At 47.5% G+C, this 144,179-nt stretch overlaps 3 protein-coding genes, 1 non-coding gene and 1 pseudogene across 4 annotated transcripts in view; 3 read left to right on the forward strand and 2 right to left on the reverse strand.

The window, feature by feature from the left end:
• CST7 (cystatin F) overlaps window positions 1–6,564 on the forward strand; it is a 10,468-nt gene extending 3,904 nt beyond the window's left edge. Inside the window, exons 2-4 of the mRNA XM_026489296.4 lie at window positions 2,699–2,871; window positions 4,513–4,629; window positions 5,171–6,564. Coding sequence (XP_026345081.1) covers window positions 2,699–2,871; window positions 4,513–4,629; window positions 5,171–5,248 — 368 coding nt within the window. The 3' untranslated portion in view covers window positions 5,249–6,564. The remainder of the gene's footprint in view (window positions 1–2,698; window positions 2,872–4,512; window positions 4,630–5,170) is intronic.
• A 2,239-nt stretch (window positions 6,565–8,803) lies between these two features.
• Window positions 8,804–46,873, reverse strand: APMAP (adipocyte plasma membrane associated protein). The gene is made up of 9 exons (XM_026489301.4): window positions 46,675–46,873; window positions 35,166–35,282; window positions 30,391–30,506; window positions 21,679–21,771; window positions 19,557–19,673; window positions 18,072–18,246; window positions 17,342–17,476; window positions 16,701–16,893; window positions 8,804–11,044 (listed from the first exon to the last, which is right to left on the reverse strand). Exons 1-9 carry the CDS (start codon window positions 46,764–46,766, stop codon window positions 10,835–10,837), a joined length of 1,248 nt encoding a protein of 415 aa, XP_026345086.2. The 5' UTR covers window positions 46,767–46,873; the 3' UTR covers window positions 8,804–10,834.
• Window positions 22,213–22,316, forward strand: LOC113247945 (U6 spliceosomal RNA). The gene has a single exon (XR_003313401.1). It is a non-coding gene; the product is annotated as a U6 spliceosomal RNA (small nuclear RNA).
• An 8,129-nt stretch (window positions 46,874–55,002) lies between the features above and the next one.
• On the reverse strand, window positions 55,003–120,208 carry ACSS1 (acyl-CoA synthetase short chain family member 1). Its single transcript, XM_026489297.4, has 14 exons — window positions 119,860–120,208; window positions 108,218–108,314; window positions 90,269–90,468; window positions 83,423–83,598; window positions 82,886–83,038; window positions 79,524–79,671; window positions 78,126–78,263; window positions 71,708–71,800; window positions 70,449–70,561; window positions 69,937–70,063; window positions 69,083–69,210; window positions 68,924–68,987; window positions 66,262–66,380; window positions 55,003–56,514 (listed from the first exon to the last, which is right to left on the reverse strand). Exons 1-14 carry the CDS (start codon window positions 120,149–120,151, stop codon window positions 56,335–56,337), a joined length of 2,028 nt encoding a protein of 675 aa, XP_026345082.2. The 5' UTR covers window positions 120,152–120,208; the 3' UTR covers window positions 55,003–56,334.
• On the forward strand, window positions 61,365–61,859 carry LOC113247934 (40S ribosomal protein S25-like; annotated as a pseudogene).
• Window positions 120,209–144,179: the final 23,971 nt, after the last annotated feature.

Consider the following 144,179-nt stretch of genomic DNA (forward strand, 5'->3'; position numbering starts at 1 on the left):
TTGCCAGGTGGAGCCCTGCTTGGTCAGGCAGTGCTGGCCCTCCCCAGACTGCAGGATGCCGCCCCACCCAGGGTCACAGAACACACACAGACTCATGCCTTCTCTGCCCACTCTCAGTGCTCCTTACGCTGCACCACACACCAGGGAGGGGAGACCACCTGGCCAGATGCCCCCCCAACCCCGTCCTGGTTCTCGAACTTGGCAGGGGTCTCACATAGACAAGAGGCCATAGCAGGTGCACTCCACACAAAACGCCATCCTGCTAGGCCCTTCCCCAGCCTAGCCAGCCCACTGGCCCTATCTAATCTGACCCCCCACACAAGGTAGTGGGTATTTCTCTCAGCCCCCTTCTGTCCGTCCCCATGCATGGGGGACTCCTTGTCCCCAGAGGGACATCCCAGTGCAGCTTCTGTTAAAGCTCCCATGCTCTGCTGAACTCATGCTGCCAGCTTCCTCCCCTAAAGTTGTGATTTCTTCACCCGGGAACCAAATGGTATCTTGACTCCCCCAAAGCCTGCATGCCTGGTCGCCATTATCTCTACCACCCAAATACACGGGGGTGTCTTGGGTCTGAGCTGGAGTTTGTCTCTCAGGAGGGGATGGGTGGGGTGGGGTGGGCACAGGTCAGCACCGATCTTTCCATCGTACATACGCTCAGCCCGGAAGCTTGGTTAGCACTGCCGCTACCCACACACCCCAAGTCTCCACTTCCTGCCGCCTCGGCACCTCTGTCTCGGGCTAAACTCAGCCTCCCCAGACTGAACACAGACGCCTGCGCTGCTGGTGCTCCCTGAGGCCACGCAGAGGGAAGCAGAGGGAGGGCTCAGGGCAGTGCAGTTCTGTGGGGTCCTCTGCAAAGACACGGTGTCTCTGTCTGCACCCACCGCCACAACCACGTGTGGCTGCTGAGCCCCTGAAACGGGGCCGTGCCATGGAGGAGCTGAACTGCATACTCTGTTTAATACAGTTCATGAACTAAAACAGCTCAGCTCGGAATCATTCTGGCATGCTAACCTTTCAGGAAAATCTGGGAGAACATCTTCCTAAAGAGAAGCTGTTTACAAATCTAAAAACCCTCTTCCCCTTCTCCCTCCTCCCAGTTTATTTAGATTTTTCCCCCAAAACTTTTTTTTTAAGATTTTATTTATTTGAGAGAGAGAGAGACAGAGAGAGCACAAGTGGGGAGGGGCAGAGGGAGAGAGAGAAGCAGGCTCCCCACTAAGTGGGGAGCCCAATGCGGGACTCGATCCCAGGACCCTGAGATCATGAGCTGAGCTGAAGTCAGACGCCTAACTGACTGAGCTGCCCAGACGTCCCAACTTTCTGTTATTTTTAGACATCAGTTGTCCGCTGTAGAATTTGACAGAACCCCAAATTCACCATGAGCCACCAGCCAGAAAAGGCCATCATTCCATATGGCAACATACGGAACCTTTATATCCCTGTTTTCTCTATAATAAAATCCGAAGTTTGTAACCCAAATGAGCCCACACCCGTGCCGGGCCCGGCCTTGCCTCCCAGCCCTTCCCTACATGCCCTCCTTGCTTCAGCCACACTGGGGCCCTGAGCCCTCAGACACGTCCGCCCTCCTGGCGCCCAGCTTGCTCTCGGCCCCTCTGTGCAGATTTGTGCAGACGGCACCGCCTGCCCCTGCAGCCCCCGTGCGCAGACCCGCACACGACTCCTGCCTGCTCCGCCTGCCGCTCTGATGTCTGCCTTGCCTGCTTATTTACGAACGTGCGCGCCGGTGAACAGAAGCTTCTGTACCTCCAGAGCCTGCAGGATGAGGAGGGCTCCAGAAGGGCGAGTGGGCTGGACGAAGGAATGAAGTCAGGTCGTTCTCCAGCGAGGGTCCTCGGGGTGTGGCCGGGCTCTGCTTCTGTGGGGCCTGGGAGCAGAGGATGTGGACGGGACAGAAGGGGTATGGAGGTCCCTGGTTCTGTCAGACACTGGGGGCCTAAGTGCTGGGGAAGAAGCCCCTCGTGTGGCCTACCCCATCTTTTAGCCAAATGTGGGCCTCCTTGAATAGGCCGAGCATGGGAGGATGAAAGAAAGCCAACCAACTCTCCCTCCCCTACATGCCAGCCTGCGATGGCGCTGTGTGGGATAAGGTCGCCCAGGCCGGAGCCCGTCCTCGGACTTGTACCCAGAACCGCATGGCAGGAGGTGGCACGTGAGGGACAACGGGGGCTGCGCTGCTGCCCGGAGCTGGCACCCCCGGATGGGCCCACCCAGAGCCTGGAAGCTGGGTGGATTCTGACAATCACTGAGGGAGAGGACAGCCGCAGCGCCCTCACAAGTGAGAAGTCAGGACGGGCCTATGGGCACTTCTCCTGGTCCACTTTTTGGGGACAAACTGAGATGGTGGTGGCCTCAAAGGCCGACTGGGACACCTTCTTCTAACCCCTGGGGCTGCGTCCTATCCCGAGGCTCCGCCACCTGAAGACACATTCGGGTTTTCTTTAACACGTGTTAGAAACGACCCTGGGTTCCAAAAACGACTGTGTGCGCGAGTACAGCGGGCGGGACTACTTCCGTTCCTCACGGTACCACCCCACCGCGCCTGGTCCTCAGCCATGAGGAGGGAGCAGCCGTGGGGTGCACAGCAGACGCACCGTGGGGTGTGGGGTGGCACACGGGGCCCAAGGACCCTGCTCACAGCAATGTTCTTGTCTGCTTCTGTGCTTCTCTGTTTCAGATATTTGTTCCCAGACCCTTAGCCCAGACGTGAAGCCAGGATTTCCCAAAACGATAAACCCCCACGATCCAGAAGTCCTCCAAGCAGCCAGACACAGCGTTGAAAGGTTCAACAACTGTACGAATGACATCTTCTTGTTCAAGGAGTCCCACATCAGCAGAGCCCTGGTCCAGGTGAGGGTCAGGGACACCCCTAAGAGGCCGGGCTGCAGTGGCTCCTGCCTTCTCAGGGGCAGACCTGCCTTGTGCCCGTCCCTCTAGAACCCAGACCCAGGCCAGGAGGCTGACGCAGCAGCCACAGACAGCCCAGGGGCACCCAGGGCACAGCAAGAAGGCCCTGAGCCACCTCTTGTGAAAGCAGGCTCCTCCTGGGTGGAGCCATCAGGCCGTGGCCCACGGCACATCTGGAGCGGAGCCCAGGAGGGCAGGGGTGCAACAGGCCACTGCAGCTGGGCACGATGAAGGGTGCCAGTGGGGAGAAGCAGAAAGCGAGCTGGCAGGAGCCACTGGCACCGTCCGTCAGAGCCCCCGCCCTGCCTCGCCGCACCTCGCCCCGCCTCGCCGCACCTCGCCCCCTCGCCTACACCGCAGCTCCAAAGGCCCTCTTGCCATTCTCCATCTGGGTCATGTCGCTCAGAGAGCTTTGCCCAAACCACCACCCCTTCCCCACACACAAATCCCAGGGGGAGATGGTGAGGGGGTCCCACTCTAACGCTAACAGCTTTGACGCACACTGCTAATGGTTACCCCTGTGTAACAGGATTATTGGAAATTCTTATAATCCTTATTCAAAAATAGCAACCTTTGTTAAATCAGCATATTTTTATGATTAGAAAGCATGTGGCAGGGGCGCCTGGGTGGCACAGCGGTTGGGCGTCTGCCTTCGGCTCAGGGCGTGATCCCAGCGTTCAGGGTTCGAGCCCCACATCGGGCTCCTCTGCTGTGAGCCTGCTTCTTCCTCTCCCACTCCCCCTGCTTGTGTTCCCTCTCTCGCTGGCTGTCTCTATCTCTGTCGAATAAATAAATAAATAAAAATCTTTAAAAAAAAAAACAAAGCAAGCATGTGGCAGAAAGGCAAGCTGGTGTGGGGTGGGCTTTAAAAGCCTACTTCCCACGGAAATAGCCGAAGTGTCATCTCTCCAGGGACTCAGCCCCAAGGGCTGCGAGATCTTCCAGAGCCAGGCTTTCACCTCCTGCAGAGCAGGACAAATTCCTGGTGTTCCTGCCAGTGCTCAAGGGCCTGTGGGATGGGGCAGCTGGGAAGTTATCTCTCAGGGACGTGGGGGACGACTTGATTTCACCTGGTACTTGGCAGGGCTGAGGCCTTCGTGAGAGACCACAGGTGAGAATGAGCCAGGGTGCTGCCACATGCGAGTGGAAAAGGTCTATTCTGAAACCGGGAAAAACAAGCAACCACGTTGGCACTCAGGGCAGGTCAGCACAGGCTGCGGGTGGGTACCGGGCATGGAGGTGAGGCGCAGGGGCCATCCCCCTGATGGAGAGTTCTGGGCAGGGAGGAAATGTCCTAGCACAGACAGAGAGCCCAAGTCTCACCTGGGGACGGAGAACTGGCACCGTGAGCAGGAACGACATGAGTGGATAAGAAGGGGAGGGAAAAGAGGGGCTTGGGTCCAAGCGGTAGATTCCCTCCCAGAGTTCTCTGGTGAGTCCCAGACAGGCCTCCACACCCTCAGCCGCTTTCAGGGCGCATATCCATGCATCTTTCCCGTCTCCATGCCTCCCCCTGCTGGTGGAGGAGCAGCCAGCCTTCTGTCCTGGACTAAGTAACACCGAACTGGCCCTTTTTCCCCTTAGATCGTGAAGGGCCTGAGGTACATGCTAGACATGAAGATTGGCAGAACTTCTTGCAAGAAGACCCAGCACCCTATTCTAGACAACTGTGACTTCCAGACCAACCGTACTTTAAAAAGGGTAAAACGAAGGGGTCTCACCTCACACCCACTCACTGCCGTCCCAGCCCTCACCCACTCCCTGGGGCTTTGGGAAACATCCCCTTCATCACCTCTCTGCCTGCAAGGTCCCAGATCTCACTCCCAACATCCATGCAGCACCCACAGACCCGGGGAAACACAGAGGGAGGGCTCCCAAGAGACCTCACACCACCCGCCCCGAGGGGTACAGCTCCAGGAAATAAACACCCTGGGCTTGGGGCAGGAGCTTTCAAACAATTCAGAAATCATATATACACAGACACATGCAGGAGAGAGCAAATGTGAGAAAATCTATAATTTGCAAAAGAAAGTGAAAAGTATATATTCTTGAATCTCTCAACTTCTCTGTAGATGTGAAACTTTTCAAAATAAAAACTTGGGGCAGGGGGAGAACACATTAGGAAGATGCGCGCACGCACAGCCCACAGCAGCAGCGCAGGGAACCTAACCGCTGCGGAGCGTGTTGGGAGAGCAGCCTCTGCGGCGGGCCAGGGGTCTCAGTGCGCCCTTCTTCATTTCAGACTCTCAGCTGCTACTCGGAAGTTTGGGTCATCCCCTGGCTCCAGAGGTTCGAGGTGCCCGTTCTCCACTGTCACTGACTTCTGCCTCTCAGCAGCACTGCACTCGCGCTCTTTGCTGTGCTCGGTCACAGCCCCGCCCTGGCTGTCACAGGCCCCCAGACCTCCGTAGTCGCTCACCAGTGAGCAGAAATGCAAGTGCCTGGGGGCTCATCGCAGAGTAGCTGGGCTGGAAGAATGACATTTCGCATTTTCTTCTTCTAAACCTAAGTAATTCTACCGATGCTCTGATGGTAATTATTCAGGCTCTGGACCCCTGAGCGAGCCCCCTCCCGTCTCCTCCCACCTGATGACCTGATGGTCCCACATTCAGCAATGAAAGCCCAGAGATCCACCCCTTTGAATGAGTAATGGTTACAGCACCGGGCAGGGGGACAAGTCAGCCATTGTACATCTTGACCTTTTGTGCATGAATAAAACAATGAATAAATATAAAGAACTGACCATCTCAAAGCAACACCTGTTGCTTTACCTGTTAAAGGAACAGTCAGGAAGGTGAGGTGAGCATCGTGCGGGGTCCCCCTCACTGAGTGGTCTGATGAGTCTAAGTGACTTCATAAAGCCCCTTGGAGGCTTTTCCAGCCTTTCACTGCTAGCTACAATATACTGAAGACCAAAGCAGCCAGAAACAGGCCAGCCTGCGTCCACATCGTGAACTGGTGGGGCAGGCAGCACCCTCCCGCTGACTAGGAGTCATACACCCAAGTTCTCTCCACTGCCTCTGAGGCTCAGCATGTGCACCGCTGTACCTGGGCAGGTGAGGTAAGGCAGAGTGCTGGGACCACCCCCCACCGCCTCTCAGGAGAGGGGAGCCCAGGTTAGGGATAGACACACTGTGCCAGAGAGGATGGGATAGGAGGGGATTGCTGTGGGCTGGGAGGTGCTGGTGTCCTTGTCAAAGACAGGGCTTGAGCTGGCATTGGAAGCAGTGCAGGGCTGGGCCACGGACATGCCCAGGAGCTTGCAGACAGAGATGGGCTTCACTCAGAGAACACAGGCCCCTGGCCACCCTGCTCCAGTAGGCCTGGGTTGGAATGCAGAGCCTCTCACTTTGGACTTCGTCCTCTTCAGGCCTCTTCAAATTATAGATTAGTACAAAATACACTGTTGCCTTTAAAAAAATACATGGACTTGGGGCTCCTAGGTGGCTCAGTCAGTTAAGCCTCGGACTCTTGATTTCCGTTAGGGTCATGAGCTCAGGTCCTGAGATGGAGCCCCAGGTAGAGCTCTGTGCTCAGCAGGGAGTCTCCTTGAGATTGATCTCTCCCTCTCCCTCTGCCTCTGCCCCTCCTCCCCTGCTCTTTCTCTCTCTCTAAAATAAATCAATTTTTAAAAAATATGGACTTGATAATTCATAAGAAACAAAATCTGCATTAAATATGTACACCAATTTAGTATGCAGTTGTAAACTTGATCAGTACGTACAACCAAAATGAATTACCCTCTGGCTTCCTTCAGTGAGGAGAGAGCTTTAAGTTCCAAATCCTCATTCATTTTTGCTGGCTTGCCTCCTTCTGGTCATTTAATTCAGGGACGGTGGTGGCAACTATGCCACAAGACATTTAATTTATTTGATGATTCTGAAGGCCATCCTTTCATTAAGATAAATGAGTTCCCAGCGCTGTTGACCCATACATACATAAACAAGGTGGCAGGAACACCAGTAGTTAGAGCTTCAGAGTCCGATGGGCCTCGGGACACAGCTAAGGGGCAGGATGATGCAGCAAATGGAGATAGGAACCGCTGGGAACTCCCAGTTGGTCCTCAGTAACATTTAAATGCAGCTCAAAGCACAGGAAGGCCAGGCCCCTCCTGAAAGTTATTACTTAGGCGTCCAGGCCTCTGGGCCCGCCTGGCCTCACCTGGCCTCATGATGGGAAAGGAGAAATGAGAATGCAGACACAGGTGTGGGGTAGAGTAGCCTCAGAGTACTTCTGCTCGGAGCTGAGCTGCATTTGAACACGCCCCCCCCCCCCCCCCAACCAGGAGCCAGGGCTGATCTTCCCTCTGGGGACAGAGAAGGAAGCCTCAGATCTGCATCTCGAAACTCTCAGGTTTCAACACTAACCCATGACCACAATTTTCAAAACATCATTTGCGGCCAGGTATTTAAAATCTCTTCCTATAAAGTAAACAGAAGTCTTCGAACTGAGGCAAACCAGCCCCTGCAGAAGCCAGTTGACCGTGGCCCCCAATCTCAGGCTTCCGCAAACCCTCCCTACATGGGGGCCTTAGTGCCTGAACTCCAGGTGAGCTGAACGCTGTAATACGTCAGCTGCGTTATTGTTCCCAATCCGCTTTGTGTACCATACCTCACAGAAGACTACGCTTGACTAACAACTCTTACACCAGGCACTGCAACATGAGAAGGAAAGGGGCTGAGCCTGTGAGCCGGCCCGAGGCTACTCTGATTTGTGGAAGCCATCAGCTCACGTGCCTTTGTCCTCCACAGACACACATCTGCTAACAGCACCACTGCAGACGTTTTGCTACATGCCTGTGGGCGTGCTGCTTGTTCTAACGACATAACTTTGCCCCCCCACCCCCACGCCATGAAAAACTTCTCTCCAGACCAAGCACACCGAAGCCCGACCTAGGAAGGGATTGGCCAGAGAGCCATTTGGTAGGATCCAAAGAGATGAAACAAAACACCCAACATGGAGATGGTGTAACTTACGGTAGGCCTCAGACGTCAACCAGTGATGACCTGAAGTCTCGTATTGCTGACCCAGTGTTACCTGCTTTTTTAAACTTAGAGCTTTGCTCTGACTCGGAGGGTATGACTCTGACACAGATGGAAGCTGTGACATCATCTAATGTTATTCTCACTGAGAAAATATGAAGTTAAATACCCAGGATTCTACGACAACCCAGAATTAGGACCAAAGAGAAAAAATACTAATTGTTGAAGGTCTCAAAAACTGAGCAAAACCAGTCAAAATTCTAACAGTCTTGCCCTGAGTGTTCTAGAGCTTTCCCTGGCCATGCCCCACACCTCCTCACTAGCTATACACAGACTCTCAGGGATTCAGCTCTCCTGGCCCTGCTCCAGGTGTCCGCCCAGCGTAGCCCCTCTTTAGGGTACAGGTGGGCCCCAGCAGTGATGAGTGCCCCACCACTGCCACGGGGACCACCTGTGAAGCTTGAAACCATGATGATGCCAGGCCACTCCAGAAGACTGGGAAGCCCAGGGGACTTTGATGTGCAGCCAAGGTCTAGCCCCTGGGCTGGGCGGTGACCACCACAGAGCCCGGTCCTGGGAACACCACCCTGCTTCATCTCCCAGCTTTCCCAGCAGATTCCGAAGTCAGAGCCAGCAGTGTGCTGGCACCGTGTGCTCAGGGAGTCTGGGCAAGCCCTCTCCAGCCCTCCAAGCCTCAGTTCCCCCCCCTATAAAATGAGTATATCTCCTTTCATCAGTAAAACGTCAGTGTGCATGAAAACTCCTTCTAAACTACAGACCACTCTGCAAATGCATGTTGAGGATAAAAATCTCAAAACAGGGCTTCTGTCCTATGAAAGGCAGTACCTGAGTCCCCGTGGAGTTTTTGTAATAGGTAATAAAGAAGCACACAATGAAGGAACTGCTTGATTTAATTTTAAAAGCATATTAGTAATTCACAGTAGAGCAAATCTGCTTTATGTTTACAACAAAAGCATACCACCTATTTAAACCTAATAAGGCTATATTTTGTATCTCACCACGGCAAATTACCAGATAAAACACAGGAAGTGACACATTGAGACAGAAAATCGACATCTAAGTCAAAATCAAGACTCCTTTGTTGAAAACTGTGAAAAGCAATTTACCAGCTTCTTGGCATCGGTAAACAGCAAGCACTAAAAGCAAAGCCCTCTGTCTCAAGCAAGAAGTCAACTTATATAGGCTCCACACATTTAAATTATTTTTTATGGCAGAATGATCAGGTTTTACCTTATATCCTGTGCAGCTGATATATGGGGTACGCCATTATCTATTAAAAAGCACTTAGTAATCTAGACTCAATTTTCTTTCCCCTAAAGTAACCTAAACAACATGGAGTCACGCACCTAATATGACCTGGGTCACATCGGCTGGACTGAAGCCAGTCTCTGACCCCGTCCTGCTGCACACAAAGCCATCCTGAGCACGCGATACCACAAGCTGAGCCAACCTCCAGATCCTGACTCTTTCCCCTAAAACCAGGCCAGGCCGCGCAGGGCAGGGTGCCACTGTCGGGAAGGGAGCACAGGGGTTGTTGCCAGCCAGGGCAACACGACACGAATGGTTCAGATTTTACCACAGCTATTGTTACCTATTTAAAAGATTTCCTTGTCAAGTTATTGAAAACAATTCCAGAGACACGATGTCTTATGTACTCTCACCAACAGCCAGGACAGAAAGGAACAGATATCAGCCCCTTTCTGTAGGCTGGAAGCCGAAACGCAGTGTAGTATCGACTTTCCCCACAATGAGGCACTGCTGGGAAGTGAGGGCCGGAGGTGGCGGCCCTCTGAGGGACCCTGACCAAGCCAGACGGACTGCTTGTCCCTAAACAAGGCCCTGGCCGAAAGGATCCTATCAGCCCACGGTGGAATCAAGCTTCAGTCACCGTTAACCTAATTATGTTAGAGAAGAAACTCCCAGGCAACACCATCAGAAAAGGTTAATGAGCAGAAAAGTCAATTTAATTATCATTCTTACATGGGTCCCCCTGACAAAATTAGGCCCAGTGTGTACATACTTGTCAGGATATACAGCAACTTCAGACTTGTGACACTTTAGCAAATGACATTAACATGTGCACTATTCACCTGCTGGTCTAGAGGTAAGGAACAAAGGGGTGTCAACAGGACTCCCCTAGATTCAGCCCTGTAGAACCCAGCTGCTGGATCATTCCATTGATGTGGTAGATTGTTCAGAGAGAGAAGCCCAGCAGGTCCTCTCAGAGCTGCTGGTATCGACATGCTTCTATGTACTTACTCGGGTCCTTGCCTTTAAATGGTTGATGGGGACTCAGGAGTCTTGAAAACCCTCTGGTTCAGAGTGGGGCTGAATCGGGGTAGGCTGGGGGTGTAAGCTATGGAAGGGAGCACAGGATCAAGGGCCCACAGCCCGCACAGCTCTGGAGAATACAGCTCTGTCACTTACACAGCTCTACCCACTGGCCTCAACATACTTTTGCACTAAGCTCTCCTTGCCCTTCCTGTGCCCCACCCCCAAAGACAGGTATTACCGCATTTTAACGTAAAGATACTGATGCTGGCAGGACAGCCAGTAGCAAAAACAAGATCCCTGGACATCTCATCTACTGCTCGATCCACAAACCCTGAGGCCTATTATAAGTGCATGAAGTCTCCTAAGTCCTAGAGAATCACTGTACTTAGAAAGGGTTTATAAGAGGAAATGGTTTAACATGGACTTATCTTCCCTGTGGCATGTTATGCTTCCCTCTAAATGCAATGTCAAACCCAGGTGAGGGGCATCCCACAGGGTCCCAGAAATCCACAGGGTCTCACTGTCCACTTCCAACGTCCACGTCCAAGGACCAGCAGTGTGCACGGAATCTCCTGGACCAGCAGTGGTGCCCAGTGTGAGGACTTCTGGCACAGCCATGGTCAAGGCCGCTAAACAGACTGGAGGCTGAGTTTGCAGAGAAAGGGGGCCCTGAAGGAGCCCAGGTATAGGTGCCCGTTGTGCTCGTGCACTTCGCTGACGTAGGAGGCCACCTGCCCGTCGGGATCGTGCAAGCTTCTCCGGAAGGCCCCGCTGTCGCTGAGTTCTAGAACAAGGCTGTACCGTGGTACAAACTTCATCACAGTCTCCTGACTAAACAGCTGGAAGGGAAGCACAGTGTGAGGAGAGGTTAGCTTCTGACCAAGACAGTGGTATGAGCAGATCTGGCCTGCTAAAAACAAGACCACAGGCCCAAAATGGAGTCAGTTATGCTCAGCCCCACATCACCAAACTGAGACCTAACTTACTTACAGCTTGGGTTCTCCCAGAAACGGAATCTTAAACCAGTCAATCAGGAATCACCTGATCTGTACTAGTGAGGTAATCTGCCTGCCATCCCCCTAAAGGAAAGTAGCCTGGTGATAACCAAACTGTTTTTTGTCCAGTGTGACCTCCTTGTTCCTGCTCCCTCCTGCCTATGAAAGTCTTTCATTTTGTGCCACTCCTCTGAGCTCATCTGTATCTGCCGGGTTGGATGGTGTCTGACTCATGAGTCACTGAACAAAGCCAATAAGCTCTTTGACGTTTATTCAGTTGAATTTTGTTTTTCACAGATCCCCTCACCATCTCGTAAGGGCCCAGCTCTTCCAATGACAGGGAAGCTGCGTAGAACGGAAGCAGATTAAACCAGTTCCCTGCCCTGGCACAGGGCCTGTCACCCCCCAGGCCTCCCCCACTTCTGCCCCCGTGCAGAGCAGGCCAAGGAGCCTCCTGTCGCCTGCATCCAGAGGCAAGGCTAGCCTGGCACAGGATGGCAGCTTTCCAACAGCCCTCGCCACGGTACCCACCACGCCCAATGCAGGCGCCACTCTGGATGGCCTGGCTGAAGGGTTCACGACTCCTCACGTCCGAGGAAGACACAATATTGAAGCAAGCCCACACTGACATGGAACCCAGAACACTGGGTTAAAACCAGCACAGCCTAACCAGAATAAATGCCAAGCGCTCAGACGAGGTTAAAATATTTCCACGTGCAAGGTGCAAACGATGGAGATTTGAGGGTGGTTCACGTTAAAGAGAAAAGACCCGGACAGGTTAAATGAACGTGTCCCTGCCCCCCAGGGCCCTGGCAGCTCCGCTTGAGGCCAATGTAGAGATAACCTCCACGATGAGCACGGCACCCTCTAGGAGCCCCGTGGCTCAGCCAGGTCAAGGGCCACACGGGGCTACTGAAGGGGTTTAAGCAGAGAAACCAGAGGGTAATATATGCAATTTCTGGCACAGCAGGACACGAGGGAGGAAACAATGACAGTATGCTACTGTGTAAGACCAGTGAATGAAAATTAATAGGCAGATGTCTACCTTTCAATGTAAGGGGAAACAGCCAAACAACTGTAATGTCCGATGAATAATGTCTCCTAGTCATTGGAAAGGTCCAAGCAGTCACACAAGTTGACTGCTCTAGAAAGTTGTATGGCAATCAAAGTTGATTATAGCTTAAAATACTTCATAAGGCTTCCCACGGCCCACGAAATGCCACCTCACTTCAATGCTAGGTCCTCCCTTCTCTGTTCTCTCCATCTTATCCCTAAGATATCACATCCCCTCTCCTGGGGGGATGACAGGGAAAGCTCTCAAATCTCCACCCCGATTTCCAACCCCTGGTTGCTGACCCTTGTCCACCCAGACTTTCTAACAGCTCTTCAAACTTGACAGACCCCCTGGCTAAAGAGACAGGGAGGGCCCTTGACACCAGCTGCTGATACTGAGATGCTGGCCCTCTCGCCTAATCCCTTCTCTCCAGACCCTGCAAGCCCGGCACCACAGGGTCTTATCATGTGCTACGTATGTACCACCCCCACCCCAGGCTCTGCCCCACCATCTTTCCTGGCTGCTGCAGGCTCCTCCACACCAGACTCTTCACAGCTCATGGAGCCATGCTGCAGGCTGCTCCCCACACGGCAGCTAAAGTTGTCTCTTTAAACTTTCTTTGTACTACATCAGGCCCCTTCTGAATAATTCAGTCAGGAAGTGGCCTGTAGGACCCAGCAGGGTAGGAGTGTGCAGAGGCTGGAACCACAGTGGCCCAGACCACGAGTCAGTCCAAGCAAGGTGAGGGAGAGTCCACACTAGGGGAAGGGAGAGGGCAGTGGCACGGAATAGGGCACCGAGCCCAAGCAGGGTAAGACATGTTCCCGCAGTGGGGTGGCCTGGCACAGGCTGGCAGAGCCCAGGCAGAGTGAGGATGGTGTTTACCTGGGGACAGCTTGGCACAGGCATCAGAGCCCTTGAGAGGAAAGGCAGACGCCTCACATGGTTGGGAGGAGGGAGAAGGCCCAGCATGGGATGCCAGAGCCCTAGCAGGGGCTGTGTGATGGGGAACACGGCCACAGATTGGTGACACCCAGGAAATCTATCAAACAGGTATGAAGGATAATAGGATCCAGGTGTTTCACTATTAGAGAAGGGTAGTACTATTATGGAAGTGGAGAAAACTAGAATAAATCCTGTGGGGGCGCCTGGGTGGCACAGCGGTTAAGCCTCTGCCTTCGGCTCAGGGCGTGATCCTGGTGTTATGGGATCGAGCCCCACATCGGGCTCCTCTGCTATGAGCCTGCTTCTTCCTCTCCCACTCCCCCTGCTTATGTTCCCTCTCTCGCTGGCTGTCTCTATCTCTGTCGAATAAATAAATAAAATCTTTAAAAAAAAAAAAAAAAAAAAAAGAATAAATCCTGTGGTATGAGACTAGAAGCCAAAATACTAGCATTACTTACAGCTTTCAATTTAAATAAACAGATGATGAATAAATGAACATATGTGTAAACATGTATACATACACCGCATATACAGTTGACCCTTGAACACCAGCCTGAACTGCAGCAGGTCTACCTATATGCAGATTTTCTTGATCAATACAGTGCTGTAAATGTATTTTCTCTTCCTTATAATTTTGTTAGTAATCATCTTTCTCTAGCTTACTCTATTATAAGAATACAGATAACATACAAATTATGTGTTAATCAACTGTTTGTTACTGGTGATGCATCTGGTCAACAGTAGGCTGTTAATAGTTAAGTCTTTGGGGAGTCCAATGTTGTATACAGATTTTTGATGGCACAGGGGCCAGTGCCCCAACCCCTGTGCTGTTCAAGGGTCAACTGTATTTATATATGTATGAATATACACGCATATGTTCCCCGGCTTTGTCTGTTGAGGGGGACTAGGGGCAGTGACCTGCCAAAAGCCATGAGCACATGTAGCACCAGATCCCCTCTAGAAGGAACCAGGGCTCCTGGAGAAGCGGTCAGTTACAGAGCTGGGGCATGATAAGCCTGTGTCACAAAGTGAGGAACCACTCCAAAAAACGGTAGGGATGTGTGCAGAGGGCAAGGAGCCACACTGAAGGGGCTCCCACTGGCCATAGACAGACAATCTGAGCCTCAAAATAAATAATGGCAGTAAGAGATTATAAACCACCGAAAAAAATAGGCAACCGTGAGATCACACTGATGTTTGCTTATTTAGAAAGCACCTCCCCACAAATACTTGTTACTTACAAATGGAAAAAGAGTGACTTCACAATGGAGAAGCCCAGCATTCACCGCTGAATCAGGTGGCCAATGCTGCCACCACCAGTATGGGACAAGCTGACCTCACGTGCCCCCGACAGGACATACTGAGAACACAACTTCCGTGGTCTTCCTGCCAGAGTTGTATAACCTAAATCTAATCATGAGAAATGCCAGATAACCCACATGGAGGAACATTCTACAACATAACTGACCTGTATTTCTCAAAAAGATCAAGACTGAGGAGCTCTTCCAGATTGAAGGAGAATAAAGAGACATGACAACTGAAGGCCACACCGCAGCCTGGGTTGAATCCATCAGGGCAACTGCCCAAACCCTGATGATGACAGGGCATCAGGTCAGCAACTTACTTGCAAATAGTTCAGGGAAAGAAATTCTTTGTACCCTCTTGCTACTTTCCTAAGTCTGATACTGTCTCAAAACGAAAAACAAACAAAAATCCTCCATGACTTCAACTGTAGTTAGAATTCGATCTAGACTCTGTCATGTCTGCAAGGCCTATGGTCCTCTCCCACTGCTCCTGACCTGCCTCAGGAAGGCGCGGAGCTCTCCTGTGCCAGGAACACGTGTCACCGCTCCAGCCCCTCCCTGAACACACACTGCTTCCACAGTCATTTCTGAGCACTCCCGTGTGCCGGACATGGTTCTAGGTGCTGGGAACAAAGGAGCGATGGAACAGAGAAACACCTGCTCTGATGGAGCATGCGTTCTGTCGGGGTGGGGGTGGGAGACAAACCTCCACCAGCACCACTTCACGGTGCAAACATGGACAGGTACGGAAAGAGAACACCTACTCTAGTCAGCCAAAGGTATTATATGCATATTCCCGTTACATTTTTTCAGTACCTAATGAAAGAGAAGGATGCTGTTATTCTTCCCACTTGAAAGATGGAGGAATTGAGGCACAGAGGTCATATCATCTGCCCAGGGTCGCCTAACTGGCCTGGCCTTCTTCAAAACCCCTGTCTTAAAAAAACCAAAAAAACCCAACCCTGTCCTTCCTCCTACCTCACCATTCTGCCTCCTCCCAGGTCACAGTGGGAACAGATGCTGGCTCTGGAGCCAATGAGGCAAAGAGGAGGAATGTGTTATTTTTGAACAGATCAGGGTTTTCCACAGTGACCCACAGACCTTGGAACAAAACTGAAGGCCATGGGCCAGCCTGACAGAACAGGGGCCTACAGCCCCTCAGCAGGGCCCAGACACAGGGCCCAGCATTGCACAGACTCAGTAATTGCTGCCTGGTACCTTCCAGGGCCTTAAGTTACGATTATTTTAATATCTATTCACTATTCAACATCGAATCTCCGTTCCAAACATCTGTTCAGCCTGTGAAACGGAGCTTGCTAGAAATGAAGATTTCTGCGTGATGGAAGCGCCCATATCGGCAGCTTCCTCATCCACAGTGTAAAACGTGGAGAGCTACACTGAGGGCATCTCATGGAAGTCACTGGCGGAAAGGCTGACCAATGGCTGGCCATTGGTGAAGGTGGGTGATTTTTTTTGTAATGAAAAAGTTTGGTGTGCTAAGAGGTCAAAGGTCAGGATCCTATGGGGATGGGGGAGTATGATGAACAGGAAGGTCTCAGAAGGCAAGAGGAGCCAGGGTGGGATGGCATCCAAGGACAGTGCATCTCCATGTGTGGCCACAGGAAGACGTGCCTGATAACCATTTGCGGAGGAGCAGCAGTGTGGTCTGCGGGGGCCCCGTCTGAAGGCCAAGTTGCAGGGTCTGTGGAGAGGGGAGAAGGCCTGAAACAGCCATCACAAAGAGGCAGGTGTAATTAACAGGACATGACGGTGAGGGTGATGGTAAAAATACCCAGACAAGGAAGCCAGAAGGGTAACCTCAAAGGGTCCAAGTGTTTCAGTTTACATTTCAGGCTGAGGCATAAAATGTATTTTAAAGAAGTTACTATAAGTGGGGTGCCTGGGTGGCTCAGCCAGTTAGGCATCTGATTCTTGAATCTTGATTTCGGGTCAGGTCACGATCTTAGGGTCATGAGACTGAGCTCTGTGTCGGGCTCCACGCTGGGTGTGGAGCCTGCTTAAGACTCTCTCCGCAACCCCCCCCGCGCCTCCCCTCTGCTCACTCACACTTAAAAAGTCACTAGAAGTACTAAATATTATAAGCAGCACGAGAATTTTTACAGCTACAAAGGTCAAAAAAGATCCTAATTAGATGCATTTTCATTTTGGTTTTTGGAATTATAGTTTTCATAGTTACCTTAAAAATCATTCTTTTAATATAGGGTCTCTCGGATAGGAAATCCAACATAGAAAACCCAGGGTTGGAGCGAATGGTTGCCATGCCGACCCAGTACCCTCCAGAGCTGCTGGGTCGGATGTTGTCTGGAAATCCAGGCAGGTTCTCCACGAACAGATCAGCCCCTCCCTTCATCAGGCCCGACAGGTAGAATCTGAAAAATTCACCCAAGCAAGTGGTGAGCAGTGGCCCCCAAAGTTAAAGAAAACCTTTTGCCAAGCACCAAAATGGTCTTAGTCCCAACTGATTTACAACTATAAACGTGTCCACCATGAAGGAAGACACGAGATGGTGAAAGGGGCCCTCACGAGTCCGGGGCACAGCCAGAAGCAGTAGCAGGGAACCGGCCCACCCAGTAGGGAGAGGGACCCAGGATGTGTGGTCTGCATTAAATCAAGACTCTCCCAGACTGCAACTTTCAAGCAGACTGAGATGGAAGAGAAAGAAAAGGCATCCCTGAATTTTACTGCTTCCATTATCACACAAAGGAGAAGGTGCCCTGCCCCATCTCCGATCACTTAGCTCGACATCTCCCAGCAACCTGGGCTGGGCCACAGCGTGCTCCAGTGCACCCCCAAAAGCTTAGCAGGGGCCACACGCACCTTCTTATCCTCGCCATTGTCGTCTCAGCCACCAGGACAAAGTCCTCCGCAGGAGAAAGCTGCACTCCGTTAGGGAACCTCAACTGGTCCAGTAAAACCTTCACTTCCTTGGTCTCCGTGTCATACTCTAGTAGGCTGTGGGGCGCCAACAGCAAACGCTCACACGGGAGAGTCAGTGACCCCTGCCACGTTGGAGCCTCGCTCCCCTCTGAGCCTCAGGCAGGGGGCCTGCGGAGGGGATCCGCCTCATGCTGCAGTGACAAGGCCCCTGGTGGTCCTCTGCCCAGACCTGACTCCAGACTGGCCCCTGGGGGCCTTCCCATCCAGAGCAGACCCCAGGCATCCTCTTCCAGAGAACCCCGTCAGTTTTCTCGCTGAGCCAGCAGCTGGCTCGGCACCAGGGAGAGCCCCCATGGCTCCAGCCTCAAAGGAGTGCCCCTTCGGAGGGATGACCTGAAACGGAGGCCAGCCTGGGAGGTGTCACCCAGAGTGCCTAGACCACATGCTCAAATCGACCGGCCTGTTTTAATTTCATTTTTTCACAGAGAAAGAGAGAACATCTTGTTCTGTGTTGCATCCATCACCCGTTTCCAGAAGTCATGAAAGTCTTATCTCAAAAGCTGCAATATTATGCTCAGAAAGACTCCAATGACTCCCATAAATAAGCTCTGCCGAAGTCACCCTGCCTGACTGATGATCTCACCGCGCAGAAGATCCGAAATGAACTCACCGCCCATCATCCGTTCCCTCCATAACCAGAAGCAGATAATCTCGTCTCTGCCATTTGCTGCTAGAATCCGTAAAATAAATCTTCCTCCCATCCTGAGTTATTGTAAGATCATTCACAAAGGACATTTTCCTTCCCTCAATGGGTGTCTCAGAGGAAATCAGCAGTTTCACTTCACCTAAGGCAGGAAGAAAGATAAGGAGAGAGGGAGGAAAGGAGGGAGGCGCAAAGAAGGAAAGAAGGAAATAATAATGAAAGAAAGAAGGAAGGAAGGAAAGCAGGGAGGAAGAGAAGACCTGTTTTCATTCTAAGAACTTGTATGTCAATAATTTCAAAGTCTCAATCAGCTTACCTGATTTAAACGGAAAAACTAAAATGAGCTTCTCTCCATGCCATATGCTAGCAGATTTATTCCCTCTTCCAGCAAAGAACAGTGTTTTCCTTTCTTTCAGCTATTAGGTGATTAATGTTTTTACAGTGACTTCTTTAATGGCAAAATCCTCCCTCTTGAGGACCTCTTTCCTTCACCAAGACCAACTGATTTTTAAAAATCTATTAGGAATCTTAGATGAAAGGCAACTGTCTTTCAGTTTGCTTGGGAGAAATACAAAATGTTCCATTCATGTGGTTTTAAATATGGAAATAGTGACAGTGGCAAACTTTAAAAACAGGAGAATAACCATTTATGGAGTGCTAAGCTGCCTCCACGTACAATCTTATTTAAACTCTCACACAATCCCACAAGGCAGGCACTACCATTAGCCCTGTTTCATGGATGAGTAACCTGTGCACAGAGAGGCTAAGGCATCTGCATAGTCACACAGCCAGCAAACAGCAGAGGGGGGCCACCCAGAGCCCCAGGCACCCCCCACGGTAACAAATTCCTGCATCGTACAAACTCCCCTGCAGAAGCACATACAGGGAGAAAAATGGGAGGAGGAAGTGGACAAAGAACAAATGAAAAGACAGACAGAAAACAAACAGGAAGACAAGACAGAGACACAGAAAAATAAAGATAGAAAGAGGAGTTCTAACATTTTGAAGAATAGCCCCTGTGGCTAACACACAAACAGGAGATTAGGGTATTGACCAAATGGGGTCATGAGTTACATGGTAGCTGATATGTGCAGGCAATACTTCAAGGACTACTCAATGACTAAGAAAATATTAGAGTCTCCAGTAGACTGTACTGAACAAATTCTATTAAATCCACTTACGTACATATTGTTTAAAACATCTGAAAACAGGGCACCTGGGTGGCTCAGTCAGTTAAGTGTACGCCTTGGGCTCAGGTCATGATCCCAGAGTCCTGGGATCAAGCGCCACATGGGGCTCCCTGCTCAATGGGGAGTCTGCTTCTCCCTCTCCCTCTGCCTCTCCCCCTGGCTTGTGCTCTATTTCTCTCACTCTCTCTCTCAAATAAATAAATAAAATCTTTAAAAAATTTTTTGAAATCGTCGCAAAAGGAAGTAAGACATTGATACATACGTTTCCAGGGATTTACTTCAAATAGTCCCTTATATGCATCAGCCACAAAAAGGGTTCCATTGGGCCCTGCCCGGATACCCAGGGGCCTCCCACAAGCAGGCTCATCATCTCGGGTTTCTAGGGAAACAAATGGATAGGAATCAGTGGCTGATCCCAGATTCTACCTGTGTCTCCAAGTACCTCATCCACACCTTCCGAAATATACATCGTGCTGTTCAGAACAAAAAGACTATGGCATTAGAAACAGACCCATCCCCCAGTATTCGAGCCCCCTCAGAACTTACGACAACTATCTGGTGTATCCAGAGGGACCACCTGAGAATATGGATCTGAACATGTGAACAGCAATTGGTACCCAAGAATCGCGTTTATATCTGCATCCAGAGACTTGAACAGTTAACTGAGGGACATCATCAGGACCCAGGACCCAACTCTAGACTTCCCCCAGGACCTCAGTTATTGTGAGTTTAATCCCAATTGCCTGACCTGAATACTCTGCTCATCTAGGGCCTTGGCAGTTTTCCCTCCACCTGGCTTAAAGGTAGAGTTACTATTTTATTCCTCAGATTAATACCTCTACCCTTTTTAAACCTGTGGCAATGCATATTTATTGCAGGTGTGCTTACTGCCAGGCTCCGCGTGCAGTAAACAGATGCAGGGATGCTTCTGTAAGCTGCTTACTGCAGGGTGCTTACTGCAGGGTGCTTACTGCAGGGTGCTGAGTGCAAGGTGTTTTCTGCAGGGGCACTTACTGCAGGATGCTTACTGCAGAGGTTCTTAGTGTGGGGTGCTTACTGAAGGGGAACTTATTGCAAAGGTGCTTAGTGCAGAGTGTTTTCTGTGGGGTGCTTACCACAGGGTGCTTTCTGTGGGGTGCTTACTGCAGGGTGCTTACTATGGGGTGTTTTCTGTGAGGTGCTTATTGCAGGGGTGCTTACTGCACAGGTGCTTAGTGCAGGATGCTTACTGCACAGGTACTTAGTGCAGGATGCTTAGTGTGGGGTGCTTTCTGTGGGGTGCTTACTGAAGGGGCACTTATTGCAAGGTGCTTAGTGCAGGGTGCTTTCTATGGGGTGCTTACTGCAGGGTGCTTACTTCAGGATGCTTACTGCAGGGTGCTTTCTGTGGGGTGCTTACTACAGGAGTCCTTACTGTAGGACACTTACTATAGGGCCACTTACTGCCAAAATACAGAGTGCAAAAGGCAGGTTAAAAAAACGAATGTAGAGTATGATTCCATCACAAAACCAGAGTACCCATGAACAGCTATGCACTAAAATGTTAACAGTTATATCTGTGAAGACTCTGAGATGACTTTTACTTTCTCCTTTGTACCTTTGTACAATGAAAATGCATTATTTTTACAAAAGCGTTCTAGCTATTAAAAAACAATAATTACTGGGGCGCCTGGGTGGCACAGCGGTTAGACGTCTGCCTTTGGCTCAGGGCGTGATCCCGGTGTTATGGGATCGAGCCCCACATCAGGCTCTTCCACTAGGAGCCTGCTTCTTCCTCTCCCACTCCCCCTGCTTGTGTTCCCTCTCTCACTGGCTGTCTCTATCTCTGTTGAATAAATAAATAAAATCTTTAAAAAAAAAAACAAAACAAAACAAAAAACAATAACTACTAAGAAACCTGTGGGCTACCAGGTTTTAAACAGTGAGATTCATCTACTCTAATTTCCCCGAACCTGAGTGACACTGCTGAAATTCCTGAGCAGGAACGACGTTTCAGCGCGAAAGTAGTGACAGGGCCAACTGCTTTTCCATACAGCACTCTGACGATGGCTATTAATCTTCTTCAAAGTGACCTCAAGGTGAACACAGGCCACTATGGAATGGCGGGGTGCAGGGCCCGTAAGGTAACTGGAAGGTGCAGGGGCCACCACCTAGCTGGCAAGCTGCACCTGCACGGTGACAATCAGGTACCATGAGGTCCAGGGACCACACGGCAAATGAAGAGCTGGTGGTAACGCCCAGGTCTGGCTGTCTGCCAGGTTGGTCAGGGGCTCTTCTTCTCCAAGGGTCAACCTGACTTCTAGGGAAATTTAGCTCCACACAGCCATTCAGCACCTTTCTCAATGACCACAGACATGTATCAGGGGGTGCCGTCACCGACTTACTGCATGGGCCTGAACCAAACCGGGCGATGGTCTCTATTTCACCATTTTCAAGTTTGACGATCCGGCCATCTGCCGTACCAGTAAACATCACATCTGTTTAAAAAAATAAAAAGGGAAAGAGAGTTACTAGATTAGCCTAAGAACTGTGATCACACCGCTTCTACAGCAGAAACGGCTTGTTTGTATTTTTCATCTCTAGAAAGAAAATGGCAACTTTGAAGATGAAGGAAAAGTGATGTCTGGGTCCTTAAAAAGTCCTTAAAGCAAGCAGTGATAAAACCATGGGGGCCTGGGGCACTGGCACATGGGCTCGAACCTGACATTGGAGCAAAGGCACAACAGACACCAGTCAGTGAAAAAAACGTGAGGATTTTCCACTCTCCAAAGAGCACGGACTCTCAGGCTAACCCTCAGCAGTCAGGGACATGTGTTCATGTCTGCCTCAGGTCAATGTCTGCTGCTCACACTGATTATATTCCACTAAAGGGGAAGAACTGTGAAGAAGTCCCTCAGGATAAAACTAAAGCACATTAAGTGCTCAGTTCATCAGCCCATGTACTACAATTGGAACAACAGAGAGATTACCATGGCCCTTGCACAAATATGACATGCAAATTCGTGAAACATTCCATAGTTTTTGAATGTATATGGGCAAACTCTAGGGCAACTATTGACACAATTTTTTTTAGAAAAAGCATAACTGATTTGCTAAGCAAGAAGACAAAATGGAATCATATAAAATGGTCAGTTAAAATTATAAAAGTAGCTACACTTGTGGTGAACATAGCATGATGTATAAACTTGTAAAATCACTAAGTTGTACACCTGAAGCTAATGTAACACTGTGTGTCAACTATGCTAAAAAACAAAACAAAACAAAATGAAAAAACCGTAGAAGGCGGAGAGTGAAGACAAAAATAGGAACAAAAAACCAAAGGAACAAATAGAAAACAGTAACAACTGTGGTAAATATTAATCTAACTATATCAATTATCACTTTAAACATCAGTGGTCTAAATATACCATTAAAAAAACAGAGACTCTCAGAGTAAATAAAAAAGCAAGACCCAACTATATTTTGTCCATAAGAAACCCCCTTTAAATATAAAGACACACACAGGTTAAAAATAAAGGGACAGAAGAAGCTATACCATGCCAACACTGATCAAAAGAAAGTAGCTATTTTAATCTCAGAGCCAACTTTAGAGAAAAGAACATTATCAGGGATAAAGAAGAACATTACACATAATAAGTGGTCAATCTTCCAAGAATACATAACAAGCTTTAATGTGTATGTGCCTGATAACGAATCATCAAACTCCATGAAGCAACGCTGATAGAAATACAAGGAGAAATAGATAAATATAAGAGTTGAAGACTTCAGCATCTATCAGAAATGGAAGAGTTCTGGGGCGCCTGGGTGGCTCAGTGTTAACCGTCTGCCTTCGGCTCATGACATGACCCAGGGTCCTGGGATCGATCCCCACATCGGGCTCCCTGCTCTGCTGGGAGCCTGCTTCTTCCTCTCCCACTCCCCCTGCTTGTGTTCCCTCTCTCACTGGCTCTCTCTCTGTGTCAAATAAATAAATAAAATCTTTAAAAAAAAAAAAAAAAGAAATGAACAAGTTCTAAAGACAGAAAATCCATAAGGACATAGTTGAACACAATAGCACCATTGATCAACTGGATACAACCGACATCTATCAACTGCTCATCCAAATACAGCAAAATACACATTTGTCTCAAGCTCACATGGAACATTCAGCAAGACAGACCACAATCTGGGCCATGAGACACAACTTAACAGATTTAAAAGAACAGAAATCATACATTGCTCTCAGACCACAATGGAATTAAAATACAAATCAATACAGAAAGATGGCTGGAAAATCCTGAAATTCTTGGAAGAGTAACACACTTCTAAATAATTCACAGGTCAAAGAAGAAATCTCAAGAGAAAATAAAGAACATTTTGAACAAAATAAAATGAAAATACAACTTCTCAAAATCTGTGGGATGCAGTGAAAGCATTGCTTAGAGAGAAATTTATAGCATTGAATGCATATATTAGGAAGGAAGATCTAAAATCAATCATCTTAGCATTCATCTTAGGAAACTAGAAAAAGAAGAGCCAAGTAAACCCAAGGTAAACAGAAGAAAGAAATAATAAAAATTAGAGCAGATATCAATGAAACTGAAAACAAGAAATCAAAAGAGACTGGCATAAGGTGGTATCTCACTGTGGTTTTTAATTTGAATTCCCTGATGGCTAATGATTTTGAACATTTTTTCATGTGCTGTTAGCCATTTGTATGTCTTCATTGGAAAAGTGTCTGTTCATATCTTCTGCCCATTTTTTGATTTGTTTATTTGTTTTTTGTTGTTGAGCTTGAGAAGTTCTTTGTAGATCTTGGATACCAGCCCTTTATCTGAAGTGTCATTTGCAAATATCTTCTCCCATTCCGTGGGCTGCCTCTTTGTTTTGTTGACTGTTTCCTTGGCTGTGCAGAAGCTTTTTATCTTGATGAAGTCCCAAAACTTCATTTTTGCTTTTGTTTCCCTTGCCTTTGGAGATGTGTCATGAAAGAGGTTGCTGTTGCCGATGTCGTAGAGGTTGCTGCCTATGCTCTCCTCTAGGATTTTGATGGATTCCTGTCTCACATCGAGGTCTTTTATCCATTTGGAGCTTATCTTTGTGTATGTTGTGAGAGAGTGATCAAGCTTCATTCTTCTGCATGTGGCTATCCAATTTTCTCAGCACCATTTATTGAAGAGACTGTCTTTTTTCCATTGGATGTTTTTTCCTGCTTTGTCGAAGATTAGTTGACCACAGAATTGAGGATCCATTTCTGGAGTCTCTATTCTGTTCCACTGATCTATGGGTCTGTTTTTGTACCAGTACCATGCTGTCTTGGTGATCACAGCTCTGTAGTATAGTACAGCCACTTTGGAAAACAGTGTGGAGGTTCCTCAAAAAGTTAAAAATTGAGCTACCCTATGACCCAGCAACTGCACTACTGGGTATTTACCCCAAAGATACAGATGTAGTGAAAAGAAGGGCCATATGCACCCCAATGTTCATAGCAGCAATGTCCATAATAACCAAACCATGGAAGGAACTGAAATGCCCTTCAACAGAGGAATGGGTAAAGAAGATGTGATCTATATATACAATGGAATATTAGCCATCAGAAAGGATGATTACCCAACATTTGCATCAACATGAATGGAACTGGGGAAGATTATGCTGAGTGAAATAAGTCAAGCAGAGAAAGACAATTATCATATGGTTTCACTTATTTGTGGAACATGAAGAATAGCGGGGAGATCATTAGGAGAAGGAAGTGAAAAATGAAGGGGGGGAAACAGAGGGGGAGACGAACCATGAACTATGGACTCTGGGAAACAAACTGAGGGCTTTAGAGGGGAGGGGGGTTGGGGAATGGGATAGGCCAGTGATGGGTATAAAGGAGGGCACATATTGCATGGTGCACTGGGTGTTACATGCAATCAATGAATCATGGAACATTACATCAAAAGCTAATGATGTAGGGGCGCCTGGGTGGCACAGTGGTTAAGCGTCTGCCTTCGGCTCAGGGCGTGATCCCGGCGTTGTGGGATCGAGCCCCACATCAGGCTCCTCCGCTATGAGCCTGCTTCTTCCTCTCCCACTCCCCCTGCTTGTGTTCCCTCTCTTGCTGGCTGTCTCTATCTCTGTCGAATAAATAAATAAAAATCTTTGAAAAAAAAAAGCTAATGATGTAGTGTACGGTGACTAACATATCATAACAGTAAAAAAAAGGGGGGGGGAGAAAAAACAAAAGAGGAGACATAAATTACCAATATAAAAAATGAAAAACAGAATATCCCTACAGACCCCATGGACACAAAAGGATAATAAAGGAATATCATAAACAGCTGTATGCTCACAAATTTGGTAACCTAGATGAAATAAACCAATATTTTGAAAAACACAATCAGCCAAAACTCACAGAAGAAGAAATAGACTATTTGAATAGGCCTGTATCTATTGAAGAAATGCCTTCCAAAACAGAAAAACCGTAAGGCTTTCACCAATGGGTTCACTGATGAATTCTACCAAACAATTAATGAAGAAATGACACCAATTCCTACAATCTCTTCCAGAAAATAGAAGAAGAGGGACTACTTCCTAACTTATTCTATGAAGCCAGCATTAGTCTAATGCCAAAATGAGTCAGTTATTGCAAAAAACTACAGATCAAGATCTCTCATGAACACAAATGTGAAAATCTGGGGCACCTGGGTGGCTCAGTTGGTTAAACATCTGCCTTCACCTCAGGTCATCCCAGGGTCCTGGGATCAAGCCCCATGTCGGAGCTCCCTGCTCCTCCCTCCTGCCTGCTTCTCCATCTCCCTCTGCCTCTCCTCGTCCCACCCCCACCCCCTGCTCGTGCTCTCTCTCAAATAAATAAATAAATCTTTAAAAAAAAAGAAAGAAAATCACTTAAGTAATCTATAATATCAACAGGTTAGAGAAAAATCACATGATCCAATCTATAGATGCAGAAAAGCATGTGACAAAATCCAACACTTATTCATGATAAAAACTTTTAGCAAATTAGGAATAGAAAGGCACTTCCTCAACTTGAACATCTACAAAATACCTACAGCTAACATCATAATTATTGGTGACAAACTTGGAAGCTTTCCCACTAAGATGAGGAACAAAAGCAAGAATGTCCCCCCCCACCATTCCTTCACAATACTGTACTAGAAGTCCTGGTAAATGCAATAAGAGAAGGAAATAAAAGGTATACTGATTGAGAAAGAAGAAATAAATCTGTCTTTGTCACAGATGATATGATTGTCTTTGTAGAGAATTGGAAACAAACTGAGGGCTTCAGAGGGGAGGGCGGTGGGGGATTGGGATAGGCTGGTGATGGGTATTAAGGAGGGCACGTATTGCATGGTACACTGGGTGTTATATGCAAGTAATGAATCATGGAACTTTACATCAAAAACTAGGGATATACTGTATGGTGACTAACATAAGATAATAAAAAATTATTATAAAAAAAAAAATCCCAAAGAATCAACAACAACAAAAAAACTCCTAGTACTAATAAGTGATTATGGCAAGGTTTCAGGATTCAGGGATAATATGCAAAAGTCAATTACTTCCCTATATACCAGCAATGAACAGGTGAAATTTAAAATTAAAAACAGAATAGCATTTACATTTGCACCCAAAAGAATAAAATATTTAGGTATAAATATAGCAAAATATGTACAAGATCTATATGAGGAAGACTATAAAATTCCAATGAAAGAAATCAAAAAACTAAATAAATGGAAAGATATCCCACGTTCATGGATAGGAAATTTCAATATTGTGAAAAGGTCAGTTCTTCCCAACTTGATTCACAGATTCAAAGCAATCGCAATCAAAATCCCAGCAAGTTATTTTGTGTATATCCTGAAACTGATTCTAATGTTCATATGGAGAAGGAAAAGATCCAGAATGGCCAACACAATATTAAAGAAGAACAAAGTCAGAGGTATAACACCACTTGACTTCCAGACTTACTGTAATGCTACAGTAACCAAGACATTGTGGTAATGGCAAAAGAATTAGAAAAATAGTCCCATGTAACAGAATATAGTCCAGAAACAGACCCACATAAATTAGTCAACTGATGCGTCACAATGCAATCCTATATAATATATTGTGATACAATGGACCAAAGATTGTATTTTCCCCAAATAGTGCTGAAACAACTAACAGCCACATGTAAAAAATGAATCTAGACACAGACATTACATCCTTCACGACGGTTAACTCAAAATGGATCATAGACCTGAATGTAAAACGCAAAAGTATAAAACTCCTAGAGGAGAACATAAGAGAAAATTTAGGTGACTTTGGGTGTAGTGATGACTTTTTAGATACAACAGTAAAGGCATAATTCATGAAGAAAATAACTGTTAAGTTGGACTTCATTAAAACAAACTTCTGTTCTGTGAAAGACACTGTAAGGAGAATTAGAAAACAAGCCACAGACTGGGAGAAAATATCTGCAAAATATACATCTGATAAAAGGACTCTTATCCAAAATATACAAAGCATTCTTAAAATCAACAATAAGAACATGAACCTAATTTTTTAAATGGCCAAAAGGTTAGATACCTCACCACAGAAGATACGCAAATAGAAAATAAGCATATGAAAAGATGCTCATTATATTGTAAATTGAAACAATGAAATACCACTACGCACCTATTAGAAGGGCCAAAAACCTAAAACACAGACAACACCAAATGCTGACGAAGATGTAGAGCAACAGGAATTCTCATTCCCCGCTGGTCAGAATGTAAAATGGTGCAGCCATTTTGGAAGACAGTCTGACGGTTTTTTATAAAACTAAATATATTCTTACAACCCAGCAATTGTGTTCCTTGGTATCTACCCAAATGAGCTGAAAACATAAGTCCACACAAAAACCTGCACGTGGATGTTTATAGCAGCCTTATTCATAGTTGCCAAAAATTGGAAGTAACCAAGATGTCCTTCAGTAGGTAAATGGATGAACTGGTACATTCACACATGGAGTATTACTCAGCAAGAAAAAGGAATGAGCTGTGAAGCCATGAAAAGACATGGAGGAACCTTAAATGCATATTAATAAGTGAAGGAAGCCAATCTGAAAAGGCTACATGCTACATGATTCCAATTCTATGACATTCTGAAAAAGGCAAAACTATGGAGACAATAGAAAGATCAGTGCTGCCAGAGGTTGCGGGGTGGGTAAGGATAAACAGGTGGAGCCCAGAGGATTTGGGGGGATTTCTAGGGCACTGAAACTACTCTGTATGATATGATAATGGTGGATGCACATCATTCGTACATTTGTCCAAACCCATAGAATACGTAACACCAAGAGTGAGACCTAAGGTAAACCATGGCCTCCAGGTCGTAATGACACGTCACTGTAGGTTCATCTATTGTAACACATGTTCCACTCTGATGACAGAAGAGGCTGTGTATATGTGCTGGTGGGAGGGGGGAAGGTATATGATAAATCTCTGTACCTTCCTCTTCATTTTGCTCTGACTCTAAAATGCTCTAAGAAATAAAATCTATTTTAAAAAATTAAAGCATGTTAATTGGTGATAAGTCTTCCCCGCACCCTCCTGAGGCAAGTGCCTCCCTCCACTGTCAGCTACATGCCAGCCATCCCCCAGGACAACTTCCAAATGAAGCTGGGAAGCAGTGGCTCCCTGGGGACATCCCTGTGGTTCACACCTACAGGGGGGTAGCAAACCCCCACTGTGCCTAACCAGAAATGTCACAGAGAGAATAGCCAACTCCTTTAAGGGAAAAAGGCAAGCCCTGGTGCCACAGAGCAATGAAGTGTCAGCCCAAGAGGAAAGGGAGGGAACAAAAGAAACATTCCCTTTGAAAGATAACAAAAAAGATCACTAACTCCTTGGAGTTCCAGTTTTAAATATCAATTTGGTTTTTCACCCAAAAAATAAAATTTGTGATTAATAAACGTCAAAGTCTTTTGAAGAGAAACACGAGGTTCTATCATGAAAGGCCTAACGCTCTTACAATTTTGAATGTCAGCCAAACAAACCAACAGTTGCAGAAATGCACCAGATTTGGGTCCCACATCCAATAGCAGGGGAAAGAGAAGTGGTCTGTGCCACTGGGGGACTGCCCAAAGTGAAGCAGCACATGGGAGGCAGGAGGCTACCACTGCTTCACAGAAGCACACCATACTGCAGAACGAGGGCCGCGGAAGCACACCATACTGCAGGACGGGGGCCGCGGGAGCACACCGTACTGCAGGACGGGGGCCGCGGGAGCACACCGTACTGCAGAATGAGGGCGGCCTGCCACAGTAAGCTGCTCAGAAATCCTCATGCCATTTTCAGTTCTTCAACTGCTCATTAACTGTGTCTTGATACCTGAGCTTAATCTTCATTCTAAAAGGCAGAAGATGCCTAGTGGCTAGAGACTCAAGACAGAACCAGACCCATGTCTAGTTCTTAGGTTTGGGCAAGTCTGAAGCAGATAGTTAAGTTACCCTTAAACATACCCACCAAAGTCAGCTTCAAACAAAATAAACAAAACAAAACAACAGTGGAAATACTGAGAATCATTTGTATTCTTTTTTTTTCCTTTTAAGATTTTATTTATTTATTTGAAAGAGAGTGACCGAGCATGAGCAGGGGGAGCAGCAGGCAGAGGGAGAGAAAAAGGGAGAAGCAGACTCTCCGCTAAGCAGGGAGCCCAGGCCCCTGGGATCATGACCTGGGCCGAAGGCAAACGCCCAACCCCCAACCGACTGAGCCACCCAGGTACCCCTCATTTGTATTCTTTTCATGGAATCTATGCAAAGAAAAACTGAATGAAGAAACAATGTCCTATCAAGTAATACCTACCTTTGATAAATGAGCTAAACATCAGTGTATTTTTCCTTTTTCCTTTCAATTTAATGGGCCTGACACTTTGAGCAGAATAAAGTGCTCCACAGACATGAACTCAAAACCACCCAGCACTGAAATGGCCTGTAACTCAGAGCCGAGGGGTGTCTGCTTGACAAGCACAGAGCATCTGCGGCTGAGGAGAAGAGCCAGGGGCCCCCACCCAGGAGCAGGGTGCATCGCGCTGCTCTGGCAGAATTCCCTCATCAGAGAACCTTAAAGTTCCAGGGCTTTACTCACCCCCAATATTTGCTATGGACTCTGGCCCAATAAGTTGATTTTCAAACAGCTTTTCCGCCTGTTGTAACTTCGTATTTGGTTGCAGAACACCAAGCAAGAGAGGGGGTTCTTTGAAGCTGTAAAATAATGCAATTACAGGGATTTGTCTATAAGAAATACATGAAGAAAGTGTTTACTGAGGACCTTCATGCATAACTCCCCATTCTTTGATAAAAAGGGCATGTTGCAATAACATCCTTAGTTGCCAGAAACACAAAGGTTAAAGAAAACACCATTCTAGGATATCAGAAAAGGTCATAGTATTAAAAAAATTAAAATATGATCATGGCTAATGCAAGAACTTTGGTAATCACCTGAGCATCTGGGGGTAATCTGGGGTAATCACAGAGAGCATCTGGGGCCTCCACTTACCTGAGCTCCAGTCACAGTCCAACGCCTGGGGACAGGTTAGACCTCCTCCCACCCTCTGATTCACAGGCCCCGGCATTTATTCTCCCAGTGTCTGCCCAGTTATTAAAATCCAACTGAGACAGAGGGGAGTGGAGCTGACGTTTCACAGCTGATAGCCTTGCTTCCTACTTCACAGAGAAGAAAGAAGAAGCGTGAGGAGTTTGTCCTGGGCATGGTGCCACCAGCCCGTCATCCAGCACAGATGCGCTCTGCCTCCCGCCTGTCCCTCTCAGGGCCCAGCCTGGTTTCTCTCTGAAGCTAGCTTCCACTGCACCCTGGACCCTTCCCCTGACAACAGACTCAGCTCCAGGGACCCTCCCTCTCTGCTGGTCCTTCCCAGCCTTCAAATCCTGCTGGTGGCACCCTCAGAAGACAGACATGGTTGAAGCCCTTCTCCCCATGTCCTCTGCCACCACCCTGGTCCAGGCCACCATCTTCTCGCCCCCGCTTCCTCTCTTGTTCCCTACGGTATATATCCTCAACCCACCACCGTGCGCCTTATGAAATACAGTCAGATCACAGCGTTAGGCTCTCACAGCCCTGCAACAGCCCCATTTCTGCCAGAGCCTATGGCCTTGCAAGGGTGCCCTTCCCCTTGCAGTCTGGCCAGTCACCTCTCCAAGGTCCCCTCCCCCTTGTTGACTCTGCCCTCCCCAGGGCCCTCCCTGCTGGTTCCTGATCTAACAGGCACCTCCCACCTTAAATCCTTGGCACTAGCTCCTCTGTACTCTGCCCTTTCCCTGAGAGGAGGCCTGCTCTGACCACCCAATATAATACTCCAGACCTCCCCCAAAAGCCCCACCGCTTACCCCACTTTGTTTTTTCTATAGCACTTAGCGGCTTCTCACTTCTCTGTTACATGTATTACATCTATCCCCACTAGAACGCATGGCCCATGAGATCAGGGATTTGTTTGTGTTTTTCACTGCTGTATCTCGAGCACCTGACATACAGGAGGCTCCCAACAAACACTGTGGGAGGGAGGACGAAGGGAAGGAGGGAACAGAGAGGGACAATATCTCCCAATTCCTTCCCTACTTTGCCCTTAAGCAGGGCAGTTTCCTAGCCAGACCACCAGCGTGGGAAAACCAAGAGGGAAGGGGTGGCTGAGGCTGTGGAATGATGAAGATGCTTCCGTCTTGCCCAACCCCTCCCTTCCCAGCAGAGCACTTCACTTCCTACTGCCTCCTCTGAGTCAGGTGTGTACTTGCGACACAGCAAAATTTCCTCTGAATTAAACTCTCCCACCCCCCCTTCACTCTACCCTGCCTCCCAACTATGGCTTTCACTTGCTCTAAAAACAAAAACAAAAACAAAACAAAACAAAAAACAAACCACTCTTGGTTTAACTAGGAGTTTTATTTCCAAAGGAAGAGAGCAGGGCTGCAACCTACATACTTTGGTGAGAAAAGCCTGGGCTATGGAGATGGACACAGCTGGGTTCGAATTCTGCCCTGGGGAAGGTCAGCCCTCCCAAGGTGCATGTGAAGACCGAACAACACAAACAAGCATATACAGCCCAGGCATAAAGGACAGCATACCTGATACTTAGCCACCCCTTTCTGCCCAGTCCCTGGACCTTGCCTGATTCCCTACACAAAGGAAGTTCTCAAGAAACGTTTGTAGCATCAACCTAATCAGTACATCGTGCACCGTCCCTGCCAGCAAGCAGCCTGAGTATTACCTTAATAGGGAGGCCAGAAGAAAACTTGTATGAGCAAATGCACAGGATGAGCAAGAAAGGGCCCTGACTCCTGCAGCCTGAGCAGCAGAAGCATCAAGGAAGAATGGCCTCAGGAAGGCCAGCCAGGCCACGTGGACCCTTGTTAAAGCCCTTGAACTCCTAAACTCTTATCAACTCCCTGTTAACTCCCAAGTCCTGCTAACTCATATTAAATCCCATTAACTCCATGTGTCAAATGTATCCTGAAAGAACTGACCAACATCCTCCAGAAATCAGGATGTCATGTATGTCCTATCTACCACAGTCCACCCATCTTCCAAACAAAGAAGAAGGTTGCCTTGCATGGCAGGTTTTTGACAAAGCCCTACAACCTTCCTGGTGACTGCTCCCTAGAACTGAAACCAACTGCATAATAATCCATTCTGGAGGGGTCTGCACCCCTCTTTATTTTTCTCTGCGATTTCTTGGCGATTGCTAAGTGTGGCATTAGCTCTCCTGGGAGGTCATGTACACCAGAGGCAGACTCTCTGAGGCACTTCCGTCAGCCGTCCTTCTACCTGGCCAGTTGGCCTGATCCTGTTCCCCACCACACCCGCTGGTGGAGAGAACAAAGGTGCGGCAGAAGCTGGGAGCTTGCTCTCCCATCATCATCAATACTGCACCACCGACTGCTCCAGACGGCGTGTTTCCCCCCTCCTTGCTCTTTTTGCTCTGAACAGAGCTTGAAAGAAGCCCTTTTTGCTGTTGTCATTAGCACTTTCCTCCAAACCCCAGGTCATTTTGGTTCTTCTACCTCCTCCAGTCTTCTGCTTTTGTTCTGCATTCTGGGGTCGCCTCTTCCAATTTTTGAGCAAGTCACTTCCTAAGTCTGAGCACGGGCGAGATCCCTGTCAGCCACCCTGGCTTCTCTGGGCTTCTCCTCCCTTCCCTTCTCATGAGGCTCATTTATTCCACAGACAGAACACACTGTGTACAACTTCAAATCCTTAGTGGGCCACTTTCCCTTTCGGTTTCTGGTCAGGAGCACACACCTGTCTTTCCTTTGAATTTCTTCACTCTTTCCACATATAAATTCACCTTTACTGAGATCAAAGGTCTTCAGTCACTGAAGCTCCATGTTCCCCTGCTCTTTCTACTTTCCTGCTCTTCTCCAAGGCTAGCTCCCCAGTCCAGGTTTTGATCCCCAGCTGTGGACACAGTTCACATTCCCACCTTAGCCAACTAGATTATCCAAAAACCCCCAGGTCAGTTTCTATTTGGGTGGGTTGAGCCACATCCTTCTACATGTTGACAGGGATTAGCAAGAGAGTGACTCCCCATCCCCCACAATGTGTCCTGGGAGCTCCCCCCCAGACAGGACAGCCAGTATGCCCTTGGGCCCAGCTCAGCCAGAAAGACACATGGAGGGGTCCATCAACACACCAGAAATTAGAAGCCAACACTGTCATGGGTCTAGAATGCCTAGGCCTTCACCCAATCTCAATCTTATGCAAGCTAATTATGTTTTAACAGCACCTTGTACCTTTACTAATTCGAAATCCAACAACAAAAAGTGGATTCTTGTATACAAATGTCAATCTAGGGGCGCCTGGGTGGCACAGCGGTTAAGCATCTGCCTTCGGCTCAGGGCGTGAACCCAGCGTTATGGGATCGAGCCCCACATCAGGCTCCTCCGCTATGAGCCTGCTTCTTCCTCTCCCACTCCCCCTGCTTGTGTTCCCTCTCTCGCTGGCTGTCACTATCTCTGTCAAATAAATAAATAAAATCTTTAAAAACAAAACAAAACAAAAAAAAAAACAAATGTCAATCTAAGGTCAGAATTGTGTCCTCTTTATATCTCTGTATTCAGCTGGGTACCTACCTTAAGCGTTCTAGATGCTGAATACATTCTCAGTGAATCAGGCCCAATATAAAGCCTTAATTTGTATTTATAAAACACCAACACATTATTCAATGTTATATTCATTCTATAATGGGACACAGTTCTCGCCTGAAGTTTTTAAACTCACTTAAAATAAACTTCCAAAAGCTTCACCTCTCTGGAAAGTTTCAAGAGGAAAGGGGAATTTTCTTATCAAACCAGATTGCACAACTCTTTTGGCATGAGCTCAACATCGATGTCATAAATCATCACTGCATTAACAGCCTGGCTCTACATCTATAAATGTGAATACATTTCGTAGGGTGCCTAGGTATATACTACTTTTTCCAAGTTATAATGGACTGCAGGTGCCCACCAATGAGAGGTAACTTAGGAAAAACAGAATACTAATTACAAGGCTTTTGAAAAATTGGTACTTATAAAATTTAAACTAGGTAACTTAAACTTAACCTTTGTGTGTGCTTTTGCCACTTCAAATGAATTCAGGTTAATTAACCCATAAGCTTCTCTTATTTGGGATTTTTCTGGGTTTTATATGTGTTTATACAGTTTTGTTTTTGAAACCGTATCATGAACAATACCATTCATATATTGTGTAACATCTGATTCCACACAAAACTCAGGCACTAAAGAAATCACAAATCTCTCTCTCTCCTAGTAACTTACCTTTCAGACCAAATTGGTTTGTTGTTACCCTAGACACTATCCCACCCTACCCTTGCCAAGCAAGCCCTCCCAAGAATGGCCGGGACAGCTCACCTGAGAGGCTGTGGGTCTATGGGAGAATCCAGCAGCAGCATGGCTCCGAGCAGGGGAACGGTGAGGGAGACAGCCAGCATCAAGAAGGTCACTCGGAACACGCGGCCACTAAAGGAGCTGCAAGAGATGGATTATACAAAGGCAATCAGCAGAGGCTCAGCCTGGACAAGCTCAGCTGGTCTCAAAGCCTGTCAAACAGGAGCAGGCCTCTAGCCTGGTCTCACCGTGAGACCACGGACCTCTGTGGCTTGTGATGAAACTTTAGGACTGTTTGCTATGATTGGCAAACATGCCTCTGTTCTTTTTTTTAATCTTCCAGCTGTGTGGGAAATGCTTATCAGTTATTTGCCAGATAGTCTGATAAGCTGTACCTTCAATCCTCTAGCATAGTCTCAAAGAGAGCAAATTAAAGAACTGACAAACACAAAAATGGAGGAAAAGAGGTGAATGAAGTAATGCAAACACACTCATCTACAGAGAAGACGTGTTTCCCAAAAGCCGCTATTTCCTGGTACATGGATTCAAAGCAGCAACACTCAGTACTGTGGGTCCCTAAGCTCCCAGCTTGGGTGGATAAAAGAGAAAGAGACAAATTCATGAAGCAAAGAGAACACAAAACAACTTGCTGAGCGTCCAGTTCTCCAATCATTTTGCCAATCACACCACACCTTCAAGAACTCAAAAGCAAATCCCAGCTCTCTACCTGGTAGAGGTCTGAGAGATACTGACAGTTACTTACAAGGAATCTATACAATCACAGTTCCAAGTCATCACTACTGACGCCTTGTGAAGATCTAAAAGCTGCCTTGGGAATCTCGTGTGATGTTTTTGGACAAATGACCAATGGTAACTAGAATCTCTCTCAAATGATCCTCCCAGACATCAGTACTCACCTGGTAAACAAGTGAGCACATTTAGCCTCTTGCTACTTCACTGGATCATTATTTGCTTTAAGTGCATTCAAATTTATTATATACTTACATCAAGATTAACTTTAAGCAAATAAAATCATGAGCTCCTAAGGTGGAGAATCTTTTCTATCCAAAAAAAAAAAAAAGTGGACTTAAAGAAAAAATATCAAGACTCACACTTAACAAACACTTCACTGAGGGCAGTGTTTTGTTTGACTTTTGACAAGCTAGTCTTCCGCTGTATAAACGTGATTTCAGATACAGCACAGAGATGTGGGGGCCTAAGAGCCGGTCTTAACTTTCCCAACAGCCAGCTACGCCACTTCAGGCAGGTTTCTTTACATGAAGCCCCTGGGCTCCCCACTATGAAACAGGGTTTTGTAGCCTCAAAGTCCTGCCCAATTTGAACGTGCATGATTTTAATAAATGAATATAGCAGAAAATAAAGCATCTGTTTCTACTGGGTAGAAATGAAAGGCAAAGGGAAAGAAAAAGAGGCGAGAGGGAGCAGCTTTCATAGAATGGCACCTTGCAGGCATCTGGGGAGCACAACTGAAGAGTGTCTGACTCCCGCCAGCGGTCTGAACAGACAGGAAACAGCTTCTCCCCTAGTGCCTCCAGAAAGTAACGCGGTCCTGCCAACACCATGATCTCACCACAGTAAGAACTGTCCAGGACTGCTGACAGTCAGAACTGCAAGTTCACCCAATGAGATGTTGTTTAAGCCATGAAAAGTATGTGGTCATTTGTCATGGCAGCCTTAGAAAACTAATTCAGTTTTCTAATTAAACTATTTTTGCTGCCCAGAAGTGGGGTGCTGCTGAAACAAATACCTAAACATGTATAAGCAGCTTTGGAATCGAGTAGCAGGTAGAGGAAGGAAAAATACTGAGAAGCAGGACAGAAAATGTCCAAATTTCCTTAAACAGACTAGTAGAAAAATGGATGTTAAAGACTCTGCTAACAAGGGCTCAGAAGGCAGTGAGGAGCGTGGAAGAGAAAACGTCTGTCATCTCAGAGGGTGCCTAAATCATTGGGAACAGACAGACACTGAAGACGCCAGTGGTAAGGGCTCTGAAGGATGTCAGGAACAAGTTATTGGAAACTGGAGGAGAGCAGATTATTACGATAATGTGTCCTGCAGCGATGTGGAGAGCAGACTTGTAAATGATGAGCCAGGATGCTGAGCTAAGGCCCTTTCCAAGCGGAGTGGAAGCTGCAGCCTGGTCTCTGCTTCTCCTTTCTCTTCCAGAGTAGGACAGCATAGGGAGCAGTACTGAGCACTTCCTTTTGTCTTTGACATTTCCCCCTTTGGTAATGAGAACCCTATTCTGTATCTATCTTCCTTCTAATAATCCTCCAAAAAATGAATTTTATTCCCAACTTCCTTCTCTTCACTCATACAGGGCTCAGAGCCCAACCCGTACCCAGGCATAAATGCCAGGTCACCAGCCTTTACCTCTTTTGCTACCTGGGAAAGGAGGTGGTCCACCCCACAGACCAGGCTGGAAGATGCCAAGGGTGCCCAGGCTCCTGGAAGGGGACCAGCAGCCAGGAAGGGAAACTTCAGGCCAACCTCCACCTCCCAGCCCTGTCTCCAAACTCCAGGGCCACGCAGTCGTCTAAAGCAACTGACAGATGCCAGTCAAGGGTGCAAGAGCACAGTGCGTGAAAATGCAAGTACGGCATAGACCAGCTATGCACCCGACATGACAGCAGGCTGATGCAACCTGCTGAGAGGTCTGCAGCAGGGGAAGGAGTAAGGGCCATGAAAAGAGGAATGATAAAAACAGTGACAATAAGAAATGCCATGTAATGTACTTTATGTGGGTAGCTAGCTAGGTGGAACTATGTATCTCTCTACTTTCCAAAGAGAAAAGTGGTCAGAGAAAGACAAGTGGGCCCACAGCCCACAGCCAGAACTGGAAGAGCACGACTGAGGGCCGGGTCTGACTCTAAGGCTGCAGTCACCATTAAGCACCACCTGCCATGGACAAGTGGACGGGGAGAGGATGCCTAGACCTAGAGCCCTCAGAGCCGGGGTTTGAAAAACGCAGCACAACTTAATCATGACATTATTCTGGACGATTCATATATATGTGACCTCCATGAATGGCTCCTTTCACTCAGCATTTGTTTTGAGGTTCGTCCAGGCTGTAGTACGTATCAGTACTTCATTCCTTTTCGTGGCTCCATAATATGTATATACAGGCATACCGCATTTTACTGTGCTTCACAGACATTGCATATTTTTTTTTACAGGTTGAAGGTTCAAGACCTCAGTGGGAAGTAACTGCAGATGTGGTGGAAACAGCAAGAGAACTAGAATCAGAAGCGGAGCCTGAAGATGTGGCTGAGTTGCTGCATCTCATGATACAACTTCCACAGATGAGGAGTTGGTTCTTATAGACGAGCCAAGAGAGTGGTTTCTTGAGATGGGATCTACTCCTGGTGAAGAGGCTGTGAAGATTCTTGGAATGACAACAAAAGAATTAGAATAGCACATAAACTTAGTTGATAAAGCTGTGGCAGATTTTGAAGTGACTGATTACAATTTTGAAAGAAGTTCTATCACTGCTATCAGCAGCATCACCTGCTACAGAGAAACTGTGAAAGGAAGAGCCAATCGATGTGTTAAATTTGTCTTATTTTAAGAAACGGCCACAGCCACCCCAGCCTTCAGCAACCACCACCCTGATCAGTCAGCAGCCGCCAACACTGAGGCAAGACCAGCGGAAAGATTACGACTTGCTAAAGCTTAGATGATGGTTAGCATTTTTAGACAATAAAGTATTTAACTTAAGGTAAAGGTATGTACATTGTTTTTCTAGACATAATGCTACTGCACACTTAACAGATTACAGTATAGTATAAACACAACTTCTCTATGCACTGGGAAACCAAAAACTTCATCTGATTCATTTTATTGAGATAAAAGTGGTCTGAAACCGAACACACAATTTCTCAGAGGTATGCCTGTATCACAACTGGTGTATCCACTCATCCACTGATAGACATTTGGGTGAGAGGAGGAAATAAGGAGTGATTACTTAATAGGTACAAGATGTTTTTACGGGGTGATGAAAAAGTTTTGAAACTAGAAAGTGTTGCCCAACACTAGATATCACTAAACTGTATAACGTTACTCTAAAGCGGTTAATTTTATATTATGTGAATTTCACCTCAATTTTTTAAAATGTTAACAGTGACAAAAATGTTCTAAACTTAAATTGTGGTTATTCTTTTTTTTTTTTTAAAGATTTTATTTGTTAATTCGACATAGAGAGAGACAGCCAGCGAGAGAGGGAACACAAGCAGGGGGAGTGGGAGAGGAAGAAGCAGGCTCCTAGCGGAGGAGCCTGATGTGGGGCTCGATCCCAGAACGCTGGGACCACGCCCTGAGCCGAAGGCAGACGCTTAACCGCCGTGCCACCCAGGCGCCCCAAATTGTGGTTATTCTTTAAAAACTCTGTGAATATACTAAAAACCACTGAATTGTAATTTTTAAATGGGTGACTTTTATGGTATGTGAATTTTATCTTATTAAAAAAAAAAAGTGACAATGACCCAACTATGCAAAGTGCCACTCTGAGGCTAGGACACTGTAACTCCAGTAAGTGATTTTCTTTAAGTGGCCTGAAAGTCTTTTAATACAACAGAAATAACAAAGTATCTATATGGTAAAGCAGGTCTGTTACAAGTACAAGTGACAGGAATGGCTGATTGTGTGGTTCTTTTACAAGCAGAATCCCACTGGAAGAGATAATGCTAAGTGAAGTAAGTCAAGCAGAGAAAGACAATTATCATATGGTTTCTCTCATCTATGGAACATAAGAACTAGGAAGATCGGTAGGAGAAGAAAGGGATAAAGAAAGGGGGGGTAATCAGAAGGGGGAATGAAGCATGAGAGACTATGGACTCTGGGAAACAAACTGAAGGCTTCAGAGGGGAGGGGGGTGGGGGAATGGGATAGACCGGTGATGGGTAGTAAGGAGGGCACGTATTGCATGGCGCACTGGGTATTATTCGCAACTAATGAGTCATGGAACTTTACATCAAAAACCAGGGATGTACTGTATGATGACTAACATAATATAATAAAAAAATTATTATAATAAAATAAAAATTTAAAAATTTAAAAAAAAAGCAGAATCCCAAAGAGAGACAAATGTAAAGGCGCATGGTGTGGCTGCACTGCACAAATCCTTCGGGCAAGGTCCAACAAGGAAGTCCGAGTCCTTGAAAGGGGCTGACTAATCACTCCTCCCCCACCTCCCCCAGCCCAGGGGAGGTGCAGTCCCTTAGGGCAAACTGCATTGTAAAATCTTTCACCACAGAGCTATCATCAACAAAAGTGGTGACCCTCTGGCCAAAGTGCTACTTCACCTTTTCCTCACCTAACACGATTCTACATAAAACACATCCTCATTTGTCTTAGACTCCTGTACTGTAAAGTCTCCTATACCACACTGTAGCTTACATTTTTTTTAAATCTTAATTTAGTAATCCAACTCACAGATTGTGACACCCCGCTTGAATACCTGGTTCCCCTTCACACAATAGTAAAAGGCTCACTGATCCTCAGAAGAAAACGTCCAGCCATGACTGAAAGCGGGTGCTTCCAGCTAGAAAGGAAGCCAGAAATTGGGAGCCAATCCTTGCCAGAGTTCTAGAGAATGCCTCTGACAATCACTGTCTAAAATGCTGAGGAAAAATTCAGAGGCCGCCCAAAGGTGGCCAGTCCCTGGACTGGCTACACCAGATGACTGGGGCAACTTTAGACAAGGCCCGGGAATTCTGATTGGGCAGGCCAGTGTGGGCCTAGGGTCCCTTTTTCTCGTGCTCCCCAGTTGTCCCTCATGTGCAGCTGGATACCACTGACCTCATCCAACTCACCACCTGGTGACAGATGTCCATCAACATCCCCCGACTGATCATGAGACACAGCCTCTACTGGAAAGTTCGGTGGTCAGGTTTTACAACCACTTAAACTCCTTGAGCTGTAGCTATTCAACAGAACTCTGCACAATGCTCCACAATGATAGAAATGCAGAAACCACTAGCTACGCGCAGGAGCTGAGCACCTGGAATGCGGCTAGCATGTTACCTAAATGAGCCAAAGACAGCCACTACGTATGGCCCTACGTTGTTTTATTTCTTCACTGCAGGCTGTAAGACCCATTAGCTCCAAAGGCCCATCAGCACCACACTCAAACTTTTAAAAATAGCCAAACAAGCAAATTTTTAGTCTTTTAGAGTCTGCCTGCTTTGCATACTCTGTAAACCTCACCAACAGCAGTTACCCACTGATAAGACAGGGCCCGGAAGTTTTAAGGCCCTGAGCTGCAGCTGCTGCCCCTGGAGCTCTCTGAACCAGGGACTCATCTAGACAGAGGAGGCCCCTCTCCTTCCCCCTCACTCCCCTCTTGTTCTAGACTGTGGCCCTGTCTCCTGCCATGAGAGACTGGTCCCACATGCAACCCTGTCCAAGTGTCACCCAATAAAGCTCATGTGAGCCACTGCCACCTCATATTCCTATCTTTTTCCTTGATCAGCCCCCAAACCCCTCAAACTCCCTACACAGTACAAATGAGGAACTGAATTTTTAATATTAGTCCAATTAGTTTCAATAGCTACATATGACAAGTGACTACCATATCAGACAGCACAGCCTCAGCTCATTTAATCCTTCACATACAGCATTTAATAATCAACTACACACATGTGCCAAGTACTATCCAAGGCCCTGAGAGGAGAGCAATAAATAAAGTCTCGTGCCCTCTGCATATTCTAGTAAATAAGCAGATACCAGACAGTGACAAATACAATGAAGAAAAATACAGCAGGATGGGGGGGGGGGGGGGCGCTGGCCACACACAGGGGTCAAAGCAGATGACCTCTGAACGGAGACTTCAGTGAAGGTGGGAAAAAATCAAATACCTGGGGCAGAGCAATGCAAGCAGAGGTAACACAGTAGGACTCAACAAGAACTTGGCATGAGTGAAGAATACATACTTTAAGGGGTTTGTTTAACTTTAAGCCCCCTTTCCCAAACCTTGGCCACAGAGACAGAATGGCCATGGCAGGTAGGCAAGCTGACACACGGTGAGCGAGGGGAATCTGGTGGAATAGGTCCAGCCCACAGCCAGGGGCAGATCTCACAGGCCCTGATGCCCAGAGAAGTGCCAGCCAGTGTGCAGGGCGGATGTCCGTGAAGGCTACAGCATACAGCAGTTCCCTAATTCTTTTACTTGGGGGACAATGGATGCTCGGGTCACGCAACATGTTCTAAGAAAGACACTTTCCCTTTGCTTGCACTGACTGGGCCCAGATGTGTGCCCTCGGGAGGAGCAAACCCTTGACCTCCTGGATGTCCGTGATCACACCACCTTTCATGGGCAAAGCATCCCCAGTCCCGCAGGAGTCCCTCAGCTGGTGTGGCTTGCAGAACTTTCCCAGTTGTCTCAGAGTTTGTCAAAATTCTCCATAAAATGTGGTGCCCAGAGCTCAAAGCAAAGCTCTAGTCTAAACCATAACTGTCACTCCACAAAATGGCTTTAATTGCCATAACTGAAAAACAAGGAGATTTCACATAAAAATCTGGGTTTCCAGCTTCTCTTGAAAAAGCAGAGATCTAGGAAACCTAAGGCTTCAGAGCCGGTGCACAGGGCTCTCCACTCTTCAGAGAGACACACAAAGCTCCTCTTCTCCTGGCCCCACACCTGCTACAGACCTTACCACATCAGGATTTTATAAGAACTAAACCAAGTGACGGATGTATGTGCAGTGCCAAGACCAGAGTCCGAAACAAGAAAAGCGCTCCATAAATGACAGATAGCAGGAGTACTGCTCTCCTGGAGGCATCTGAGTCTGTGACTGTCTGGCAGTGGGACTTCTCTACCCAAGCTCTGGGCACATTTATTTTGGCCCAAGGTTCATTCCTACAAACTCACAGTCACCTATAATTCTGCCTTTCCTCTGTTTGCCCCCTGCCTCTGCACACCTGCCTCACGTTAACTTAAATAAAGGGCACTCCATTTATCCCTACCCATTTTCACTGACAAACTGCTGCACATTCCCATGATATTCTCTTCTCCAATCTGTGCTGACACACCCAGGAAGGCTGGCAACTTCCCTTCCAGATGAACTGTGGGAAATCAATTTGTTTGCTCCAATCTCTTGGAAGAGCCCAAAGTGATGTTCACTTCCTTGAGGACATCTGCACCCTGAAATTTCCTACATTTCTAAGGCCAAGAGAGGAATCATGGTGATGCAACAGGAGTTGGCAATAACTGTCAGCTCAGCCTCGTTTTGCAAAATCCTCTGTAACTTCACCAGGCAAACCTAAAAGGTATTCTCCATCCCCTTCTGCATACAGGACATCAGGGCCTTGAGCCATAGACTGAAGACTCCATGAAATCAAAAACAACCTGTGGTTTTGTGGAAAACCCATTAGCCACAAATCCATGGACCAGAGCCACAGGTGTTGAGGTGACCCCTAGAACCTGAGAAAGTCAAACAGCAGCAAGCCCAGTCTTTTAACTGACTGTGCCTTGAATTTGTTGGTTTCTCACATTCCTTTAAACTGGAGTTCCCTGGCTGTAGATGTCTTCATTCATTTTAGCATTGAAAATAAATTAGAAACAAGTTAAAACAGCCATTTGAAACATACACCCAAGGGGAGGGATGAGAAGAAAACACTGATTCCTGACTCCTCATGACCACAAATTTATGATGGCCCCATCTGTTTCTCCACCCTGCCTTCCTTACTCTTCAGTCTTATAAAGGGAAAAGGGAAATGAATGTAGTAGAGATTCTTAATTAGCTTAAAACCCATCAGAAGTTTATTGAAAAAGCAGCTGTTAAATTTTCAATGTATTCACTCTTCAATCCTTAACAGTTACACAGAGACATTAAACAGCTATTCTCTCTTCCAAGACTGAACTATGTTCCAAAAGAGAAGGAATAGTATCAGTGTTACAATCCTTCTGGTAGAGTTTGTAAAGCATTTGGAGAAACTTATGCCAAATAATAATAATTATAAGTTTGCACTAGAATGTTAAAATGCATAGCTCGGCTATATTCCACACTGAATAAAAGGACTTAATGACCACATTCCCCATTATAGCTTAAATACAGAAATTCAAGAGGTTTGGCATAAAACCTTATTTCCAAAGCATAATTTTAAAAATATGTTTCTCAATCACTGTCCAGCTGCCAATGCTATCCTTATTCATTTATTTCTGCTTCTCTTTTGACTCCATTACTCTATATAAACCACTTCACTCACATAGACCTCAGTGACCTCAGCAGTCAAACAGAGCTACCATCACATTTCATGTCAAGAGTCAGGAGACTAGCTAAGGTAACACTAGGTGTCCCTTCCCCTAAAATCTACTGTCCTACTTCTGTTCTCCTGATTGAATAACATATCAGTCAAGGTTTTCTTTTTCCTGCCTAGCTCATCTACGGTTTATTCTATAGTCATCAGATTTCTACTTCCTTCAGATTCCTTTACTTCACCCACTATACACAATGCTTTCCTATCTTATGTTTTCACATCAGAAAAATAAGAAAAACAACTATAGGGCTATGGTAATAAATGCAGAAAGAGTGAAAACTCATTTTGAAAAAAGAGACCATTACAGATACATAGAAATGGGATCAAATACATAAAAAGAGAAAGAGAGAAACACAGGAAAATAAGAACAATGTTCATGGACAGGGACATTGTCAAGAAAATGCCTGAAATACACAGTTCAGGGCGCCTGGGTGGCTCAATCGTTAAGCATCTGCCTTCAGCTCAGGGTGTGATCCCAGAGTCCTAGGATCGAGCCCCGCATCGGGCTCTTTGCTCCGCTGGGAGCCTGCTTCTTCCTCTCCCACTGCCCCTGCTTGTGTTCCCTCTCTCGCTGGCTGTCTCTCTCTCTGTCAAATAAATAAATAAAAATCTTTAAAAATAAATAAATAAATACACACACACACACACACAGTTTTGTAAAAGGCACAGTGGAAAAGAACAGCAGCAGATGATGATTCTGCAACATCCAATTCATCCTTCCATTAAGTCAGAAATCCCACAGAGAAACTGAAAAACAATTTAATTAAATCTGCCCCCTCTGCCTTGCGGTCAAGAGTGTCAGAGAAGCCCATCTGAGAGTTGGGCCCAACCAACAAGTGCCCTCAGGTGCTGTATGCCCCGGTTTTCAACACACCGCACTTCAAGGCAAACTCGAGAGCCAGCTGCTCTTTCATTTCCCATGTAGAAGTGTATGAGCAAGACTTGTTTTCATGGTTTCTGTAGTAAAGCACTGCCAGTCCTTGCATGCTCATTCTAAAAAGCTCCTCAGTCATCAGCAGACCATGACTTCACAATATCCACAATCAGTAAGGTGACCAACTTGTCCTGATTTGCCCAGGGTTAGCACTGAAAGTCCTGTGTCCTTGGAAACTTCTGAGTTTATTCAGTATTACTGACCTTTCCACCGGCCCCAGGAGTCAAATATTACCAAATTCTCTTCTCTGCAAATTGTCTTTCTAAAGCCAAAACAGTTCTCTCTGCTATAGCCCTCCTTCAAGTGTGGTCCTCTTATTATCATCAGTGAATATTCAGTCTGTCCCCACAAAAACTAGCCCTCATTACGTACAACACCCCCAGGCACACCGATAAATATTTTCAATATATCTATTAACTTATAAGAATAAGTCAATCAGTTCCACAACTTTGAGGTTGGTCTGCATGGGGCCTCTTGGTTCTCCCTAAAAATTCACAGTTAGGAGACTCAGGAGACAAAATTAAAGAGCGAAGTATTATATTTTTAAATGTATGTTTAAGGATCCTGCTTCAGTTTTTAGCTAACAAAACATAGTATACTTAAATTCTGGAAGGTTGAGAGAAGTGAAGGCCAAAAATCTGAGATTTTTTTTATTAGGTAGGCATTAGCAAGTTTCCTAAGTTTCTCCGTCCCTATCAGGAAAAATCTGCAAGCCTAAATTCTCACAAAAGTTGCTTACCAATGTCACTTCTGTTCTCTACTTTTTCCTGAAAACCACAGTGAAAATGGTCACACAGCGAGCGGTGGGAAGGTGCAGAACAGGTGCGGAGGCCAGCTCTTCGCTGGAACACGAGGCGCGACCCGAGCACGCTTTCCGACTTCCTTTCAGGACAGTGAGAGTGAGGGGCTGGGAAGACCTAGAACCGTGGCAAGGTGGCTCTCCCCCGGAGGATCGGGTAAGTCAGCAGGAAGGACGGGGTGAGGGGGCGAAGGAGGGGGAAAGGCGAGGAAGCAACCGCTCTGTAAGCTGGGGAAGGAGTGAGGAGCAGAAAGGGGCAGAAACGGAGCGAGGCGGTCTCGGGACCCCAAGAGCTAGGGAACAATGCTGAAATTGCGCGCAGAGTGCACCCAAACCTCAAGAACCTGGCAGGTGCGTCGGAGCCTTGTTTCCTCCCCTATAAATGAGTTTTGCCCGGGGAATTAAATGGGATGGCGCCTGCACCGCGCTTGGCAACGCATTTACCCAACTGCTGTTATTGCGGTCCTAGTGATTAGGAAGGGTCGACCGGCCATTCGCCGCCCACGTCCAGGGGCCCGGCCTACCTGCCGTCCTTGGCCTCGGGGGCCTGGCCATCGTCCGTAACGACCTGCGGCCGCAGCGGCCGGCGCTGCCGCAGCCCATCCGCCTCGCTCATGGTGTCAGTGCCACAGCCCCTCAGCCCGTCAATAACCGGGAGAGAGCGGTGCAAGCTCTGCACCGGCCCGCCCCTGCCCGCCCAGATCTGGGCCCCGCCCCGCCCTCGGCCCCGCCCCGGCCGCGCGCGGAAGTGACGTCCGTAGCGCTCCCCTCTGGCCCCTGGCATGGCGGCCTCTAGAGCGTCTCTCGGCGGCCCACTCGAACTCTCGGCGAGTTCGAGTGGGCAGAGGCCCGGGCGCCCCTGGCCGGGCGCCAGGCTCGAAAGCGGGCCCCGAGCCAGTGCGGACACGTCCGCGCGTGGTCTAACCGCGGGCTCCTCCAACCCAGCCCCTGCGCTTCCTGCGTTCCTTTTATTGCTGGCGGTGGGACCGCAGTAATCGTTAGGCGCATAACGGAGCACATAGGCGGGTCTGGGCTGAGATGCTGGCCTTTTGTGTAGGTAGAAGATGGCACTGCTTGTTAAATGACAAAGACCCCGGTTCGTATAGGCGGGGTAAAAATAAATAAATAACGAGTTCGTGCTGGAGGCTTACGAGGGCAGTAATGCCCACCTGAAAATCATGACCTTTTACGAACAGATCCCGTTAAGGGGAAAATTTACTGCTCTTTGGATTAAGGCCATTAAGTCTTTTTGCTACAACAGAACGTTTGATAAGGTTTGTGAAAGGGTTACCCTTAGACGTAAAAGCGGGGTATATAGAAATCATTAATGACAACAGATAAGGTTTAAGAAAGCACGAAGTAATCATCAGGTCAATCATTTAACAGTATTTTAAGTAGATATATTTCTAGGTGCTGGGAGGTGGTGGTGAGCAAACCACAAACAAGCTCCCTCACTGAAATTAAACTAGTGAGAGATGACTTTAATCAGGTCATCATAAAGAGAAACGTGAAATGCAAAAATTGCATTAAAGGGGAGTAACATGATCTTGTGAGAACATTTGATGGGTTAAGGACCTGGATTTTGAGAAGAAACAGGATTTCCAGGCAGAGGAAACCAAGTCCCATTTCTGTGCATCATCTCTAGAAAAGGCACGTTCAAAATGAAGTATAAGAATTAATTTCCATATTGCACTTAAAGGCTTTCCTGATCAAACATGCCATTGCCTTTCTTACTGTTAGGTGGCACTAGAATCCCATACGACTTACAAGAGATGAAGAACCAGCATGAGAGAAGTGATGAGTTCTCACATAAATCCAGTTCTGCAGGGATTATCATGCCTGGCAGGGATATAATTAAGGTCTTGGTAATATGTTACTTCATTTCCTAGCCAATCAACCAGTATAGCTGTTAGATCCAGGATACTTTAAACAGCACTGCATGATCTGGCCCCTTCCTTCCTGTCTGGATCATCCCTCCTGCTATGTTGCAGACACTCAGCATTGCTTGCTGTTTCTAATTCTATGCCTCCCTGCCTTTGTCCATATTATTCCTTCTTGTGAAAATGCTTTCCTTCACCACTTCGCCAAAACAACTTCTGTTATTTAGGACTCACTTCAAGTATCATTGCTGAAAATTCTTCCCCTAATTTCTTAAGCAGAACATCTTTGTGTCTAAGCCACTTTGAACATGCCCCAAGTATAGGACTTAGCTCATTGAATTGGAATTATTTGTACTCCATGCCCAGCATTAAAGCCCACCAACCAAAAGCAGCCAGGAACATACCTGTCAAAAGTAAGTAATAGTAACAAGAAGTTAGGTTTATTGAACTTGTTGCAGCAAAGAAATTCACCAGAGGACCTGTGAGGCTCCTCAAAAATGGGGGAGTTATGGAAAGTCCTTGAGGGGTTAGGGCTGGTGTTTGTAACAGATGGTCTTGGCAGGGATGGGCCAGAATTTGTAAACTAGGAGACTCGTTGCGGGAGTCAGTGGTCTTACCTGGAACACATGAGTCCAAGTGGAGCTATTGGGAGATCAGCTTGTCTTAGAGCAAATGGTCTAAATGAGCTAAATTAAAGGGTTTGAGCTTAGATTGTTTGTGTTGGGTGGCACAGTTTAGTACCATTTTTCATGGTGAGATCCACATTGCTGGTTGTGGTTTGTTTCCATTCTCTTCCAGGCTCTAGCCTAGCTGCCACCCAGTTATCAGCAGGGAGATGGGACCAATGTAATCGGTTAGACCAGGTTTCTCAACTTCAGCACCACTGATATTTTGGGCCAGATCATTCTTTGCTGGGGATGGCAGAGGAAGCTCTCCTGTGCATTGCAGGGTGTTTAGCTGCATCCCTGGCCTCCATCCACTAGATGCCAATAGCATCCTACCCAGTCATGATAATCAGTAATGTCTCTGGACATTGCCAAGTGTCCTCTAGGAGACATAATAGCCCCTGATTGCAGACCATTGGGTTAGACCAACCAGAAACCACCCCCATGCACCCTGAGAGTGGGATGAGGCCCACATGCATTGAAACTCTGGCCCACGTGGAAGGCATTTATCTCAACAAATCAGGGTTCTGCCAGCAGGGAAGGAGAGGCAGTGATGCTGAGCACGCAGCCAGTAGTGCACCTCACAGCTTAAACTAGAAATATTCCTTATTTCCAGTCCAGTGCTTTTTCCCAATCCCATACTGTTTCCATTTCTTTTGTAGCTATCTCCTGAAAGCCCTTCAGGCGCTTAAGCAAGTGCCGTGACAAACAAAGGTGAAATAGGTAAGCCAACGTGCAGACATGTTACAATCTCCGAGGGGAGATAAGCATAATAACCACCTAAACCAGTGCCACGGAGGAACCACACAGTGCATTGGGACCACAAGGAACAAGTCCCATCAGGTAGCAGTGCTCTTAGACGATTTCATGGAGGAAGTAACGTGTGAACCAGGCCTTGGGTAAGTAGGATTATAATGGGCAGATTGAGGGGATGGAAGAGGACAAGAAACAGGCTTAAGAGGGAAGCGTGGGGTGTCCATGGATTGGTCAGCAAGGGGGTGACAATCAGGGTAGACTTCAAGTTTATGAGAGACGCTCTAAAGTGGTGAGGAAGAGCGACAAGCCAGCCCTTCTCCCTTCCCTGAAGCCAGGAGGGCAGGGGTGACCCGCTCCAAACAGGACTTCAAGCTGTGTTGTGTTGTGATGGGAAGCTCTGGTGTCAGCTCAGGTGGGACAGTGGGGAGTGTAAAGTGAGAGAATGTAGAATAGCTTGTTCAGAGTAGAAAAAGTGTCAGAGATCATCCAGTTGCCACAGACATTCACAAAAGCCCACTTAAGATGACGGAGGGACTTATTGGAAGGATATGGGGATATCTCACGAAATTCCAAAACAGAAAGTGAAGCCTAGTTTCACAGGGACTGGCATGAGGACCTGGAAAAACATGAGCGGTATTGCCCTCCACCTCCCTGGTACCTCACTGTGTTTTGTCTCTTCATCCCTGCGTGATTCTGCGGCAAGCCTTGTTATGGGACTTTTCGTCTTCGTCCTTGTCTTTGCTGCCCTCTATTAGAGCTGGATACAGTGACACAGGCTAGAATCTGGCCTTGAGTTAAAAGCAGAAATCTAGGGTTTCTTTTGGCCTCCAGGAAAAGTTCCTGCTTTTCCAATAAAAGGGAGAGCTAGGGTCCTGCCCTTTCTTATCCTGCTCTGACCCCAGAGTTTTGCTTAGAATGGCAGTACTATCTTGTGACTGTGGAAAATCACCCTGAGGTCTAAAAAACAACACGCCAAGAACAGAAAACCTAGGCTGCTGACTCCTGCCAGCAACCATGTACCCCTGGGCTTCTGGGTTACATGAGGAAAACCACCCCTTGTGCATCCAAGTCCTGGTCAGCAGAGAAGTTTGTGCTTGCATCTAAATGCGTCCTGATATGCCAGCATTCTCTGCTTGGACATGCCTGTGGCAGGAAATTATTGCCTCAAGCCCAGCTCTCTATGACCTCCCATTTCAGGTATCCCCCAGCTAACTACAGTCTCTTTGTCCTCAGTCTAGATTCCTGGACTGAGACTCTGATGTTCCCAACTTTGGTGAGGTGCCCAAGTCTGATTGCTGTGTTAGAGGACAGGGTCCCATGTTCCACTGAGCATTCAGGGCGGGGCGGGAGGGGGAATGAGAGAGGAGACTAGGTGGCATAGTCATGAGCAGGGCAGGGCTGGCACATTGAACGATGTCTGCCCCAATGAGAGGCAGGCAAGGGGAGAGGTAAGGATTATAAATAAGCTGACTGGAGAAAACTGCCTTAATTACCCTAATAAGGAGGATTCTTAAGGTCAACCCTGACTTGGTAGGAAAAGGTGCTCAGTGGGAAAGACATCCACCAGTCAGCATCTGCATAGACCTGGACATTCATTATTATTACCTCTGTTGAGAAGTGAGCTCATTTCCTCCGTTGTTTCCTTGGGAATCTTAGCACTGACATTTCCTGGTTGGCACACATCACTCGTTAATCACATTTCATTACACCCCGAAACCATTGTTTTGAAAGCAACGTTATTTCCCTTTGGACGATTTCTGCTCTGCCTTTTTAAGCAAACATATGCATACGTGTAAGACTTAAGTGTTTCCCTGATTCAGGAATAAAGAGATGTGTGGTTGGCTGAGGTGACATCCTTCTTTGGGAAAGAATCAGCCCAAAATCAGGCTGTGCATCCAGAAGGCTGCTCAGCAGAAGTTTGGTCTCCAGGAGCAAGGACACTAGACACAGTTACCCAGTTGGTGGCTCTTACAAAGAAAATCCTATCCTGTCTGCAAAAGAAGTTGGCAGGCCAACTATTCCAATGGGCTTTCTAAACTCCTTGGTACTTACCAGTTTGTTGATGATGTCCTAGGCCAGCCAGCCCCAGCTTTCTTCCCCTTTGCTCTTTCTAGGTTTATTTAGACTCAGATTGTTGCCCTCTGGTTTGTGGCCTTCTTGCCATAGTTGCTACCTTTTGGTGCAGGCGCCAAGGGCACTAACCAGCTGCTTCTCTGTTATTTGGAATAAAGACTGCTGCAGGCAGGCACTTCAGCTTCACATTTAGCGAAGGCCACTGATGGAACTCCCTGGGGGTGTGCTTGGAGGGTCACAGCTTGCCTCTGGCATGGCTGACTGGGAACAAATTTGGGGGCATCCCCCAGTCTCCCCATATCCTCAAGATAGGGAGAAGAGGAATCTGGGAAACTGAGCAAAAGAGTGTAGGAACAGAGGCTTCTTTATTTCTTACCCCTCTTTTCCCTCCAGAGAGCAAGGTAAGTGAGAACAAAAATGATACTCCGATACTTATAAACCAGGGCAGAAGCAGGAGGGCTTTTTTGGAGACAGAGGCTCAGGGAGGTGAGCCCAGTGCAGGGAGCCACTTTTTCCTGAATGCATCTGCAGATTCCAGAAGACAAAGTTGAGAGGCCATGCAACATTTCAGAAAGCTAGTTCTGAGCTGGGTCAGAGACACACTGGTTAAGATCCCTACTGAGTCATGGGAGACTGAGCAGGGATTCACAGTGCTGCCTGACAGAATGCTGCACCTGCTTGCGCTGGTTTCCCTCCTTCCCTGTTTCACACTCCCATTCCTCACACCTGTCCCTATAGTCCCATTCCTAAGCAAATCACCTGCACGCAGGCCCTCATCTCAGGCTCTGCTTTCAGGACACTGGAGATGAAAGCAATAAGAGATCTAGAAAATAGAAGGTGAGAAGTTCCAACATATGGGAAGGTCGGGTTCCTCAAAAAAGGCGACCAAATACACAAAAACTATATTAGAGGAGATAATGATTTAGGTATTTCCAAAACTGATTAAATCAAGGTGGATATCAAACTGCAGATCCAAGAAGCCCTGCAGAGCCCATGCAGGATGAATAAAAACAAGTCAACAAAAAATAATACTGCAAGAAACAAAGACAGTTGGTATTCACAGGCCCAGAAATTACGTATATATTTGGTTTAATCCTGTTATGCAGCAAAATTCCCAAACTGATGAAGGGAAAACTTACATAACTCCAATGAGAGGTCACTGAAACTCAAGTTGGCATCACCACCCCCTCCAAAAGCACTGTCTCCAGGAAAGCTTCCTCTTGGCCTGGATTTCGGCTTCTTACCCCTATCTGAGATAATAGTTCATTGACCCCAGAGGTCAACAGTAAAGCACCTTAAAAAATAATAATAAAATAATAAAAATAAAATGCCGTTGATATTCTTCAAAGCTCTCGAAGGAAGGGGCCACACCTTTGGTTTGAGCTTGGCGATCAAGGGTGGAGCCAGACAGGCTCCATCCACACCCTGGCTCTGTCTCTCCCCACCTCTCCTGTGAAGCTGGGATAAGGGTGTCTGCCTCAGAGGGCCACAGAAGGAGGAGATTGGGGGATGGAATCCAGAACCTTCTCAGGGCCTCCCTGCACACAGTGCCCAGCAGTGCGACCACTGCTGCTGTTGTTCCCGATGTTGGGTATCCTGAGGGTGGTCTGTGCAGTGGGTGCAAGTCAGCCAAGAGCTCATGTTAATTCCACAGCCAAATCCCCTCTCTCCAGTCAGGCTGGGGAAACTGAGAATTCACAGTCCCTTTTCCTCAGCATGAACTCACTGCGGTGGGTAAACCAGGGATGAGCATTCGCCTGAATCAGCTCATGACTTCTCTTTAGATAAACGCTGTGCACTCGTGTCATTAATGTTAGCCATGATTTCTTTTTCTCTATATTTAGATTTAATAGGGACATTTTCCCTTTGGGAATTAGTTACGTTGAAAAGCTGAATCTTCCCTTTGAGCACAACTTTTGTTTTCTTTTAGCTACTCTAAATGAGAATTATTCTTCAAAGATATTGCATACTGCTTTTTTTTTTTAAGATTTTATTTATTTATTTGACAGAGAGAGAGACAGCCAGCGAAGAGAGGGAACACAAGCAGGGGGAGTGGGAGAAGAAGCAGGCTCCCAGCAGAGGAGCGTGATGCGGGGCTCGATCCCAGGGATCTGGGATCTGGGATCACGCCCTGAGCCGAAGGCAGACGCTTAACGACTGAGCCACCCAGGCGCCCCCCCCCCCATACTGCTTGTTTTCTGAATCTGAGTAGAATTTGCCTCTGGGATTTGTGGTCATTACCAATTTCATGCTGGCCTGGAGACACCCTTAGCACCGAGATTAGCTGTCTCTGGATCCCAGTCTGACCCTGTCTGTTCCCACACCATCAGACATCTCCTCTTTCACTGTAGCTGCCTGCTCTTCTGTTTCTCTGTGGCCCTGACTCAGTCTTTGTCAGGACATCTCATTTATGACGGAAAATCCAAAGCAAAAAGTGACGTCTGGGGTCAGAGCAGGCCTGATACAGCTTGACTAGCCTCTGTACCTCTCCCTCCAGGCTCCATTTTTTCTGTGCTGTTCTGTTCTCAGACAGGCCCTGTCCCAGGGCAGCCAAAAGCCTACTGTAGCCCCTGTCTGCATCCTGTCTTGTGGCCACAGGCTATTCCCCTAAAGGAGTAATCCTACTGTGAATTCCCACCGCATCCTGAGGTGCAAAAACATGTCTCTCCACAGTGAGTTGTCTTTCCGTGCGTTCAGCGCCTGGCTCAGGCCCCTGCAAATCCCCCAGCCTCCCTGCCCCCTTCCCCCAGAGCACAAGCACACACACCGTCCCTGGGAACAGCCATTCCCACATCCTGCTTTGGCGGCAGCAGTCGGTCCAGCCTTTGTAGGAGCCGACCAGCCTGGGGCCTCTCACATCCCACACCCCCTGGCACCATATACCTGGTTCAGCGTATTCTCTAAAAGCAGCTTCTCCTTTCAGTGAAGGACACAGAAACCTCATCCACCCGCATCCAGGGAAAAGGTAACTCTGGGCCCGGGGATGTCTCTCTCAGGCAAGCCTGCGCTTCTCACAGATGCCGTCTGTGACCCTGAGACCGTTTCAGCTTCCTCGTTGTCATCGGTGTTCAGACCAGCGCCCACCACCAAAACGCTGTGTGATGGTGGGAATGTTGTTGTCCATGCTGTCCAATCTGGTAGCTACTGGCCACGTGGCTACGGCCACTGTGGAACAGAATATTTTACTCCATTCTACTCTCTCTCTCTATGTATATATCTTTTACTTACACCTAAAGAGCTACGTAGAACTAGTGTATTGGATAGCACAGCAATCTAGACACAGGTAGCTTACCAAATAACAGTCTGAGATACGTGAGCTCTTAGTCTCTATTTCCTCCCTGTAATGGATTTCCTCCCCATTGGATTTTAAGTGTTCTCTTTTGAATGGATAGGCCCCTTCCAGTTTTGTCCTTAGGATTATATTCAGCAACAGCAATAGCATTATTTGATCAAAAACATCACCACAGAGAGAAGAGAATGAACAAAATAAAGCTTTATTTGAACTGCCCTGGCCACTGTCCAGGTTTATATCCAAGCCATTTCATAAACAGTGCCATAGCCACAGTCCGCCAGGTCCACCACACATGCCGCAGGTCTCTGTTGCTAAGCGCTGCTTATTGCTTAGTGACAGAGAACAGACCATCACTCAGTATATCTGTGGGCTACAGCTAGTGGCCACCGCATTGGTGTCACAGACATACCTAATCAAAGAGAAGCAAGCACAGTTATGACCCACAGTAGGTGCTCAGTACCCCAGATACCGCTTGAACACCTAGACAGCTGCAAGGCACCATATTACATGGGGTATAGATAAGGAAAACCTTTCCCAAGGACCCAGCTCAGCAGGCTGCCTTCACCTGTACTCCATGCCATCAGCCCCTGTATGCTTAGCTAATAAATAAACACTCTGCAACCTAATGACTTATGTCATCTTGCTAATGTTCAGATGACTTAAGCCATACCTAAAAAAGAGAGAGGGATTTGATTCAGAGTTCCAAGTTTCATCCTTGTACCTCTGTGGTTCTTCCCACACCAACCACAGAATGAAGGACAGGCAGTTTTCAAGGACCCATTTCTAGCCAAATTAGTGCCCTAATGAGGAGTCACCTGAGTTTTCATGGGCTTCCCTCCCTGAACATCCCCACATATTTGGAGCATGTTGACCTCCAAGAGGCATCCAAGGTGGAGAAGGAAATCCTTCCACATCACAGCTTGGAGAAACAGAATACATGAGTGGTTCTAATACAGATTCCGCAATACGCCAAACATTAAAAATGCACCCTCTGACCCTCTCCACATTTCCCCATGAGCAGAGGCACAAACGATTTTCATAACTCTAAATGTTTCAAAGAGTGTGTACATGTAAACCCACATACTACCTGTGTGTATTTGCACATTATTCCAAAATATAAAAGTATAAAAATAAAATTTCTGCCTTTTGTACCTAGAAACATCTGGGGAAAAAATATGATGGCTTCTAGTTCTCAGTCACCTGAGCAGGTATATGTTACCAGGCTTTTCACCCTCCTGTGCTGTCAGGAGGTGACACAGAATGGAGATGACAATGACTTTTCTTTCCAGGAAACCAAATTCAGGAGAAGGGGAAACAAATGCTAGCATGTCTGACAGTACCTCTTCTTGGGTTCTCAGCAGGAGGAAGGCAGGGCTTAGCACAGACTTCACGCTGGGGCAGTATGGGTTATACTCTGGAAGAGGACGGCTTCTGAGACAGCAGGAAATGAGCAAATCTGAGAGCTACATTCTGGAAGGACGGTTAGGGGTGTGGCCACTGGGTCTTGACCAGAGTGCATCACTGAGAGGCAGCTTGCTTGTCTTTGTGCTTCTGGTAGGCACTCAGGATTTCTGTGATGACACTGGGGTCCTCCAGGGTGGTGGTGTCCCCCAGATCCTGAGTTCTGCCCGTGATTATCTTCCTCAGGAGCCTCCGCATGACTTTTCCAGACCGAGTTTTTGGAAGACGCTTCACTACCTGGCAAGGAAGGGGTGCAGCATTCAAGTATGGGTGGTGTCCAGACTCCCAGCAGCATCCAATTGTGTTGGGATAAGAAGAGCTCTGCCCAGGGGATGACACCCTCACTGAGGACCCAGGAATGAACGACTGGGGTGCCAGGCCTACCCTAGAGAACATGGGGGCTGTGGTCTCTAGTTTTATCTACCCACAATCTGGACTTAAACTGAAATCAACCCGATGGTCAGGATCAACCACATGTCAAGGGTTTTGCTGAAGCCCTTCTTCAAGTGGGGTCTGCTCATACCCTGGTCTGCCTCACTGCTGATACATCTGTCTCCCATTTGCTACATTACTGAGGGTTCCCTGGTAGCAACAGAACCAAGCATATGCCATGGCAACTCGTCTCCACCCACTGGCCTGGCCCAAGGTTGCTTTTTGCTCACATAAGAGGTAAGAGCTACTTTAGAGAAAAACATTGTCTTGTTTAGTGTTTGAAAATTTAGCATTTAACATTTTCAAACAACCACGGCCCCCTTAATGTCAACAGCAATATGCTAAGAGCTGTGTTTGGGGTTTATTTAACAGTTACCCATCTTTTGAAAGGGTTGAGTTCACCTAGGGGAGTTCAGGTCTCCCTGAAACTCTAGTCCGGGCCAACAGCTTGACTTTGTATAACACCAGGTGAGCCTGGGGCCGCTCCTACCTCAGAGGACCTCCTCTGAACCAAGGAAGGCTGTGGGGTAAATGTTAACCAAGAAAGGAGTGGAGGCCTAATGGGGCTGGCAAGGTGGCCCCATTTTTCCCCAGACCTGTCTCCAACACAGACTCCCTTGGATAGGGGTCTGGCAGTGTCTTCCACACTGGCACCAGGAGATGTGTTCAGAAACCACATAGGGGCTGCAGAAAGCTGGTACTTTCCACATGTTTCTCTATTTAAACTCTCTAAGTTTTAGAAGAAGGTAGAGACTTAGAAAAAATGAGAGGATGGAGGAATTTATCCCAAATGAAAGAACAAGATAAAGCCACAGCCAGAGATCTAAGTGAAAGAGATATAAGTGCATGATGGAGAATTTAAAGTGACAATCATAAGGAGACTCACTGGACTTGAGAGAAGAATAGAAGACTTCAATGAGAACCTTACTACAGAGATAAAAGGGTTAAAAAAGAATCAATCAGAGATGAAGAATACAAGAGATGAAATTGGAAACAGGCCCGATACAACTAACAGCAAAGGAAGAAGCAAAGGAACAAATTAGTGACCTAGAAGACAAAATAATGGAAAATAATGAAACTGAACAAAAGAGAAACAATTAGGAAACATGAGAATAGACTTCGGGAACTCAGTGACTCCAACAAATGTAAAAACATTTGTATTATAGGAGTCCCAGATGAAGAGACATGAAAGGGGGCAGAAAATTTGTTTGAAGAAATAATAGCTGAAAACTTCCCTAATCTGGGGAAGGAAACAGACATCCGGATCCAGGAGGCACAGAGAACTCCCAACAAAATCAACAAAAGCAGGCCAACACTAACATGTTATAAACTTGCAAAATACAGTGATAGAGGAAAAATGTTAAAAGCCTTAAGAAAAAAGTCCTTAACTTACACGGGAAGACCCATAAGGCTAGCTGGAAATTTCTCCACAAAAACTTGGCAAGCCAAAAGGGAGCAGCATGAGATAGATAGATAGATAGATAGATAGATAGATAGATAGATGACAGACACACATATATTTTTTTTTCAAAGTGCTGAATGGGAACCATCTGCAGCCAAGAATACTCTCTCCAGCAATGCTATCATTCAGAACAGAATAAGAGATAGTTTCCCAGACAAACAAAACTAAAGGAATTTGTGACCACTAAACCAGCCCTGCAAGAAATATTAAAAGGGACTCTTTTTTTAATTCTTTATTTAAATTTAATTTAGTTAATATATACCATATTATTAGTTACACCAGGGTAGAATTTAGTGATTCATCAGTTGCATATAACACTCAGTGCTCATTACATCACATGCCCTCCTAAATGCCTATCACCTTTCCAACAATCCTCAGTTTGTTTCCTAGAGTTGTGTCTCTTACAGTTTGCCTCCCTCTCTATCTTCATCTTATATTTTTTTCCTTCCCTTCCCCTAAGTTCATCTGTTTTGTTTCTTAAATGGTACATAGGAGTGAAATCATATGGTATGTATCTGACTGGCTTATTTTGCTTAGCATAATACCTTCTAGTTCCATCCACATCATTGCAAATGGCAAGATTTCATTCTTTTTGATGGCTGAGTAATATTCTATTGTGTAGCTATACCACTTCTTTATCCATTCATCTATTGATGGGTTCTAACCATAATTTGGCTATTGTGGACACTGCTGCTATAAACATTGGGGTGCACATGCCCCTTCAAATCACTATGTTTGTATCCTTTGGATAAATATGTAGTAGTGCAATTGCTGGGTCCTAGGGTAGTTCTATTTTTAACTTTAAAAGGGACTCTGGGGCACCTGGGTGGCTCAGTCGTTAAGTGTCTGCCTTCGGCTCAGGTCATGATCCCAGGGTCCTGGGATTGAGCCTTGCATTGGGCTCCCTGCTCTGCTGGGAGCCTGCTTCTTCCTCTCCCACTGCCCCTCTTGTGTTCCCTCTCTCACTGGCTGTCTCTCTCTCTGTCAGATAAATAAATAAAACCTTAAAAAAAATTTTTTTTAAATAAATAAAATAAATAAAAGGGACTCTTTGAGTGCAAAGGAGAAACCAAACATGACAAAGACAAAAAAGAATCAGAGAAAATCTCCAGACACAATGACAAAACAAGTAATAAAATGGCAATAAATACATATCTATCAATAATTACCCCCAATAATTGGGGCACCTGGGTGGCTCAGTCAGTTAAGTGTCTGCCTTGGGTTCAGGTAATGATCTCAGGGTCCTGGGATCAAGCCCTGCTTTGGGTTCCCTGCTCAGTGGGGAGTCTGCTTCTCCCCCTCCCTCTGCCTCTGCCCCTCTCCCCACTCGTGCATTCTCTTTCTCTCTCTCTGTCTCTCAAATAAATAAATAAAATATTTTAAAAACCCAATATAATTACTCTGAATTTAAACATACTAAACACTCTAATCAAAAGGCATATAGTGTCACAATGGATAAAAAACAAACCCATCTATATGCTGCCAACAAGAGATTCACTTTAGACCTAAAGACACCTGCAGATTGAAAGTGAGGGGTGGAGAGACATCTGTCATGCACATGGATGTCAAAAGAAAGCTGGAGTAGCAATACTTCTTTTGGACAAAATAGATTTTAAAACAAAGACTGTAATAAGAGACAAAGGAGGATACTGTATAATCATAAAGGGGATAATCCAACAGGAAGATATAAAAATTGTAAGTATTTATGCCCACAACATGGGAGCACCCGACTATACATTAAAAAAACAACAAACATAAAGGACCTAATTAATAATACAATAACAGTAGGTGACTTTAACATCCCACTTACACTAATAGATCATCTAAACAGAAAATCAATAAGGAAACAATGGCTTTGAATGGCACACTGGACCAGAGGGACTTAACAGATATATTCAGAACATTCCATCCTAAAACAGCGGAATACACATTCTCTTCAAATGCACATGAAACATTCTCCAGAATAGATCACATATTAGGTCACAAAACAGGCCTCAAGAAGTACAAAAGACTGAAATCATACCATGCACATTTTTTGACCATAACGTTATGAAAACCAGAGATCAACCACAAGAAAAACTGTGGAAAGATCACTAATACGTGGAGATGAAACAGCATGCTACAAAACAATAACGGGTCAACCAGGAAATCAAAGAAAAAATGTTTTAAAAAACATAGAAACAAATGAAAATGAAAACACAACAGTACAAAACCTTTGGGATACAGCAAAGGTGGTCCTAAGAGGGAAGTATCTAGCAATACAGGCCCACCTTAAGAAAAAAGATCTCAAACAATCTAAACTTAAACCCAAAGAAGCTAGAAAAAGAACAACAAATGAAGCCTAAATCCAGAAAAAGGAAGGAAATCATAAAGATCAGAGCAGAAATAAATGATATAGAAAGTAAAAAAATACTGGGACACAAACGGAGGGTTACAGAAGGAAGGTTGTAGGGGGATGGGATAACAGGGTGATGGATATTAAGGAGGGCACATGTTCTGATGAGCACTGGGTGTTATACGCAACTAATGAATCGCTGAACACTACATCAAAAACTAATGATGCACTATATGCTGGCTAACCGAACATAATAATAAAAAAAATGCGAGGACAGGTCAATGAAACCAGGAGCTGGCTCTTTGAAAAAATAAAATTGATAAACCACAAGCCAACCAAAAAGAGAGAGAGAGAGAGAGAAAGAGAGAGAGAGAGAAAGAGAGAAAGGACCTAAATAAATAAAATCACAAATGAGAGAGGAGAAATAACCAACACCACAGAAAGACAAACAATATTATAAGATAATATCATGAAAAACTATATGCCAAAGAATTGGACAACCTAGAAGAAATGGACAAATTCCTAGAAACATATAAATTACCAAAATTGAAACAGGAAAAAATAGAACACTTAGACTGATAACCAGCAAAGAATTGAGTCCATAAGCAAAAATTTCTCAGCAAACAAAAGTTCAGGCCCAGATGGCTTCACAGGCAAATTCTACCAAACATTTAAAGAAGAGTTCATACCTATTCTTCTCAAATCATTCCATAAAATAGAAAAGGAAAGAAAACTTCCAAATGAAGTCTATGAGGCCAGCATTACCCTGATACCAAAACCAGATATAGACACCACGAAACTTATTGTCTGACATCTTAGCCAGGCTGCAGGGGTGGCCACTGTTCTCTTAGCTTCACCATGCCGCCTAAGGACAAGAAGAAGAAAGATGCTGAAAAGTCAGCCAAAAAAAGATAAAGACCCACTGAACAAATCCAGGAATAAGGCCAGAAAGAAGTGGTCCAAAGGCAAAGTTTGGGACAAGCTCAATAACCTGGTCTTGTTTGAAAAAGTGACAAACTCTGTAAGGAAGTTCTCAACTATAAGCTTATGATTCCAGCTGTTGTCTCTGGGAGACTGAAGATTCGAGGTTCCCTGGCCAGGGCAGTCCTTGAGGAGCTCCTTAGTAAAGGACTCGTTAAAAACTGGTTTCAAAGCACAGAGCTCAAGTAATTTACACCAGAAACACCAAGGGTGGAGATGCCTCTGCTACTGGTAAAGATGCATGAACAGATCCCACCAACTGTACATTTTTGAAAATAAAACTTCATTAAATCCAAAAAGAAAGAAAGACTCCACTAAAAAAGAGAACTAAAGGCCAATATGCCTGATGAACATAGATGCAAAAATTCTCAATAAAATACTAGCAAACAATACATTTAAAAAATCATTCACCACAATCAAGTGGGATTTATTCCCGGGTTGCAAGGGTGATACAGTATTTGCAAATCAATGTGATACACCACATTAATAAAAGAAAGGATAAAAACCATATGATTTCAATAGGTGCAGAAAAAGCAGCTAACAAAGTACAGTACATTCATGATGAAAACGCTCAACAAAGTAGGTTTAGAGGGAACGTTCCTCAACATTATAAAGGCCACATACAAAAAACTCACAGCTCATATCATCCTCAATGGGGAAAAACTGAGCTTTTCCTCTACAGTCAAGAACAAGACAGGGATGCCCATTCTCACCAGTGTTATTTAGCAGAGTACCGGAAGTCCTAGCCATAGCAACCAAACAAAACGAAACAGGCGTCTGGATCAGCAGGGAAGAAGTAAAACTTTCACTATTTGCAAATGACATGATACTCGATGTAGAAAACCCGTAGGACTCCAACAAAGAACTGCTAGAACTGATACACAAATTCAGTAAAGTCACAGGATACAGATGAGTTTTGCTTTCTTTGCAGTTTTGGGATTTACTGTCTTAAAGTCACAGGATATAAAATCAATATACAGAAATCTGTTGCATTTCTATACACCAATAATGAAGCAGCAGAAAGAGAAATTAAGGAATCAATCCCATTTACAATTGCACAAAAAATAGTAAGTTACCGAGGAATAAACCTAACCAAAGAGGTAAAAGTTCTGTACTGTGAAACTATAAAACACTGATGAAAAAAACTGAAGGTGACACAAAGAAATAGAAAGACATTCATGCTCATGGATTGGAAGAACAAATATTGTTAAAATGTCTATACTACCCAAACAACTACACATTTAATGCATTTCCTATCAAAATACAAACAGCATTTTTCACAAGAACTAGAACAAACAATTCTAAAATTTGTATGGAACCACAAAAGACCCCCAAATAGCCAAAGAAACCTTGAAGAAGAAAAGCAAAGCTGGAAGCATCACAATTCTGGGCTTCAAGTTATATTACGAAGCTGTAGTGATCAAAACAGTATGGTACTAGCAAAAATTAAATACATAGATGAATAGAACAGAACTGAAAAACCAAAAATGACACACAATTATATGGTCAATTAATCTTCGACAAAGCAGGAAAGAATATCCAATGGAAGGGGCACCTGGGTGGCACAGCGGTTAAGCGTCTGCCTTCAGCTCAGGGCGTGATCCCAGCGTTATGGGATCGAGCCCCACATCAGGCTCTTCCGCTATGAGTCTGCTTCTTCCTCTCCCACTCCCCCTGCTTGTGTTCCCTCTCTCGCTGGCTGTCTCTATCTCTGTCGAATAAATAAATAAAATCTTTAAAAAAAAAAAAAAAGAATATCCAATGGAAAAAAAGACCATCTCTGCAACAAATGGTATTGGGAAAACTGGACAGCAACATGCAAAAGAATGAAACTGAATCACTTTCTTACACTAGACACAAAAATTTATTTAAAATGGATTAAAGACCTAAATGTGAGACCTGAAACCATAAAAATCCACAAGGAGAACACAGAGAGTAGCCTCTTTGATATCAGCCATAGAACTTCCTTCTAGATAGGTCTCCAGAGGGAAGGGAAACAAAAGCAAAAACAAACTATTAGGACTTCATCAAAATAAAAAGCTTCTGCACAGTGGAGGAAACAATCAACAAAAGTAAAAGGCAACCTACAGAATGGGAGATGTTTTGCAAATGACATATCTGATAAAGGGTTAGTATCCAAAATCTATAAAGAGCTTATCAAACTCAACACCCCAAAAAATCCAATTAAAAAATAGGCAGAAGACATGAATGCAGAAAACCAGAACATTCTGTCTTGCAAAGAAGACATCCAGATGGCCAACCGATACATGAAAAGATGCTCAACATCACTCATCATCGGGGAAATGCGAATCAACACTCCAATGAGGTATCACCTCACACCTGTCAGAATGGCTAAACTCAACAACACAGGACACAAGAGATGTTGGCAAGGATGTGGAGAAAGGGGAACCCTCTTCCACTGCTGGTGGGAATGTAAACTGGTACAGCCACTCTGGAAAACTGTGTGTGAAGGTTCCTCAAAAGATAAAAATAGAACTACCCTACAATCCAGCAGTCACACTACTAGGTATTTACCCAAAGAATCCAAAAACACTAATTCAAAGGGGTACATGTACCCCAATGTTTATAGCAGCATTATCTACAATAGCTAAATTATGGAAGAAGCCCAAGTGTCCACTGACTGAAGAATGGATAAAGAAGATGTGGTGTGTGTATGTGTATAATATACACCCAGCCATAAAGACAAACACCATATGATTTCACTCATATGTGGAATTTCAGAAACAAAATATATGAGCAAAAGGGGAAAAAGAGATGCAAAGCAAGAAACAGACTCTTAATTATAGAGAACACACTAATGGTTACAAGAGGGGAGGTAGGCAAGGGATGGGTTAAGTAGGTGATGGAGATTAAGGAGTGCACTGGTTATGATGAGTATGATCAGGTGACGTATGGAAGTGCTGAATCACTACATTGTACATTTGAAACTAATATTACGCTGTATGTTAACTAACTGGAATGTTTTTTGTTTTTTCTTTTTTGGTTTTTTTTGTTTTTGTTTTTTTAAATAATTTTTTATGTTAGTCACCATATAGTATATCCTTAGTTTCTGATGTAGTGTTCCATGATTCATTGTTTGCATATAACACCCAGTGCACCATGCAATATGTGCCCTCCTTAATAGCCATCAGTGGCCTATCCCAATCCCCCACCCCCTCCCTCTGAAGCCCTCAGTTTGTTTCCCAGAGTCCACAGTCTCTCATGGTTCATTCCCTCTTCTGTTTACCCCCCCCCCCTTCAGTCTTCCCTTCCTTCTCCTACCGATCTTCCTACTTCTTATGTTCCATAAATGAGTGAAACCCTATGATAATTGTCTTTCTCTGCTTGGCTTATTTCACTTAGCGTAATCTCCTCCAGTCCTCTCCATGTTGCTGCAAATGTTGTGTAATCATTCTTTCTGATAGCTGAGTAATATTCTATTGTATATATGGACCACATCTTCTTAATCCAGTCATCTGTTGAAGGGCATGTTGGCTCCTTCCACAATTTAGCTATTGTGGACAATGCTGCTATGAACATTGGGGCGCATATGGCCCTTCCCTTCACTACGTCTGTATCTTTGGGGTAGATACCCAGTAGTGCAATGGCTGGATCATAGGGTAGCTCCATTTTTAACTTTTTAAGGGACCTCCACACTGATTTCCAAAGTGGCTGTACCAACTTGCATTCCCACCAACAGTGTAAGAGGGATCCCCTTTCTCCACATCCTCTCCAACATTTGTTGTTTCTTGCCTTGTCAACATAGTTAAAATGCCTGTGCTACCCAGAGCAATCTACACTTTCAATGCTATCCTGATCAAAATACCAATGACATTTTTCAAAGAGCTGGAACAAACAGCCCTTAAATTTGTATGAAACCAGAAAAGGCCCCAAATCGCCAAGGAACTGTTGAAAAGGAAAAACAAAGCTGGGGGCATCACAATGCCGGATTTCGAGCTGTACTACAAAGCTGTGATCACAAAGACAGCATGGTACTGGCACAAAAACAGACACATAGACTGATGGAACAGAATAGAGAACCCAGAAATGGACCCTCGGCTCTTTGGGCAACAAACTTTGATAAAGCAGGAAATAACATCCGGTGGAAAAAAGACAGTCTCTTCAATAAATGGTGCTGGGAAAATTGGACGGCTACATGCAAAAGAATGAAACTTGACCACTCTCTCACACCATACACAAAGATAAACTCCAAATGGATGAAAGACCTCGATGTGAGACAGGAATCCATCAAAATACTAGAGGAGAACATAGGCAGCAACCTCTACGACATCAGCCAAAGCAACCTTTTTCATGACACATCCTCAAAGGCAAGAGAAACAAAAATAAAATGAACTTGTGGGACTTCATCAAGATAAAAAGCTTCTGCACAGCCAAGGAAACAGTCAAAAAAAACTAACTGGAATTTAAATTAAAACTTTTAAAAAATAAATAAGCAAAATCTCTAACTTTCTTCACCACTCAGCCCTGCTCCCATAACTGGCCTCCACATGCCAAAGTCAGAGAGGACCTAATCCTGCCCAGCATGATCCTTTGAACAGGTGAGTTGTGTAAACATCTGCTGTGAGGTCTTCTGGCCTCCCCCTCTCTCTGAGGATGCAGCAACTCACCTTCCCCCCTACATCCCAGGAAACCAAACAGCTAATACCCATTTTGCTGCTGTGGAAGGGATCACTGTTGCTTGTTAACTGTGAGAAGTAGAGAAGGTGGCTTACAACAAGCAGCACCACACACCTGAGGGGCAGGTGCCACTCACCAGTATCTCATCAGGCACAGCGTACTTGGCGATCTTGGTGGCCACTGCTGATCTGAGCTCCTTCACCACCGCATCTGTGTCACCTGTGTTGTCCTTCAACACAATGAAGGCAAATGCAGCTGGAAGGAACCAAAGGTTTGGGGTGTGCTCAGCCATGAACCATAGCCCAAGGCAGAGCATTGTACACAGTCATCATATATCTTAAGGATCTTTAAATCATACATTGGTGACCTGTGCCAGCTGCTTCCTTTAGTTGCGACCCTAAAGATGCATTTCCATTTCATCCAAAGTGGAAAGTGATTCTTTCTTTCTCAAAATGGAAGCGATTCTAACAGCTCCTATAAATATCCCAGTGAAACCGACATGTAGATGAGAGCTCCCTTCGGCTGTGGTGTTGACTGGATGGGGACGTCACCTTGGAGGCATGACTTAACTTCTCCTGCTATCCCTGTACCTAAGTAGCAGCCCATAATGTAGGCTCACAGGTGACGTACTATCCACTCCATGATGTGGTGCATGGGAACATAGCATGTGGCACTAATTTTGTGAGTATGTGTCCAACACGGTGGGCACTAGCAACAGTAGCTTTAAATGTAAATGAAATTAAGGTTAACATGTAGTTCCTGGGTGGCGTGAGCCACCTGTAGCTTGTGGCTACTGTCCGGGAGAGCACAGATGAAGAACAAGCGCCATCTTGGCTGAAAGCTCTGGTGGGCAGTGCTGGCCAACCCATATTCTAGCATAAACACTAAGTTTTGTTTGTCAATATCCTACCATGTTCCAGAAAGGATTAACAGTGCTTCCCATAGGTCTCCACATTCCTTTTCAATCCACCTGGGATAATCTTGCATATGTGGGACACAGAGATCCAATTCTATTGTTTCTCCACATGAGCCATCCCACCAGCACTGTCTATCCATCCCAGTGGACAGCCTGTCTTCCCTCACGGATTTGCAGTGCCCCCTCGCATACACGAAGTTCCTATATATGTTCGATGTGTGTATACCTGCACCAATCCCACCCTATCTTAATTCTCCCCATGGCACATGTCACCTAACCTATGTAGCTTCCTCATTGTCTGTGTTTATTGCTTATCGTCTGTCTCTCCCCTTGACTCCCTGACCCGCTAAGCATGTAAGCTGTATAAAGCAAGGGGTTTTGTTCCTTGCCAAGTCTGGGTCCTAATCAGACATGACCAGACCAGGGGCTCCCCTCAGTCAGACCACGTGCAAACACAGGCAGTGGGAATAAACAAGTACCCAACAGCGTTTGCTGTTGTCATGTATTCCCAATGCATAGATGCTCGAATTTGTTAGAAATCAGAAAAACGTACACCACCGTACCCACAATACACGCATTCTCCCCAGCTGCCTGACAGGCACCAAAAGAACTACTGATCCCAGCAGCTTCTACTAACGGGGATGCAAGCTGACCCAAGGCCTCTGAGTCTCACATGAGAGGACCTGTTCCCGTCTCCGTCCCCTTCCTATCCCTGACTTCCTATCCCTATCTCATGCATTTTCCAGTCTCCTGCTAAGGAAGGGGCAGCGACCCCATGGACACGTGTTTCTCATGGCAACTGAAAATGCTTTTTCAGAAGTGTCTAAATAGGACACCTGGGTGGCTCAGTCGGTTAAGCGTCTCCCTTCTGCCCAGGTCATGATCCCAGGGTCCTAGGATTGAGTCTCACATCGGGCTTCTTGTTCAGTGGGGAGCCTGCTTCTCCTTCTGCCTGCTGCTCCCCCCTGCTTGTGCGCTCGCTCTTTCTCTCTCTGTCTCTCTGACAAATAAATAAAATCTTTTTAAAAAGTGTTTAAATAAATGCTAAATTTTACAATGGGTCGATTTACATAAGGTGTTTGAGTAAACAATGGAACAGTGGCACACGAATGTGGCAGGAAGGCAGACGACACCGGGGCACACTGAGACGGAGGATCCCCTGACAGCAAGAGGGCAAGTGCCCTTCCCAGGCTGCTGCGCCAGGCAGTGAGGATGGTCTGCCCAGCAGTGCAGCATAGAGTCAGCAAGTGTCCAGGTCACACCAGGCCACGTGAGTGTGGCCACTGTGCACTGGGCACTACAATACTCAGGTGACCCTGCCCCTGCCCAGACCCCCCCACTTAGAAACTGGTGGACTTTGGAACAATTGCATCTTCAAATAAAGACTATTCTGATTATCATTCAGCATTTGCAGTGGGAACCACAGGTCAAATTCCTCCAAAAAGAATCCCAGAGCTGCAACCTGCTCCAGGGCCTGTCTGTCAGGCCCTGTGGCAGCTGCATGGGGCTCTGTGACCAAGCACATGCAAGGAGACGCTGTGAGCAGAACGGAGCATTTCGTGGGCACCCTCCATAACTGAGCTGCCACGCGCATGTGGACAGAGGAGGAAACTCCCAAGCTCAGCAGGGGCCAAACAGGTCCTGGCAGCTTGTGGATGTGTGTCCTTATAGGATGGCAGAGCTAGGACATTTCAGAAATCTGACCCTTGTCTAACATACATGCTATCGAGTCTCCTCACCCAAAATCTCCACGTGGGACAGAAGAAAGCAACGGCTTGACCCATACAAAACCCCTACCCCCATTCCTGGAGTCCGTTTCTTTTACAAAGTGCCACAATGTGCGTGAGACCAGGCGTGAGGAGCTCCTTTAGTGCGCACCCACCTTCTCCTTTGATGTCATGGGGATAGCCAATGACCGCAGTCTCTGGCACCGCCGGGTGGTTAGCCTGCACAGAACACAAGACAAAACATGCAGATGAACCTCCTGAGTCGGCAACACAAGTAAATCCAAGGCCTCGCAGAGGTACCCAAATGTGCTTACCATCGCGTCCTCGATCTCTGCCGTCCCCAGCCTGTGGCCGCTGATGTTGATGACGTCGTCCATTCGCCCTGTGATCTGGTAGTAGCCGCCCTCCGTCCGGTATGCCCCATCGCCAGTAAAGTAGTGGCCTGCACCACAGCGGGGGAGTTCAGCACCAACACCTCTGAACCAGGACCCAGTGGGGCTCCCTGCCTTCCAGGAGGGACACAGCAAGACACACACCCTGACCTCGCTCTACGAAAGAACTCTCCAAAGCCCCAGCTCTGCTGACTTCCTGCCTACCTGCCCTTCTGCCAACCCCTCGCCGAAACACTTCTCTAGATGGTGCCACCTGGCTGTGTGCTGGAGAAAGGGCTGTGGCTCCAAATTAGCAGCATTCTGACTGTGTCACAACTGCAAAGAATGCACCCAAGCATCCCCAAAAGTGAGGCTCATTCACAAGCTTGAGAATGAAGACGACAGTTTCCAATACGCACACTGTATATATAATCTTCCAACCCAATGGCATAAAGCGAACCAGGAAAAAAATAAAAAAATAAGCCAGAAGAAAACTCGCAGCCGGCCATCATGCCAGTTTCCAGAGTGGCTTCTTCGCTCTTCCTTCCTAGTAGCTTAAGACATTCACACCAAGGGCCGGGTACTTCTGGCTCTGCATACAGCCCCACTTAAGCCCCAGGGACTCTTCCCATTCCAGAGACCAGGAAGGTCAGGGAGGTGAGGGGGAGGCGGCAGGACTCCAATTCCAAAGTGTCACTGCACTACAGTCAGTCATCATTACCTTAAAAACATTTTCTGAGCCTATGATTCCCAGTGTGTGCAAAAACATGTGACACAATCCACTTTAGCCAGCTCACCTGGGTAAGGCTTGAAGTAGGCCTCCACGAATCTCTGGTGGTCTCCGTAGATGGTCCTGGCCATACCCGGCCAGGCCTGGGACAGGCACAGAGCCCCAGAGACGTTACCGCCCTCCATGACCTTTCCCTATGGACCCAGAGACACACGTATGAGAGAACGCACAGATTCTGCTGGAGAAGCAAAGAACTAATGTTCTTCTGAGAAATGACAGAGGGAAGTGCCAGAGAAATACGTGAAAACAGAAATGTGAAAAATGACAAGCATGCCCCAAAAGGAATTCCCCTTCTCCTCTACAAGGAACCAGCCTGAGAGGGTTTCCAGGAGGACCCTGGGCTCACTCCATGCAGGGATTTCAACTGTGAGTCCTTGAGGAGACGCTGCGGTGAATGCTCACCCTTCTGCCACCTACCAGAGCTGGGCCCGTGTGACATGAAACACTGGGCAGAGGAGGCCAGGAAGGCAGACAGCAGAGCATGCGTGCAGGAAGGGGATGCCTCCGCAAGGCCCTTACCTTCTCATCCATGAGCACCGGAACAATGCCAAAAAAGGGCCTCATCGCCATGGCAGGGAGGATCTCTGCCCCTTCCTCTGAGGGCCGTGGCGCGATGCAGATGCCCCCCGTTTCTGCAGGGAAAATAGGGAAGAAATGCAGGCTGGGCCCAGGGGCTACAGAGATGTTTATCTAGACACGCCATCCGTGACAGACACACAAGTGTTCTCCCAGAGTGGGAGATGGGTGTATCCCTGTTTGGCTCCCAGTGACACAAAGAGATCTTTCTAAGGCAAGACCAAACTTGGGTCCTGGTCCTCTCATCTGCAGACACAAGACACAGGCCCAAGACAGAGGGGTCAGTCCCAGGAGCTGGACACTCCACAGGGACAGGTGCGGCCTCCCCTCATCCTTGGCTCTGTGGGAGAGGACAGAGCACAGGAAAACAGACGAAATGATTTGCTTCTGGGCCAGGACCCCCTCTCCCCCACACATACACACACCAAACAATGAAAAGCAGCGCTCACAACTCTGTTCTCAAATCTTTCTTTGGCACTTTCCTCTCTCAGCCTGCATGGAAATGCCACAGGAGACTCAGCTGTGGAGAGTCTCCATCCTGAGAACTTCCCAAATGCAGAACACAGCTATTTGCAATGCCTCACTTCCTGGCTTCTTGAAGAACGAGATCCTAGTTGGCTACAGTTATTACATCAGTGGTGGTCTCTTGCCCTGAACATCCTAATAACCAGATATCCCAGAGGAGACAGGGCAAAGCAAAACAAAATGGCACAGAAAGAAAAAAAAAAAATGCCTTTCCCACTAAAATCTAAATTTAGACTCTGGTCCCTTGCAGTCGGGCCCATCTGCACCAGTTACACTTGTGTTGAGTATGCGGCAGGGAAAATGAACATTTAGCTGAGCGCCTTCCACCTGTCAGGCCTTGGACAACATACAGCAGTTATATCACCTCTCTCCCTCCTCACTGGGGCCTGTAGGGGAGCACCCCCACTTCACAAATGAGGGAAATCATGATGCATCCTGCGTCTTCCAGCGGCAAGCCGGCAGCCAGGCTCTGCCTCTCACTCCAGACACCAGGTTTTTCAACCACGACGTGTGCCAAGGGACTGAGGCATTAGTGGTGTTGGATGGCAATCACAGAGCCTCACTCACACTTGACCCTCCAAGACTCAGGGTCAGCCATATGTTCTCATACACCATGAGCAACCCTTGCGCCAGGTTCCAAAGGCATGCCCAGACCCCTTCTCCTCAGGGACTCTCACCTGTCTGCCACCACGTGTCCACCAGCGTGCATCTGCTGTCCCCCACCACCTTGTGGAGCCACTCCCAAGCCTCCAAGTTGATCGGTTCTCCCACTGAAACACGCAAAAGGAAAAACAATATAAAAGACCTCATTAACCCGAAACCATTTTTGGATAGGTTTCTACAGGGAAAACAGTTCTAATTTTCCTAAAGGACATAAGGAGAAACTTGAAAAAACAGATTCATCACATTTATGGCTGCCAAAGAATACAAATTACAAGATATTTTCACCATCAGGTCAAAAATGAAAAAGTTGTCATATGCACCCCAATGTTCATAGCAGCATTGTCCACAATAGCCAAACTGTGGAAGGAGCCGAGATGCCCTTCAACAGATGACTGGATTAAGAAGATGTGGTCCATATATACAATGGAATATTACTCAGCCATCAGAAAGAACGATTACCCAACATTTGCAGCAACGTGGACGGGACTGGAGGAGATTATGCTAAGTGAAATAAGTCAAGCAGAGAAAGGCAATTATCATATGGTTTCACTCATTTGTGGAACATAAGGAATAGCAGGGAGATGGGTAGGAGAAGGAAGGGAAAACTGAAGGGGAGTAAACAGAAGGGGGAATGAACCATGAGAGACTATGGACTCTGGGAAACAAACTGAGGGCTTCAGAGGGGAGGGGGGTGGGGGAATGGGATAGGTTGGTGATGGGTAGTAAGGAGGGCACGTATTGCATGGTGCACTGGTGTTATATGCAAATAATGAATCATGGAACACTACATCAAAAACTAATGATGTACTGTCTGGTGACTAACATAATAAAAAATTATTATTAAAAAATAATAATAAATAAATAAAAACTTTTAACTCTTAAAAAATAAATAAAAATAACTAAAATAGACTGAAAAAAAACAAAAACAAAAATGAAAAAGTTGTCAAGAATGTGGGAGAGAAAACCTTAAATAGGATGAACCAACTAAGCCTCCCAGGCACCCCTCATTTTAAAAAAAAAAATTATTTTATTTTATTATTTTCCAATTTTGTTTAGTAGCTTTCTATTTTTTTATTATGTTCAATTAGCCAACATATAATACATCATTAGTTTTTGATGTAGTGTTCAACAATTCATTAATAACACCCATTTGTGTAATTCCATGTATATGAACTGCCCAGAATAAGCCAATCTAGACAGACAAAAAGTAGACTCGTGGCTGCCTTAGAGCTGGGGTAGGGGTAGAGGGAAGCTGGAGGAGATGGGGAGTGACTGCTAATGGGTTCGGGGTTTCTTTTAGGAGTGCTGTAAACACTAAAAATGAGTAAGGGACAGGCGGGGTCAGGTAGGGAGAGAGAGGGAGGGGGCTACGGGATCAGGCTCACCAAAAATACCAGAAATGCTGAGGCGTAAGGAAGCCAGAGACAAGGGAACAGAACCAGACCACCTCATTTGTCTTAAACATCAGAGATGAGATATTCAAAGGAGAAGAAATCACGGTGCTATCAGCGGTGACGTCAAGATTTCAGTTCCCTGGTCAGTCTTCTATAAAAGACGGACCATAAAAGACCTCAGTGGCAACCCATTCAGGACCCCTCTCGCTCTAGAGAGCTTTTTTCTTTCCTTCCTGTTCTCACACCTTCACTTAATAAACTTCCACTTCACCTCAAAAAAAAAAAAAAAGAATGTGGGAGAAACAATACACTACAGGAGAGTAATCTGATATACAACTGGGAAGCAACTGGATATGTCTCTTAATATTTAGTAGTGCATACACCTGATACGACTACTTAGGAAACTGTGGCGGAATCTACTAAAGCTCGTCACTCCTGGCGTATAACCTACAGAAAAGAATGCGTATGTGCTCACATACGAGGATGATCCCAGCAGTTAAAAACCAAAACTGCCATCAAGAGTGGAATGGAGAAATACACTGTGGTTCCTCCATGTCATAGACAGCACAAGAACAAGCGAATCGCCACCGCACTCGGCAGGGCTGGCCAGACAGTCGCGGCCCTGCAGGCGCAGGAGCGGCACACACCGTGTGAGCGCAAGTGTGTGAAGTTCAGTAAGTGCGTCAATTCATGCTGAGAGCAGTCAAACAGCGGGTGTGGCTGGGCGGGACTGACTGGGAGGGGCTGTAAGGGAAACTTCTAGGGTCTGGAAATTTCTCAGGCTTGATCTGGACGGTAGTTTTAGGTACACGTACACAGCTGGTGGTTTCAGGCACGCCTACACAGCTGGGGGTTTCAGGTACACGTACACAGGTGGTGGTTTTAGCTACGCCTACACAGCTGGGGGTTTCAGGTACACGTACACAGGTGGTGGTTTTAGCTACGCCTACACAGCTGGGGGTTTCAGGTACACGTACACAGGTGGTGGTTTTAGCTACGCCTACACAGCTGGGGGTTTCAGGTACACGTACACAGGTGGTGGTTTCAGGTACACGTACACAGCTGGTGCTTTCAGGTACACGTACACAGCTGGGGGTTTCAGGTACACGTACACAGCTGGGGGTTTCAGGTACACGTACACAGCTGGGGGTTTCAGGTACACGTACACAGCTGGGGGTTTCAGGTACGCCTACACAGCTGGTGGTTTCAGGTACACGTACACAGCTGGTGCTTTCAGGTACACGTACACAGCTGGGGGTTTCAGGTACACGTACACAGCTGGGGGTTTCAGGTACACGTACACAGCTGGGGGTTTCAGGTACACGTACACAGCTGGGGGTTTCAGGTACACGTACACAGCTGGGGGTTGAGCAACACAAGGGTTAGGGTGCCAGTGTCCCATGCAGTCAGAAATCTGAATATAAGTTGACTTCCTAAAACTTGACTACTAATAGTCTGCTGTTGACCAAAAGCCCAACCAGTAACGTAAACAATTACCCCACATTTTCTACCTTGTATGTATTAACATACTGTATTCTTATGATAAAGTAAGCTAAAGGTAAGAAATATTAAGAAAATCATAAGGAAAGTAAATTTACAGTCCTGTACTGCATTTGTTGAAAAAAACCCATGTTTAAGTAGGGCCCACATAGTTCAAACCTGTGTTGTTCAAAGGTCAAGCGTATGTATATCTAACACTGCTACGTATATACGTATATATGTACACACACACACACACACACAAATGCGCTTGTACCCTATGACTTTACAGCCCAACTTCGCAGTGTCTACCTACCATGACCTCAATGTTTGTGTCCCCCCAAGATTTCGTATGCTGAAATCTGAACCCCCAAAGATGATAGTATTGGGAGGTAAGGCCTTTGGTAGGTCATGAAGCCCTCAGGAATGGGATTAGTGCTCTTATAACACAGACCACACAGAGCTCCCTCCCCCCTTCAACCGTGTGAGGACACAGGGAGAAGGCACCATCTATGAACCTCGGAAGAGGGCCCTTACCAGAAGACAACATGCGGGCACCCTGATCTTGGGACTTCCCAGCCCCCACAACCGTGAGAATAAATTTGTGTTGTTTATAAGCCACCCAGTCAATGGTGCAGCCCCAATGGCTAAGCTACTACCCTAATGAAACAGCCATACAAGACTGGCACTCAGCCAGAATTTGCCAGCTTAGACATACTGCAGCTAAAACCGTGAAATACTCTCATGCTGGTTGCCTCTTGCTCAGGACCACCCATGATGCAGCAACTAACCAAGGCTGGACCAGGCCAGGGGCTCCCATGCTGGTCACATGGGTGCTGGGTGTTGCGTGCACTGCCCCTGCGCTCACCCACACCCACAAGGAGGTCAGAAGATACCACGAGATACACTGAGAAACTGCCGACAGCCAGGATCTCCAACCACAGTGCCAAGACTACCAGACAACAGCCACAGCAACCCCCATGCGAGGGTACAATCAAGTTCTAAACACAGAGCAGAGCCGTATGGACAACTGCATGCTGCTGAGTTAAAACACACAGTAGGATGATAGCACAGTGTGATCACGTTCACATGAAAGCAGACGTCTTGGAACTGCATTGTGTCTCTCACAGGAACGCAGCTGTGCAGAAGGCCTCAGAAGGGGCACAAGCAGCAGGGTCACCTGGAACAGCACTCACGGAGGGCATGAGCTTGCATGACCATGTTCCAACTGCTTTTTTTTTTCCCAATGAGAGGATAGGTGTGTGTCACTTGCAAAATTAAAAGTTAAAAAAAATCGTAATGCAAATCTTGGGGTTAAAGTCCTGAGGAAGCTGGATTCTGCTGACTGGTAGGATTAAATGAAGTTGGCGCACCCCCAGCCTCGTGTGCTGTGAGGGCTAATCCAGCCGTCTGGAAGCAGCCCGAGCTGCAGAACGGCAGTGGGGGACAGCACCACCCGGGCCCTGGCCAAGCACGTGGCTTACTGGTCCATGTTTCCCCCATGTGAGGAGCCGCCCGGTGCTGTTTACCTGCCTGCCAGCACTGCTTGTTGCCAACCAAGTCCCACGGAAACCCCTGTAGGACTCTGCTGTCGGTACTGGTTACATGACAAGAATGTGCCCACAAGACCAGCAAAGTACACAGAGCCCGCAGAAGGCTCTGTGGGTGCTCCCTGGTGCAGAGCTGTTCCATGCCTGGTCCAGGAGAGGAAGTGGGTCTGGTCACTTATGGAGTGAGGACCCAGAAGCCTGTCTGGCCGAGGGGATGCCTGGCTGACACAGCTTTCAGCTAGGACGTGCTCCCCCACGCTGATGCAGCTACTGGGCACCCCCTTCTAAAGCACTCGGAGCATACACCTTGTCTCTGGGGTCCTCACGAGTCTTCCTGAGCAGCTGAATCCCAGGAGGGCATCAGGAAAATCAAACCTCCCTTCACCACTAACCCGACCTAACTCGTGGGCCCACTTAAGTGGTCTGCAGATGGCACCTGGAGGATCTGTTTCTGTGGCCCTCCACTTGCCCTTGGTCCCCAGGCACTGCCTGGCCCAGAGCGCAGGAGTGCCTCACAGCCCCTGGGCTGGAGGGCAGGTCTTCTCCAACCACGTGGCTCCCTTCAGGACACACCGGCTTCACCCTCCACAGCTGAAACATGCCAAGAGAGGCATCTCAGACCCCACCACTATCTAGAAAGGAGCTCAAAACTCTTTCTGCTGACTCCACCAGGAAAATTCTAAGTACTTGGTCATCCAGACACCAACTGACCCCAACCACAAGGCAGGCCCTAAGTAGGGGGGAGCTGGACACATGAAAGTACATCTCCCAGGCAAGGACACAGGTCGTTCTGGGCAGGAAGCAATACTGCTGGGTAGTATCTGCCCTGGAGATGCCAGCATCTGGGTACTGAGCTGTCAGCCCAGCATCTGGGCCTTCTGCTCCTGAACCTGCCACTCAGCTTTGCAGTGAGCAGTCAACCCTCACTCACCCTCACCGACCCACACCAGGGTGCTGAGGACACAGATGGCTGTGACTGTGGGGAGCTCACCACCCAGACAGTCAACATGAGAACAGATACCCAAGAACCGAATATAGATCTGTCTGAGAGCAGAGAGCCTGAGAGCCAGAGCAGCCAGGGAACTCGGCGGGAGAAGGTGCACAGAGAAGGGCCTTGAAAGAAGGATGGAATCCTCAGAGGTGGGGAGGGGCAGCAAGGCACTGCAGGCAAGGGGAACAGAGTGACCCAGGGCCTAGGACCCGTAACAGCGCTGCACACGTACGTCTCTGACGAGTGACACGCACATGCTGTCCTGAGCTCCCTCCCCCATGGATGCATTTGGCAGCAAGCCATTTCCCTGGTGGAACATGCCCCACATGCTTCCACCATGAGAAACCACCAAGCAGATCCAAGTATTCACCCAAGGAGCACAGAGGGCTTCCCTGCCCTTGTTCTCCCTACTGACAAAATGTGTAGGGGCAGAAAGGAAATGAATCAGAAAAAGGAGACAGAAAGGGTCTGGGTACCTTCCACCCCACCGTATCACCTGAACTAACCCCACATCACCTTTCCAGAGTGCTCCATGTGACTTGGCAACATCTATCAAAATCATAAGTGGAGATAATCTTGGATCTCCCAACCCCCTGCCTTGGAAATACCTACAGCAAGAAGAGCACACAAGCACGGTGCATTTATTACCGTCCTTGGGACTCGTCGGCACCCAGCACAGCGGAGCACCTGCGTGAACCACAGTCAACGCCCCGCGCACCGCAATCCCACACAGCCACAAAAGAAGGGCTTGAGCCACTTTAGCAGGTTTTCATAATTAGGATGAAGCACAGAACTGAGGCACAGAAACGTCGGGAATGTTGTGCCCCAGACCATGATCAGCCGGGGCCTCCAGGAAGCTGCTTCCAGGCAGGGACATCTGCTTCCTATTCAGCCTGGCACTGTTTGAACTCACCATACACATAGCCACGCAGCTTTCACGATTAAACCCATCTTGAAGCCTGCACTGGCTCTGCCCCATGGCACGCACACCCCTCCTGTTGCACAGCATGCCACTCACCTGACCCCAGGGTCCTCAGGGAAGAGCGGTCATACTTCTTCACCCAGGAGTCGCCGTATTTCAACAACAGCCGGACAGCCGTCGGGGCCCCATAGAACTGATTGATCTTTAACCTCTGCACCGTCTCCCAGTATCGACCTACAGAAGGGCCCAAGTTCACTGTCAGTCTGAGCCCACCAGACATTATCTAACTTATTTAGAAATCAGTCAACAGTTACTGTGCACTGGAGACATGCAAACACCTGTGTTCACAGAAATGATATCCCAACACCCATCAACGGGATGGGAAGGGAGCCCTGTGAGAAGGGGTCCCTGTGGCAATCATCTCCCAGCACACCCCAAATCCAGGGCTGGTGCATTTGGCAACAGCCTTCGCCTGGCTCTGGATGGCTGCACTCACACGGTGTATCCCAGAAGATACAGCAAGGATCGGTTCAAAGGGATGTCGCTGTGAATTTTAAAAATACCCTGTGTCACACTAACACAGAACTTGTGCTCAGTCACACTTAAATGATCTCTAAGGGGTGACTGGTGCTTCCCCTGAACAGCAGCAGCCGCCACTGAATGAGCCCTGGGGAGCAGGGCAATTTTCCAGCATTCACACACCTGGCTCCCCACATACCCCCACAACTTGCCACCTCGGCACTACACACGGGAGAGCAGAGCTTCGAGGGGCTGAAGTGACATGCCTGAGATCACACCTAAGATGCCCTACACATTCTTCCTAGGGTGCGTGTAGCCGATCAGGGAGGCTGGAGAGGAGCCGGGGAGGTGACAGAGGAGCACCACACACATCGCTGTTAGCGCCGTGCAGTGCTTGGCAAGAGTCTCCTGGCAAAGCCACCACCAGTCAACGGCACTGCAACAAAGACTTGGGGTTTCGTGCCTCCTTGAGGAAGATGCCAAGGTGAGCAGGATGTGGGTCCTCAAAGGGATCTCCATTCATGGAGGTGGCTCCAGGCCACAGGCACTGCTCTTTGACAGAGAGCCCTGAAGGCACAAGCGCAGAGCTGGAGAAAGTCCCCTCTGTCTGGGGTAACAGGAGGTTGGCAGCTGGCCTGGGTGTTGAGGAAGGGCTGGATCTGGTCAGGTGGCCAGAGAGAAGAGAGGGACAGTGCTAAGGGGATGGCCCAAGGCACCCAATTTGTTAGGGGGACAGGAACGCCGGAGTGGGTTGTCCTGAGGTGGCTTCCAGTGACGAATCTATTGCTTATCTGATCTACTGCAGACACCGCCCCTGGCCCCAGCCCACCTGGCAGGGTGAAGGCTCCGCAGCTATGCCACAGGAACACAAGAACCACAGCCAGGCCAGAGCGAGGGCCTCTACTCCACCCTCCTGTGAACTTCTCCTTCCTCAAGCTCCCTCCTGGGGACCCTGTGCACATCCCCAGTCCTCACCAGCATCAGGGTAAACCGGGGTGCTCTCAAAAAGGACGCTGGTTGCTCCATTGCACAGGGGTCCATACACCACATAGCTGTGTCCTGTGATCCAGCCAATGTCGGCCACACAGCCAAAGACGTCACCTGGCCGGTAGTCAAACACAAGCTGCAGAAACAGGAGAGGCCATCAGGAGCCTGTCACCCCACGTTCCCACATGTCACTAACAGTGTTCTGTAAATGCAAATCACAGCTGCTCCCAGGGCCACCAAGAGCAGGCAAGGTAAGTGCACTGCTGGGGTTGCACGCAGCTACGGCAGTGACAAGACAGAGCTACGGCCGCACACACCACGCCGACTCTCACAGGCCACAGTGAAAGAAGCCAGACCTCAGGCACGTTCGGCATGAGCCCCAACCAACCAAAGCTGATCTGTATGCTGGAGGTTGTACAAGTGCCAGCCCTGCTGGGGGGCTTTCTGCTGGGGGAGTGTCAGTGCCTCCAGGAATTGGAGACCACCCCACGTCCCGATGCAGGTGCTGGCCATGTGTGTACCCACAGGTAAAAGCTCAACTAGTTGAATGTCTAAAATTAAGGGCACCCTTCTGCATTAGGTTATACCACAATCTTTTCAGATCCCTTAAAAATTGCAAAAAAAAAAAAAATCAAAAGCCAAAAAGACCAAGAAACCCTTCGAGCATCGTCAGCTTCCGAGAGCCTGAGCAGAGAGACATGTGTGTCTTGCATTCTTGCCACAGGTCCAACCTGAGCCTGACCCGCCTCTGGGTCCAAATGCCCCTTTGCAGGAAACACAGAGGATGGAGGGACAAACTGCTGGGTGCCACAACAACGTGTAAGGAAATGGAAGGGACAGAGGAGGACCAACAAGCTGAAAAAGGCTTAAAAGACATCGCAAAGAAACGTCAGCGGGCAAGAGTAAGCTACAGGATCAGGGGACGCATGCTGGGTGACAAAGCTAGAAGAGGGGAAACACGGGACCGCGACGCTATCAAACTCAGGGTATGGGGAGGGGCTGTGGTCCGACAGGCAGGAAGGGCTTCTGTGACCGAAGTGGGGTTTGCCTTTTAATAATTCATTAAGCCACACATTTGATTTGGGTGGTTTCTGGATTCTACTCTGTATTCTGTTTTTCAACAAAAAGACTTTCTTTTGAATCTTTGAGTGAGTGGCCCAGTTTCTTGCTGCCCCAGATGAACACTGAGACTCTCCAGGCGTCCCCATACAGCACAGTGGTCTTGAGACAGCCAGGGCCCTATGCAGCTGTGACCCAAGGCGGGGGGAGGGAGTCTTTCAAGGAGGACTACGCTTCACTGCACTGAGAATCAGGACGCTGACACCCAAGGCCCCACAGCATTCTGGGACTGAAAGGATTTTTAGTACAACTTGGACCCAAACTGCCAACTCTTCCGTGGGGAGAGATTTCTCTCCCTGCAGTTCTTGGAATGGGAGCACGTGCCGGGGGTCAGCCATGATCCAAAGGGCCCAGGAGGCCCTTTGAACCCTGAACCCAGGGCTCACCTCCAAAATCTGTTCACAACTCAGTCATCCCTTCAGAGCCAACTGTCCTTTTCCCTAAAGAACCAACAGTCCTAATGTCCTCTCCATGTGTGCATGCTTTCATCTACAGAAGGCTAAAACTTTCTATTCCTAATGCTTCAAAAAACAAATCTCTTATTGAAGAGAAATTCAAAAGATACCTATACGCTGACTTCTTTTGTTCACGTAGACTGAGTCCTGGTAACACTTTGAAAACACAAAAAAGAATCTCTCACCACATTTACAGCTTCCCTGAAGTTTATTGTAAACTAGTGGAAACAATCTGATCTGTTCTTGGTATTTGGTCTTAGTAGTTATATTTCCCAAAGTATATTTACTTACGTGATGTGTCAATCTTTGCAACACCCCCACCGGGAGCTGAGGAAGGGTGGGGTTTTCCAGAGGAGAACACTGAGGTCAAGAAAGGTTCTGCAGCATGCTCAAGGTCACCCAGCAAGCAGAAGAGAACTGTTTTAATATGGATGTGGGTTCAAGTAACACCTTGTCAGCTCAGCCTGGTTCTGTACCACATCCGTCTTTCTGGCTCACTGGCTGCCAGTGGGATCAGCACATTGCCACTCGGAGACCACGTCATGTGCAGTGTGTATGCCTGCTACCTGCCTCCCCGCGCCTGCTGCTCACCACACTCATCTCATGAGCTTCTCCTCCTGTGTGACCAAGCCTGGCCAATCAGCACATTCCACCCCCACCCCCGGCCACAGTGACTGGGTCAGAATGGGGCCCTGGACTGCAACCTGGCCAGTGACTTTGCTGGGACTGGGAGGCTCTCTCCAGCCCCTGGGGAGGAATGTGGTCAGCACAGAGGAAGGGGGCCAAGGCAAGAAAGACACCACCACCCAGGACCAATGTCCAAGCCCTTCTTGGATGAGCCCGGGCTTGCTGGTCACCTGGCCTGTCACTTCCCCTTGCTGCTGGTACCAGCTAGAGCAGAGTTTCACTTGTTGCAATGGTCAGGTCCATAAACACTATCTTGAAACCAAATCCTACCTGGGAAGTGTCAACTATTCCTCAAATGACCAGGGATGCCAATTAAACCACAACCCCCCCAACCCACCCACATTCAAATCAGTCCTGATTTTTAAGTGCATTTAAATAAAAACATGCCATACCATCTGCTTTATAGGCCCTAAAAAGTGGTCCACTATAATACAATTTCCATATACTGAACTTAGATTTCCTTAGAAAAGTAAATCTTTTTCTAATTTTACTTTTAAAATGTGGACCCAGTATGCAGAGCCCATAATACCTTTAGGGGCATATGAAAATGTTTTACTTTTTAACACCAGAAAAAAATATATATTAAATAGAAGTAGACATTTTAACACGAAAATTATAACATGTCCATCTCTACACCAACTCCGTTGTAAAACATAATTTTTGATGTTTTTTATGGAGGAAGGGGCCCAGGAAGGCCTAAGCACCTGGGCCCCTGAGCATCAGGATGCAGCCATGCCAGGGAGCACGTCAGACCTGGCGAGAGCCCGACTCCTCCAGAGCAAACAGATGGCATAGATGCAGGTGCAAAGGGGCTAAAGGCCAGCAGCAAGCCTCCGATTACAGACCCGGACTCTCCCAACGAGCACAGAAACTCGGCCCCCACACCCACCCACTCACGGTACCAGTGCCACAACTCACAGCACACCGCTCCTGAACACACCAGGAGAAACATTAGACCCTCACACATATGGGCACTAAATTACAGCAGGAGTTCTAGCCCTAATCCAGCCTCTGCAGGCCCCCTGCCCAGAGCCCTGCCACAGAGGCATGGCACCTCGCACCCTCAGCCTCCCCCACCAAGGCACATACCCTGTGTGTCAGGGCAGCATATAGCAGGTAGCCCGCCTGGGTGTGGACGAGTCCCTTGGGGGTCCCAGTGCTCCCTGAAGTGTATAGCAAGAAGAGCATGTCCTCACTGCCCATGCTCTCCGGAGCGCACACAGGGTCCTCCTTGGCCATTTCCTGTAAGGGGGAAGACATAAACAGCCCCATCCAGGGCAGTTACCCTCTGCCGCCATTCACCCTTCATGAGAACACCTCTCACCTGGCTGCTACAGGACTTGGAAGATTGGGTTCAGTTCGCCTTCTCTACCCTAGTTCAACTCCAGATGCAGAGAGAACACAAAAGGAAGGATCCAATCATTTCTGTTACATTAAATGTTTCAGTATGTTTATGGTATTTGAGTTCCATCTTCCCAACTACGATATAAGTCCGTCAGACACCACTGGGGAACCCTGAGCACCTCTAGGGGACCCAGGTTGAGAACCACGGTCTAACAAGACTCAGACCCAGTTAACCCAATAATTACCCCTCCTCCTCCAACGTACAAAGCGAGGCAACCGCACCTGCTCAAGGGGGATGTCCCGATGCCCCATGTGGACTTTGTTGTCCGTCCTGTGAGCCACCAGGACGTGCTGGACGGTCGGGCACTGCTTCACAGCTTCATCCACAATCTTCTTCAGCTCCACCACGCGCCCTCCCCGGAGTCCTTGGTTGAAGGTGATGACCACCTTGCACTTGGCTAATGCAGACAAAGAGATTTCTGGTCAGTTTCCTTCCCACTCTGACCCTCACAGCCCAGACTGACAGCCACACAGTCCAAGCCTGAAAGTGTGATAGACAAAGTCCATTTTTGGGTAAAAGAGTCAACAAAACATGGGGGCTCTGCCTGCTTTGCAATCTTTGTGCTCAGTGCAGAAGCACCAGGCCTTTTCCCAGCTCTTAGGGAAGACTTCCACCATTCCCTGCCACCTGCCCTGGGGCTTTCCCAGGTGAGAGACCATCACACCGTCCTCACCCACAGCCACCATGGTGGCAAAGCAACACCAAAATGCAGAGACCAAGAAAGCTGGGCAGCCAGAGACCAAGCCCCAGTGTGTCCTGTGTGGCCCCTGTCCTGTCCAGGGTCAAGAACCTTCACTTCCCAGAAACAGAGGCCACACCTCCCAATGGGTGCCAGGAGCTACAGGCTCCCACCCTTGCCTTTAGCAGAAAACCCTCCAGGTTCCACACCTGCTCTTCAATGACCTGGCTAGCCTCGTCCAGGCCCAGGGCAATTCTGGGAAGACCCAAGCTTCCACAGTTAACCAAGGGTGAGGCCCTGAGCAAGGAACTGAATACCGGCACAAACTGAGCCTCAGAACCATAGGCAAAGGAATGAGCCCCCACATCATGCCCCAACCTGGGATGACCCAGAGGAATCAAGGCTGCGGTGGGCTATTCTATAACTGGCCCCTAAGGAAGAACCCAGAACAAATACCCAGTGCAGTACTGACCAGCAGGGTCCCACACATCCTCAGACCTTTTATCACGCTACACCAAGGACTTCTACCAAAGCCACAGGCAGAAGTGCTAAGGGATTGCCCCAACCCCAGCAGCCCTCCAACAATGACTCAAGGGTTGGAGTATAAATACCCCAACTCCCTCATCCCCCATAGGCCTATCCCCGTGTGGTTCTATCACCTCCCTGGGCTCCCTGGGGGACTGAGCTCCAGGCACCCACTGTGGAAGCTGGTCTAGTGGATTCCTCTTCCCAGGCCTACTCCCCACCACCCTACAGCACTTCCCAGGACCACCTCCCAAATGAACTGGCTACCCCTGAACTCTCATCTCAGGGTCTACTTCTGTGGGAGCCCTGACAGAGGCACCCATCTCCTTCAGTTTTTCAGTCTAAAAAGTGCCTTCTAGCAACACACCCATTCTTTCTTCACCCCAAGAGCCCTACAGATGACATGACCTCGAGAGCCACCTAAGAATTCTTTCAGCCCTTGGCTGGGTCACCCAAGGGTCAGAGAGGTACTCTAGAGGGCTGAGGCACCCAGGGGAGTGTCATCCAGCTCTGCACGCCAGGGGACCCCAGCTGCACACTCTCTGTTCCTCAGCCTTGGCCATCAGTCACCCTGGGGAAACAAAATCAGCCGGGTGAAGTCGGTCAGAGACCACCCTGGCCTACCTCCCGGGTGCTGGGATTGGTCCAGGTAAACTCCCTGTGGGGCAGGAAGGGAGATGATCCAGCAGGTAGAAAGAGCTCTGCCTTAAGGGGATGAGAGACAAAGAAAGCTCAGGACCCCCAGGAGAAAGCAGTGGCCCCAGTCCATCCTGGGTGTTAGAATTGTGTCCTGTGGATTATAGCCCCTCCACAGCCTCCCATGGCACATGACTTGCTCCTGGCTCTCATTTGTCTGAGGTCTCCCACCCAAGCAGTCCTCTAGGGCAGGAACCTGCATGCACATGCGCCATCCCTAGGAGGTGCTTGGGAAGCAGGTCTCACTCTGTGGTTCCCCCCGAAGCTGGGTGACGGGTGCAGGGTGTGTGCACAGCATCAGGGCACAGGCCAGATCAGCATGACACTTTATCTGGGAAGCTGTCATTTTTACCTCCCTGGTTTTTGAGCAGGTGTTAGCATCTGTCTTCATTTTTTATTGCTCCCATAGCCAATTACCACAAATTCAGTGGTTCAGAAAACCCATATTTTAGTTCACAGTTCTCTAGTCCAGGTGAGTCCTGAAGTCTCATGCCCAAAATCAAGGTGTGAGGCAGCAGAGCTCTTATCTGGATGCTCTGGAGGAGAGTCTGCTTCTGGGCTATTCAGGTGTTGGCAGAACTCAGTTCCATATAACTTCAGGACTGAGATCCCCATATCCCCATTTTCCTTGCTGTCAGCCAAGCGTTGTTCTTGTCAGCCTTTAGAGCCACCTATGTCCCCTGGCTTGTGACCTCCTTTATCATTAAAGCCAGCAAAGGCAGATCAAGTCCTTCTCATGCTCTGACCTATTAATTCTGCCACATGTCTTCTGCCTCTAGCCAGATAAAGTTCTCTGCTTTCCAGGGCTTACTGATTAGATTGGGCCCACCTAGATAATCTCCCCATTTTAGTGCTCATCCCATTTGCCCAGCCCTTTTGATGTGCAAAGTAACATATCCCCAGGTTTTCAGGGATTAGGATATAGACATCTGTGGGGGCCATTATTTGCTCCCCCTATAGCCTCTCAGAATCATTCTCCTGCCCTCCACCCTCCCCACCATACTACCCATTCTCTCTACTCCTCACACAGCCTAAAGCAAGAGGGAAGATAAAGGGAAGAGGCGTGGTCAGAGCCTGGAGGCTGGGCCAGGGGACAGAGACTCTAGAATAGGAACACTGGGGTGGCTCAGTCGTTAAGCGTCTGCCTTCGGCTCAGGTCATGATCCCAGCATTCTGGGATCGGCCCGCATTGGGCTCCCTGCTCAATGGGAAGCCTGCTTCTCCCTCTCCCACTCCCTCTGCTTGTGTTCCCTCTCTCTGTGTCAAATAAATAAATAAATAAATCTTAAAACGGAAACTCTAGAATAGAACATATTGACTGAGGTGGCCGCCTAGCTTATGATGAGACCCTGGTGGCCATGTTCACGTTCCCATCCTCCCCCTCCCAGTGATGGATTAAAGAGAGTTGCAAATTCTTTCACCTGGTCTCATACTACTTCTCAAGGAGAAATAGGGTCCCCCCCCCCTTAAATTTGGAATGGCCAAACTGGTTGGACCAATGGAATACAGTAAAAATGATGCCATGTGTATTCTGGACCTGGCCTTTAGGGCAACTGGCACTTTCTACTTCCATCCTCTTGGAACCATGAGCCACCATGTAACAAGTCTGACTGCCTGAGGTTGCCTGAGCTGGTCATGCAAAGTGGCCACATGAAAGAGATGCTTCACAGCCCCCAACTGTGCAAGCCAAACCAGCCTGCATCCCAGATATCATGGAGCAGAGAAAAGACATTCCCACTAAGCCCATCTGATACCTGTCCCCACAGAATCATGAAATATAATAATAAAATTTGTTTTAAGCACTAAATTTCAGAGTAGTTTGCTATACAGCAATAAATAACCAAAACATCCCCCTCATTGACCCAAGAGGATGCAAACACCTATCCCAACAGAGTCCTGCCCATGGAAACTGACGCCAGGGGAGCTGGACGTGGAGGCCATAGGTGTTGGGTAAGAACCTCTTAATGGCAAAGTTCTAGAGAAAATTTTAGCAGTTTCCTCTGCTGAGGGCCTCAGAGCTGACCTGGACCCTGCCCTTCCATGGCCTTGTTATTTAGGATTCCTGAAGTTCTGGGACCTGCTCCAGCACCCAGCTACTAAATCTCCAGGGCCCACTGCTTTTGCTTGTTTTAAAGAATCTTAACAGAAACACTTGGCAACCATGACCACATCATCAAGAGAGGAAAGGAGCAGCCTAATGTAATGGTTTTGGTTTTTTTAAAGATTTTATTTATTTATTTGAGAGAGACAGACAGAGATAATGACAGAGCTAGCAAGAGAGAGCAGGAGCGGGGAGGAGAGGGAGAAGCAGGCTCCCTGCCGAGCAGGGAGCCTGACACAGGGCTTGATCCCAGGACCCTGAGATCATGACCTGAGCCGAAGGCAGACATTTAGCTGACTAAGCCACCAAGGTGCCCCAGCCTAGTATAATGCTAAAAGCATGAACTCTGGTGGCAGAATGTCTGGGTTCAGATCCTCGCTCTGTCACTAACCAGCAATGTGACCTTAGGCAAGTCATTTAACCTCTCTGTACCTCAGTCTCCTCATCTTCAAAAACAGTAGCCTCCCAACAAAGAAAAGCCCAGGACAAGATGGTATCACTGGTGAATTCTACCAAACATTTAAAGACAAGTTAACATCAATCTTCCTCAAACTCTGCCCAAACACTATAGAGGAGACATTTTCTAACTAATTCTATGTGGCCAGCATTACCCTGACACCAGAGCCAGACAAATACATCACAGGAAAAATAACAAAACTACAGACCAATGCCCTTTATGAATACTGATGCGAAAATCTTCAACAAAATGCTAACAAACTATATCCAGCAGCACATTAACAGGATTACAGACCATGATCAAGTGGGATTTAATCCTGGAATGCAAGAGTAATTTGACACATGAAAATCAAGGACAGATGTACAGATCATTGGAACAGAATACAGAACTCAGAAATAAGCCCTCCCATATATGGCAAATTAGTTTTCACAAAGTGCCAAGGCCATTCAATGAGGGGGGGGGAAAGTCTCTTCAACAAATGGTGCTGGTACCACTGGATAACCACTGGCAAAAGAAGGAAGTGGAACCTCACACCATATACAAAAATTAACTCAAAATGGATCAAAGACCTAAATGTAAAAGCTAAGACTATAAAACTCTTGGAAGAAAACATAAAGGCAAATCTTCATGACACTGAATTCTTAAATAATACACCCAAACTACAAGCAACAGAAGAAAAAAATGGATGACCCTGACTTCATCACATTAAGAACTTTTGTGCACCAAAGGACACTATTGAGAGGGTGAAAAGACAACCCATAGAATGGGAGAAAATAATTGCAAATAATAAATCTGATAAAGGTCTAGCATCCAGAACATAGAGATAACTCTTACAACTCGACCAACAAAAAGACCAACAACCAATTAAAAAATGGACAAAGGGCTTATGTAGACATTTCTCCAGAGAAGACATACAAATGGAGAAGCACATGAAAAGATGCTCAATGATGTTAGTCATTAGATAGGTAAATCAAACCCACAATGAAATATTACTTCATACCCACCAGGATGGCTATAATTAAAAAAGGGGAGGGGGAATAACAAACGTTGATGAGGATTCAAAGAAACTAGACCCCTCATCCGTTGCTGGTGGGAATGTAAAACAGAGCAGCAACTTTGGAAAGAGTTTGCAGTTCCTCCTCTAAGGTAAATATGGATTTATTATGCGTGCCAGCAATTCCATGCCTAGGTATATGCATGAAAAATTGGAAGCAGGTGTTCTCGCGAACGTTCACAGCAACTCTATTCAAAATAGCCAAGAAGTGTTAACTAGTCAAATGTCCATCAACAGATGAATGGATAAACAAAACATGGTATACCCGCACAGTAAAATTTTATTTCTAAAAAATGAAATGAAGCAATGATACATGCTACAACATGATGAACCTTGAAAACATTGTGAGTGGTCAAAGAAGTCATATACAAAAGGCCACACATATCGTATGAATTCATTTTTATGATATCCAGAATAGGCAAATCATTGACACAGAAAGCCTATTAGTGGTTGTCAGAAGCTGGGTGGAGGGGGAAATGGGGAGTGCCTGCTTAATGGGTATGAGATGTCCATTTGGGGTGATGAAAAGTCTGGAACAGACAGTGATGACGGTTGCACAACATTGTGAATGTGCTTAATGCCACTGAACTGTACACTCTAAGATGGTTGTAAATAGTAATAAAAAATGAGGGAAGGGACAAATAGTGAGAGTATTATTGCCTATTATATTTATGAAGACCAGCTTAATTAAAGGAGATGACTTTTGCAAAGTGCTTAAAACAGTGCCTGGCACATAGGTGCCATTTAGAGAGAGAAGAAGAAATGAGTGATAGCACCAACCCTTTAAAGTGGAGAGAGTAACACAGAGGCAGTGGAAAGACTTCTCAGCCCCTCCTAAAAAGGGGGTCAGCCAGGGTCTGAGAACTCTGCCCTTTAGCTCTGTTCACTACGCAAAGGCAAGTCTTCAGTGAGACACAAAGAACTCCCAGTGGCCCCCATAAGCATCCTTCTTGGTGAGGCAGCTCAGCAGACTCTCTAGGATCTCACTGAGCAGGGGTCAGACCTCTATTCAGACACTCAGCCCTCCCACAAAAAGGAGGGAGACAATATTGTTCTGGACACTGTTCAGGAGACTCTGACCTGCCTTCAGACAGAAATCCTTAAACATGCACCACAAGCCTCCACACCTGACTCCAGGCCTCCAGAAATGGTCTGCCCCATCCTTCCTCATGATGGAAGGCTTCTAGCTGTTGACCTGTGAGACATTCCCCAGCCTCATCTCACCCTACACATTTCTTACCTTCACCACAGCCATGCCAGCGCCCCCAAAGTCCTCACATGTGCTGTGCTCCTCCCACCAAGCAGCTGGGACCTACGCTGTTCCCTCCACCTGGAATCTTCCTTTACTTCTTCACCTGGTTAATCCAATGCCGTCAGATCTCAGCTCACAGAACAAATAAATGCTCATTCAGCCATGTCCCTGTCCCTGGTGGTATCTGTCATTTCTCTGTGGGATTTTTATTAATGTCTGTCTCCACTCCAAGTCCCTGATGGGCAGGCCCCAAGAAACAAAGGCCAGAGGCCTCCAGGTTTCTCCCTCCGTCCATATGCTCACCATCATTGATCCTCCCAGCCAAAGACTCCGCACTGAAGCCAGCAAAGACAACGGTGTGGACGGCTCCAATCCTGGCACAGGCCAGCATTGCGGCCACAGCCAGTGGGGAAACAGGCAGGTAGATGGCCACACGGTCCCCTCGACGGATGCCATGTCTCTTCAGCGTGTTGGCCAGGCGGCAGGTGGTCTCCAGCAGTTCCCTGAAGTACAAGGAAGAGAAGGCCATCAGAGAAGGGGGAGGGCCAAAACACAGAGTAATTTGGGGTGGCATAATTCTGCAAACAGCAAGTACCATACCCCCCTCCAAGGCCCAGAAGATAGCAGGTACTCAAGTGCTTGCTGCACGGCAAGTTCTTTTCCAGAAAATAATGTTTTCAACTTGGTAGGCTGGTACTGACATAGATTCATGGCCACGTTACTGTGGTAAACCGGCTGTCCTTGTGTCCATTTACAGCAGGGCTTCTCAGCACAGGCGTCCAAAGCCTAAATCGTCATTTCCCTGAGACTTCTGGAAATGTCCGGCCTCACAGTGATCTCCTAAGACCTTTAGTGGGGGAAGGAAGGCCCAGTTTTCTGAATCAACCCAGCTCAGCCGCCCCAAGCAAGACTTCAGCCGGGAGGCCCCTGCTCACGCAACAGATTCCCAACTGCGTAGCCACAGCGAGTCGGAGGGAAGGCTGGCCCCGTGACAACCACCCACCCCGCAGAGGCAGGGAAGGCGGATAATGAGAGCGCCCCCTTTTTCTGCGTGCAAGGCACTGAATGGGCGTGGCGCATAAAAGATGTTAAGGGCAGCCAGATACCTACCCCCTCCACGTGACCCTCCCTCGCTCCTGGACTAATCACGAGGTTCCGCCTGCCAATCAAAATGCAGCATCTCCCTGGAGAAGCGGACTGGCTTAAGGATTGGCACGTGACTTAATCCAGCCCAATCAGAGTCAAAGACAGTCAACTCCAGAAACCCGGAGTACGCCTGGTAGGCGCCCACTTGTCTGGAGTGGAGCGGGAAGTGGTGAAAAGCAACCTGGGGAACTCGACGCTTGGTTCCGTGTTGTTCCAGCACCTGGTCCCGCTGACCGTGGACTATGCAAATAGGCAATCATTTTACCATTTTTGCAGTGATTTTATTTTAATTTGTTATTTAATCATGGAACTAACACGGAAAGACAGAATAAGGAACAGCCAACCAACCAAACCACACCTGAGCTCTGCATCTCTCCAAGAGGTCTGAGTGGGGCAGCGCCAACTTCTGCAGGCCCTGGCAGCCAAAGAGACCAGACCTCTGAGCTCTGCGAGGCCCCTTACAAGCGTGTGCCTGCTTCCCCTCTCTTCTAAAGGGCCTCAAGGAAAGGTCTCTAAGAAAGGCCAAGCTCAGTAGCCCCCTAGGAACACAGGTGGAATGAAAATGAACACTCCCCGTTTCAGGCAGAGAATTCAAGGGGGATTTTGTTTCTCCCAAAGCCATTCTGCAACGAGACCTGATGAGGACCAGCTCATAATTCCAGCCTGCACTTCCTCGCGACGAGGGATTCCTGCCCAGGCTGGCTCCAGCATGCCTCTTCAGGATTTCATCTCCTCCTTAAAGCTTTCAGGAGGACAAAGACATCATTCAGTGGTGCCCCACCTACCCCTTGCCTAAGTTTATGATGAAAGAAAGAGCACTTCCCGATAGTCCCCAACACTAAACTCCCCAGAATCCAGAGCCTGGAAACATTCATACTAATCCAGGGAAGGAGGCTGGGACAGCCTGTGATAGTATTGAAGAGGCATCTATAGTCAATGATGCAGGAAAGTAACTCAAGTCCAGTGGAGGCACCATTTTCATAGCTAAGGTTTTAAGCCTCTGAGCAGTGCTCCGGGAGATGGAAGCTTGAATGTGTGTTACACATCAGTGCTGATGAAATTCAGTCCTTATTCTGTAGACCAAAGGCAGCAGTCAGAAGTCGAGGAACAGATGTGAATTGTCTGGACAGAGCAGCCTGCGTTAATTTTCTATAGTAGCTGCATTAAACATGGCTGCTTACCTTCCTCAACTGCCATGCAAACATCTGAGAAACAGCAGGTGCCATGCACTTTGTGTACCTGTCACAAATGTTACCGAGAAGCATCACCTACCCAGGACCCTGCCAAACATTCAGTAGGTACTGTCTTTCCCATCAGATCTCTTTGTCATCATTTTCTAAAATTCTAAAAATCTAAATTCTAGAAATCATTCCTAAAATCACATAACTGACTGGTGAATTCCTAAGATGTTAAAAATTCCATCCAGACACTGTGGGGATGAGAGGGAAAGTATCCTGCAGGATCACACTCGGACTAGAGAGATGAAGGCACATGCATGAAAGTGTGAAGGGTATTTATCACCTCAGCTTGGTGCTACAGTCTCTGAGGGCAGCAGGGAGAACTTTCTGGACAGGTCGACTATGGTGAGGAGGAGCAAGGGAGCAGCGGCAGGAGTCGCCCCCCTATTTTAGAACAGTGGAGCTATGGCCCTGGAGGAGGGTCTGGAAACCAAGCTGAGGCAGCCCATGGGTTCCCTGGAGGATTGAGAGGCGTCAGCACGTGCTGCACCTGGGGTTGCGTCCAGTGGGTCCCGGACTCCTGGTGCTACATCCAGAGGATCCGTTTCTGATAAAGCATTTGTTCTGTGTAAATCTCTAAGCACAGTCCCCTTCCTATCCACTCTGCCAAAGCCATAAACCTCAAAATCAAAGGGCTTCTTGAAGGTCAGATGGTGCAGTCTCCCTTGGGGTCCAGAAATCTTGTTGCCACACTCTTGTCCACAGTGGTCCAGGCTCTGCTTAAGCATCAGACTGCTGGAAGTTACCGCTTCACAGGGCTGTGTCTTGCATTGTCATTTTAGCAGAGAAACAGTCTTATCTTGGACCAAGTTCTGTAGCTGTATAAATTCCACACATTGGTCCCAACTCAGCTCTTTAAAGCTGAAAAAATCTAATTTGTCATTCAATGACAGCCCTTCAAATTTCTCAATACCCCCCATACCCCAGGAAGCCTTTCTTCTCCCAGTTCTGTAGTCCAGCCATCCAGGACCCCACTTACTCTCTATAGATACACCTCCAGGTTACCAAATGGACACCCACATTCTCATGGTGTCTGTCTAGAGCGGAATATGGGTACCCAGACCCTTGATCTCAACTCTACATTTAATAATGTAAATTAAGAACACGTTGATTTCCTCCACACTTTTGCCATTGGAAAATATGGTCAGTGAACCTAGCCCCTCAAATCATTGAAAAATAAACGTTATTTGAGTGAGCCTATCATTCCACATATTCAAAACCTGTTCAAAAGCATGTTCTTAGATATTTGTGACTTCTCAAAGACTCTCACAAACTGAAATGCTACTATTTCTGTATCAAAAAGATAATGCAGCCACTTAGAGGAGCTTTGGTGCTTTGGGCTGTCACTGCAGGAAATACTGGCTTCCTTCTGCCCACAGGGTCTTCCCAAGGGATGGCAGCTTGCAGCTTTCTGAAAAATGATCTCACTGCAGTGAGTTAGAGTTATGTTTTCAAGTGCAAAGAGAAAAGTAACATTTGTTACTCCAGTCATGAACAAGATATCTAAGTTTGTCTGCACTGTGGACTCCTCAGGGACAAACCTTCGATACGAACATACGCAAATACTGTGCACAAATAGATAAATCTGGCATGGTGTTAATGATGCTTAACACCAGTAAAATGCTGACTGGCCTTGGGGAAGGAAGAAGAATTTCTACAGCCAACTATTAAGCATCAGCGGGGAATAACGTTTACCCAATGCTATAGACACAATCTGACCTCGAGTATTTGTAACCAACATGACACTTGCCGAAGTCTCAGCCGGTATAAAGGCCCCTGGCCCAGCTCAGTCCAAAACAGGACACAGCTGGAAACAGAGTTCAAAAGAAAGAGAGGAATAAATACCCTGGTATTTATTTATATTCTAATTAAAGCTGTTTTCTTCATGGTTATTGTTTGAAAGTATCTTTACCTCCTAGCCATTTCCCAATGACAGCCCAGTGAAGTAACATAAGTCATGTGTGTGCATGCACGTGTGTGTGTGTGCGTGCACGTGTGTGTGTGTGTGTGTGTGTGGTATTTAAGAAGTAAACAAATTGGGAATGCATGATTCCTCACTTCTACAATGACTCTGCCTCTTGGTGTTCATTAAATAAATACTTACCACCTTCATTGTCCATCTACCCCACTAAGTACAAGCTCTACTTGGGCGGGGATTTGGGGGTTATTGCCTTCTTCCTAGGGCCTACAGCGGAGCCTAGTTCATAGTAGGCTTGGTAAATATTTGTTGAATGAACCGGAACAGCAGGTAAGTGAGCAATGACAAGAACTCTGGCAGGCGCAGGACTCCTCGGGCCTGTGCTCTCAGCATGAGCGCCTGTCTACTCTGCAGACACCTTCCATCTCCCTGCGCCAAGAGAGAGCGAGGTTGGCCAGCACATCAACATCACAAGGGCAGGAAACTGTCCTACCCCTTTGACAGCAAATGAGAAGGACCACTCCCTCTGATAAAGTGCCCACAGTTACTTTTCTCTTGGGTTTCTTTTCCTTTCTTTTTTTTTTTTATATTATGTTAGTCACCATACAGTACATCCCTAGTTTTCTATGTAAAGTTCCATGATTCATTACTTGTGTATAACACCCAGTGCACCAGGCAATATGGCTTTCTTCTGCCCATAAGGGAAATAAGCCCAGGTGATCATGTTGATATTGTGAACATAAGGCCCGGGCAGACACAAAGCATTTCAGAGTCCCTGCTCTCCTCCAAGCCTGGGTGAGGACAGAAAAGACGGGTTGACTCCAGGATCTAGATGCAGAACTTGAAGGGGCACTCAGCTTGCTCCTCTGCAGTTCCGTATTTTCTTCAGCAAGCCACTTCTGGAAGTGGGGTGGTGAGAGAAGAAAAGGAAGCAGAGCAAAGCAGGAGGGCCCCTTGCTCACATGGGGCTTGCATGGCAGGCCAGGCGGGGTATGTCGATGCCTCATGAATTGTGTCTCAGAACCAGGCCTAGGGACAAACTCCTTCCCTCCGGACAGACTCCTCTGCCCCTGACATTACTGTCACCACCAAATCTGATTTAATGGCAATAAAATTTGCTCACTCTTCTACCCATTACCACTGGGAATAGAGGTCCAGGAAATCCAGCTGAATGGGTTCATAAATCAAGTGTGAAATTCCTTATACGTCATTATTTGACTTCATGACCATGACCTTTAGCAAAGAGAAGCTGCAAAGGAATATAAAGCAGTAGCCACACTTAGAGATGAAAAATTCCCGAAGCTGCTATTTCCCAAGGAAGGCCCCAGACACACGGTTTTCAAGAAACAATAGCTGAACTGCCACTGGTGACGCTAAGTCAACCAGAGAAAATGTGGTCACTACAGCTGCATGTTTTCCACCTTTTTCACAGAAGATAAGTGTATTTTCAGGTGCCTTGGTGGCTCAGTTGGTTAAGTATCTGACTCTTGATTTTGGCTCAGGTCGTGACCTCAGAGTTGTGAGATCGAGCCCCATATCAGTGTCTGTGCTCAGCAGGGAATCTGCTTGAGGATTCTCTCTCTCCCTCTGGCTCTCCCCCCCCCCCATCTATGTATCTATCTATCCAAAAAAAAAAATAAATGAAATGAAGATAAGTGTATTTTCCTCGAGTCTATGCTATAGTTTATGGAAAGTATTGGACCTGGAAAGTTTATCTCAGGAGAATGTCTCACTGGAAGCCAAACTACATCTGATCAGAGATAGGTTCCCACCCCAGTTCTCTGCATACCTGGGGCCTTGACGGTCCTGTCTACAGCATCCCAATAACAGGGCCCATTACCAAGGTGTTTGTGAGACTGCTGGGGTCTGATGTGTGTGTTCTCAAGTTCCTATGTAGAAATCCTAACCCCAAAGATGATGGTTTAGGGGCTGGGGCATTTGGGAGGTGATTAGGTCATGAGAGTGGCACCCTCAGGGTGGGGTCAGTGCTGTTATAGGAGAGATCTCACAGAGCTCCCTCGCCCTTCCCACCGTGTGAGGACAGAGCAAGAGGGCAGTGGTTATACCCCAGGAAGAGGGTCCTCAGCAGAATGTGACCATGCTGCTGCCTTGATCTTGGACTTCTTGGACTGTGAAAATTAAGTTTCTGTTGTTTATAAGACACCCAAAGGGTGTTTTGTTACAATGGCCCCAACAGAGGAAGACAAGGACCAAATATGAAGTCCTCCACACACGTGAAGGCATCCTCTAAACAGTAGCTACAATTATGGTGGAAAAAGGAAATCACCATCAATCAGTGGTTCCTCAAGTGTCTCTTCACAGGTGGGAGAAGGAAAATGCCAGTTTGCTTTGGTGTAAGTCGCTGTGCCATTGGCTCAGGGTGAATGAGACTCAAGTGTATTCAAATGCCTTGTATGAAGCCCTCACCTGCATAGCCCACCTGCTGCATGCTCCCATAGCAGGTGCTGACGGGAAGTCCTCACCTTGAGGGGTCAGCAGATCTGAGAAGGATGCGTTGTGGACAGCAGGAGTTGCCACCAGCCTGCAGGTTGCAGGCACTCAGCCCCTGGCCATTGGTTCCGAGAGGCTGGGGGTGCCATGCTCTGAGCGCCCCACCTGTCTGTCACCCACCATGTCTCTACCATATCCACCAGCCACCCCACCTTCTCCAGCCACACTTGCCACCCACTGTGAGTACAGGGAACCTCCTCTCCCTGGCCAGCCATGACCACCTTTTGGTTCCTTCCCCAACCCCCACATGCTGGCATCCAGAATGCTCCCCTCCTGCCTACCCATCCCCCATTCACATTTCCTTCCCATGGAATAGCAGTAACAGCTATTCAGCAAATGTCCTGTGTCCAGGACTGCTCTGACTGCACACACACATTTACCCCTCACGACAGCTCGTGGTGTGAGCTGCCACTACCCTACCTCCATTCCTCAGATAAGAAAGCTAAAGCAAACAGAACTTAACTGACTTCCTGAAAGGGTCAGGGTGGGATTCAAACCCAGGCCTGGCTCTGAGGTCCTGCTCTTAAGCAGTTCCCCCAAACCCCTCAACATCAGGAAAGCTGGTTTTCCACGGCAAAGCTTCCCAAATTTCATGATTTCTGCCATCCACCAACTCTGTTGTTATTTATGTAACATTTGGGGCAGGGTAGTTTCTTTTTTAATGTACATTCATTTTTAAGAATAAACTAAAAGCTCCGAACTTGAGGCTGATCTGTTCAAAAGGAAAATTAGCAAGAGAAGTGTTCAAAGCTGGCTCACTGTAGTTACATGGAGTCTTTCTTGTAATCAGGATGGAAGAGAACAGGAGAGAGGAGGGGTGGGGTGGCCTTTTCTTTCATGAGTTCATGTCTGGCTACTCATTCAGGACCACCTGTCCAAGGATACGCCTCACTAGGCACATCCAGGTCGAAGCACTCACCCAAAGTCTTTCTCTCCTGCTCTGACAAAACCCTACATGCAGTTGGCCTCTAGACAAATGCCTGTGGAAGGGAAGTAACGGTCAGACTTGAAAAAAGTTCTGTCCTAATTAATGCCTGATTTCCCCTCAGACCTCAGCACTTGGCCTCCAGCCCGTCTTTTCTCCAGAAAAGAAGTCCTTCCTTTCCAGACCCAGAGCCCAGCGCCCAGCACTGAGGGAGCCAGATGCCAGGCTGGCAGCCTGGACAAGAGTGTGCTGGTGGACTCCAGCCCCGAAAACAGCTGGTGCCCTGGCAGGACACTCAACCACTGGCCGGCCAGGCTTGTTTACTTCCCAGGGAAAACCACAGAATTGATGTCTCCCCCTTGGTGGAATCTGGAACAGGATGTAGATTTTAACTTTCTAAACACATTCCCTTTACCCTGGTTAAAAAAAAAAAAAAAGCCACTAGAAGTTTTTCAAGTCCCACTCCATGTTGACCTGTCCACGTGTGGCCTGGTGGGTCTTCGCATGGTGCCCCACACAAGTCCACTGGGCAGCAGGGGCAACAACAGGACACAGGGCGGCCAGCTTCAGACCAGACATGAGTTGGGGGTTGCTCTATTTCCAGGCTTCACTGTGAATCCACAGAACATTCCAAATTAGCACGCAGAGGAAAGGAAGCAAGGAGACATAGCCACACCAGTGGGAATCTGGAGGCTACAAGAATTTGGCACAACCGCCTCGGGTCCAAATTGATTTCCTGGCCTCTGTTAGCAGCTTGGAGAAACTGCTAAAAAGAACAGGGGGCCCATGAAATGCACTATTGTGCTGCCAAACGTTTCACAACCAATTTTCCCAGGGGGATAAAAGCCCTGATTTATAGCATTTGCCAGTTACTGTGATATGAATATTGCCCCTGTGGAGGATTTCCAGCTACCAATATGACTCACTGCCCAACTGAGCAAGAGACTGAGAGGAGCAGCCCCTGTGACAGCAGAACCAATGTCAGGAGCCCTCAGCACCCCCACTGCCTGTGACCCCCACTGAGGCTGTCCTTAAAGGTTACTTACTTTAGTTGTTTCCTTCCTAAAAACAATAATTGTCATTTATTTATTTAACTCATTTTGCTTAATAATCATGCATTTAATAAATACTTGCTAATTGAAATTTAAATTGTTCATTTGGAAGGAAGGAAAGAGCAAAAGGCACACCCTTTCATTTCACTCAAGCTCTCCTTCCTTTTCCAGGCCATAGGACCCCCACCCTGGGTTTAGGGCACTGCGTTCTGTGTGAGTTCAAGAAATTGGGATTCCTGTCCCCACCCCATCCGCCCACTCCCGCCGTGCACATACACTCCATGCCAGCCCTATCCCTGGGGCTGCCACAGGTAGCTGTGCAGCTTAGCCCTGCTTGAAGGCACCTGCCCCAGGACACTGCAGTACATATGAGGCCTCGCACCCCTTCTAAGGGGCGCCCTTTTGCAGTTCCACAAAAGTTCCCCCATTTGCACCAGCTGATAACATGCCAAAGACCTCCTCATGTAGAACCTTAGACTGGAAAACTGTCCCACAATTTAGTCATAAGGTCCAGAAAACTAGCGGGTTTCTTATGTGAGGATAGGAGACGACCCTTTTGGAAAATGGCCCGGCCTGCAATGAATCCACATCTAGACAGGCCTACCTTGGAGGAAGGACTAAGTGAGCGACAGGGGAAAGATCAGAGCCTGTTAGTTAGAGCAGACCTTGAACAGCTGTGTGCACACAGGAGTGACTCCGAGGGTTTGGTCACCAGGAGGAAGGACCACCAGGCCCCACCTGAGTGGCCTGGGGTCTGGGCAGTTACAGGCCTGGTCCTCATACCGGGACAGTCAACCACCCAAGAATCAAGCAGAATCTGGGTCCGCACGGCACTGGAGGAGATAATGCTAAGTGAAATAAGTCAAGCAGAGAAAGACAACTACCATATGATTTCTCTCATCTATGGAACATAAGAACTAGGATGATCAGTAGGGGAAGAAAGGGATAAAGAAAGGGGGGGTAATCAGAAGGGGGAATGAAACATGAGAGACTATGGACTATGAGAAACAAACTGAGGGCCTCAGAGGGGAGGGGGGTGGGGGAATGGGATAGACTGGTGATGGGTAGTAAGGAGGGCACGTATTGCATGGTGCACTGGGTGTTATACGCAACTAATGAATCATCGAGCATTACATCGGAAACCAGGGATGTACTGTATAGTGACTAACATAATAAAAAGTCATTAAAAAAAAAAAAGAATCTGGGTCCGCAAACCCATCCTGGACAGACTGGACAGACTGGTCGGCATCTGTTCCAGCGTCCTCAGCAGCACGGGCCGCCTTAGACACCTCGCGCCTGGGCTTGTGTGCGTGACTCCGCTGCACGTGGGGAGCAGCTGCAAGGTGGGTGGTGCTTTGCAGCAGCTCCGGAGGAACTGCAGCTCTCCTGGAGAGGGTCCACCTGCTACAAAGATGTCGGGAGAAAGCTGAGCAGCTGAGCCAGCAGAACGCTGGTTTCCTGGCCCAGGACCAGAGGCTCAGGGGTGTGTTGTGAGAACTCAGCAGTGCCTGTGGGGTCTCTATTCTGATTGTGCCAGAGTGGGTGCTGGCAGTCTGCCAAAGGCTTTGTAAGCACTCTGTGTAAGTTCCCTTTCTGCTTCAAAGAGTGGCACTGACTTCCCTTTCCTACAGCTGAGTCCTGACACACACGTTGCCTCTGACGGGGCAGGCAGCTATATTAGGAGAGCTGTGCTTTCAAGTAAAGCTCCCAGACGGCCTGAGGAAATCCTGACTCAGCACAGCTCAGTTACTGTCAGAAGCCTCCCCAGGGGACTCGGTCACACCCTGAGCTGGCAATCACTGCTTTAGATGCTACCAGAGTGACACCTCACTGATGTGTGGAGACCACATGGAATTCAAATTCCATGTCCTTGCTGCTTCATTAACTCAGTCAAGCAGAACCAGCAGGGAGAATGGGGATGTGCTGGTCCAAATGAGTCACCTTACCTATCAATGGCTCAAAAACCTCATGCCAGGCTTTCAGAGGAAGTTTATCTGGATCTGGGATAGGAAATTGCCAAGTGGGGAGGGCCAGCACGAAGAATGAAGGATGAGGGAGTGCCAGGCCAGGCAGCCCCTTTCTGAGAAGTTGCCAGCACCCTCTGTCAGCCCTTCCTCTGGCACCCACGGCGTCCCCTACCCTGGCCTCGATGGTGCTCCAAGGCCCAGAGAGCCCATTGAGCACTCTGCTTCCTGCTCCTCACTGTCCCATGGTCACAGCAGGACTCCACAGCCCTTGGCCCCGCCTTCTTCTGCAGCTGACCCTTGTCCCTCTTCAAGGCCACCTACAGCCTGCTGGCACTGACAAGCCTCCTCCTCCCCAGCTGATGTTAGCACTTAATGTGTGTCTGCTTAAGCAGGAAGTGGGGGCAGACAACAGGAACACAGGGTCCTGGTCAGTAAAGGGCTATTGTCTGCACACAGCAGACTTTACCCTCTGCACACACTAGGAACCACCAGGCGTCTGGCCTGTCACCAAGTTAGTGCTGCCGAGCAGCAGGAGTCCCGTTTACACTGTCACCTCCTCCCTCTTGGGATGGGGAAGGAAGACTCAGGTTCCTCAGTACACTGGCTAGAGCCACACAAAGCTGAACTAAAACCCCATTTCTGACTTTCCCAGCTGGGTAAGCTTGAGGACCCCAGAAGCTCGCTGGGCATCAGGTCCTGGGCTTTAAAACCAAGTATGACCATGAATGTGAGCTCTGAGCATCAGTGTCAGCTCCCGCCCCGTCAGCCAGGGGCTGCCCCCAGACAGCAGGGTCAGGTATGACTTCTGGAGGACAGAGGGCTGGGACACCCCATTCCCAGCCTGGTATGCAGGATGGTCACCAGGAACCTTCCCAGGAGTTGTTGCTGGTGCCCTTTGTGCCAGGAAGGCAGTGGACAGAGGGGTCCAGCCTGGCCGGCATCAGAGACTGGATGAAGGCTGAACACAGGAAGGGGCCGCCCAGGGCACATCCACATGCCACCCACCCATTTGGCCCTCTTCTGAGCCCTGCCGCAGACTGGGTGACCAGATGCCAGCACTGCACGGGCCGCCGTGCTGGGGACTGTCATGCTCTGTGGCACACAGGCCTGACAGCCAGGAGGGCTGTGCATCCTCACCCTCCCCAGGGACCCGGCCTGCCGGGGGCCCACTCCCTCCTAGCTGTGCATAGATTTTCAACTCTGCATCAGACAGCATGTCTAACCTCATAGTGACACTTCCCTTCTGTGTCCACCTAGCATGGGAGGAGGAAATGGGCATTGTGGGGAAAGGGGGCAGGAATGAAGATGCAGCCCCCCCACCACAGCCCGGGACTGATGTGCACTTCTGGACAGGTGAGGAGGTTCCAAACTGCCCTCTGTGGCCACATTGCTGCTCTGATGGGAACCAACATGGCGCTGGGCCTCAGGACACCATAGCGCCACCCACAGTGAAGCTATGAGTCAGGCTTACCCCACTGTCTTGAGACTCCAGAAACAGAAAGGAAAAAAAAAAAAAAAACAGGAACAAAAACACCTAGTCCTAGAAGACTCCTCTCCAAGCTGTGGCAGGAAAGCTTGTCCCCACTCCTCAGAAGCATGCGTTGAGCCCCTTCCCGGCCCCACCCTTTAGGCACCTGCTCCCCTCCCCCACCCCAGGGCCTGCACTGTGCCCTCACCAGGCTGTGCCCCTCCACCTTCCACAACCCAGCCATCCTCCAATAGCCCCTGCATACAGAAGAGGGCTCACAAAAACTGGGACCCAGCTCCAAGGGAGGTGTTCGCTTACATGGGCTCTGCCACTGTTTGCCCCCCGAAAAATCTCAGAAGGGTTCCCATCAAGGAGGTTTCCCTGGCCATAGACACTCTCAGAGTGGATCATTCCCGCTGCAGTCCCAAGATTTGGCCATTCTAAAATATAAAATTCCAAGAGACTTAGCCGACCCAAAAGAAGGACAAGAACAGGAAGGGATCGTGTATAGAAAGATTCAAAACACTTCCCAGTTTCAACATCTAGAGCCAAAGTCTTAAGCAAAGGTACGTGCACAATCCAAGTGACCCAGGGTTTCCACCCGTTCCTGGCAGTCAGCACGCAGATTCCCGACCAAGTTTTGCAATCACAGTTACTCAGAGGTCAGCAGGGGAAAGAGTGTACCCAAGGCAGTTCCCTCCTCTTAGTCAGGGAAGCCAGGACACTGCACATGTGCCCAGGGCCTCTGGCTTCTCCTCCCCCCACCCAGGGGAACCCACGGAGCAAAGTGACTTTGCCCTGCGTGACTCTTGCCATGGAAAACCTCACGGATCAAGGGGCTGTTTTACTCCAGAGCGCCCCGCCCATCAACCTCATTAAGCCCGTTAAGGATTCTTCCCTTCAATTGCTCTGTTTATTTTAATAAAGGAGTTTGCTCATTAAACTAATTGATTTGGGGCTGAGGAGAAGAGCAAGGAACAAGGGTCAGGCCCACGAGAAGGGGGAGGGGCTGCTTTTTAGCTGACAAGAGATTGTTCTCCAGAGGGGAAGTCCCTGCTCTGAAAACACCACCCCACCTCCTCCCAGCCCCAGCAGCCGCAGAGCCACCCCATGCCCTTCCCTCATCAAATCCAAAATCCTTGTCTTCCCAGACCCTGTTGTGGGCTTTCACCCCCCAGGTGCTGCTCCACACTTGGCCATCTGGCAGAGAAGCAGCATGTTTCCATTTTGCAGATGAGGAAACAGAGGGTCAGAACGGTGGAATGACTTGCTCAAGGTGACCCACAGCCAGAAGACAGAGCAGGGATGGAGCACAGGCCTCCGCCTCCACCCTCCCCGGTCCCCTCCCCCTACAGCGCACTCACCTACCATTGCTTCTCTGTCTTCATCATCACACACCCCCCTTCCTGTGCCTCTCAAAAGCCAATCCTTCTCAGAACTTCCCCAGAGCCTTCTCCAACCGGGTGTCCATGTTAAGACTTCCCACTTCCTACTGCTGGCACCCTGGACGTTCCTTTCTGTGACACTCAAGGCCAAGGTAACAAAGAACCTCTGCGGGAAGTGCCTCTAGGCCGTAGATCTGCCCCAGCTCCATTTGTGTTGGTCAAACTGCCCCAGAGAAAGGGGCACCCGAAAGGGCAAGACCCCACCTTGTATTCTCTGTGGGCCCTCCCCATGAGGTCCAGCCGTGCAGTCTCAGTAACACCCAGTGGCTGGCCCCAGCATGCCCAGAAAGAAAGCCGGCCCCTCTATGCCCACCCAGGGCTTCTGAGGCAGGCAGGGTAGAAGGAGGCCTGACATCCCCTCTGCTCCTCTGGACAGGAGTTCCTCACTGTGCGCACCCCCTGCCAGAAAGAAAATGTAACAGCAGATGATCTCTCCTCTGCCCAGGGCCCCGTGGCTAGCACGGTGCCCACCTGCACTGCAGAGTGCACTCCTGCAGGTTCCTGGCCCGTCCAGCAGGGAGCTCCTTGGAACCGGTGCCCACTGATGTCACAGAGGGAAGGAACCCGGGGGGGGGGGGGGGGGGACAGGCAAGGACATGGGGCTTCCCCAGGGTTCCCAAAGCCAATCCTGCCAGGCCTCCCCCGCCCAAGGGAGGTAAGGTTTCAAATATGTGTCAGTATTCAGAATCGTGGAGTCCACCCACAGGCAACCCAGGGCACATCTCCCAGAACAGGTGGCAGGGCCCTCACTGCCCCCCGAGAGAACGTTTCCAGGACGGATCCCAAACACAAAGAGCAAGCTGGAGAAACGTGCCTTGAAATTGAGCTCACTTAAAATGTATGTGTGTGAGTGCACAATCACGTGTGCACCCGTGTGTGTGCGCATGTGTGCACGTGTGTCTGCCCAGACTTGGGGCCACGAGTGGAGATTCTGGTGAGCAGGATGGAGGTGTCACCAGGGTCGCTAGGCAGGAGTTGTTGGTCCCCATTACAAGCTCTACCATGATTCTCCAGGAATGTGACTCCTCAAAAAACTTCAGCAGCCCCAGGAGGGAGAGGCGATCTACTCCTGTCTCGGAGTCCCCTCCTTATCAACCTCCTAGACAACTTATTTGGGAAAAAATCAGAACAGTGTTTGTTTGTGTTTGGGGAGGGTAGGGATAGTGACTGAGAAGGGGCACAAGGACCCTCCGGACAGTGGTCGTTATTCCGTATCTCGATAAGGATATGAGTTACACAGGTGCACACACTGATCAAAACTCAGCAAATCTAAACTTGTGCATTTCACTGCATATAAATTTCACATCAAAAGAGAGAAAATAAACACACAATGAACTCTAGTTAATGCTGTGCTGCCGAAATGCATCCAAAACAAGATGGACTGACTCACGGAGGGATGGATACATAAATCACATGGGAAATCACACAAATCACATTGTAAAACATTAAGGGTAGAATCTGGGTGCTAAGTACACAGTAGGTGCACTGCTTGAAATTTTTGAAATTATGAAATGTTTTAGAATAAAGCGTTGGAAACAACAAGAACAATAATAATTCCTATCTGACCAGGCTGTGGTATTTAAATAAAATAACTCAGGTATGATGCTTACAACAGTCCCGGAACCCAGAAAGTACCGGATAACAGTAGCTATCGCTGTGATCATCACTACTTTTATTTAGTAGTGCTAATTTCGCCTCCAACACATTCCATCACGTCCCGTGCCTACAGGTAGGATTACTCCGGTCATGACCATCACCCATTCTACAGATGGCAGACTACAGGGCTTCACAAGATGACCGTGCCAGCCTCACCACGGCAGACTGCAGGTCCCCCGTGTCTAGAGCAAAGGCCATAGTGCTTGTCCCAGGAGTGGGGCCTGCACTTGCCGACCTATCACCTTCTATTTTTTTTTAATTTATTTATTTGAGAGAGAGAGGGAGGGAGGCAGAAAGAGCACACAAGCAGGGCGTGCGCCAGAGGGAGAGGGAGAAGCAGACTCTCTGATGAGCAGGGAGCCCGACACGGGGCTCAATCCCAGGACCCTGGGTCATGACCTGAGCCAAAGGCAGATGCCTAACTCATTGAGCACCCAGGTGCCCTGGACTTGCCCCCTTCTGTGCCTGAGGTCACAGTGGGGGAAGAGGGCGGAGTGGCCACCCCCAACATCCAAACGGACACCATGGGTGTGGTTCCCAGCATGCCAGGCTCTGAAAACCACAGCCCCATAGAGTTTCTTGCAAGAGCTCAGGCTCCAAGTCTAAAAACTGGTCTTCAGGCTGACAAAGGCACCTTGGCTGCCACCACATGAGACACTGGGCAGGAAAGCACTTTATTTTAGTGGCAGTTTATATGCTGGCAGGACGTCCAGCACCAATGTCTAGGTGGCTTTCCTCTCAGCAGGGAGAAATCTCATGTCAAAACCTAAAATGACCAGGAGAATAATTAACCCAGGTCTGTCAAAAACTAGTTGCCATTACAAACAACCCGTACACACGCTTCTCTTCTTCCTCGAACAGCAACTAGAGGCAGCCATCTGGCACTCGGCCCAGCTAAGGTTTGTAAAACCATTCCAGGCTAAGTCTGCTTCTGTTTAAAGAGAGAATGATGAGCATGTCTCTTGCCTGGGGCTGCTTTGGTACAATGGAACTAAAGCTGTTCTGAGGTTCGACACACTGCTGCATTCCTGACCATACCCCGTGGCTCAGATGAAACCACACATCTCCGCAGGCCACTTCGAGCCCAGCCCTCAGACCTCCCAAGGCTACTGACCTCTGACTCAGTGTGCACAGGAGGGATGGCCAGCCAAGGAGCTGTCCCTGGGGCCCAGGCACATCTGAGGCAGTGACAGAAGGAAAATGGTCCATCACCAGACCAGCTTATCTCCAGCATCCGGGCGGTAAGCCCGTCTACCCCACCCACAGAGTCTTAATGTTTTACTAAAGAATTAAACATAAATCAAGTTGGGCTGGTAATAGTAATGAACGGTGAAGCCGGTTTGTTTGTTAGAGTGGTGCTCCCCAAACTCAAGTGCGCACAGGGGCCTGGGGGTCTGGCTCAGCTGTTGGGGTGGGGCCCAAGTCTCCCAGGGCCAGTGCTGCTGGTCAGTGGGGTACACGGAGGCCGGCTGCGGAGACAGGTGAGCAAACAATGCAGACAGTGGTGAAGGGTGTGACAGCCAAGGGTTGTGGATGGGGGGATGGGTACAGTGGTGCCCACAAGGAGCTGCAGCAGATCAACAAACATCATTTTGCTGCATCCAAAAGTCAACTTGAGTACAATTATACCAGGTTTGGTGAATTTGGTCTGTGATAAAACGTGAGTTTGAGAAACAAACAAACCTAGGGGTGCCCAATGGCCCCCAAGTCACCCAACTGGCAGGGGAGTCACTGTTGCTCTCAGGCCCCCTGCTTCCCTAAAAAACAGTCTTCCTACCACCCTCCACCCCTCCCCATTCCCACTGCCCCAGCCACACGCACCTTCTCTCTGTTCCCAGGACACCTGCACTCATTCATGGTCCTGGATGGGCCTGGGAATTCTTCCTCCAATCTTGGCTGCTCCTTCTTGGCAACAAGACCTCAGCTCTGTTGTTACCTCCTCGGAGAGGACTTCCCTGACTTTTCAGTCTAAAACGACCACCCAACCACACCCTACCATGCATTTGGGGACTGTTTGTTAGCACCACATACCCTAGCCTGTCCTGACTGATAGTGGCACTCAGTGAAACTTGTTGAATGATTGGACCAGAAAAGTCTCAAGTTGCCCACCAGGAGAATGAGCATTACTTGATTGCGGGGGAGGGGTGGTGCTGGTGATAAAGGACATACAACTCAGGTTCACGGTGGGTCTGAGATAGCATTGTAAAGGCAAGTTTAGGCTTAACCAAAGGGGGTTTTATCCCCGGGGAATGGGAAAGCACTGGTCTGCAGGGACAAACCACAGAGATCCCTGAGCAAGGCAGTCAAGCAAGAGGCAGTGCCTTAGGAAGCCGGGTTACTGTTCCTGGGTGCTGGGCTCCCTCAAACCCCCGACACGCACACAACATCCAGAAAGGTGCTTGACACATGGAATGTGTGAAGAACTTATCTAAAGAATCAACACAAATGTCAGGAGGACCCCCCTTTAAATGGCATGATCTTATTTACAGTCCCCCTCTCAGAGCACTGGCAGAGAAGAGGCTGAGTAGCCTCATTTGTTTATTCCAGCATGTATTTCATTCACTTTGCACTCATGTTTACTTTCCTGGGACCAGAGAACATTTCCAAAGCTGAAACATGTCCCTTGATACAAAGATGACCTCCACCTAGAGCAAGACAAAATCACACAGGACTGTGCCAAAAGCCTCCCCATACCCTGAACATTCGTCACATTTGTGTCCAAAGAGCCAGAACTTTCCTTGGGAACCTAAAGGCAGCAAGTATTGCCATGGTGAACAAGAAGGGGAGCCCTCCTCCAAGCTGGGCAGTCTTGCTCCTGCTAATGGCCCCGCAGAGGTGTTTGGTGCTGGTGTCCACCACGCACAGAGACGTGAAGGCCCAGGAGACCCTGCTGGGCACTGAGACGCCATCAGGGGACACACAGTACCTGTACGTGATCCTCACTTCAGTCCCAGGCTCATCCCGCTCCCAGATCAAAGCGACGGTCTCTGGGGACTTCTGAACGTGCTGATCCAAGCAGTTGACTGCACAAAAACAGGTTTTACAGATGTTACACTTGGTGCTTTTAAAGTTGGATAAGGGGAGGGTTTGGTTTGCCAAGGCTTGTGCTACTCTCCACTGAGATGGACCCTACACTCCTCAAAGGCAAGGGTTCTTCTACCTCCTTGCAAGGAGAGTGATTGTCAGAGCTGGCAAAACAAGACAACCAGCACACAAATAGCATCTCACAGGTGCAGGGTGGTCCCTTGTGAATACTCTGAAGCAGGTGCTTCACACCTGTGGTGGTCCCAACCTGTGGTCCCAACCCTGTGGTCCCAACCCTGGCGTCACCCAGGACACCCCCAGGGACCCCAACCCAATTGGCCCTGTGGTTTTCAAGGCTCCCTCCTGGGTGGTTCTAACATGCAGCTGGGGCTGAGTGCTGTCACCTGAGATGTTGGAAAGAAAGCTTAATGCAAACAGCCCACCCCTGATTCAGTACACAGTTCATGCGGCAGTCTCTCGAGTCCGTTGCAGGTGCAATCCAGGGCAAGGATTCATATCCCCTCTCAGATGTCCAGCCAGCACCCTACAAACCACCTATGCTCCAACAAGTGATGAAATGATGGGGAAATGGCATGCTGGTTTTCCGGAAGACTCTGCTCCCCGCCCCCTCTGTTACCCAAGCTCAGATCACGTGACTGCCTGTAGAAACAGGTCAGTTCTGACAGTTTACTGTAAACCTGAAGATTAGTAGGATCGGGTAATTTGCTAACATCCTGTTCATTACTCTTGATTTCAAGGTGAGCTTGGATCTGGTAGGTTCATGCTGGCGCGCCTTCCTATCAGCCCTCACAGCCAGGTTTCACACTCACTCCCCTTCAGGAGGGAAACAACAAACACAAGTAGCTTTTGTAACCAGCAGCCGTCCGCCCGCCCAGTCTTCAGGGTCACCCATAATGTCCAGGTATATACATTTTTTTTTCTTTGAATGCAGTTGCTTATCTTCTCCAATCTCCTCCCATACAAATGGGAGAAGCATTATCTACCATGTCTAATCACAGGACTACGATAAGAATCAAATAAAAGACCAAAGTTGAAATGCTATTGTATGAATGCAAGGTACTGTTATCAACTGATAATACGATGCAATGAGTTACAGGGACTTAGATAATATTTCTTGATGGAGTAACTGTCCTGACAAAAGTTATGGGAGACCATACCCATAAAAGATCACGTGATTCTCATAGTTCTTGAGAGGGTGAACCCACGTGAAAATATTTATATACCCTAGCTGTTGTGTGTGAATCACATTTTTTCCCTCTTGTGTTATTTTATATATCATTTACTCTTACAATAAAAAAAATTCATTTGGGGGCACCTAGGTGGTTCAGTCAGTTAAAGCGTCTGCTTTTAGCTTAGGTCATGATCTCACGGTCCTGGGATCCAGCCCCACATTGGGCTCCCTGTTCAGCGGGGAGCCTGCTTCTCCCTCTGCCTCTGCTCCTACCCCCGCTTGTGCTCTCCCTCAAATAAATAAATAAAATCTTTTAAAAAAATGTTATTTGAACTTTCTGGCTCCTGACATCTATATAAGTTATACCTCAAAAAGTTTAATAAACAAAGATAGAAGTCATCAGGAAGAATTATTAATACTAATACTACTTACTGATACTGGAAAGTTCTTTGAATTACTAGAAAAAACAGAAGAGAAGAAATACCATAAAAATAGAAGATAGAAAATACAAGAAGTCAAACTGAGAAGGAGGCTGGTGGCAAAACCTGGATTTATACAAGAAACCTGATATTAGAGTGTGTGTGTGTGTGTGTGTGTGTGTGTGTGTGTGTGTGTCAATCAGTCCAAAATTTAGAAATCAAGAGTTTTCACACTAAAACCACAGATTTCTGGCATCTCTTGGGCAACCAGCAGTTGAGGCCACACCCTGCCTGGACGTTGAAGCAGTGACCACCTCCCACTTCCCCACTCCCACCATCAGCCCACCACCCCTAATACCCTACTCCTGCTGCCTGGCCCGGGAGGACCTAAGTGATGGACTTGGAAGAGGTGACCTGGGCAGGTCACAAGCCTGGAAGCGCCCAGCTGAGAACCCACAGACTGAGTTACAGCCATGCACTGCATGGGGTGGGTGGTAATGCTCGCTGGCCTCTGGCTGCTTCAGGCATCACAGGTGAGCTGGTTACAGGAGTAGACCCTCAGCTTCACCCTAAACCTGCTTCTATCCAAGAAGCCTGCTCTAAAATACCTTCTCCCACTCTGAGTGTGACTCTTTGGGTCACCCTGAAAAGTGGGCAGCTCAGGGGTAGCCTGGGAAACCATTTCCAGGTGCTCTGGGAGGTCCAGGGACCTGCCCAAGGCCATGGCCAGAAAGCAGCAGGAAGGGCCTCAAATCACCCGTGACACCTCACCCAGGGTTCATCTCCCCGCATTGTCTGTTCCCACTGCAGCCAGGGCACCAGGACATACTTCTCACCCCATGAATGACTGCCCAGCTTCGAGCCAAGACTGTCACAGCCTCCGGCCCCAGCAGGGCATCCCACACCTGGTTCACACCAAGCAGGAAGGCAGAGCTGCAGAAAGCAGCAGAGGCACACCTGCCATGGGATGGACACTGGGTATCCAGAGTGTGGCTGGATGGTCAGTGAGACCATCCGTGTATCTCTGTCTTTCTGGGGCTGATGGATGGCAGGAATCCAGGCAGGTCAGCACTGAGCCCCAGGTGCAGTGTTCCCTATGTGCCTCCCCCGCACATAGGAAGTGCTCCACAAGCAGCCGCTAAGGCTCCACGTGATCTAACCTCCCCCCACTGATCATGTTGAGTCTAGTGAGCGCCTCTCTGCCTCAGGGCCTTTGCACTGCTTCTCCTTGCCTGGGGGACACTCACTGTCCTACTGCCCACACTGCTGCCCTTCACCTGATGCCCAAACTCCTGCAGGTCTGGCCTACACATTCCCACTCTCATTGAGCACTTCACGTCCTGTGGACCTCATGCCTCCCTCTAACTTTCCCTGAGCTGTTACACTTGCTGCCCCTCTGTGGACAGGGATCCAGTGTCCTGTCCATATTTATTCGTGTGCAGCCTAACCCAGAGCACAGAGCGGAAAAACACCACAGCTCTGAATGATGGATGGACCATTCGAGTCCTCGAGTTGGAGGGCAACACTGGAGTCTAAATGACACCGTTGGTTCCATGACTGGAGAGGGAACAGATGCCTTCTTTTCTTAGTGGCTTTATCTCTCAAGGTCTCTTTCTAGTCTAAATTAATGCTTCTGAATCCCCCCGAATCCCCAGAGGGCTAGCACAGAGATGGTGAGGCCCCACCCTGAGTCTCTGAATGAGCAGGTCTGGGGGGGGGGGGGCAGCATGCAGATCTTCTCCTCTAGTAAGATCCCATGTTCTGCTACTGCTGCCAGTCCAGGACCCGCTCCGGAAGACAGACACGTATGCTTACAACTACACACATTCTAGTCCAGGTTTGGGGCAGGGCAGGCGGAACTTTCTTTTTTCCTTTGGAGACAAGAGTAATTAAAGACATTCTGTAAGACATGTGGCCAGACCTTTGCTGGATGGCAGCCTGGAGTCATAGGGAAAACCCACGTGCTGGAGTCTGGACCCTGTCCAACCACTTGCTAACTGCAGACGGTGCACTGCTTATCTAATTTAAATCTCGCTTTCCTCGTCCGTTGTGGGAGTGATGGCTCCTGACTCAGAGACATGGTAGGAATTGGATGCTTCGCAGGTTTCCTGCATGAGGTCAGATGGTGCTACTGTGTTCCCAAGAGAAACAGCCTCTGCAGCTGCCACGGACGACACTCAGATGACACAGGCATGTGTACAAGGCACAGTACAGGGCCTGGGGTGACAGTGGCCCCAAAGCCCTGTAATACATGGGCATGGTTCCTGCTATTCCCTCAACTGCAGGGAGGAAAGGAAGAAGGGAGGGAGGGTGGAAGGAAGGAAATTCTTCCTTCTCCACATTTGGAAACAAAGCCTCCACCCAAAGAACTGAGCAATGGGACAAGAAAATTCCATTTCCAAGAACAAGCAGTTAAGGACCTAGTGCAATTTAAGGCTCAGCTCAAACCCCACCTCCTACTGCAAGCCTTTTCCAATTTCCCAAGTGATGTCTTGCTCCCTGTCACTTGGTGGCTCACACCATTTAATGCTTACTTACCTGCCCAGTGGTCCCCACTCTGGGACACAATGCTAGCTTTGCTAAATCCTCCCCTATATGGGTCACAAGTCCCTGGAGACAGGGACCATGTCCCTAAGATTCCTTTATCACGGGGTCGGGGTGGAGGGGATGATATCAGAATTCTCCCTTTAGCAGCTATAAAAACCTTGAGCAAGTGACCCCAGTGTGAGGTCACTTGCTTGCTGATATGTGGTTCATCTCCTTGGAAAAATGCAGGCTCTGTGGCTTTGGGCATTTTCCATACTGTGCTTCACTGTACATGAATTGGAGCCTTCATTTCCACATCTGTACAATAGGACCACCAACCACTTCACATTGGTGTCACGAGGATGAGGTGAGATGAGGCTCCATCATGTTCCTAAGAACAGGTCGGCACCCTGGGCCTAACACAAATCTGCCTAACAACAAGCAAATGCCTGTTGGTGGCTCATGGGTTTCGAGGGATTTTTTAAAAAGATTTTATTTATTTTATTTGAGAGAGAGAGAATATGAGTTGGGGGGAGGGGCAGAGGGACAAGCAGACTCCCTGCTGAATGTGGACCCAGATGCACTTGCAGCCCTTGATCCCAGGAGCCTGAGATTAGGGCCTGAGCTGAAATCAAGAGTCAGATGCATAATTGACTGAGCCACCCAGGTGCCCCTGAGTTTTGTTTTTAAAAAAAGATTACAATAGGATTCTCATCTCCATTATAAAATGGCACACACTTAGATAGGAATTTTCAAGAACTCTTGTCAGTTGTTTAAACACACCTCTTCCCCTCCCCAACTTCAAGTGAAGCCACATAGGGAAATTCACTTTTAATCAAAAGAAATGAGGGAGTTAATATTCACAAAAGGATTCACAATGGGCTTTCTTTAAATAGAAAATCTCCCTGGCACATTTTAAGAAATTACATCAGTGACAAATTGTATTTGCCAACTTTCCAGAAGCATCTGCTATTTAAAGTAAGTCGTGCATCTGACAACTGGGAAGAATTCGGTCTCTTCAGAAGGACCCTCCTCCTGAGACCGAGGGCTGCACTTCCAGTTAGACTTCCTTGAAAGACTTTAGAAAAATTACTTCAAACCCTGAGAGAAAAAGGAAGCACAGAAATGCAGCATCTTGCCACTCTCTGTGCATCTGCCTTCTGAATTATGGGAGGTGTAATCAGAAAGAGGAGGAAACTACAGCAACATGGTTGCCATAGCTTCCGCTCAGGCTCCAAAAACCATCCAGAAATCTCTATGCTCAATGGTCAATTAAAAATAGTTTTTCTACACCCTTGCTTAAAAGTAAGAAAACCCATATTTTAAAAAAAAAAAATCTGACTCAGAATTTGGTCTTTATTTTTTTTTTTAAGATTTTTTTTTTTTTGACAGAGAGAGAGACAGCCAGTGAGAGAGGGAACACAAGCAGGGGGAGTGGGAGAGGAAGAAGCAGGCTCCCAGGGGAGGAGCCCGATATGGGGCTCCATCCCAGGACTCCGGGATCACGCCCTGAGCCAAAGGCAGACGCTTAACGACCGAGCCACCCAAGCCCCAGAATTTGATCTTTAGAAAACAGAATTTAGGGGCACCTGGGTGGCTCAGTTAGTTAACTAGCATTTGCCTTCGACTCAGGTCCTGATCCCAGGGTCCTGGGATCAATGGAATCAGGCTCTCTGCTCAATGGGGAATCTGCTTCTCCCGTTACCACTTCCCCTGCTCATGCAAGCTCAAGCACGCGCGCTCTCTCTCTCAAATACATTAATTAATTAATAAAACGTTTTAAAGAAAAAAAAGAAAACAGAATCTAGTTGTGTGTTTTGAAAGCAACACATCATTACCCTCCAGTTTCGATTCTCAACTTCCTGACCTCCTCAGCTTATGTGCCACAAAGCACAAACTTACCCACTGAGCCCTGGGAAAGACAGAGGCAAATTTCAAACACTGGTAAGAACCCTTTTTATATACCAACCCTTTATCAGCTATGTTATTTGCAAATATCAGAGGGGAGGTTGGTGGAAGGATGGGTGAAATAGGTGAAGGGGATTAAGATCTTGATGAGCACTGAGTAATGTATAGAATTGTTGAATCACACTATATTGTACACCTGAAACTAATATAACACTGTATGTTAACTATACGGGAATTAAAATAAAAAACCTAATTTAAAAAAAAAAGGTATCCTTTTTAGATCTTGGTTTTCCAAAGAACCTTCTGCAAAGCAGTTTTACATAAATATAATAGAAGAACCTGGAGGCTCTACCGGCCCTGCCCAGGGGACCTCTGACACCATGACCCCACCTGGTGACTTGGCTATCCCAGAGCCCCAGGATGGACTTTGAGAGCCAGCTTGGCCATTTGCATGCCTTCCCTAGCCTCCTTCCCGCTTATCCAAGACTAATCATACTCAAACCCATGTGGTCGTGTTCAGAGGAAACGGCATTCTAGTAACACTGCTGAAGGCTAAGTTCAAGGTCACAGCCTTCCCCATGATTCATTAATAAATAACAAAAGCCAGTGATTGGATGCAAGTAATGCTATACAAGCGTTTTCTCATTTGCCGCTAACAATAGCCCCAGATGTCCCCAGGTCATACACTGCTGGTCGGAAGAAGCCTAGCAGCTTGGCTCTGAGTATTGGTCTGAGTATTGGTCTCTGAGACCTCCGGTTGCCCATGTTCCATGGCCCAGTGACATGCTGTGACAAGCCCTGTGTAGGTGCTTCGGCCCACAGTTCCAGCTGAGCCCAGTCTACAGTCATCCCAGCCCAGGCCCCAGACTTTGGAGTGAGAAGCAGGGCAGATGGCAACAGCCCCAGACAGCCTTCAGGAGCAGAAACAAGCCATCCCCTAGGGCTTGCCCATCAGGCCCTGTCCAAAGTCCTGACCCACAGAATCCTGGAGAGTAATAAAATGGTTGTTGCTTTATGCCACTAAGCTTGGGGTGGTTGGATACGCAAGGATTCAAACCTAGGTGTGATTCTAGACACACCCTGGACAACTAAACTGTACTACATCACCCATATACCATTTTTCTTGCTTAAAGGAGTCACCTCCAGGACCCTAATCCCAATCCTACTCACTTTAGAAGTGCTTTCATCTGTGCTGGTCTGGGATCTGTATGTCAGTGGTTCTCCACCTTGAACATGCATCAGGAGCACCTGGAGGGCTTGTTAAAAACACAGATGCGGGGCGCCTGGGTGGCTCAGCTGGTTGAGAGTCCAACTCTTGATTTCGGCTCAGGTCATAATCTCAGGGTCGTAAGATTAAGCCCCATGTCGAACTCCCCACTCACTGTGGAGTCTGCTTGTCCCTCTCCCTCTCAGGCCTCTCTCTCAAATAAATAAAATCTTTAAAAAACAAACAAAACCCATAGAGATGGCAGGGCCCCACTCCCAGGGTTTCTAGACATAAACTGGTCAGTTTTTGACAGTCTAGGATGGGGTCTGAAAACTTGTGTTTCTAAAGACATAAAGGACCTATATTCTAGAAACTATAAATCACTCTTGAAAGACATTGAGGAAGACAGAAAAAGATGGAAAGATATTCCATGCTCATGGATCGGAAGAATTAACATAGTTAAAATGTCCATGCTACCCAGAGCAATCTACACTTTCAATGCTATCCCGATCAAAATACCGAGGACATTTTTCAAAGAACTGGAACAAATAGTCCTTAAATTTGTATGGAAACAGAAAAGGCCCCGAATCTCCAAGGAACTGTTGAAAAGGAAAAACAAAGCTGGGGGCATCACAATGCTGGATTTCGAGCTGTACTACAAAGCTGTGATCACAAAGACAGCATGGTACTGGCACAAAAACAGACACATAGACCAATGGAACAGAATAGAGAGCCCAGAAATGGACCCTCGGCTCTTTGGGCAACTAATACTTGATAAAGCAGGAAAAAACATCCGGTGGGAAAAAGACAGTCTCTTCAATAAATGGTGCTGGGAAAATTGGACGGCTACATGCAAAAGAATGAAATTTGACCACTATCTCACACCATACACAAAAATAAACTCCAAATGGATGAAAGACCTCGATGTGAGACAGGAATCCATCAAAATCCTAGAGGAGAACATAGGCAGCAACCTCTACGACATCGGCCAAAGCAACCTTTTTCATGATACATCCCCAAAGGCAAGAGAAACAAAAGATAAAATGAATTTATGGGACTTCATCAAGATTAAAAGTTTCTGCACAGCCAAGGAAACAGTCAGAAAAACTAAGAGGCAGCCCACGGAATGGGAAAATATATTTGCAAATGACACTACAGATAAAGGACTGGTATCCAAGATCTACAAAGAACTTCTCAAACTCAATACACGAGAAACAAATAAACAAATCAAAAAATGGGCAGAAGATATGAACAGACACTTTTCCAATGAAGACATACAAATGGCTAACAGACACATGAAAAAATGTTCAAAATCATTAGCCATCAAAGAAATTCAAATCAAAACCACACTGAGATACTACCTTAAGCCAGTTAGAATGGCAAAAATAGACAAGGCAAGAAACAACAATTGTTGGAGAGGATGTGGAGAAAGGGGATCCCTCCTACATTGTTGGTGGGAATGCAAGTTGGTACAGCCACTCTGGAAAACAGTGTGGAGGTCCCTTAAAAAGTTGAAAATTGAGCTACCTTATGACCCAGCCATTGCACTACTGGGTATTTACCCCAAAGATACAGACGTAGTGAAGAGAAGGGCCATATGCACCCCAATGTTCATAGCAGCAATGTCCACAATAGCTAAATCATGGAAGGAGCCGAGATGCCTTTCAACAGATGACTGGATTAAGAAGTTGTGGTCCATATATACAATGGAATATTACTCAGCTATCAGAAAGAACGAGTTCTCAACATTTGCTACAACATGGACGGCACTGGAGGAGATAATGCTAAGTGAAATAAGTCAAGCAGAGAAAGACAATTATCATATGATTTCTCTCATCTATGGAACATAAGAACTAGGAAGATCGGTAGGAGAAGAAAGGGATAAAGAAAGGGGGGGTAATCAGAAGGGGGAATGAAACATGAGAGACTATGGACTATGAGAAACAAACTGAGGGCCTCAGAGGGGAGGGGGGTGGGGGAATGGGATAGACCGGTGATGTGTAGTAAGGAGGGCACGTATTGCATGGTGCACTGGGTGTTATACGCAACTAATGAATCATCGAGCCTTACATCAGAAACCGGGGATGTACTGTATGGTGACTAACATAATATAATACAAAATCATTTAAAAAATGTTTATTCACATATTACTCAAAAAATAAATAAAATAAAATAAAAAGTTCCCAGATGACGCTAACACTGCTAGTCTGGGGACCACACTTTGAGAACTGCTAGTACAGATCCTCCTAGAGGAATAATGGCAGTTTTGAGAGCAACACTTCTTTGGAACAAGCCGTCGTTGTGCTGACTACAGATCAGGCCAGAACACCCCCCATGCATTCCACAACTTTTTAAGTGGTTCCCAGGGCAGCTCTGACCTGGCCTGGCCCTTTTCCATGCCGTTGCCTCTGTGGTTTGCAGACACTGGCAAAGGGCAGAGATATTCCCGATGGAGGAGCTGGTGGGCATATGCACTAGAGGTAGGAGGCTGCGAAAAGCTGTCTTGCTACACAACAGTTTTCTGACGCTCACTGCTGGCTATGTAGCCATAAAGGAGAAATAAGTGAAGGAAAGAAGAAGCAGAAGAATTGCTTGCTGACCACGCCCGACCCTGACTGAGTGAGGTTCACGAGACCCATGAGGTCCATCCCCACTGTCTTATCAAAGAGTGAGGGGTGGCAAGTGCACACAAGCTGGCCAGGAATGTTCGCGGTGGCCTCAGGCCTCCCCCATCCAGAAGCAGCCTCAAGGAGCTGCACTCGGAGCCTTGCTGCTGTGAGTTGCTCTCCCACCCCTTGAAGGCACATTCCATCAACTCCGCAAACCTAAGGGTTTGGTTTTCTTCCCACTAGTTCAAGGACACTTGCTGCTGACTCGATTTTAGAGAAAACACTTACTAGTAAGTGACTCATTTTGATTAAGTCAGCAAAGTAATATACAATATGAAAAAACATATATCTGGTCCAAAGTTCCCTTAAGTTTCTTTGTTTGAAAGTTAACTGCAACACACTACCCATAATTTTATGGCTCTTTCTGAATATAATAAATTAAATTCACTACTACTTACTGATCACCAATAAATGCTGGGCTGTTCCATACCTTCTGGCACTGTGTCCCCACAAGCAGACTAAAGGAGTCATTAGCAGGTGGACATTATTGCCTGAAGTTTATATGGGGGGTGACTGGAGTTCAGAGGAGTAGAAAAACTGGGCCAGTACGTGGTGGAGTTGTGCCAGACAGCAGATCCTACCTAGAAGTTCAGGCCCAGTCATGCCCTGCCATGAAGATCTGCAGGTCCTTTCCTTAAACACCTCCTAGACCCCATCCAACTCCATAGTCCAGGACAGCAGGCAGCCCCTCTGACTAGGCACCTTACTGCAAGTCCCATTCTGCCCTGGGAGACCAACTCCAGGCCTATCCTGCCTGGCCACTACTGCCTCCAGTCCCTGGACCTTCTCCCCTCGTGGCATGGGGGTACAGTGTACACATGCCCCCCATCCCAAATCTTAAGGAAACACTAGTGGGTTCGATCTCAGCAAATACCAGAGGAGTGGCTGACTGGTGGAGCTGGTTTCTGGGATCTCAATGGCCATCAGGTCTAAAGCCAGCCTTGGGTCTTCGGAGGCAGGGCTCAGCGAAACTGTCAATTGGGAGACACCCATTCCTTCCTTCCCACCCACAAGCAAGGGAGCAAGAAGATAACCGATTGCTCCTGCTGGCGGGATTTTTTCAGACCCTGCTGCCTGCCACTAGGTTTGTTTACATGGGCAGTTTCTCCCCAAGCAAGTCTCTGGGAACCACAACTGGATGTGACAGGTCAGACGTTTTTCGTTTTTGCCTCTCCCCGGGACAGGAGTGGGGAAGTCCTGGCCGACACCTGCGAGCCCCCCGCCCTCCACCCCAGGCTGGCCCAGGGGTAGCCCGCGGCTGTGCAGGCGGGCACTCCGCAGTGCAGTGGAACCCGGTAGTTGAACTCGAGATAGTCGATTGAGCAGCTGCGCGGGGGCAAGGCCAGCAGCTGGGCGACTCGAACAGACGCCCGGCCGGGTCTCCGCAGGCTCGGGCCGCGGCGGGGAAGGTGGCGTCTGCGCGCGGGGTGGCAGCGCCGGGGCTGGAGCCTCCGGGGCCGGATGGGATGGGGGCGGGGGCGGCGAGGCGCCACGGTTGAGAGCGCGGCAAACATAAGACTGCAGGAGGGGCCTCCCGTGGGGCCGTGACCCGCCGGGACGGCTGTTAACTCCCCTCGGGACTCGTGAGCTGGGGGCGCCCTGGATCCCCCACAGCCCACTCACCAGACACGTTTAACTGGCCTCCCAGAAACCAGCCGATCTTGCCGCTGCTGAAGTCACAGTCCCAGACGGTGTGGTAGGGGGTGTCCCACACAAGCGTGTCCCGTGCCAGCGGCCCCCAGAAAGCGGCCGGCGCCCGGGCCGCCTGTGCGCTCTGCGCCTGGTACGAGCCCGGCTGCGCGGCGGCGGCGGCGGGGGCGCTTACCCCCCGCAGCTGCCGCACTGGCTGCCCGGAGCGCCCGCACAAGCTGCCCAGGAACCGCCCCACGCTGCGGCCCAGGCCCCGCGCCGCCATCTCGCCAGACGCCCGGAGGCACTGAGCCCCAAGAAGGTGCAGCGAGCCCGGGGCGCCCCTTAATGTCTCCGCGGGCCCCGCCCCGTCTCCTCCCTCTGGCCACCACCCACTCCTCCCGGCGCCTGTCCTGTAGGACGCTGCCTCCCGGAGCCTGCCCCGAACCCCACCCCTTCTCCTGCCCTAGAGAAGAGGTCCGCGGAGGAAGAGGGGGCGTCGGGGAGCACGGGCGGAAGGGGGTCCCGGTTCCGGCGGAGCTGCGACGCCCCCCCCCCCCCCCCGTCTTAGCGTTCCCGTCCTGACGCTGGCGTCGGGCTGTTTTGGTTTCAGTTTGTGGGTCTTCAGGACCCAATAGCTGCTCCAGGCAAAAACAAAACAAAACAAAACAGCGACACGTGCGTCGGGGGACGCAAGCTCCGGGCCCCTGGCGCCCTGAACCGGCTGCTATGGGAAGGAGCCGGCGCAGAATGTAAGCGACTGGTGGAGGGAAGAGCTCAGGTGGGTCTGAGGACCACCAAAGTTAGGTCCTTTCAGCATCTCAGAGGCTGACGTCAGAGTATCAATCCTTTTGTGTGCCCTTGAGAGTGAGCCTGTCACCTCGCCAGGCCGACCTATATCCCCACCCTCCAACACACACATAGGCGGCCCCCGTGGGCCAAATGGGCTGACTAGTGGTCCTTGGGCCAGGATGTTGGTCTCTTACCTGATGCTCAGACGCTGGCCCAAGGTCTGATGCTCTTAGCAGCCAGACGCCAGCTTCAGGCCCCTCGGGAGTCACGGGGCGGGGCGGGGGGGGGTGGGGATTAGTATAAGCCAAGCAAATGCTCTACTAACTTTGGCTGATTTGGACACATGGGGTTTACCTTGGCTTTTCTAGCTCTGTGACCTTGGGCAAGTTTCTTAAATTCTCTGTGCCTCATTTTCCTTTCCTAGAAAACAGGAGTAACATCTCTTTCCCCAGGGCTGAAGTCAAGATTAAATGCAGTAGCATCTGTGGAAAGTCTAGCTGGAATGGGCACACGGGAAGCTCAGTAGTGGATGCTGTGTTGTTGCTCTCAAGCCAAGAAAGATAGAAGGAAACTCATGGAAACTTGTCTCAACCAGATCCTTAAATATTTCAACACCCAAGATGTAAAAGCATAATAAAGAAGGCCCAGAGGAGAAAGGGGATTTGGAAAACTGGTTGGTTGAGTTCTTTGGGGTTGGGAAAGATTCCTTCCTGTTAGCTGTAAGATCTGCAGAGGAAAAGACCTGGCAGAGGAGAATTTCAGACAGCTTCCATGGGAAGTCAACTCCAGGCCCTGCTCCGTGTGTGTGTGTGTGTGTGTGTGTGTGTGTGCGCGCGCGCGCGCGTGTGATGCCTTACTTCTGCCAGAGAACAGAGGATTTTAAGGCTGGTGAAGAATGAAATAGCCAGCATCACACATGTGCCTTGCTCTGTGCCAAGCCATTTGTTACTTAGTTTAAAAATTATCTGCAGCTATCAACTCCCATGGATGACCAGCCCCCTGGTGGAACAGATAAGGAAACTGAGCCCAAGGAAATACAGAGGCTCACTGGAGAGCGCGCACACAGTGCGCACGTGGAGAGCAGCACTGACGCTCGCACTCCCGCTCGCGTCTCAGTATCTGCTTCACCATGTGGCCTGAATCGTCATTTTTAATAGAAAATATAAAATAGTCAATGAAGATTCTAACAGTGGCAGGGGGTCCCAAAAGCTGCCACCAACACTTCCTCCCCTGTGTATGGGAGATAGTGTGCTACTCCACCAAGAGAGGAGCCTGTCCCCCACTTCTTGAATGCCTGCTGGTGGATTGCAAGAGGCATCCCTCCGACAGACCCAGATCTAGGCCCTGCGAGGCCCCAGCTGCAGATCCCACACTCTTGGAACTCAGCTGTGGTGTGTAAGGGAGCTGGTGTAGCCTTCCAGAGGAAGAGGCCTCACGAGAACAATGAGAAAAGTACACAGAATTGACTCAACTTTAAAATAAAGAAGTACAGGGGCACCTGGCTAGCACAGTTGGTTAAGCATCGGACTCTTGGTTTCAGCTCAGGTAGTGCTCTCAGGTTCGTGACATTGAGCCCCGTATTGGGCTTCCAGCTCAGCACAGAGTCTGCTTAGGATTCTCTCTTCTTCTCCCTCTGCCCCTCCCCCCCTTGAATAAACAAATAAATAAATGAACCTTTAAAAAATAAAGAAGTACATAGTTCTTGTTTCCTTCAGGTTGGGTAAACAGAAGTGATTATGTGTACATAAAACATTTCAGAATTCAGGTGGTACAGAATTGCACTTCCTGCAGCCCATTACCCAAGAGATGACCTGGGAACCTTCCTCCTGAGTGTTACAGCCCCAGGGTCCCTGAGGCCAAGGCCATCCTTTCTGCCTCCAGGAAGCATATCTCCCAGAACTAGAACGAAGAGGAGCCACTGCCCACCTGCCCCAGCCATATCCACAGGGCTGCTTCCATGGGGCCCAGTAGTGCAAAGAGAGCAGCAGACCATCCAGGCAGTGCTGGTCACATTTTCTTCCCAACAGGCCCCTGAGCAAAGCCCTTAGCTTTGAAAGCTGTACATTGGCAGGTGCAGAAGTAAGGGGCCTGGGAGTTTTCCCCTGGGAAACTGGAGCTTACTTTACCTCTTAGGTCTGATGTTCACGTTGGAGGGTGTAGCCCACCAACACTCCCTTTGCCATTTACCTTCTTAGGTCCAACCACCTACATTACTCAGATCACTTGGGTTTTAAAAAACAGTTTTGTTGATAATGGACCTGGGAGACCTGCCTGCCCCCAGTCAGCAAGACCTAGCACTGACTCACCAAATCCATTCGCTGTAAAGTTAGGTGCCTCCAAACAACCTTCAAGCTCTCTGCTCACCCACCCTGCATTGCTTCCTTTCCTGTTCTCTTCATTCCGCACTTCTCTTCAATGACATGCAGTGGTTATTGTGGAGCCCCTCCTATGTACAGAGCCCAGGGCTAAGGGCTGACAGCTTCACAAGGATGAACCAAACACAACCCCTGAGCTCAAGGTTACCATGGGCCGGGCGGGGGGGGGGGGTGCGGGTGGAGGCAGAGAGACAGAGCGGCTCAAAAGACTGAAATGCAAAGCAAAACCAAAACAAAAATTCCATAATAGGAGCCTTACAGCAGGTCGGAAGGAGAACACTTGGTTGGCTGGGAGTCTTCTCCCAGGGAAACCTTCCCCCCAGGTTCCCACGTCCCCGTGTTGCCTTACCTCAGTGGTAATGATGACGTGTGGGGAGGTTTGTATCCATCCACATCAGCAGTGGGGGCTCAATGATTCCCATGCAGCTGCAGCACCACCTGTGTCTCCCATCTTGTAACACTGCACACCAGATCCCTGTGGATGAGCTGCCCAATCCCATGCCCTGCGGGGTTAACCCAACAGTGCGCAGCAACCACAGGGTGGGGAGGTTCACCACCAGAGAGCAAGACAGGGGGTGGAAGCCAGGACCAACTCCAGGTGGCACTGGCCCCCAGCCATGTGTCCCCCTGGAGCTGGGGGACCCCTATCTGAGGGCAAAGCCGCATGTACAGCAGCCAAGCTTCGTGGTGGGCTCTCTTCTCAGTCAGTTCTAGTAATGTGCCAACTCAATTCCATCAACACCACATCCTGGAAACCCTTAACTTCTTCTAGCCCTCCATGAGTATGAAATTCACAGCCTACAGAAAGGACTTCCACCTTGGGTTCACCTCCATTAGACACCCCCATACACAGCCCACGTGGTCAAGAGCATCGCCAGTGAAGACAGTGATATCTCCTGTGATGGGTGGTCACTGATAGCTGAAAGAACCAAACGACTAACTGCTGGGGTCCACAGGGCCAAGGGGAGCCAGAGCAAGGCCCCCATGGCCATGTCCCCCCTCCTCGGTCTCTGAGCTGCCTATCCTGAGTAGACGTCCACCCTTGCTGTGGCAACAACACCTACCTGCTCTCACCCAAGGCCAGGCTGACATTAGTGGCAGTCACACAGACACAGGAGGGTCCTTCCAAGGGCCAAGCTGTAAGAACTTTGAGCTATGACCACCATCACCCATGAATCAAACCCTGGCTTCCTCCTTCATCAGCCTTTCAGGAAGCCAAGTAGACAGACAACACTGGACAGGGAGCCAGGAGACTTGACTAGACCCTTGGTCTACCCCCATCCCACGATGTGGCAAGTCCCCTGATGTCTCTAGGCCTCCATTTTCTTTCTTTTTCTTCCCTAGGCCTCAGCTTTCTTATCTACAAAATGAACAAATGTAGCCAAATTCTGAATCCTTTAGCTCTAAAATTCCAAGTGGTATATTCACCACCATGTGAATATGCCAGATTTAATATCCAGAGGTTTTCTTTTTCTGTTTCCATAAAAATCACAGCTCTTGACAGTGTGGGGGACTCCATGATATATTTAAGGACTGTTGTGCTACGGCTTTGGAGATCTCATGCCCTATCCCCTTTCTATTTCTTATCTTTCTTTGGCTTCCAACTCTGTAGACTGCCCCACCCCAGCTTGACAGGCACCTGCCCCTGCCAGGTCAGGGTAGCCACTGTTTCTCACACTACTCTAGGGCTCCAACGGAGACATCCCATCTGCCCCAGCTTACACCTGACTGATGCAGTCAGGAGCACTGTTCGCGATTTTCTTTAAAGCTGGCCCAGCTAGAACTGGCTTTATCCTGGACAGAAGTGTAACCAGGGATTGATGGTCTGCTGGGTTTCTGGTCCAGCAGCTTGTGAGAATGGCAGCCAGTTCTGCCTGGAAATGTTTGTATTTCAACTTCCATGAAATAAAAAAATCCAGGGGGTGGCAACTAGGCGGGCTCTCAACTCACTCTTGGAGTTCCCTTTGAGCTCGAATGGTGACTCAGTAGGGAGGTAACAGGAGGAGGAGGAGGCTTATACTCCAGAGGCCAAAGTGGTTGAGACAGCCAAGCGCAACACTGTTCAGAGAAGCCAACTCACAAACTAGGACAGTCATCCTGAACACTGTGTGGATTTCCCACATGTGCCAGAAAGGCCCAGTAGCCACTTGTCCTCATGGTTCGTCCTGTGGGTTCATCCTCTGACAGAGTCCTGCAGAGTCCACTCACTCCTAGTCAAACGTCCTAATGCCCACCAGCAGCCCACCCTGTCCCCTTCATGGTCTCAGTGCAGTGGGTATCCTTGCTCAAACACTTGTCTGGCAGTGATCACTCTGGACGCTTGGGTCCTCCACTGCAAGAGTCTACAGGGGTGGAAGAGAAACCAGGGAGCAGTCTTTGGGCAGGTCTGAGCTGTCAGGCCCCTTTTCCTGCCCCAAGAAGTCAAAGGCAGCTGAAACCACTCTTGCTATCTCTGCCTGTGGCCTCAGAAATGCTTCTGTGGGCTCCCCAAGCTCTCAACTCAATCAACCCAAATGTGAGGGTTTACATACAGGCACAACTTTGAGACAAAGACCGTGGCAGGAAAGGGGTAAGCCAGCAAACATGTGCTGGCCACCTGGGGTGGACACTGCTTTCTGTGGAGTTAGCCCCTGTTGGTCCCAAAGACAGATTAAACAGGGCCCAACCCTGAAAGCACCAGAGAATCCAGGAGGATGTGTACTAATCAATTGGATCAGAAAATCAGTGATAGAAAATATAAATCTAATATCACCAAATTCTGGTAGCAGGGAGTTTTGAGAAATGTAAAGCTGGCCAACACTGCCACCTGGTGATGGATTCTACATTTAACTTTTTTCATCCTAAATCTATAGTCTTTAATCCCCGTCCCCCTTTCACCCATTCCTCCCACCCACCTTACTCCCCTCTGATAACCATCAGTTTGTTCTCTATAATTAACAGTCTGTTTCTTGTTCTCTCTCTCTCTCTCTCTCTCTCTCTCTCTCTCTCTCTCTCCTTTTCTCATTTGTTTTGTTTCTTAAATTCCACATATGAAAAAAAAGGTCCACATATGAGTGAAATTATATGGTATTTGTCTTTCTCTGGTTGACGTAATTCACTTAGCATAATACTCTCTAGATCCATCTATGTTGTTGCAAGTGGCAAGATTTCATTCTTTTTTGTGGGACATCTACGTTTAACGTTAAAGTTACTTCCTATCCTGTCTGGGAAACCTAATGTTTGTACTACAGGACAGGTCAACCAGAAGAACATAATACATTCCTTGAAATCATGTCACCATCAAAGGAAGTCCAAGAGCGTTTCCTGAATAATGAGACCACTTGAAATAGTCTTTGTCTCTTTAGTGAGTTCATGAACAAAGATTGATTGTGTCCAAGGCAGTGTGGCAGTCCTGAACTCAAGGGACAGACCCTCTGGTTAAGGAGATGAGACATCTGTTATACATGGCAGGGAGAGAGAGAGAGAGAGAGAGAGAGAGAGAGAGAGAGAGAGATGGATCAAGGTGGTGGACCGAGTATATGAAATAACTGAAATAATTTATTTAAAATCCGGTAAAATGGGAAAAGATAGGTTTCATGTCATAGTCCATTTGGGCTACTATAACAAGTATGACCAACTGGATGACTTCAACATAGAAGTTAATTTCTCATTGTTCTGGAGGCTGGGAAGTCCAAGACAAGGTGCCGGCAGATTCAGTGTCTGGTGGGGAGAACCCTCTTCCTGACTCATAAATAGCCATCATTTCACTGTGTCCTCACATGGTGGGAGGGACAAGCGAGCACTCTGGGGTCTCTTTTACAAGGGCACTAATCCCAATCATGGGGGCTCCACCCTCATGACCTCAGCATCTCCCAAAGGCACCACCTCCTAATGCCAGCACACTGGGGTTAGGATCTCAACACACAAGTTTTGGAGGCACACAAACATTTGGTCCATAACACTATGGTTGAAGAAAAATCCTGAGGAGGAGCCCCTGGCAGATGGAAGGCAAATGGTGGAATTTGAAGAAGAAACTACAGCCCAAACACACATAGAGTATGTTCTTAGAAATCAGAAATAATTCTAGAAAACCAGAAATAAAGACTATAACTATAAACCATTGGTGAAGGAAATGCAACAAAAGTTGCTCAATCAAAAAAAAAAGCTGGAATGAGTAAGATGGGAAAGGAAAAAGCAGGAATGGTAAGTTAGAAAATATAAAACAAGATCAAGGGATATGTGTCCAAACATCATATCAGTAATAGCTATAATTAATCAAAACTCCCCCATTAAATAGAAATTATAGCATAGAATCAAAAGGATAGAAAATTTGGAAAAGAGGATGCAAGACATGGGGTGTGGAACACACACACACACACACACACACACACACACATTTGAAGTTCCAGAGGAGACAACGAGAAGAGGTAATATTCAGTGAGTTAAAAGCTGCACATTTTCCAGAATTAATGAAAGACATACTCAGCCTCTAAAGTGCACAAAGTCTAAGCCAGTTCAATAAAATGAAATCAACACCTACACATATCATAGTAAAACTGTCAGAAACCAAAGACAAGACAAGCAGCAGGTCATAAAAACAGAAAGAAAAGGTGGATCACCTACACAGGAATGGTGATTAGATTGACAGCTAGCACAGGTGGGATATCTTTAAACTATTATAGGAAAGTAATTGTCAGCTGTGAATAGTGTAGTTAGTGGAATCATTTTTCAAGAACAAGTGCAAAGTACAAAACAAAAACTAATAAAGTTCTCCACTCTACTCCCTCATTAATGAATTCCTTCAGGAGGAAGAGAAATTAGCCCCAAATGAAGATGAAATGCAAGAGGGTAAGCAAGGAAATTGTTACATTGTAGATAAATCAAAACAAACATTAGCAATGTAATTTTAACAGCAACGTCTACATGGTGGAGTTAATCAGGGATGGAAACAAAATCCTGAACAACAGGAGTGTAGAAGTATGGGAGTAGCATCCTATAATTTTTCCAGTGGTTGGGAGAGTTTTAAATTTAAATATGACTGTTACAATTTCTAGATTAACCACAAATAGAAACATAACTTCTAATCCAGTAGCAGGGAAAATAAAATAAGAAAATGTGAGCAATCTGAGATATGGAAAGAAAGGAGAAACAAATTTAAAAGAAACAAAAGAAAGAGAAGGTGGGAAATTTTTTAAACACATATAAAAATAAATTAGTGAAAATGAATTCAAGAGGTCAATAATCATAGTCTATGTACATGGCGTAAATTCTTTTGTTAAAGACAAAGATTGTTGGAATGGATAAAAAAATCCCAACTAGATACTTTTTCAAGTGATATACCTAAACCTAAAAATATAAATATATGGAAATATTGATACTGAAAGCATGGAAAATATTTACCAAATAAACACGAATTAAATATCAGACAAAATGGACTATAATTCAAAATAAAAGGAGATAAAGAGGGAAATTACATATGGTAAATGGTTACCAGGAAAATCCAGGAATTCTTAACTTGTGTACACTTAAAAATACAACTCCAAAAGCTTAAAGTAAAAATTGACAGAAATACAAGGAGAAACTAACAAATGGACCATCATAATTTTTAGGCCATGTATACACAATCCCAAAAACAATCTCATAAAAATTGGGACAGTGACTGGATATCATTTAGATTTACAAAAATGAATGTTTGATTGGATACAAGCTTTGTTTACAAAACTGAATTCAGTAAAGCCAGTCAGTGTGCAGATGGAATTTTAGATCATAAGAGGTCTTTCAGATTCCACTACGCTTCAGTCATGGCTAGGATGTGGCCCCACCCCACCCCACCTGAGACCCTTGAGGGCTTGTAAGCACATGGCTTGGCTTGGAAAGACATCCAGGGAAAGGAGAGGAGTGGTGGTAGAGAAGCAGGAGACAGAGGAAGAAGGAGGAAATGCCGCAGCAAGGGTTCATTCTCCAGCTGGTCACCCCTGTGGGCCACTGGGGCTGGGATCCCACCAAGACCTCCAAGTTGCTTTGTGGAATGCATGTTAGAGTTGACCATCACAGAGATGGAAAGGGAAACATTCATTCACAAGGATTCCAACCCCCCACTGGCCATGAGTTGTGACTCTGCACTTCCAAGTCTCACAGGTGAAAGTACTAGGTGGACTCCCAGAAGGATCCATACCTCAGTGTCCAAGAAGCCCAGGTGGAAAGCAAGAGACATTCCATGCAGTGGCCAGTCTTGCAAAGCCAGTTGGTGCAGCCAGAGTAAGAGATGTTCAAGATGTGATGTGGGTCACAGGAATATCTCAATCAGAAATTTACTGAAGGACTCTTCATTGTATTACTTGGTGAAAGAAATGGATTTCTGCCTCCCCCCACACACAAGAACACACACTTCCTTGCAATATTCATTTTTATGAAATTCCAGCCCCTCCACATGCTCCCTACACATGATATTTAAAGAGATCCCAGAATCTTCCCTCCTCCCACACTCTGCTGCTTCCCTAGTGCCTTCGCTCAGGATTTAATGCAACTTTAGTCATTGTACAAAACTGACAGTGTGTTGAAGAGGGAAAGAAAAAAGAGGTAGTGCAGGAGGCCTTCAGTGGAAGGGAGTGAAAGAGAAGTCCTAAAATGGTAAATGAGGCTGCACCACAGACCAGAAGGTGGCTAAGAGGACAATTATGTGAACAGAGACATTTAAAAGATCAGCAGTCAGATTTAGACATGAGTGGTGGTCCCTCCGCAGCTCTCCCCAGCCACTAACACGTTTCAGAGGGGACCAAAGTTGAAAAAAGCCCAGAGTCTGGCGCCAGGACGGAGAGAGGAGTTAAGATGGCGGAGGAGTAGGGGACCCCTTTTTCAGCCGGTCCCCTGAGTCGAGCTGGATAGGTCCCAGACCATCCTGAAAACCCACGGAATCAGCCTGAGACGCAGGATGATACATCTCGACCTCTACAAATGAACATCTCCAGTGCTGAGTATTGAGGTACAAAGCAGGGAGCTGTGAAACCGGGCACAGATATCGGAAGATAAATGTAAGGGGGAGGGAGCCGCTGCGTCCGGGCACCGGGAAGTGGTAGCCACCTGCACGGGGGAGTGGGCGGACTCGCAGACCTGCACCTGCGAGAGAGCAGACTGAGACCGTGAGCCAGGAAGGCGCGCCACCAGACTGAAAACCCAAGCTCAGGAGCGCCCCTGAACCACACTGAAACAGGGAGTTCGGGAGCACGCGCGGGGGCGGCTGACGGCTGGCGGTGTTAGAAGCACAAAGGACAGAGATGAGCGGGCCCTGGAAGTGAGGGCTGGGATGCAGCTGTGGGGCGCACATCCCGGGATGCTGCAGGGTTTTTAGGAGCACCAACAGAAACAGAGTTAAAGAGGCCAGGAGAGCTCATTGGAGAGCTGACTGCGATCTCTCTGTTCTGAGACAGAGGCTAGGATATAGCCACTGCTGCTCTGACTCTCAGAAGAGCCACAGAAAACCGCCAGGGAAAGCCGCCAGAGAACAAAACCTTGGAAATAACAGCTCACATTGTGCCAATCCCCATCCCCCCTCGCAGGGGACATTGAGACTCTACCCAAACAGGGTTGCCTGAACATCAGCGCAGCAGGCCCCTCCCCCAGAAAGCAGGCTGAAAAATCAAGAAGCCCACATCCCTAAGGACCCTATAAAACAAGAGCACGCTGCTGGGGTTCTGGTCAATAATTTGGGCTCTGGGCAACCCCGCAACCTCTCCTCATCAGAATGACAAGAAGGAAAAATCCCCCCAAAGCAAAGAAAAGATAATGAGTCTGTGGCCTCTGCCACAGAACTGATGGATATGGATATAACCAAATTATCAGAAATGGAATTCAGAGTAACAATGGTCAAGATGATGTGTAGACTTGAAAAAAATATTAACGAAAATATTAACGAGAATATAGAATCTCTAAGGGCGGAAATGAGAGTGAATCTGGCAGAAATTAAAAATGCTATCAATCAAATGCAGTCTAAACTAGATGCTCTGACGGCCAGGGTAAATGAGGCAGAAGAACGAATTAGTGAATTGGAGGATGGGATGGTAGAAGAGAAAGCTAAAACAGAAACTTGGGTCAAAAAAATCCAATCTCAAGAATGTAGGTTATGGGAGATTATTGACTCACTGAAACGTTCCAATGTCACAATCATCAGCATCCCAGAGGGGGGTGGAGAAAGAGAGAGGTCTAGAAGAGATATTTGAACAAATTGTACCTGAAAACTTCCCTAATCTAGCAAAGGAAACAAGCATTCGTGTCCAAGAGGCAGAGAGGACCCCTCCCAAATTCAACCAAGACAAACCTACACCACGTCACGTCATAGTGCAATTCGCAAATATTAGATCCAAGGATTCAGTATTGGAAGTGGCCAGGGCAAAGAAATTTCTCACGTACCAAGACAAAAGTATCAGGATTACGTCAGACCTGTCTACGCAGACCTGGAATGAGAGAAAGGGTTGGGTGGGGGGCATTTTTAAAGCTCTTTCAGAGAAAAACATGGAGCCAAGGATCCTTTATCCAGCAAGGCTATCATTCAGAATTGATGGAGCGATAAGGACCTTTCAGAATCAACAGACACTGACCAATTTCATAACCATGAAACCAGCCCTACAGGAGATATTAAGGGGGGTTCTATAAAAGTAAAAAGGCCCCAAGAGTGATACAGAACAGAAAGTTACAATCTATAGAAACAAAGACTTTACAACAACATGACATCATTAAAATCATATCTCTCAATAATCACTCTCAATGTGAATGGCCTAAATGCTCCCATAAAACACCACAGGGTTGCAGATTGGATAAAAACACATGACCCATCCATTCGCTGTCTACAAAAGACTCATTTTGAACCTAAAGATACATCCAGACTGAAAGCGAAGGGATGGAAAACCATTTTTCATGCCAATGGACCTCAAAAGAAAGCTGGGGTAGCAATTATCATATCAGATAGATTGGATTTTAAACTAAAGACTATAGTTAGGGACACAGAAGGGCACTATATTATTCTTAAAGGATGTATCCAACAAGTGGATATGACAATTATAAATATCTATGCCCCCAACAGGGGAGCACCTAGATACACACGCCAACTCTTAACCAGAATAAAGAGACATATAGATAAAAATATGTTAATAGTAGGGGACCTCAACACTCCACTATCAGCAATAGACAGATGACCTAAGCAGAAAATCAACAAAGAAACAAGAGCTTTGAATGCCATACTAGTCCAGATGAACCTCATTGATATATATAGAACCCTACACCACAGAACAAAAGAATACTCATTCTTTTCGAATGCACATAGAACGTTCACCAGAATAGATCATGTGCTGGGTCACAAAACAGGTCTCAACCAATACCAAAAGACTGAAATTATTCCCTACATATTCTCAGACCACAGTGCTTTGATATTGGAACTCAATCACAAGGAAAAATTTGTGAGAAACTCAAACACTTAGAAACTAAGAACCATCCTGCTCAAGAATGATTTGATAAACCAGGAAATCAAAAATCAATTTAAACAATTTATGGAGACCAACGAGAATGAAAACAAAATGGTCCAAAACCTATGGGATACTGCAAAGGCGGTCCTAAGGGGAAAATACATAGCCATCCAAGCCTCACTCAAAAGAATAGAAAAATCTAAAATGCAGTTTTTATATTCTCACCTCAGGAAGCTGGAACAGGAACAGAACAGGCCTAATCCAGCATGAGAAAGCAGTTGACCAAGATTAGAGCAGAGATCAATGAATTAGAAACCAGGAACACAGTACAGCAGATCAACAGAACTAGAAGCTGGTTCTTGAAAGAATAAATAAGATCAATAAGCCACTGGCAAGACTTATCCAAAAGAATAGAGAAAGGACCCAAATTAATAAAATTATGAATGAAAAGGGAGAGGTCACGACAAACACCAATGAAATAGGAAGGATCATTAGAAACTTTTATCAACAGCTTTATGCCAATAAATTAAACAACCTGGAAGAAATGGATGCCTTCCTGGAAACCTATAAACTACCAAGACTGAAACAGGAAAAAATAGATTTTTTAAACAGACCAATTAATTATGAAGAGATTGAAGGAGTGATCAAAAATATCCCGAAAGACAAGACTCCAGGGCTTGACGGATTCCCTGGGGAATTCTACCAAACATTTAAAGAAGAAATAATACCTATTTGCCTGAAGTTGTTTCAAAAAATAGAAACAGAAGGAAAACTACCAAACTCATTCTATGAAGCCAGAATTACCTTGATCCCCAGACCAGGCAAAGACCCCATCAAAAAGGAGAATTACAGACCGATATCCCTGATGAATATGGATACCAAAATTCTCAACAAGTTCCTAGCTAATAGGATCCAACAGTACATTAAAAGGATTACCCATCATGACCAAGTGGGATTCATCCCTGGGATGCAAGGGTGGTTCAACATTCGCAAATCTATCAGTGTCTTAGATTTTATCCAGAAAGAAAAATTCAAAAATCATATGATTCTCTCAATAGATGCAGAAAAAGCATTTGACAAAATACAGCATCCTTTCCTGATTAAAACCCTTCAGAGTGTAGGGATAAAGGGTACATTCCTCAATCTCATAAAACCATCTATGAAAAGCCTACAGCAAATATCATTCTCAATGGGGAAAAGCTGGAAGCCTTTCCCTTAAGATCAGGAACACGACAAGGATGCCCACTCTCGCCACTATTATTCAACATAGTACTAGAAGTCCTTGCAACAGCAATCAGACAGCAAAAAAGGATAAAAGGTATCCAAATAGGCAAAGAAGAAGTCAAACTGTCTCTCTTCGCAGATGACATGAAACTCTATATGGAAAACCCAAAAGACTCCACCCCCAACCTACTAGAAGTTATAGAGCAATTCAGTAATGTGGCGGGATACAAAATCAATGCTCAGAAATCAATTGCATTTCTATACACAAACAATGAGACTGAAGAAAGAGAAATTAGGGAATCCATTCCATTTACAATAGCACCAAAAATCAGACGTTATCTCGGAATTAACTTAACCAGAGACGTAAAGGATCTATATTCTAAAAACTATAAATCACTCTTGAAAGACATTGAAGAAGACACAAAAAGATGGAAAAATATTCCATGCTCATGGATCGGAAGAATTAACATAGTTAAAATGTCCATGCTACCCAGAGCAATCTACACTTTCAATGCTTTCCCAATCAAAATACCAATGACATTTTTCAAAGAGCTGGAACAAACAGCCCTTAAATTTGTGTGGAAACAGAAAAGGCCCCAAATTGCCAAGAAATTGTTGAAAAGGAAAAACAAAGCTGGGGGCATCACAATGCCGGATTTCAAGCTATACTACAAAGCTGTGATCACAAAGACAGCATGGTACTGGCACAAAAACAGACACATAGACCAATGGAACAGAATAGAAAACCCAGAAATGGACCCTCGGCTCTTTGGGCAACTAATCTTTGATAAAGCAGGAAAAAACATCCAGTGGAAAAAAGACAGTCTCTTCAATAAATGGTGCTGGGAAAATTGGACAGCTAAATGCAAAAGAATGAAACTTGACCACTCTCTCACACCATACACAAAGGTAAACTCCAAATGGATGAAAGACCTCGATGTGAGACAGGGACCCATCAGAATCCTAGAGGAGAACATAGGCAGCAACCTCTTTGACATTGGCCACAGCAACTTTTTTCATGACACATCTCCAAACGCAAGAGAAACAAAAGCAAAAATGAACTTGTGGGACTTCATCAAGATCAAAAGCTTCTGCATAGCCAAGGAAGCAGTCAAAAAAAAACTAAGAGGCAGCCCATGGAATGGGAGAAGATATTTGCAAATGAAACTACAGATGAAAGACTGGTATCCAAGATCTACAAAGAACTTCTCAAACTCAATACACAAGAAACAGATAATCAGATCAAAAAATGAGCAGAAGATATGAACAGACACTTTTCCAATGAAGACATACAAATGGCTAACAGACACATGAAAAAATGTTCAAAATCATTAGCCTTCAGGGAAATTCCAATCAAAACCACACTGAGATACCACCTTATGCCAGTTAGAATGGCAAAAATTGACAAGGCAGGAAACAACACTTGTTGGAGAGGGTGTGGAGAAAGGGGATCCCTCCTACACCGTTGTGGGAATGTAAGTTGGTACAGGCACTTTGGAAAACAGTGTGGAGATCCCTTAAAAAGTTAAAAATGGAGCTACCCTATGATCCAGCCATTGCACTACTGGGTATCTACCCCAAAGATATAGACGTAGTGAAGAGAAGGGCCATATGCACCCCAATGTTCATAGAAGCATTGTCCACAATAGCTAAATCGTGGAAGGAGCCGAGATGCCCTTCAGCAGATGACTGGATTAAGAAGATGTGGTCCACATCGAGCCTTACATCGGAAACCGGGGATGTACTGTATGGTGACTAACATAATAAAAAATCATTAAAAAAAAAAAAAGAAGATGTGGTCCATATATACAATGGAATATTACTCAGCCATCAAAAAGAACAATTTCACAACATTTGCAGCAACATGGACAGGACTGGAGATGACGCGAAGTGAAATAACTCAAGCAGAGAAAGACAATTATCATATGGTTTCACTCATTTATGGAACATGAGAGATAGGAGGATCGGTGGGAGAGGGAGAGGAGGAATGAAGGGGGGGTAAACAGAAGGGGGAATGAACCATGAGAGACTGTGGACCTTGGGAAAAAAATTGAGGGCTTCAGAGGGGAGGGGGTGGGGGATTGGGATGGACTGGTGATGGGTAGTAAGGAGGGCACATATTGCATGGTGCACTGGGTGTTATCCGCAACTAATGAATCATGGAACTTTACATCAAAAGCTAGATATGTACTGTATGGTGACTAACATAATAAAAATTAAAAATATTATTAATAGTAAAGAATTATGTTCACTACTTCACCCAGTCTCATCCATCCTGTGAGGAAGAGTCTTGGTTTAAGATGGGCACTCTGGCCTCTTTTTTAGTTGCTAATTACCAATATTAGATTTTCCTCTTTGACAATGAATTTCTGGCACAATGTCTGTTTTCATTCAGAGAAACACTGAGATTTACAAATTCCACAATCTCTGCTGATCAGTTAATGATGTGATAAACAGGGTTTCACAGCTAGACAGATGGAGGCAGCTCTCCAGTGCCAGAAGCTGAGGAGGTCAGGATCTGGATGGCAGGGACTGCTCCAGGGGATTTATCGAAAACTGTAAGACTAAAAACAGAAGATACTCATCCAAGATCAAGAGTGATGGTTATTCTTTCCGACAGAGATATAACCCAATTTGCCTACAAAACACTCACATTATTAAAAACAAAACTAGCAGAGGTCATATGAATTTTTGGTGGCTAAACATCCAGGTCTCCTTCTCAGGCTTTGCTCTGCCCCTCACCCGTCACATTCACCCAATTCTATCATAGTGTATCTTGTTCATAAGGAATAGGGGGCAAGTGATGGTGTCCTTTAGCTTCCTGTAATCTACCGACCCCTCCATTAAGCCGCCCAAAATTAACAAACCACCCACGTGATATTGAGGTTCTTGCCATATTAAGGTGGCTCTATATAAGTTCCCTGATTCCCCTTTGAACCAGATGGCTGCCCCGAAACCCTGACTGTATGGAAATTTTTGCTCAGTTGCTGCTTAGAGGATTAAGTTTATCCTAAGCTGACAGAAGAGCCTTCTTTCTACATCACTACAAAGCTGGTGAATGAACCTACTTGAGGACCAGGCACCAGCCAGACATCTGGGCAGCAGTGAGTCTGCTCATCTTTGGAAACCCAAAGAGAGCCAACCAGCTCTAAGACTTGTATGACGGCAAGCACGAGAGCTGTTGTGTGGTGTGTAAGTGAGGATCTCTCCTTACCCTACCAAGGCACATAAAGTAAAGGGTTGCTTCCTGCCAGGAGTTTGCAGGAAGCAGAGCAATGACTCGGTTCAGCCACAGAGGCCTCCTCCTACCTCAGCATCCAGAGGGAGGGTTAAAAGTGGTTAATGTGGGGACATGGAATGGATTCCTTGCCAGCCCTTCCCTCAGTCAGTGGCAGCAGGGAAACTGCCATCTTATGGGCAAGGCACTCTTTGGAGAACAGTTGGAGTAAAGAATCCATGGAGAAGCTGAAACAAATATGGCGGTATCTGTTCATTTGGTAAATCCTAACTGGACACTGATTTGACGCACACATCATGCTAGGTATGGAGGATACAGCTACGAGTGGAAACAGTTCCTGACCCTAGGGGACTTCTAGGTGGCAAGAGAAGAGAGGAAGCTGAACAGTGTGGCCAACCAAGAACAGCAAATGTTGGGTGGGAACTCTTAGTGGGGTCCCTGAAGAAGATATCATGTGCCACACCCTCTCAGCCCACCTTGTGCTCACCCGCAGCTGGCGGGCAGTTTCTACGTACCCTGACAGTTTCCTACCTCCAGTACCTGCTTGCCTCTCCTTCCTTCTCCACCTGAGGTCTGGAAGACACTTACTGCCCCTAGTGCAACATTCAACCAGTTGGTGGATAGATTCTCTGGCTTCCTCCCTGCTCAATAGGCAATTCTGAGGTGTGCCCATATAGTCTTCGAGAGGCCACCAACAGGAGTGAGCCCCAGTTGCCCTCAGCAGTAACTCACTCCGTGACAAGTCCCATATTGATGTCCCTGCCTTACTTCCCCACTTCCTCCAGCACATCTAGGCCACCTCCCAGTTAGCCACCTGGCTCAAATCCTTCCCTCAGGCTCTGCCTTTAGGGGTTAACCTGCCTCAGGCTAAGGATCTGAAATACCATGTGGCACATGGCACTTTTGAGTAAGTTGGAAGATGGGCACCCACAGGCTGAATGGGCAGCCAGTGCCAGGGTGCCCACATGGCCAGTGAAGGGGGGCCCAGCTTGGATGTTATCCCGCCCCCTCCCTTGATAAAGCAACTTCGCGCAGGTCACAGTCTGACTAGTTTTACGCAGCAGCCCCACTGGGATGGTAGTAGAGACTTATAAACTGGAGACACTGGAGAGTTTATACATCTAAAGTGCTTAAGGCATCCTAGCTTTTTCCTGCTGCCCATGGGATGGGTGCCTGTCAAGTCATGCCTCTGGGGTTCCCTTGGGGTCACCCACCCCAACATCGAGGCCTCAGAAAACACATCCCCTCACTTCCCTGAGACGTGAAGCACAGAAGCAGTCTTTTAGGCACTCTGTAGGGCCAAAACTGTTTCAGAATTTAAATAGTTCAGACGTTGGAAGTGTAAAACTGTACATCTACCAAAAGTGACATATCTATCACCCCCGGCAGGGTCTGAGGCCATAGCCCCTAAGCTGACAGTTTAAAATTTCTTCACCTTCACCTTGAACACAAGTTTGCCCCAACACTACAAAAACTGGTTCTCAGACCATATCGGATTTCAAATGGCAGGCACAGGATTATGGAGCTCTTCAAAGTCCCACCCACCCAAATCCTATCACCTCAAGGCCCACCGCTTGCCCTTCCTCTGACTTCTGAAGGACTCATGGCACTCAGTCTATAACAGAACGTACAGCACCTGCTACTACTCTGTGTTACGTTGTTCGTTCTCATTGTTTTTCGTGCCTTTATTTCAATTGTAAACACCCGTGAAAGCAGAAATCCTGTTTTGTGCAGCATGCTGCATTTGTTAGGACTCTCTTGGTTTTAGGAAAATGGATTCATTTCAGCTTTTTGAAAATGGAAGTAGAGTTGATACACACTTTACATTAGTTTCAGGTGTATAACATAGTGATTGGACAAGTCTATACATTATGCTATGCTCACAAGTGTAGCTACCATCTGTCACCATACGATGCTATCACAATACCATTGACTATATTCCCTATGCTGTACTTTTAATCCCTGTGACTTGTTCATCCCATAACTGGAAGCCTATACCGCCCACTCTCCTTCACTCATTTTACCCATCTTGCAAACCCCCCCCCCCCCCGGCAGCCACCGGTTTCTATTTCTGGTTCTGTTTCTGCATTTTTGCTTATTTGTTTTACTTTTTAGATTCCACATATAAGTGAAATTGTATTCGACTTTTAAAAACTGAAGTTTTGGTCTCATAACTGAATAAGTGTAGGAATAGCCTCTGATTCAGGTCCAGCTGGATCCAGGGGCTCTATTATTCCATCAGGATTCCATCTTACTGTCCTTTCTGTGTCTGTAGGCACTACTTCTTTGTATCATTCTTGGCCAGGCTTTCTCTATGTGGTTGCCCCTAGACACTGGAGGTTTATAACACCTAGCTGAGCCATCCCCAGGGAGAGACAGCTTCTGTATCCTGATGCTTTCACAAAAAACTCCTATTGATCACTCCCATTGGCCAGCTTGGTCCTAAAGCAATCTCCATAGCCAAGAGTGATGGTGTTCTCCTTGACCAAACATGGATCCCTGTTTCCCCATGGAACAAGGGCTTTCAGGCATTGTTGGTAGAGCGCAAAGTGGTACAGTCTCCAGGAAGGGGCAATTACATATGCATTTTCCCTTTTACCCAGAAATCCCACCTCTGGGAAGCTGAACCACTGATGCAGGTGCAAAAAAAATGAATATGTGTGCCCAAGGCTGTTCATCGCAGAGCTACTCACAATAACAAAAGATTAAAAATAATCACTGTCCATGAACAGAGACTGGTTTAATAAACTAAGACACATCCATAATTGGAGCTGCTGAAAGAAATGAAGAATAATATGATGGTTAATTTTACGTCTCAACTTGATTAGGTTATGGGGTGCCCTAATATTTTGGTCAAACATTGCTTTGGCTGTGTCTGTGGAGGGTGTCTCTGAATGAGATTAACATTTAAATTGGCAGACAGTGAAGCAGATTGCCCTCTCCTGTGTGGGTGGGCCACATGCAATCAACTGAAGGCCAGAATAGAACAAAGAGGCCTTCCCTTTCCTGACTTAGAGAGAATCCCTCTGGCCTCATGGCCTTTAAACTGAAACATTGTTCCCCCCCCCCCCCCGCCCACCTTCAAACTGGAATGTTTGACATCAAGAGAGTGTAAGTAAATATTGGGGCTTTGTGTTTGCTGAGCCCCCTAATGTTGGTCACACAGATACTTTCAACACTACTTCCTGAAACAAATGAATGTGTTAATCAATTAACCTGGGTGTGAACGTTGATACTGGTGGGGCTAATTCAGCCTGGAAAGCAAGAAGATACTCATAGTGGTATCCATCTCTACAACAGATTGAAAGCGTGGCTGGTGATAGGCAGGGGAGGGGACAAGAGCCAAAATGGTGGTCCAACACAGTCTTGTGAGAGGGTGAAAATCTGAAAGGCAGAAAAATACGCAGGCCCAGAAACATTTAGTCTGAGCCTGGGAGAGAATCAGTGGATCTGAAGCAGGGACTTGTCACAACCCTTGCTCATTTTTTGAGCACAGCAAGCTCAGAAGCCACCTTGTGCAAGTTTTAACACAATATCTTCTGATAAATTAGGCCATTTTGTGCTCTTCCTACTGTTAAGCTTGCTTACATCCAACTGCTTAAATTCCTTCATAGACTTTCAAATCACGAGGCCGCAGGGATTACGTGAATGTTCTGCCGTATTCCATCATCCCATGTAACAAAACGTTTCCTGATAGATCACTAAAAATATCTGCTGCTTCATTAAAAGCAGATTTCTATTTGGTGATGCATGCACGAGAGGATGGAGTGCTGGCTTCTGATGGGCATTCCATCCTGCTGCCCACGGGAAAGCGCTAACAGGTGCAGCCAGTGCACTACTGGCACACCAGCAGCCTTAAATCCAGAAATCCAGCCCCCTTGGTCCCTGAAGGGGGTGGGAGGGGCTTTAGTTGATTATGCCACGAAGGAAAACAGGTCAGACTTACTTCTGGTATCCTTTGAGTCCATTTGCATTTTGTGATTACCCACCAGGTAAATATCACCTACTTATAGTGGACTTAAAATAGTTAAATGGGAACCTAGCTGACAAGACTAGACCCAGCCTCCACGGCCAGCAAGTCCTTTGCAGTAAAGCCTTGAGGGAGAAGCCTCAGAGTCAAAACCCTGATTAAGGAGGAAAGAGGCTCACGTTAACTCTCACCAGATGATTCTCAACCTCAACAAAGGTTCCATTCTTTGTCCCTTAGATGGGACAATCTGGAAGCACATCCCCAGTGGGACTGTGCCCCAGTTTCTCAGTGGTAGCCTCTTCATTAACACAGACACTGTATTGGCTGCCCCTCTACCTTCCTTTCCTTCTCCACTTCTCAACTTCCTGAAATGAGCTACTTATACTTAAGTGTTTTTCTCAGGGTCTGCTTCTCAGAGAACCAAATCAAGACAATCCTAGAGGTCTACAAGCCGTCTCTGGGCCCAGCAGCACATGAGAGGGATTCCAGAGGCTGCTGGAAGCCGTGTTAGTACAGCAATGCGGTTAGATGAACTGGAACCATAGAGACAGAAACAGCAGGCTAATGGTAATATGGGGGCTGGATTCTGTTGAACCACTTACAGAGAGACTGAGATTCCATATGACTGCAGGTGTGCAAGCGAGCCCGCCTGAGATCAGCTGAGCTTGCCTTCTATCAGCAGAACTGTAGACTTCCGAGCAATAACAAAGGGTGGTTATTTGGACGATAAGATTTGGGGTCATTTGTTATGCAGCAATAGTAACACTACATGATGCTCGATTTTTTAAATTGAGCTATAACTGACAAAATTGCATGTATTTAAAGCATATAATGTGATAATCTGATATACAAGGAAAAAATTGCTCCTATGTGTTACCAAACAAGGAAGAAAAGTATGGAGGTGAGCACCATCGCTTCCAGTGAGGTGGAGGGTGGGCAGTGGAGGCCAGAGCTGACCTGCAGTTTTTAGGTGGAGGTGACATGATGTTTCCATGTCACTGTGGTGAGAGAGAATTGGAGGAAGGTCTGGCAGCAGAAGCAGCTACTAAAGTATCAGAGACTCTAGAATGAAACACACCAGCCTGGGAGTACTATCTACCCCCCAGGCCATAACTTCTTGATTCTCAAAAATCCTCCATGATGCATAAAATGGGAGAAGATATTCGCAAAACATATATCTGAAGAAGACTTGTATCTAGAATATATAAACAATTCTTGCAACTCAATATTAAGAAAACCCAAGTTGGTTTTTTTTTAAGGGCAAAAGATCTGAACAGCCACTTTCCCAAAAAAGGTTTTTAAAATGGCAACTATATGCATGAAAAGATGTGTAACATCATTAGTCATTAAGAAAATGAAAATGAGGGGCGCCTGGGTGGCTCAGTCATTAAGCATCTGCCTTCAGCTCAGGGTGTGGTCCCGGAGTCCTGGGATCGAGTCCCACATCAGGCTCCTCTGCTGCAGGCCTGCTTCTCCCTCTCACACTCCCCTTGCTTGTGTTCAATCTCTTACTATCGCTCTTTGTCAAATAAATAAAAAAAAAAAACTTAAAAAAAAAAGATATGACCCATTATCCTGGCAAGAGAGAACCCATCCCTGATCCACCAGACGCCAGCCAGGGAACAGTGGCTACCATGGATCGGACGCAGAGCCTGGGGCCTGGAGGGAACTGCTGCTTCAGAAGAACCGCATAAGGAGATGCACAAAGGCTGGAAATCCTGGCTCCTAGGTCAGCATAGATGCTCATGGAACCAGGCTCAGGTGTGTCCTTTAAGGTACCCCTCCCATCTTCTCCCAACACACAAAGCAAGCAGGAAAGGGAATCCAGAGATCATTGACAAGAATCCCAGAAAGATTCCAAACTTGGTAAACGGCCAACGGGGAGACTGAGGCTGGAAAGTCCTGCCTGCCCTGAGTCCCTCTGCAAATTATCTTCCTCTGGCTTTGTCCCCTTCACACGCAGGATTTGATCTCCTTCCGTGTTTTTCCCCACTAGGTGCTGATGCAGTTCCAGAGATTGAACTACAATACGACAAGTTCCAAATATGGGGGCAAAACAAAACCAAACACAAAACCAAAAAAGCATCTCAACGGAAGGAGCAGGACAGTCTTCCTGGCCTTAGAGTGGAGAAAGGCAACCCCAGTCCTGGGGCAGGAAGGAGTTCTGGGGCGTACAAGTCTTAAAGACTCCCACTTTCAATGGTTGTTGCTATTCCTGGGAAAGTCCCTGCAACCTCTAAATCTCAGGAGTTCTGAGGGGCTGTCTCTGCTGTTTGCCCAAATTCATTGACTGAAATGGACCCGTGCTCTGAGTAAGGGGGATTTGGGGGTGCCCTCCAGTGGCTAGGGAGAAGGGCTGGCACTTCTCCTTCCTCCCACATACAGTAGCTGATGACTCTGGAAGATTTCCTAGGTCAGGAACGAATATGAGAGTCTGTGCAAGTTTTCCATTACTTCAGGAAGTAAAAGACCCAAACCACACACCTGGGCTCTAAAACAAAACAAGGGCTTTAATCTCCTAACATGCAAATCTATCACGCTACTATTTAAAACAACTAAATGGTGCCCCCTACATAAGGAAATAGATGGGGGGAAGGGGTGTGGAGAAACTGGGCGCAAGGATGCAGCTGCTGAGGAATCCCTGCAGGGCCACTGGACACTTGCTCAGCCCTGAGGTTGACTGCGGCCAGTTCTTCTCCTTCTTGAGTGCTGCTGACCAGCTAGGACCGGGGCTCCAGCTGGCAGGACAGGGTGTAGCTAAGGACAGAGGGACACCTGTGAGTTGCCCAGGAGCTTCCATTCAAGAGTCCCTGCCAGTGTTTGCCCACAGCTGGAGTCTGGCGCCCCGGCAACAAGGCCTGAGGCTGCCCAGGGAAGGAGGATCCCAGGAGTGGCCAGCAGAAAGAGTCCACCCCGAACCTCACCGACCCAACTCCTGATGGGCCTCACCTCTCAGCCTCGCTGAGCGGCTCCATAGCCTGGAACCAGGCCCAAAAAGGATCCTCGGGCTCTAGGGTGTAATTCTCGGCAGCCACCTGGAGCAGCATGATGTCCGTCATGACTTGGTATTCCTGAGCAGAGAGAGAAGCACAGGATGTATAGGGAGCCTGGGGGGGGGGGGGGCGGGCAGCTGCAGGGTCTGGTGAGGGTTGAGCAGCGGGACCGGGGACCCATCCCAGGTCCTGGCACACATGGCCATCCCAGGGACATCTCTGAGGCCCACTCCCTACCCTTCCCTGCGGGAAGCACCACATATGCTCACCTTATTTCTTTTCTGGTGG

Source organism: Ursus arctos, unplaced genomic scaffold (genome assembly GCF_023065955.2).
Source record: "Ursus arctos isolate Adak ecotype North America unplaced genomic scaffold, UrsArc2.0 scaffold_16, whole genome shotgun sequence".
Taxonomy (NCBI): Eukaryota; Metazoa; Chordata; class Mammalia; order Carnivora; family Ursidae; genus Ursus; species Ursus arctos.

Coding starts and splice junctions, on each gene's coding strand:
- APMAP (XM_026489301.4), bottom strand. CDS start 46,766: ATGAGCGAGGCGGATGGGCTGCGGCAGCGCCGGCCGCTGCGGCCGCAG. Junction 35,283..46,674: donor CCCGAGGCCAAGGACGGCAG/GTAGGCCGGGCC, acceptor CATCTCTTGCAG/CTCCTTTAGTGGCCGCGTGT. Junction 19,674..21,678: donor GTTTGGTTCAGGCCCATGCA/GTAAGTCGGTGA, acceptor TTGTTTCCCTAG/AAACCCGAGATGATGAGCCT.
- ACSS1 (XM_026489297.4), bottom strand. CDS start 120,151: ATGGCGGCGCGGGGCCTGGGCCGCAGCGTGGGGCGGTTCCTGGGCAGC. Junction 108,315..119,859: donor AGGCCAGTTAAACGTGTCTG/GTGAGTGGGCTG, acceptor GTTTTTGTGCAG/TCAACTGCTTGGATCAGCAC. Junction 70,064..70,448: donor CGGTGCTCATGGATGAGAAG/GTAAGGGCCTTG, acceptor CTGGGTCCATAG/GGAAAGGTCATGGAGGGCGG.